General features: G+C 41.7%; 1 protein-coding gene across 2 annotated transcripts in view; it reads left to right on the plus strand.

Annotated features, from left to right (window-relative positions):
• Positions 1-142,384: 142,384 nt before the first annotated feature.
• The window catches only part of LOC134358902 (catenin alpha-3-like), an 812,224-nt gene continuing 810,429 nt past the window's right edge, over positions 142,385-144,179 (plus strand). For both annotated transcript variants that reach the window (XM_063071542.1, XM_063071543.1), the window contains exon 1: positions 142,385-142,447. In XM_063071542.1, coding sequence (XP_062927612.1) covers positions 142,415-142,447 — 33 coding nt within the window. In that variant the 5' untranslated portion in view covers positions 142,385-142,414. The remainder of the gene's footprint in view (positions 142,448-144,179) is intronic.

Here is a 144,179-nt window from a genome sequence, read left to right on the forward strand (position 1 = left end):
GATAGAGATTAAGAATTTAGTCAAAAGAATCTAAGTCATGTGTAATTTATTGTCACGTGAACAAGTACGGTGACGTACCGATACATTGAAAAACATGCACGTGGCAGAACTTGAGACACGTAGGTACAAACAATATGGGATATAACATACATAAATTATACAAGACAGTGAAGAGAGAGGAGAAAAAGACTTAGCAAGGACAAGGCGTCAATGCAAAAAGAGGACACCGTCAAGTCCACGGTGGTGTTCCATTGCTGAAGTAGAATAAGCATTGTGTTTGGGTCAAGAGCCTGGTGGATGCAGGGAAGTAGCTATTCTTGATCCTAGTGGTGTGAGACTTTAGGCTAATGGTAACAGTTTAACATGACCTGGATGGTCGGTACCTGGATGATAAATGCCACCTTCTTAAGGTAATACATCCTGTAGATGGTGTCAGTGGTGGAGGAGGGCTATGCCTGTGTTGGATTGGCCTGCATCCACTACACAGGAGGTCAGAGTTGTGAAATCCAGCATAGGAAGATAGGCCGAGCAGGCCAGGTTGCGGTAGTCATGGAAATTTTCATGTGTTTCTGGCATTTAAAAGAATATTAAAAAAGAAATAAATAACGTTGGAAAAAATTAAGGTTATTAACTAAAGCGAAATTTAAAAAAATGTTATTAAATGAAAGCAAACTACATTACCTCCCTCTTGGGTATCATGTCTTGACACAGGATCTGAAAGACTAATTTTTTCCCCAGCGTAATGCAGTGTGACCTTATTGATTTTCTACTCCAAACCTGACAGTGGCTCTGGGCCTTTGACAGCACATGCCTGCAGGTCCCAGACTTACTAATAATTCAATGACTATACTCCAGTACTTCTCTTTGGAACCACCACCATTACCCAGCAAGTGTCATACAGTTATTAATTATCTACCAGCATTTATGACTTACCTTAATTTTCTAAAACACAACAAAGGGGTTTATGAAGATTCATTTTCAATACAGTACATTAAACAGAAGAAAACGTGTTTTGCACTTTTCTTCCAGTAGATTATATATGTTCACAGTGCATTCAGGCAGCCATGCAAGGTCTCTCTCCACAATGATGAATTTGTCTCAAATGGCTTTGTTAACAAGACAATAACCTTTGTTTGATACAATAAGGACAGTTGATATAATAATTCACATACAGATTTGACCGGACAACATGGAATATGTTTGGGTCTTTCTTTGTCAGATCATTTCACTATTTCATGATCATCCCAGATAGTAATTACAACTTCCAACTTCAGTTCTTCAATGCTAGGTGTGCTGTGGTTTCACTAGGAGAAGGTTGATGGATGTCAGTGCTCTGATACTGCCCAATCAACTGTCTCAGCCTTCTCCCAGCCCAGCAAATCAGACATCCCATGCACTATTTCTGGCTTGAGATGTGAACTCATTGCCTTTCTCTGGTTCCTTTCCTAAAACACCTTGGATCCTCTTCAAGCTCACCTTGGTGAGATATAGGTACATAGGTATTTGATATTTTCCCACAAATTTACATTTGAACCCTTGCAACCAGATTTTAATCCATGCCATGTTTCTGAAACAATTCTATCAGTAGCTCACCAAGGACTCCCCAGCATTACCTTAGTTACACCTTCATACTGCAGACTCCAATACTTAGAAGGATAAATGTAGCAGATAATTGAAATGTCACACCTAGCAAGTTCTACTCCATCACTTACTGAACTTGATGATAAGACATCTTTCCTTCATTGCCGCAAAGTCAGAGTGCTGGAACTAGCTAAAATAGCAGTACCTTCACTACAAAGGCTTAAGTGGTTCGAGAGGGATCAAGGATAAACTTAAGTCACCATACACATGTATATGTATTAGGAATTTGCTGTGGTGTGTTAGCATGGCATACAACAAAGAAAACAACATTCAACAATTGTAAAGAATAAAGAATTATTTAGAAATAAAGTTTGAGGTTGAAGTACATATATGGAATAAAATGTCCATAAATTCATCAATACCAGCATGTATTTACAATGAAAACATCATTATAAAAGTGATATAAAGTGTTTACAGTGCAGTATAGTGATGGGGGTTTGGATAGAAGGGGATTGAGAGGGCTAACTAAACTACTGGATCTAATTAATTACCTGGAAGAAGAAACCTGTATGCTGGCGGAAGTTTTAGTTTTAAAGAAGGCGTAGCACACTCTTATCAAGGGTGGCTGGCGATGAGTGCAAAGTATTGGCTTTGCTATTGATCATGTCTGTGAACACTAAAGTCACAACTGACGTACTGTGGCATTTTCACTTTTCACCTCCTTGACTTGCAGGAGGGCATTGTTATGGCTAACCGTGCTATCATTCTCCATTTCCACTTTGTCCTGTGCCCTCCAGTGCCCGGTATCAAGGTGGAGCCAGAAAATCACCCGCTATGGCTTCTCTTCCCATTCCCTCAATGTTCTGTTTGGCATTCCCAAGGATTCGTACTTGGACACTCTTATCTATCTATTAGCAGTCTTCACCAAAATCATTAAAAAGGACATGTACTGAGATTTCCCATTAACTCTGAGGCTTCCACCATCAGCAAATTATCATAATATGTCAAACACCCATTGTTAGATGATCAGAAATGTTCTTCTGGACCTTGGGTAAAGCAAAGATGTTATCCTTGGTTCCCATCAATCATAAACATTATTTTTTCTTTGATTGTGGCTGATACTTTAACCTAAAATCCTTTTGATGGAATATAATTGTGCATATTAGGTGTGTATATGTTTGCAGGTAGGTGTACATATAGATTTGTGTATGCATGTGGAATGTGTGTCTTGTACATTAGTTCGTCTATGTGTATGTGCTGATGTATACATGTACATGAATACCTGTATACTTGTCTGTGCATTCATTCTTTGTGTTCCCTTACATGGTACATGTACATTATGTGCAGTGGATTCCAGTTAAATAGGTCATTGGTTAATCAGTACAGCTGCTTATTTGGGCCAATTCTTAAAGAAAAAAAAAGGAAGCAGCACAAACATGAGAAAATCTGCAGATGGAGGAAATCCAAAGCACCTCAGACAGAAAATGCTGAAGGTACTCAGCAGGCCAGGCAGCATCTATGGAAAAGAGTAAGTAGTTGACATTTCGGGCTGAAACCCTTTATCAGGACTCTGATGAATGGAAATCGGTTCTCTTTGGAGAAAACAGTACATAAAATGGAGATAAGTAAGCAAATAAATACTAAGTTCATAAATAGGTCTGTATATAACATTCCTATTTCATGCAATATCTGATAATAGAAGAAATGAATTTTCAGAAACTTAACATTGGGTGAATGGTTGCAGGTTCTCTCTTTGATAATTGTCTTTAATTGAAAGTTGGGAAGGTGAACATCCTATTGTCATAGAGTCATAGAGCACTACAGAAAAGAAACAGGCTTTTTGGCCCATCTAGTCCATGCCAAATTATTATTCGGCTACGTCCCATCAACCTTTACCTGGACTACAGCTCTTCACATCCTCCACTCCATGTACTTACTCAAACTTCTCTGAAATGTTGAAATGAAGCCCACATCCACCTTTCTGTTGGCAGCTCGTTTCACACTCTCACCAACCTCTGAGTGAAGAATTTCCCTTCCGGGTTCCCCTAAAATATTTCACCTTTTAGCTTGAACTTATGACCTCTAGCTCTAGTCTCACCCAACCTCAATGGAAAAAGCCTTCTTGCATTTACACTATCTATATCCTTCAAAATTTTCTAGACCTCGATCAAATCTCCCCTCATTCTCATACACTCCAGGGAATTAAGTCCTAACATATTCAATCTTTCCCCTTAACTCGGGTCCTCCAGTCCCAGCAACATCCTTGTAATTTTTCTCTGTACTCTTTAAACATTATTGATATCTTTCCAATGGGTAGATGACAAGAACTGCGCACAATACTCCAAATTAGACCTCACCAGCATCTTATAAAACTTCAACATTACATCTCAACTCCTGTACTCATTACTTTGATTTATGAAGGCCAATATGCCAAAAGCTCTCTTTATGGCCTTGTCTACTGTGATGCCACTTTCAAGGATTTATGGAGCTTTATTCCCAGATCTTTCTGTTCTGCCACACTCCCCAGTACCCTACCATTCACTGTGTGAGCCCTACACTGATTTGTCTTCAACACCTCATACCTGCATTAAACTCCATATGCCATTTTTCAGCTGTTCTTCCAGATGATGCAGATCCCACTACAAGCTTTTATAGCCTTCCTCACTTTCTACTGCGCCACCAGTTTTGGCTTAATCCACAAATTTGTTTACCACATTACAATCCAGTGTCATGTGTGATGCCAAGCAAAGCTACCAGACGGATGATGCTAATGAGAGAGATAACAGAAGACAATGGAGAAACATTCAAAATGCTAATGAGAGAGAGGAGAGAGATTAATGAGAAAGAAACACAATTCAGATATTGACAGACCGGTTGCTTTGAACCTGAACTGTTTGAAGCTTGATGGACAGGTGATACCCCAGCAGGGGTATAAAAGGAGCAGGTTTGCTAAGGCACGAGACATGCCACAAGACCCTGGAAAGAGCAGTGTGCCCCCACAAGTGGTGAGAGTTTGGAGGACCGGTTTGCGGGAACCGATCAGAGGCTCACAGGGTGTAAAGGTACAATCAGTGGGAACCTGGGGTGTGTGTCTGCCCTTGCCTGGGTGCCGGGTTCACCGCAGAAGAACGATCGTATTCGGAATGGAGGGGTCATAGTCGGTGACCACAGCGGGATTAGAAGACATCAAAAGGTCTGCCCGAAACCAACTGCATCTCTCTCTCTGTCTCTCTCTCTCTCTCCAATGGTACAACAACAGCGATTACTTTGAACTGCACTAAACTGAACTGAACTCTGCTTCACTTAAGACTGATCATTTTACCCCTAGACTGCGATAGAACTTGGTTTGATTCCCATTACTTTAGTTCTGTGTATATGTGTGTATTATCATTGCTAACTTGTTACATTTATATCCTTATGATTAGAGTACTGTATTACTTATTTCTTTAATAGAACTTTATTCGTTCCTAGTAATCGCAGACTCCAACGAGTGTTCCATTTCTGCTGGTTTGGCAACCCATTTACGGGATACATAACACCAGACTGTGGATATACTAGATGACAAACAACAGCTAACCCAGCACTGATCCCTGCAACACAAAACTAGCCACAGGCCTCCAGTAAAAGAGGCAACCATCTGTCTGGCTTCTCCCATGAAGCCAATGTTGAAACCAATTTACTATTTCATCCTGAATGTCAAGTGGCGGAACCCTATTGACCAGCCTCCTGTGAGAGACCTTGTCAAAGGCCTTGCTAAAGTCCTTGTAGACAACATCCACCACGTTTCCTTCATCAGCTTTTCTGATAACTTCCTCAAGCATCTCTATATATTGCTTTCAACGTCAACTCCAGGCCTAGCTGAATTAACAGCAAAATTCCTGAAATGGAAGTGGGAAGGCCCCCTGGTTGCAGAAGATGAACCAGCAGAGCTGATGGAGACAGTGCAGTGTCATGGTTCAGCACAACGCTGTTCTGCTGACACTGCTCATTTAACCATAGAAACAAATATTAGACAGAATATTGTTCATCTGGGTGAACCATTGGGTGACTATTGAGAAAATGGCTATGTCTTCCTAGACCCAAGATTTATCCAGCAATGGAGACTGTAGATATAAGGTTTGCAGGTGAACCTGTGGGCCAGAACTGTACATTCAGATAGCATAAACCAATCCATTCTTGCTTGCTCTCCAATCCCAAGTTGGACCTAAGTGTGTTAATGCTTCCAGATACCTGAACTTCTGTGTCAAATATATATGCCCTTGCACATAAAATTCTTCTCGTTAGCCTTTCTTTATTAGTTTTACTAATTTGGATTAGTGAGTTAACTGTGTGTGTGGAAGTACAAGGTGCCCCCACTGGGCCCTAGCCATTGGTGCAGATGATTAGCTTGCTGTCAGTGATTTGTTTTCTGACCTAGGCTGATATGTGCAGTGCGTAGCTGGTGAAAGTTTTTATTGTCCCTCAGTGACTGCTGATCATACCAATTGATCCATATAGTTTAGATTCGGATTCAGATTTATTTATCAAATAAACATCAAAGCATAGAATGAATGTGTTGCTTGCATCAACAACCAACAGAACCTAGGGGTGTGCTGGGGGCAGCCCGCAAATGTCGCCACAGATACCAGTGCCTACATAGCATGCCCACAATGCTCAGCAGAACAACATAGAACCCAACAAGCCCCTTTCCTCCTTATCACCCCCCCCTTCCCCCCCCACCCACATATTCGGACGAACAGTCGCTCAACTCCAGGACAGACCTCTGGGCCTGCAGTATCTAGGAGACTTCGACTTCCAGACCTCCAATCAACCTTTAGGATCTTTGGTATTGAGCCCCCTCGTACCTCTTGCTTGCACGCTCATGGAGGTGGAAAGTCAAGAATTCAAATTCTTCATCTTTTTATCCTGACTGAAAGGCGACGTATTTTATTCTGGATCAGTTGCATTTTTCAGTCTACAGTCTCAGTTAAGTTTGATTTGATTTCTGACAGTGCATTAGATGAAGATAAGCTATGTGGCCTGGGGAATGTAGAAACTAATATCAAAAGCTGCATATTAGTAGAAAATCCTAACATGTGAAGTGTGTCTGAGGGGCAACATGTATGCATCAAGTACTAGAGCAAAAAAAAAAATTACCCTTGTCTTCCCACAGCAATGTCAAATCATATCAAGCATTGCACCAGCATATGCAGGTCTGATGACCAAATAATTCTTGTTGAACTTGCTAGTAAACTATCGTTTTGGATTCAGCTCTTTAAATACCAGTGGTATTGGGCCCAATGTTCTGAGCAAATTATTGTGTGTGACAGATGATTATTGTTCTGAATGCTCAAGTCCACAGGAGGGAATGTCCTGTGAATTATGAGTTTCAGCTCATTGTTGGCTTATTTGCAAAACTCCATTAGTTTTATGAAAATCACATCTTGTGCCTTACTTCCTCGTGACTTTCGTGGAAGTACCACATTTGGTTGTTACTTGTCCTTTAAACTTATCACAGCAGTTAGAGGCTGGTAGTTAATGACCAGAAGTTATAATCTTTTGTACCAGAACGAAAAAATTTAGAAAGGTGGAATCCTTTCAGGTTACACTTTGTTTTTAAAGTTTAAAAAAAGTTAAATTGTACATTTATTTTCAGACTTTCCTCATTGTTCTCTCGATACATTTCTCGAAATTTCCCCTTTTCCAACTGACTTGACAGGGAATTCACAAATTCTGATTAAAACTCATCTCAGTGTTTGCGCGATGTATTTTTCATTCTTCTGATCTCTATGGTTAGCGTAATGTGGGTTATAAAATTCAGTAGTATAACTGTCTTTTTGTGCATAATGATTTGTTTTCAAAAAACAAATAAAATTCAGTAATAAATCAGTGATTTTTTTTTAATATAAAGTTCAGTAATAAATCAGCGATTTGTTTTCAATGTAGCCTCTAATTTGAATATACACACTCCTGCTGAGGCTTGTCCTTTTGATAGTTTAGTATGTTCATGGTGATTTTAATGCTGGCATAGCCCGCAGTCAATACAAGCTGTTAACCTTGTACAGCTAACCACAGTGGAATGGAACATAAGCTAACCTTACTCGAAGAGGCTGTCAACTACTCTAAGGTGAGTTGCTGATTGATTTCCATTGCTATATCACTAGGATTTTGCAAGCTTTCGCTGCTTTCTTGTATTCTTTAAACTTGTTGTGTTGGCGCGTGGGCAAGTGGTTAAGGTGTCGGCCTAGTGATCTGAGGGTCGCTAGTTCAAGCCTCAGCTGAGGCAATGTGTTGTGTCCTTGAGCAAGGCACTTAACCACACATTGCTCTGCGATGACACCGGTGCCAAGCTGTATTGGCCCTAGTGCCCTTCCCTTGGGCAACATTGGTGGCGTGGAGAGGGGAGACTTGCAGCATGGGCAACTGCCGGTCTTCCATACAACCTTGCCCAGGCTTGCGCCCTGGAAACTTTCCAAGGCGCAAATCCACGGTCTCACAAAACTAATGGATGCCCATCTATTTTAAACTTGCTAACATCTACAGGAAAAGTTATATAAAAGGGTAATCGATTTTTTCCTGAACTTAATGACTGCACAATCCATTTGTTCAAAGGCTTCTGATGACTTTTCATCAACAGGACTGAGAGAACGTGTTAGGATCCCACCAGACTGCATTTGGAGCTATTTGTAACAATGCATAATTTTCCATTCATAAACAGCAACGGCATTGCTGTTCTTTGATTGAAGACATTAGTTGTTTTGTCAGAGAAAGTTGTGTGTTAATTGGACACTGTCAGTTGCTCCTAGTGTGTAAATGAATGGTAAAATTTGGAGGCAGTTGATGGGAATGTGGGGAGGTTAAAATGGGTGAGAGTAGGATTAATGTATAATGGGTGTTTAGTGGTAGGTAAAAGATCGAAAAGGTTGACTAAAAAGAAGAGGTGGGAGGAGAGAGAACAGCACGCCTGTATGTGTGCAGCCCTCCGGTGAAAAATGATATCGTATCTGTTAAATGGGGGCCGTGGACAATTCTGATTTGATGGAGATTGGACGTGAAAGCACAGAGAAACATCTGGAGAAATTTCTGAAACGCTCGTTCGCTGCTGCCGTCACTGCGTGGTCGGGAATCTTTCGGAGGGTAGGCCTCAAAATCCCCAGCTTTGCCTGCTGTTGGCGACTGAGATTGAGGTCGAATTGTTCGGACAGAGATAGCGCTTAGTACTCAGTGTCGGAGAGCTGATCAGAGCTCGAAGTTTTCGGATGACTCTGAGTCGGACTGTGGTCAGCATGGCAGGGAGAGTTTTTCTTCCTTCTCCCGTCTGCGTGAGATGTGGGACATTTCAGAGACTTTGAACTTTTACTGTGCTCATGGACTTCTTCATCAAGTTATGGTATTGTTGCACTGTTGTAACTATATGTTATCATTATGTGATTTTGTCAGTTTTTTCAGTCTTGGTCTGTCCTGTGTTTTGTGATATCACACCGGAGGAAATATTGTATCATTTCTTAATGCATGCATTACTAAATGACAATGAAAGAGGACTACATGTCTTCATAATCTAAAAGGGTTTCTATGTCAGTTTTCTCAATGACTCTTGGGTAAGAGGTAGAACTACTATGTTTCTTTGCTGAGATTCCCAATTTTCCCTGGTGAGTTTAGTCATTAAACATACGGTCATCACTTTGCAGGCATCCCCTGTCAGTTTCTAGAAGTACTGTAAATGAAACTGTATTCGATTGTATCAGCTGGTGTGTGTCTAAAATGACCAAATTGTCCTGTATTCATATAGCAGTCAAAAGGCATTCATCCTGGCCACCATTCTTTGTCTAGTCATGGTAACACATAGTGGTAAGGGGTTGTTTGTTAGTGAGGAGGGCCACCGGCTGACAATATAGGACACAGAACACTACAGCACAGTACAGGTCCCTCAGCCCACAATGTTGTGCCGACCTTCTGACCCAGCCTCAGGTCAATTTAACCCCATTCCTCCTGCAAAGCATTTCATTTTCCTATCATCTATATGCTTATTTAACTATTTCTCGAATGCCCCTGATGTAATGACCTCTACCACCACCCTCGGCCGCATGTTCCATGCACTCACCAATCTCTGTGTAAAAACATGACTTCTGACATCTACCCTAAACTTTCCGCCAGTCACCTTAAGATTATGCCCTCTCATACTAACTGGAGGGAAATACCAGGACTGATGGTGTTCTGCTGTGGTTGCACAACCTAAGCATGAGATGGACCCAGTCTCTGCCACAAGGAATAGTTGCCATGAAGGACGAGGGAAAGGGAGAGGAGGAAAGGGGGCACTCCAGACTCTCCCCTCCTGGCACAATGGCAGCCTTGGCTTCAGTTTTTCATTAGCTGGACTGAAACAATCACACGTTGAATTGAAATACTTGTCCTCTAATAGCTGCAGTTATTGGCTCAATGATCAAGAATCAGGGATCAGCTTTATTAGCCATATATTTACATGTATTAGGGATCTGCTGTGGCGTGTTGGTACGATGTGTAACAAAAACAACAATATTAAACAATTATAAGAAAGAAGTATTATATAAAAAATAAACTTAGAGGTTAAAGTACAGATATGGAATAAGCTGAGAGTAAATTCATAAATACTGGCATGTATATACAATGTAAATAACATTATAAAAAGGATTAAAGTGTTCGCAGCACAGTGCAGTGACTGAGGTAAGGTAGAGGGGGGATGGGAGGGGCTAACTAGAATAGTTGATCAGATCATCGGCTCAGGGGAATGTGACATTATTGAAGATTATTTATAAATACAGATAGTCTTGGTGTTCTGAATTTATTGATTTATCAACTGTACAGTGTAACACCGCTGTCCAATATCACTGACTCTGCATTATTACCTATGTATTGAGCTAATTATTTTTCATAGTCCATATTTCTTCAGGTCATCCGATCCATCAACCTATGCTGACCCTCAGAGCATCCTCACCTACTTCCTTGTAATTTAACCGTGCTCTTTAACTCCTCCTTAGTTCTCTCACCATTCACCAAATAAGAGGTTCTTTACAGCAGCCCAATCACCAATCATCCAAGCATACTTCTGGAAATATGAGAAGAAAGCACAGCACCCGACGTGGTCACTGGGAGAATGTGAAAACGCCACATGCACTATGTCAAAGTCGATCAAAGCCAGTTTGCTGGAGTTGGGAAATGCTGCATCACTCAATACAGTCTTGTCCATTAATAATAATCTCATTTGTAGTCATCCACTGACTACAAGTCAGATAAATATTCTTGAACTGGATCGCCCTGGAGCTGATGTATGGCTCCTGGCCTCGTTGACATCACCTTAATATGCAGAGCTAAGTGAACCAAACATGTACACCCAAATGTCTCGTGGGCTCTTCACGGGCTTTTCAGCTCTCTGCGAATGGGGATGGCCAGAGAAATATAAGAACTTACTAAATGAATTTAAATATCTAATAAACTTACCAAAACACTAAAGTAATAACAAGCCCATTAAAATGCTTATTTTAACAGTCCTTTTGAAATGAAGGCAAGCACTAACTTGCGCTTAACCTATCCATAGAATCCCATGGAAATGCATGGGGTTGTTGCTCCTGTGGCAGCCACTGCTGGCCCAAAGATGAAGGGCAAGCTCGCAGTGCTGGATGTCACTACCCTCTTGCACCATTCTGAGTCTGGCAGTGAAGCTGACAGTTAGATGAGTTGAACCATGGCACCCTGAAAGCTTTTAGTGCTATTAGATATTAGTCAGTACTATAAAGTTGTTAGCACCAGTGCTGTGGTAGATAATCTGTTTTATTATTTCACTAAACATACTGAAAACATTTCACTAACTTGACCAATATTAATTACACACATTTAGTAATAATTTCCAAAATTCCTGTACTGATTGGGCACCGTTAGTTATTTATCTCTCAATTCCTGTGTTAATTACTAGTATCATTCCCTGTCACAGTATCATTCTGACATTGCACATTATGGATACCCTGTCCTTATCCTGTCTGAAATGCGTTACTGACAGCTGACGATTTTCTAGGAAACAGTCAGTTGTCAGTCTCCCATAGTTTAACTTGTCTCAGACAGCTGGGCAAACACAGATGTCTGAGTGGAGACCTGATGTTGAATCACCTGACCCCCCCCCAACTTCACCGCTGAACTCAGCACTGAGCTGAGAGACAATGCATGGGCATGTTAGGGAGAGGACAGGGTAAGGGCAATATTTTGAGTTAACTTTGAACCTAGCACAAGTAGATTTAATGATACTAGCCACTTCTATTTCATGGTACAGTTAAGCAAAATTATTTTCATTTCTTTTTGCCTATTTGGATTTTACACCTCTTTCCTGTTCAAAGGCCTTGGGCAGCAGTGAACTTTCTGCTGTTACAGATTATCATTGGCATGTCTGGGCTGGGGCCTTGAGATACATTGCCTGAAGCTGCCTCACTGTTCAAAACATATTCCTCCTTGTTGCCGTGTCTTTGTGGCGAAGGGTCAGTGTGTTTGACTCCTCCCATCCAGAAATCTTTAAGTCCAAGCAAAAAATTATCTGGGCGGTGAGTCAGGTGAAACCATTATTCTCCAGTCAATATTAATTAAATACACAGTTAATTATTATTACCTTAGTCCCAGTATTAATTACACATGAAGTTTTATTCTCCACATTTTATGTAACAGTGAGCTATGACATCACAATCCAAACTGTCAAAGATTAACTGTTGGTCTTCATACTAATAACACACTATTTGCTGCTTTCTTCTCCCTGTCTTAATAGCACAACAAGATAATTATTACTTCTAGCTTTATAATCTAATAATAATCCCCACCGTAGAAATAATTGCACAGTTAATTACTAATTGCTATATATCATTAACAGTTTGATAAGTAGAGTAGATTCCAATCAATTTGTCCACCGGTTAATCAGGGCAGCTGCTTACTTGGGACAAATCTTAAAGAACAAAAACTATTTGAGAAAATAACCAAGATTCCCTTCATTTATTAGGGACGCTGTGTCACTCAGTTGGGACAGGAGACTGTTGCCATACAGTTTCTAACTAGCATCAATTCTGTGAACTTGTGTGACCATTAGACAGTACATCGTGCTTAGAACAAGCAGTTATTAAATAGCATCATTTGCACGTGTTTCTGTTCAAAAAGCAATGATTTTTGTCACTGATAGTTGGCGAGTAATAAGCAGTAAGGTAATTTAGAATTGTTTTGTTCACTGTAGTTTCAGGCTTTCAGGCTTGGAGATCCCAGAAACGTCTGGCAGTGATAATCCTTCCTAGTGTGTTGCACCAGACAGTCAGCCGTTCTTGTCTGGCGCATAGTGTCAGGATTGGTCTCCTTTCCGATTAACCGGGACATGATATGAACGTTCCTGACTCAACCCTTGTTTTTTACGAGGCCGAGTGGCTAGCTCAACACTCAACCTGGCATGAATGGAAAGTTTACTCGGGAGGTGACCCGACTTGGATTCAAATTCGGGAGCCTTCGCTCCGAAGTCCGGCACTGATGTCACTACACCACCAACCGGCCGGGCAGTGATAATGAAATGATTTCACTACTCCAACAAGTTAGGAACTACAAAGAATTTGAAGGTGTCGACAATGACCTTGAACAACTGGAGGACACAATCATCAAAAACATTGAATGAAGCTTGTCTACTATCTGTGTCCGTGCTAATTTTGTTCATTTACAGTCAATCAAGAGAAGATGGCAGCATGCTGGTTGTCCATCGCATCCGACAATGACAGTGAAACCTATTTGGAAAAAAATTATTAAATTGGAAAAGCTGTTGCTCTGTGACAGTTCCACTCTCTTGACCTCAGAAGTCTGGGTCCAGTGGTATAAGTAGTTGTCATAAGCTGTGGTCTTCCTTGGTTGCAATGGATGACCATGATTTGTAGAGAAGTACAGCACAGAAATAGGCCCCTTGGCACATCTAATCCATGCTGAAACCATCTAAACTGCCTATTCCCATTGAACTGGTCCTGGACCATAGCAGTCCATACTCTAGCATCCATGTACCTATCCGAACTTCTCTTAGATGTTTGTCGAGCTTGGATGCACCACTTGAGCTAGCAGCTCATTCCACACTCTCATGACCCTCTGAGTGAAGAAATTTACTGTCATGATCCCCTCAAATTTTTCACCTTTCACTCTTAACCCATGTCATCTGGTTGTAGTCCCACCCAACCTCAGTGGAAAAAGCCTGCTTGCATTTACCCCATCTATGTCTCTCATAATTTTGCATACCTCCAAAAAAATTCCTCTCAATCTTCTACATTCTAAGGAATACAGTATTAACCTATTCAATCTCTCCTTTTAGTTCAGGTCCTCCAGACCCAGCAACATCCTTGTACATTTTCCCTGTACTCTTTCAACCTTGTTCACATCTTTCCTGCAGGTAGGTGACCAAACCTGAACAAAACACTCCAATTAGGCCTCACCAAAGTCGTCTACAGCTTCAACATAACACCCATCTCCTGCACTCAATACATTGATTTATGAAGGCCAATGTGCCAGAAGCTTTCTTTATGACTCTATCTACCTGTGACACCACTTTCAATGAATTATGGACCTGTATTCCCAGATCCTTTTGTTCTACCACACTCCTCAGTGCCCTACCATTCACTGTGTGAGCCCTACGCTGGTTGGTCCTACCGAACCTCACACTTGTCTGCATTAATTTCCATCTGCCATTTTCAACCCATTTTTCCAGCTGATACAAGACTCTTCTGCAAGCCATGATAGTTCCTTGTACTCTCAAAATTTCATTTTTGAAGGCCTCCAACTTACCAAATACACGTTTGCCAGAAAACAGCCTGTCCCAATCCACACTTGCCAGATTATTTCTGATGCCACCAAAACTGGTCTTTCTCCAATTTAGAATCTCATCCCGCAGACCGGACCTATCTAACTAACGGCATTGTGGTCACTAACTGCAGAGTATTCCCCTACACCAACTTCTGTCACCTGCCCTGTCTCATTCCCTAATCACAGAATCACATGGTCTCTTGTTGGGACTTCTACGTGCTGATAAAGGAAACTTCCCTGAACACATTTGACAAAGTCTATCCCATCTAGTCCTTTTACATTCTGGGATTCTCAGTCAATATGTAGAAGGTTAAAATCACCTACATTAACAAACTTATGCTTCTTGCAACTGTCTGCAATCCCTCTACAAATTTGTTCCTCTCAATCCGCTGACTGTTTGGTGGTCTCTCATATAACCCCATTAACATGGTTATACCTTTCTTATTTCTTAGATCCACCCATAACGCCTCACTAAATGAGCTATGGGTGGAGCATAACTGACGGAACACTGCCATAACATTTTTCCTGACTAGTATTGCACCTCTCCTCCTTTCATCGCTCCTGCTGTCTCACGTCTAAACCAATGGAACCCCGGAATATTGAACTGCCAGTCTTGCCCCTCCTGCAAGCAAGGCTCACTATTGGGTGCAATATCATAATTCTAGGTGTTGATCCATGCCCTGATCTCATCCACCTTTCCTACAATACTTCTTGCATTAAAATACACACAGCTCAGATACTAGTCGCATGATGCTCATGGTTTTGATTCCTAACCTTGTCTGAGATCTTACCAACATCTTCCTCCACAACTTCTCCACTAACTGTTCTGGCATTCTAGTTCCCATCCCTCTGCAAGTCTAGTTTAAACCCCGCCATACAGCAGTAGCAAATCTTCCTACTAGGATATTAGTTTCCCTCCTGTTCAGGTATGAGCTATCTCTCCTGTACAGGTCCCACCTTTCCTACAAGTGAGCCCAATGGTCCAAAATATCCTATGCCCTCCCTCCGACACCAACTCCTCAGCCACATGTTAAAATGTATAATCTTCCTAGTTCTGGCCTCACTAGCACATGACATGGGTAGGACTCCTGAGATCCTGCCCTTTAACTTAGCACCTAATTCCCTGAACTCCCTACACAGAACCTTGTCACTCGTCCTACCCATATCATTGGTACCACAATCTCCAGGTGTTCAACTTCCCACTTAAGGATGCCGAGGACTCAATCTGAGATGTCTCAGATCCTGTCACCCAGGAGGCAACATACCATCCGGGAATCTCATTCTCACCCCCAAAACCTCCTTTCTGTTTCTCTGACTAACAACACCATGGCACATCTCTTCTCCCTGCTTCCCTTCTGATTCACGGAGCCAGACTCAGTGCCAGAGACCTGACCGCTGTGACTTTCCTCTGCTACGTCATTCCCAACACCCCACAACACTATCCAAGGTGATATACCTGTTGTTGAGAGGCATGGTCACAGGGGTACTCTCTACACTGGCTTCTTAACTTCTTTCCCCTTCCTGACTGTCACCCATTTTCTTGTATCCTGCACCATGGGTGTAACTACCTCTCTCTATGTCCTATCCATCACCCCTTCATCCTCCTGAATGATCCGGAGTTCATCCAGTTCCAGCACCAACTCCTTAGCATGGATTGTTAGAAGCTGCTGCTGGATGCACTTCTCGCAGGGGCTGTGCACAGGAACTCTGGACAATTCCCTGCCTTCGCATATCCTGTAAGAGGAGCGTTCCACCAGCCTGCCTGGTATTTCTACTGTCGTAGCTGAGCAAACATAAAGAAGGTGTGGAAAGAAATCTCTTCCTACAGATTTTCTTTCTTGCCTTCTCTGACTGGAGCCTCTCCTTGCAGAAGCCTCGAAGAGATAAGGCCTCAAAATCTCCACTCTAACACATTGATAGTGTTCTTCTCTTCCTGATCATGACCCTCACTCTCCATGAAGCTTTGCAGAACTGCCTTCTTGACATTGGATCTCTCTGTTGATCTGATCCGCCCGGTCTGCCGGAACTAACTTCACATGCTAGGACAAGCATGTCCCTGTTCTGGGATATGAGGCCCACCAGCTACCCTCACCTGCTTTATCCCGCCTGTTGAAGTGATGTATTGGGTTGTGACTGCTATCCCATGCAAACAGCCACTTGGGGCCACAAGTGAGAGCAGAGTGTCCGGTAGGGAACAAAGGTGAGTGAGCTAGCCTAGAATGGACAGCACAAGGCCCTTCACCATAGATGCTACCTCTCCCTGGAAACCCATATACGGCTGCGTGCCACAGTTTAAGAATTAGGGGTAGGCCATTTAGAACGGAGTTGAGGAAAAACTTTTTCACTCAGAGAGTGGTGGATATATGGAATGCTCTGCCCCAGAAGACTGTGGAGGCCAAGTCTCTGGATGCTTTCAAGAAAGAGATGGATAGAGCTCTGAAAGATAGTGGAATCAAAGGTTATGGGGATAAGGCAGGAACTGGATACTGATAGTGGATGATCAGCCATGATCACAGTGAATGACAGTGCTGGCTCGAAGGGCCGAATGGCCTACTCCTGCACCTATTGTCTATTGTCTATTGTAATCGATGAATTCCTCTGTCAATAACTATGAGCAACTAATACACAGTTTTATAGCATTGTAGTAGCATTGGTAGTATTCTAAATTTGTTCTGTATTTCACTTAAATACTTAATTTGTTATTCAATTAAATAGTTGATTATCTTTTCCAACTACTTCTATGAAACTTTATCTAATTGGGACAACAGCTTAATTGGGCCAAAATGTACTGGTCCCGATGTGTCCCAGTTAACCAAATCCACTGTATTTCCCATAAGACAATGTGACATAAGAGTAGAGTAAGGTCATTTGCCCAATCGACTGATTGATTATCACTCTCAACCACATCTCCTGTCTTCTACCCGTAACAATTAACACCCTTACAGTCACATCAGAGCAGTGTAATAGAATTCCTTTTAAGCTCCCTAAATATCGTAAGACCATAAGACGTAGGAGCAGAATCGGGCTATTTGGCCCATCGAGTCTGTTCTGCTATTCCATCAAGGCTGATTTATTATATCTAAACTCCATTCTCCTGTCATCTCTCCATAACCTTTGACACCCTGACTAATCAGGAACCTATCAGCCTTCGCTTTGAATATACTCAATGATTTGGCCTTCATGGCAATAATTCACACAGATTATGACGCTCTAGCTAAAAAAATTCCTTCTCATCTCTTTCCTAAATGGACATCCTGCTATTCTGAGGTGATGGTCTCTGGGCCTCAACTCACCCAGGATTGGAAACAACCTCTCCACATTTACTCTCTCTAGCCCTTTCAATATTCAATAGGCTTCAATGAGATCCTCCCTCATTCTTCTAAATTCCAGTGAGTATTGGCCCAGCGCCATCAAAGACCTCTCATACCTTAACCCATTCAATCCTGGAATTATTCTTGTGGACTTCCTCTGAGCCCTCTCCATTGCCAGCACATCTTTTCATATAAGGGGCCCAAAATTGCTCACACTACTCCAAGTGTGGTCTGATAAAGCCTCAGCATCAAGTCTTTGCTCTTATATTCTAGTCCTTTCAAAATAAATGCTAACATTGTAACCTTCAACTCAACTTGTAAGTTCACCTTCAGGGAATCCTGCACGATGATTCGCAAGTCCCTTTGCACCTCTGATTTTTGAATTTTCTCCATGTACAGGAAATAATCTACACCCTTATTACTTCCACTGAAGTGTATGGCCATGGAATTCACTATTCTACATGCCACATTCTCCCAATCTGGCTAAGTTCTTCTGCAGACTCCATTCTTCTCCTCCACCTATCTTTGGATCTTCTGCAAACTTGGCCACAAAGCCATCACTTCCATCACCCAAATCATTGACATATAATGTGAAAAGAAGCGGTCTCTGTGGAACACCACTAGTCACTGGCAGCCAAACAGAAAATGATCCCTTTATTCCTACTCTTTGTCTCCTGCCAGTCAGTCAATCTTCTATCCATGCTAGCATCTTTCCTCTAATATCATGGGGTCTTATCTTGTTAAGCAACCTCATGTGCGACAACTTGTCAAAAACCTTCTGAAAATCCAATAAACCGTGTCCACTAACCTTCATTTATCTATCCTGCCTGTTGTTTCCTCAAAGAATTCCAACAGATTTGTCAGGCAAGACTTCCCCTGAAACCATGCTGACTTTGACCTACTTTATCATATGCCTCTAAGTACCCCAAAACCTCATCCTTAATAATGGACTTTGACATCTCCAAAGTGCTCAAGTCAGGGTAACTGGACTATAATTTCCTTTCTTCTGCCTCCCTCCCTGAAAGTGTGGTATGACATTTGAAATTTTCCAGTCCTCTGCAACTATTCAAGATTCCAGTGATTCTTGAAATGTCATTACTTATGCCTCCACAATCTGTTCAACTCCCTTTCTCAGAACTGTGATGTAGTCCATCTGGTCCAGGTGACTTATCTACCATTAGACCTTTCAGCTTCCCAAACACTTTCTCCTTAATAATAGCAACCACTCTCACTCTGCCCCATGACACTCTCAAACTTCCGGCATACTGCTAGTGTTTTCCACAGTGAAGATTCACGCAAAATATTTATAAAGTTCATCGTCTATTTCTTTATCCCACATTACTACCTCTCCAATGTAATTTCCCAGCAGTCTGATCCCCACTCTCACCTCTCTTTTACTCTTTTACTGAAAAAGCATTTGGTATCCTCTTTTTTATTATTGCTAGTTTACCTTAATATTTCATCTTTTCTCTCCACGTGACTTTATTAGTTGCCTTCCATTGGTTTTAAAAGCTTCCCAATCCTGTAACTTCCCATTATTTTTTGCCCTTCTGTTTTGCTTTTATTCTGTATTTGACTTCCCTTCTCAGCCACAGTTGCCTCCATCTTCCCTTTAGGATATTCTTCATCTTTGAGATTTATTTATCCTGTGCCTTCAGAATTGCCCCCTGAAACTTCAGACATTGCGCCATCATCCCTGATAGTGTCCTCTTCCATTCAACTTTGGCCAGCTCTCTCTTGTGCCTCTGTAATTCCCTGTACTTCTCTGTAATACTGATACATCTTCTCCCTCTCAAACTGCAGGGTAAATGCTATCATATTATGACAACTGCCCCCTAAAGGTTTTTTTTTTACCTTAAGCTCCCTAATCAAATCTTTTTTACACAACACCCAATCAACCTTTCCCCTAGTGGGTCCTACCACAAGCTACTCTAAAATACCATCTCCTGAACATCCTACAAATTCCTTCTCTTGGGATCCAGCACCAACCTGATGTTACCAATCTATGAGTATATTGAAATCCCCCATGACTATCATAATTTTGCCCTTATTACATGCCTTTTCTACCTCCTGTTGGTGTTTCATGTCCCATGTCTTGGCTATTATTCTGAAGCCTGAACATAACTTCCATCAGGGTTTTAATACCATCGCTGTTTCTTCTATGTACATGGATTCTACATCTTACGATCGTATGTCACCTCTTTCTAAGGATTTGATTTCATTTTTTACCAACAGTGCAACCCCATGCCATCTACCTACCTGCCTGTCCTTTTGATACAACGTGTACGCTTGGATGTTAAGCTCCCAACTATGATCTTCTTTCAACCACAACTCAGTGCTACCTGCCGATCTCTTAACCGTGCTACCAGATCGTCTACTTTACTCTCGATACTGTGTGCATTCAAACATAGCACCCCCAGCCCTGTATTGATCACCCTTTTCAATTTTGCCTCCATGCTACACTTCAACTCATTCCATTGACTGCAGTTTTGCTCAATCACCACCTGCCCTTTCTCACAGTCTCACTATACAATGCATCGATTTGTACACCAAGAGCTCTGGCTTCTCACGCTTTCTCTGGAGAATATTCTGCAGTGGCCCTGAGACATCCTGAACCTTAGCATCTGGGAGGCACACCTTATACTGGCGTCTCTTTCATGGCTACAGAATCTCCTGTCCATCCCCTAACTACTGAGTCTCCTATCACTATCACTCTTTACACTTTACACTTAATTAATTAGGAACACTTAATTATTAATCCTCAGTTCAGAAATAATTACATCCTTCAAGAAAAAATTAAAAATGAATCCCTATATCAACAATTTATATCCTGTTCCAGAACAGACTGCATACCAAGTTAAAATATTTCTCAAATCTCTATATTAATTACATAATATTATTACTCTCCAATCATTGTAGTAATTGTTCTGGAATAATTATTACTCCATATTCCCAAATTAATTATCTTTTGGAAATTACAGATGACTTTCTATATTAATTACACATTTAATTATTTCCCAATGTTACAATTGCACAAAATTCTCAGTCTCAACATATGTCCAAATACATGCTGCATCAATAATTAATCCTCAGTCTAGGTCTTACTAATGTCTTATTTTCCCCAGCCAGTACCCCAATGAGTTTACTAACCCAGTTATTTACACTGTAATTAAGAACTACTTTCTGTATACACTGAATTTGTGACCGATGTCCATCTTGTATTAACTGCATTGATGGGCCAATGGCCCAATTCTGTCCCAGTCTTACAGACATCTTGTTAACCATTAATCCACAGACTTTGTATTAATTACATATCTTGCCTTTTGGTCTTTCAGTTAATTGTAACTAGATAGTAAAATGCTCTGAGCTCGATACACAGTGAGATAGATAGTATTTCCTACTCCACAACTACTCACTATTAATTCTGTTCCTTTGTTATTATTACTTGTTAATTATTATTCTTCAGTCCAATTTTACCTACTATTTTACAAAACAGAATTAATTATATCATGTAAATTACATTCCTATTTAGTTCCTATTGTGAATACTTGGGTCCAAAGCACTAGTATTTGTGGTATCACATGTGCTAATGTGAGAAACACATTATTCCTCCTTTTTTGTTTTCTATCTCTTAAGCAGCATGCAATTCCACTAGTTCTAATATTGTTCATAAACCTCCTCTGTGTGTGTGTGTGTGTGTGTGTGTGTGTGTGTGTGTGTGTGTGTGCGTGTTTTTTTAATGCACCGCATCTACTGGTACCCCTTATGTGATTTACCGGATGCATCTTGAAAAATTTCTATTGACTTGTCAAAGCTGATGTTTCTTTTAGAAATCCCTGTTGACTCAGCCCAGTTGTAGTATTATTTTCTAACTATCAGCTTTTTCCCTAGCAGTTAATGCAAGGCTAACATGTGGCAGCTCACTGTTTCCTCCCAACCTCTTTTCTTGAATAGAGAAGTTCCATTTCCTACCGGCTGATTACCAGGAAATATTCTGAAACCTGAAGAATATTTGGAGATCACCCACTATCTTCAGATTTATCAATTTTAGGGCTCATTTTCTTCTCTGGTAACATTTCTTTACTGATACTAATTGGCTCTTACTATCTCATTTGCATTGTTTCTCTATTATTTCTGGGAATTTTCTCTTACTTCTGGGAGATATTCATTTTACACAAGTTAGTACTAATTACACATGAAGTTAGTAATTATTTACAGGTCCATAATTAATTATACACTAAATTTATGACTGTCAAATCACACCAATGTACATTTATGATCAAATAATGTATGTTATGCAACCTTGAAAAATTATACAATCTTGTAATAACTGCACCCAGCTATTAATCCCTAGACTATTAATTACATATCTTGTTAATAATTGCCTTTGTCATTTAGTTAGTTGAAAGTAAGTAGTTAATACTGACTGAATTACATATCCTTTAATACTGACTGAATTACATATTATTCTCACTCGACTACTTAATTTATTAATTTGTATTGCTTGGTTCCATTAGTATAATTTTTTAATCCTAATTACCTGTATTCATTACATAAATTCAAATATTATTCACCTGCATTTGTATTAATTGTATAGTTCTGATTATTCCTAGTGATGAGCTTAATTATTAATATCCACTCCCTTATTTAATTACATATTTATTTCCCAGTCTCAGTGCTAACCACATATTAGTAATGAATCACCAGTTTCTAACATGGTTGGTTATTTCTCTCCAGTCACTGCAATAATTAATGTTAACAAGCCATGTTAATTAAAATTCCACAGTTCCCAATCTAATCTACATGTAGTTAGTTAATAGTTGTGTTGCCATCTCTGTAGTGATTACTGAAAGGGTTGTAATTCATTTCGGTAACAAGTATCCAGTGCTGCTAATTAATACATGGAATAGTCATAAATAATTAGGTGTCATTTGCATGGTTTATTTTTACTTAATTATTATTCAATACATATGTTAATGATTCCATAGTAACACACACAAAATGCTGGAGGATCTCAGCAGGTCAGGCAGCATCTATAAAAAGGAATCAAGAGTCGCCATTTTTGGCTGAGACCCTTCATCAGGACTGGAAATGAAGCAGGATGAAGCCAGAATAAGAGGGAGAGGGGGAGAAGGGAAGAAGTACAAGCCAAAAGGTGAAACCAGATGAAGGGGAAGGTGGGTGGGTGGGGGAGGAGCTCTGAAGTGAGAAGCTGCGCGATGATAGGTGGAAAAGGTAAGAGGGTAAAAAAGGAGGAATCTGATAGGAGAGGACAGTGGACCCTGCGAGAAAGAGAAGCAAGAGAGGCAGCAAAGAGAGGTATTAGGCAGGTGAGGAGAAGAAAAGGGGTAAGAGAAGAGCTGAAATAGGGAATGGAAAAAGATAGAAGGAGGAGGGGGAGAAATTACCAAGAGGTAGAGATATTGATGTTTATGCCATCAGACTGGAGATCCTCCAGAGATGCTGATATAAGGTATATGAGGTGTTGCTTCTCCAAACTGAGAGTGGTCTTAGCATGGCAGTAGAGGCAGCCATGGACCAACATGTTGAAATGGGAATTGGGGTTGGAGTTAAACTGGCCTACCAACAAACAATTCTGCTTGTTACGTACAGAGCGAAGATGCTTGATTATTCCATTGTGCTTATGTAGTGTGCCAATCAGGAATCTCCACTGTGCGCAAATGATATTCTTCAGTCTATAATATCACATATATTTAATAATGTGTCCCATTTAATGTTAATTATTAATACCACCCTACTTCAGTTACAGATATAATTATGCCCATGTCCCTATACTAATTACACCATCAGTGAATTGTTACTCTAATTCAGAATACTGTTAATTATTAATACATAGTAGTCACTTGCATTATCTTAGCTATTAAATTCATTTCTGTATTGTTATTTATTGCATAAATTACACATTGTCTGTGTACTTATCAATTATCAATTCACAATCTCTAAACCAGTGACAAGATATTATTTATCAGCAGCATGTGTTTTTATTCTCCAACATGCACTAATATAAAACTGACAAAATTATTATTCCCTGGTCAATAACTAATTGTATACTACATTAATTATTGAAACCTGATGCACTATAGGGATTTACCTTACATAAGAGTTCCCTTCCTGAAAACTGCCCATAAGCTCTGTGAGTCAGAAACATTTATTGCCTCTGGTGATCCACGGTGCATGGCTGTATGTACATGTGCTTTAATTCCTTCTTCATTCATTAATCACCATTGCTTTAACAAATACTGCACACAATTATTGATGGGCATCATGAAACAGCTTATTATAATTATTACTCAATTGAAAGAAGTTTTAAAATGTATGGGAGAATTTGCATGAAGTCTGATGTCAATTAGTCAGGTCATTTATAACCCGGTGAGTCCCTATATAATTTACTTCTTACGCTGCTTCCTGTATTAATTGTTGAAGCTCAATTCAGAATTGTTACTTCAGTGCCAGTATTAATTACACAAAGTTAATTGTTAATCTCCTGATTCCATATCACATACTATTCGCAGACTGAATTAAACTGCTATCTGCATCAATTTCTCATTGAGTCTTGAAAACTATTCATCAACACTAATTATAAACCAGGATAATTATCATCCCCAATTGCATAAATAAGTAATTATTCATCAAAGGCCTTGCATGTATTCAATAATGTGTTTATTGTCACTGCCTAATCTCTGTATTAATTGTAGATTGAATGTATTATTCATCAGTTTCTATATTAATTACACGGTTAATCATTTATTTCATACCACATTACAGAATAAATTGATTATTAGTAGCCACTATTTATACAGATGATGAATTACCAATCCATCTATTAATTATATTCTTTCAACTATTGTATTTATAATTTCTTTCTGTTCATTTAATAATTAAACACGATTCATTATTAATTTTTCCATAATAGTTTCTGGATTAATTATCCATGTTCAGTCTATAAATTAATGGCATAATTGATTGAGGCAATTATTCCCGTCCAGTATTTAATTCATATATTTAATGGCATTAATAATCCAATATTAAAAGTTATTAATTCACAACTACCTTACTAAATACAGCCAATAAATTAAATAAAATTAATAACAATTAATATTCATGATGCTAATTTTGTAATTACAGTGTAGTAATTTTTGCCCAATAGGATGCAATTAATTGGATGCAATTATGCAAATTATGTCACTATATAATACAGGATTATATATTGACATAATTTGCATAATTGCATCCTATTAATTATTACATCCTAGTGCCTTTAAATGCTCAGTTAATCGTTACTATATTAATTATATGTATTAATTATTATTGGTGGAATATACAAAGGTAACTATTAATATTGAAATAATGAAATTTGCTACGTCACCATTGTCTCAGTGCTACGATTTAATTATTACACAACTATATTTTTATTAATTTCCAATCTAGAATCAACCAGAACATTGGTCCAAACCTTAAATGAATTAATATTTAATTCCTGGTAACTATTAATTTTACAATTAATTTAATTATCCAAATTAATTTAATTATCCAAAAAATATGGCATTACTAAACTGAATTATTCTTTATTTCACTGTTAATGCTATCATTTGATAGTCAGGTCCCAATTAAGTCCCAGCCCTGTGTTTATAATTTTAATTATTACTGCATGGTCTCCATATTAACTACGCCGAGTATAGGGGACTAGTATTGTTCACTAATCTCCAGAATAGTTACCTATAATTATTACGCTTTAATTTAAATCAATCACATAATAAATTAACTACTACACATTGGCTTAATTATCTACTCATTTCTAGTTATTAATCCACAACCCTTATTGTTAAATAGAAAATTAATTATCAATATGTATCTGTATTAATGGGACGTGGTTGATTGTCCCCTAGACCAGAATTATTTTCCAATAGTTAATGAATAAAAGCCATCTTGTATATCAATTATACCCATTCACTATTAACCTTCACAGCCTATTCATCATTTTTGCCAACAACCTATAGTATAATTACAAAAATGTTTAATTTTCTTAAGCTCAAAACTTAAATTATTAATGTCACCCTATATTAATTACAGACTTACTTATTACTAAATATTAATTTAGCATTGGATTAATTGTTATTCCTATCTTATTACCAACATTTTATTTTTACTACTAAATTAATTATGCTTACATTTAATTCCCACTTACACCTAAATTATTACCCATATAATTAATTGCATGCTGCATTGAATATTATTCTCCAGATCACATTACGGTAAACCTCTGATACTTCACTACTTGTCCATTTGGAAATCCTGTTAATTTGCAGTACTGTTCAGCAGGTGATGTTTGATCTGGTCACCAAACTCCCAGTTCTCTTGCTCCCTTTAGCTTTCTTTGGCTCTTTAGAAAGTTCACTTTAACCCTGGGTAACATTCAAATAAACTGATTTCAAAGTGTGTTGAGGTATGAATAGAAATAACATACAGGTGTCTAGTCTCTTTCATCCATGTGCCTGTTTGTGAGTCTTTTAAATATCTCTAATGTATTTGCCTCAACCACCACCCTGGCTGGCAATGTGTTGCATGCACCCACCACTCGGTTAAAAGAACCCTACATCTGACATCCCCCTATCCTACAGTCCTTTCCTTCAGTCACCTTCAAATTATGTCCTCTTATATTAGCCATTTTTGCCCTGGGAAAATGACGCTGGATGTCCGCTTTATCTCTGCCTCTTATCACCTTATACGCCTCTTAATAAGCCATCTCTCATCATCTTTTTCTCAAAAAGAGAAAAGCCCTCATTCCTCATAAGACATGCTCTCTAATCCAAGCACCATCTGGTAAATCTTCTCTGCACCCTCTCAAAAGCTTCCACATCCTTCCTATAATAAGTTAGCTAGAACTGAATACAATATTGTCCTGTTTTGTATTATTATTTATCAGTGTATAATTGTACATTGTTAATATATTAATTATACATTGTCTTTATTATTCTTCACCATCCTGATTTTAATTACCCATTGAAATATTCTTATTTCCCACGTTATTAAGATCACTATTAATACTAAATTCCTGCATTAGATAAATAATCTTAATTATGATTATACAGTCCTTCAATTAATTACATGGTGAGTTAGTGATAAATCTCGTCCTTTAATTGCACTTTGTTACTATTAATGCCCTGGTCCTGTGTTAGTTAGTGTTAATTATTACTTCCTTGTCTTCTACTAATTGCACACTATTAATCAGTGGTACCCAGTTCTGTATTAAAGATACAATTAGTTAATTATAGTCTTCATATTGATTGCAAACTGAGATAATTATTTTTCTCTAGGCCAGTATTAATTACACGCTACTAATCATTTTATTAATAATACAGCTTGTTAATTCCATTCTCTATCCTAGTATTAATTTCTGGAATGGAATTGAATACAAACTGAATTAATTATTTAAAACCCAATCCCTATATTGATTGATACTTATTATGCCCCAATCCCTGTATTGAAATCTTCCATTCTTGTTTAAACTCCTGGATTATTATTTGTCATTGGGTCAGAATTAATTCCACACTTTATTAATATCCAGAACCAGTATTAATTACATTCTGCATTTCGTTCATTGAATATGCTGTCATTTCACTAATAATATATTTCATCAATTACTGTCACCTAGTCTCTGTATTACTTATCCGGATAAGTTACGTATTTCATTATTACTCCCCAGGACCTATGTTAATTACATTAATACTGTTAATTAATTTCCTCCATCCAGAAAAATTACACATAAATTAGTTAGGAATTCCAGATCCAGGTGCGATCTGTTAATTATTAGTCCCCCATATATCGTTAATTAGTGTTCTCTCATATAGAATTAATTTCACATTATCAATTATTAACTTGTATGAATTTCACATTTATTAGTTATTAATTCATAGCCCTGCATAAAGTTACACATTACTTTAATTACTGCTCCCTATTTTCTGTGAGTTATATTATTCTTAGTCTGTTTTTTAATTTTATTGTGAGCTGACTGTTCCCAATGAATGCCACACCAACAATTGGTTTCTGCATTGATCAACACTGAATGAATTATTCTTTCCCAGTCCAAAATTAATTAAACATTAATTATTAACACCTTCCCGTGTTATTCACACTTTAATCCATGGTCCCAGAATTAATTGCATTACAGTTTAATTGTTCCTGTACTCATTATTACTCGCTACCATCTTTATTAATTACTGGCTAGCATGATAGCCAGATTATAGCTATGCACTGTTAGTTACTATGCCCGTTCCTGTAACATTTTTTATCGACAATGTTGATTATTCATCCCCTTTGTTAATCTTAATCCTTATTGATTAATCTATACTTCCTTCTTTAACTGAATTTTAGCATTATCATCGAAAAGGATAGAATCAGAGAGGACAGGAAAATTTTTAACTGGGGAAGGGCAAATTATGAGGCTATAAGGCTAGAACTTGCAGGTGTGAATTGGGATGATGTTTTTGCAGGGAAATGTACTATGGACAAGTGGTCAATGTTTAGAGATCTCTTGCAGGATATTAGGGATAAATTTGTCTCGGTGAGGAAGATAAAGAATGGTAGGGTGAGGGAACCATGGGTGACAAGTGAGGTGGAAAATCTAGTCAGGTGGAAGAAGGCAGCATACATGTGGTTTAGGAAGCAAGGATCAGATGGGTCTATTGAGGAATATAGGGAAGCAAGAAAGGAGCTTAGGAAGGGGCTGAGAAGAGCAAGAAGGGGGCATGAGAAGGCCTTGGCGAATAGAGTAAAGGAAAACCCCAAGGCATTCTTCAATTATGTGAAGAAAAAAGGATGACAGGAGTGAAGCTAGGACTGATTAGAGATAAAGGTGGGAAGATGTGCCTGGAGGCTGTGGAAGTGAGCGAGGTCCTCAATGAATACTTCTCTTCAGTATTCACCAATGAGAGGGAACTTGATGGTGAAGACAATATGAGTGAGGTTAATGTTCTGGAGCATGTTGATATTAAGGGAGAGGAGGTGTTGGAGTTGTTAAAATACATTAGGAAGGATAAGTCCCCGGGGCCTGACTGAATGTTCCCCAGGCTGCTCCACGAGGCAAGGGAAGAGATTGCTGAGCCTCTGGCTAGGATCTTTATGTCCTCGTTGTCCAGAGGAATGGTACCGGAGGATTGGAGGGAGGCGAATGTTGTCCCCTTGTTCAAAAAAGGTAGTAGGGATAGTCCGGGTAATTATAGACCAGTGAGCCTTACGTCTGTGGTGGGAAAGCTGTTGGAAAAGATTCTTAGAGATAGGATCTATGGGCATTTAGAGAATCATGGTCTGATCAGGGGCAGTCAGCATGGCTTTGTGAAGGGCAGATCATGTCTAACAAGCCTGATAGAGTTTTTTGAGGAGGTGACCAGGCATATAGATGAGGGTAGTGCAGTGGATGTGATCTATATGGATTTTAGTAAGACATTTGACAAGGTTCCACATGGTAGGCTTATTCAGAAAGTCAGAAGGCATGGGATCCAGGGAAGTTTGGCCAGGTGGATTCAGAATTGGCTTGCCTGCAGAAGGCAGAGGGTTGTGATGGAGGGAGTACATTCAGATTGGAGGATTGTGACTAGTGGTGTCCCACAAGGATCTGTTCTGGGTCCTCTACTTTTCGTGATTTTTACCTGGATATGGGGGTAGAAGGGTGGTTTGGCAAGTTTGCAGACGACACACAGTTTGGTGGTGATGTAGATAGCGTAGAGGATTGTCAAAAATTGCAGAGAGACTTTGATAGGATGCAGAAGTGGGCTGAGAAGTGGCAGATGGAGTTCAACCCGGAGAAGTGTGAGGTGGTACACTTTGGATAGACAAACTCCAAGGCAGAGTACAAAGTAAATGGCAGGATACTTGGTAGTGTGGAGGAGCAGAGGGATCTGGGGGTACATGTCCACAGATCCCTGAAAGTTGCCTCACAGGTGGATAGGGTAGTTAAGAAAGCTTATGGGGTATTAGCTTTCATAAGTCGAGGGATAGGGTTTAAGAGTCGCGATGTAATGATGCAGCTCTACTAAACTCTGGTTAGGCCACACTTGGAGTGCTGTGTCCAGTTCTGATCGCCTCACTACAGGAAGAATGTGGAAGCATTGGAAAGGGTACAGAGGAGATTTACCAGGATGCTGCCTGGTTTAGAGAGTATGCATTATGATCAGAGATTAAGGGAGCTAGGGCTTTACTCTTTGGCGAGAAGGAGGATGAGAGGAGACATGATAGAGGCGTACAAGATAATAAGAGGAATAGATAGAGTGGATAGCCAGCGCTTCTTCCCCAGGGCACCACTGCTCAATATAAGAGGACATGGCCTTAAGGTAAGGGGTGGGAAGTTCAAGGGGGATATTAGAGGAAGGTTTTTTACTCAGAGTGGTGAAGGAATGCACTGCCTGAGTCAGTAGTGCAGGCAGATACTCGAGTGAAGTTTAAGAGATGACTAGACAGGTATATGGAGAAATTTAAGGTGTGGGGTTATATGGGAGGCAGGGTTTGAGGGTCGGCACAACATTGTGGGTCCAAGGGCCTGTACTGTGTTGCACTATTCTATTTTATATAAATTTGGTTACAGCATTTCTTGTATTAATTACTTAGTTTTCATTATTACTTCTTTACCCCTGAATTAAAAATAGTTTATTATTTTCAAATGATTATATTAGTTACTGATTATCCAGTCCTATTATGAAGTGAAAAGTGAATTGATTGTTTATAAATACCTCCCGCATTCATTAAAAGCACCATTCTGACTTTGCAGTTTAATAGTAACTACATGTTAGTTAAAGAAGGAACTTTTTAATGAGTAAATACACTTCTTAATTATTAATCTCTTTTCCCTGTATTATTGCATAATGAATTAATTATTAATATCTGGTCCAGAATTGTCTGAACTAATTACAAACTATTAATGACTGTTCTCCCAATCCAGCTTTTGGGTTAATTATTAGTCTCCAGTCTCTACATCAATTAAACATTGAATTAATAATTATTAACCAGCTCTACTATAAAATACATATTTAATTATTAATTACAATGCCAAAATCAATTGCAAACTAAATTACATTACTGTATTAATACAGACTATTAATTATTAATCTGAATATTTTGGTATTAATTCTAATTTGTAATTCATCATGTCCCTGTATTAGAGAAAAATCTATAATAATTATTGTTGTCCATTCTCCACAGTAATCCAGTTTGAGGTGATTATTACTCCCATGTCCACAATTTGTTATACACATTTAATTATTAATGTCCAGAGCCTTTATTAATTATGCACTGTGATTATTGCAGCTTAGTCCCTGATTTTGTGTCTGTAGGCTCTTCAATGATGCTGTTTGTTTATGCAAATAACTGAGTTGGAGCAACCAAGGAAACATTCTTATTGAAGACAGTAAACTCTCAGCTAACAATGTGGTTGGAGGAATAATTAAATAGTCATTGAATGCAATATACTCGTTTCTCAAATAAAGCCTAGACAAACTATCATCTTTCTACATTCGTAAAGTTATACCATCTGTTGACTACTTACATATATGAAATTATATAATTAACTAATTATTTCTCAGGGTTCCTCTATGCTTATTGGAACATAAATTCACTCAATCGCTTAAACTTTTCAACTACAAATTTCTTCACTGTGGCTTGCCTTAATATATCAAATGTATCAATTTCAGACACTGATAATCACTCCTCCAGATAGGTTTCTCATACATCTAGTCTCATTTCCTGTTCTGTGGTTGCTACCTTATCAAATTGGCCTCCATAACTATGATTACATTGCATTACGTATTCAAAACACAGCTGTAAACATTAAACATAAAACAGCCTTATCCCTATTATGTCTGACAGTAGGACAATTATATATGTGCTGAGTGCATTACTGGGTACCGTGAGTTTAGCAATTGCTACTTTCGTTGCTTTCTGTACCTCTGCCTCCTTAACACCTTGCATCCTGACTCCTTTTTCCCGGTCACATTGAACCCAGAAGACATTCAGGGTGACAAATACAATACTTGAGATTTGAAATAGCTTCTCGGAACACAGCATTGGTTTCTGGCCCATTTTTCTCTGTAATATAACTCTATGTATTTTTTTAAAATTTCAATTTCTAATTCTGCAGTTCACAAATCAGAGGTATCTGAGGAGGTCAGAGGATTTTTGATAGTTCCATTGCTGCAAAAGAAGGAAGCGTACATTGGGTTTAGGAGGTCAGGGACAAGTAATTCCTTTGGTGACTATAAATAGATTGGGAATACTCTTAAGCGGGAGATCAGCAGGGCAAAGAGAGGATATGAGATGGATCCATCAGGTAAGATTAAGGAATACCCCTAGAGGTTCCCATAGCTACATTACAAGTAAAAGGATGACTAAGGAAAAGGTTGGTGCTTTTAGAGATCAGGGGGGCCACCTATGTCTCCAGCTGCAGGAGATGCATGGGATATTTAACGGCAATTTCTCCTCAATGTTCACCGAGGAGAAAATAGTGGTTGCTCAAGAGATAAGGGGAACAAGTGGCGATATTTCAAAGAGCATTAATATTGCCAGGGAAGAGGTATTTGCAGACTTACACTGCACTAAGGCGGATAAATCCCCAGGACCTGACTGAGTACACCTGAGAGAAAAAATTTTGCAGGGATTATCTGTGGAATTTTCTGCCCAATGAAGCAGTGAAGGCTCACTCAGTAAATATATTTAAGGCAAGGTTGGATAGATTTTTGCATAGTAGGGGAATTAAAGGTGATGGGGAAAAGGCAGGTAGGTGGAGACCAAAAGGTAGGTGTTCAAGATTGTTTCTCAAAATGGAAACCAGGGAGTAGTGGATTTTGGTTTATTGGAATATATCAGGACCAATGCATTTTGGCAAAAGGAAGTGGCTAGCCCAATTAGCTGAATTTTCATGGAAATAGTTAAGAAGGTATAAAAAAGGAGACAAACTACTGTTTAACAGCATAACAAATTATGTATTTAAATGGAATACAGAACAAATCAGAAAAATACCAATACTACTACTACTACAGTATTATAAAACTGTGTATTGTTCCTATTAGTTATTGATGGAAGAATTCATCCAGTGTATGCTGCTGTGTTCTTTTGATTGACTGTAAATGAACAAAATCAACGCAGACACCTAGTGTAGATAAAGACCTGCCTTCATATAATATTTCCGACGATTGCATCCTTCAAATCTTCATTTTCCTTGTAATATTCAAGATGATTGACAATACCTTCAAATTCTTTGTAGTTCCTAATTGTTGAAGAAGTGAAATTGTTTCATTTTCGCTCCTGGCCGTTTCTAGCATCTCCGAGCCTGAATACTTGAAAACGCAGTAAGAAAAACAGCTCTGAATTGTCTTACTCGCCATCTATCACTGACAAAAACCACTGTTCTTTGAATATAAATACATGCAACTAATGCTATTTAAAAACCGTTTGCTCAAAGTGTGGTGTAGTGTCTAATGGCCACATAAGTGCATGCGACTGACTTCAGTTAGAAAATATTCGGCAACGGTCTCCTGTACCAATTAAGTGACATAGTATCCCAAATATCCTAAGAGAATCCCAGTTATTTTCTTGATTAGTTTTTGTCTGTTAAAAGTTGCCCCAAATAATCAGAGTCAGAATCGGGTTTATTAATACTGGCATGGGTCGTGAAATTTGTTAACTTAGCAGCAGCAGTTCAATACGATGCATAATGTAGAAGAAGAAAGGAAAATAAGTAAGTAAATAGATAGATTCACAGTATATTTATATCGAATAGATTAAAATTGTACAAAAACAGAAATAATTGTATATTTTAAAAAGTGAGGTAGTGTTTCATGGGTTCAATGTCTATTTAGGTAATGGATGGCAGAGGGGAAGAGGCTGTTCCTGAATTGTTGTGTGTGTGCCCAGGCTTCTGTACCTCCTACCTGCTGGTAATGGTGAGAAAAGGTCATGCCCTGGGTGCTGGAGGCCCTTAATAAAGGACACTGCCTTTCTGAGACGCCGCTCCTTGAAGATGTTCTGAGTACTTCATAGGCTAGTACCCAAGATGAAGCCGACTCAGTATACAACCCTCTGCATCTTCTTTGGCAACAAAACTCTCAAGTAAGCGGCTGTCCTGATTTTTTAAAAATGGCCCAATTAACCAGAACCCACTGTAGCTATATGATTTGGATGCATATGCACAAGGCTTGATCGGTAAGTTTATCAATGAGATGAAATTAGAAGGTGTTGTTGATAATTAAGAAGGTTATCATATATCACAGGAGGATCTAGATCAGTTGGGGCAGTGGGTCAAGGAGTGGAAATAGATTTTAATAGACTGAAGTGTAAGGTGATGCATTTTGGAAAGTCAAACCAACATAGGACTTATACTATGAATGGTAGGACACAAGAAAGTGTTATGGAACGGAAGAACCTGGGAGTACAAGTGAATAGTTCAATAAAAGCAACATCATAGACAGACAGGGTGGTGGAAAAGGTCATTTAGCACTCAACCTTCATCAGTCAGGGTACTGAGTATCAATTGGGATATTGTGTTGCAGCCATAGTATACAGACATCTCACCCTGCAAAAACTCATTTCAGGGAGGTAGCACCATCAATTTGCGGGAGACTTCCGGGAGAGGTGGGATGTCTGCAATAGAGTAGCTTCTTAGCAGCTAGCCAGCTAGTTTAAATAATGTTAGCTATGCTAATGAACAAATGACTCCTATTAAACTCACCTCAACATGTCTTTTACATTTTAACCCATCATGGGCAATAGAAAAGTCACAGTTGCAAACAGTGCAGTGAGCAACACTGTCATTATTTTTGACCCTTATTAGGCAGGGGTACACCTTAGGGTAGTCTGGGGTGACGTACGTTTTATATTTTCTTTTTTTGGAACACTCTGCCACTCTGACTTTTTTTGGAACTCTCTCGTTCTTGCTCTTGCTCTCACTCTATCGCGCGTGCGTGCTCTCTCGCTTGTAGTTGCTCTCACTCGCGCTCGCTCTCTCTTGCTCTGTCTCTCTCTTTGTCTCGTTCTTGGTTCTCACTCTCACTCACTCTCTCGCTCCCTCTCTCTCACTCTCGCACTCTCTCTTTCGTGGTCGCTCTCATTCGCGCTTGCTTTCTTGCTCTTGCGCTCGCTCTCTCACGCTTGCTCTCAAAAAAAAATCAATTTCCAGGACATTGTATATGATTTGCGGGCATCAGGGAGCCACTATTAATTTGCAGGAGACTCCCGGACCTTCCAGGAGAGGTGGGATGTCTGAGTGTAAGTCAGCCATCACTCAGAATACTGGGTAGAGTTTTGGTCACTCTCTAATAGGAAAGATGTGGTTGAACTAGAAAGTGTGTAGAAAATATTTATGAAGATGTTGAGAGTAGAAGGTGTGTGTTATAGGGAGTGATTTGCCAGGGTAGTCTTTATTCCTTGGAATGCAGGAGAATGAGGAGCAACCTTATAGAAAAGGTTTAAAATGATGAGAGGATAGTAGGGGTGTCCAAAACCTGTCAGCATAGGTTTGGGGTGAGGGAGAAAGGTTTAATACAGACTTGAGGTGCTACCTTTTCATGCAGAAGGTGGCAAGTGTATGGATCGAGCTGCCAGAGGAAGTGGCTGAGGCTAGTACAGTAGTACCATTTGAGAAGCACTTGGACAGGTACAATACAAGGAAGTGCTGGGCTTAGAGGGACATGAGGTGAACACACAAAATTTGCAATAGCTGGAGAAACATTGTGGTTGGTATAGCCACATTGTGCTGAAATGCCTGTCTTTTTGCTGTATTTCTGTATGACTCTGTTTCTGGATACAGTCCATTCCAATTAAATGTCTTCGACCGAACATCAGACGTAACGTGCTGCTGTGGGGCTTGAAGGTAGCTGAAGAGTGGATACTTTTACCAGCTATGGTGGCTAGAAATAGGGTTGAAATCTCAAAACAATTGACGATTAGGAAGTGAGGAGCTTCCTCATCCAGAGGGTAGTGAGTCCTTGGGATTATCCACACAAGAGGGCTGTAGGGACTCAGTCATTTAGTATATTCAAAGCAGATCAATTGCTTTTTACATGTAGGGAATTCAAGAGACATAAAGTTAGTGCAGGAAAGAGACACTGAGATTCCAGTAAACTGGTGGCATGCTCGGACCCTCACCGGGTCCAGACAAAGGAGTCATTATTCATCCTTTACACCTTTTCCACCATTGCAAGACACTGGACTCTCTCACGGTGGTGTCTGAAAAGAGGATGCTGTCTAAGTTGCATGCCATCTTGGTCAATGTCTCCCATCCACTACATAATGTACTGGGTGGGCACAGGAGTACATTCAGCCAGAGACTCATTCCACCGAGATGCAGCACAGAGCGTCATAGGAAGTCATTCCTGCCTGTGGCCATCAAACTTTACAACTCCTCCCTTGGAGGGTCAGACACCCTGAGCCGATAGGCTGGTCCTAGACTTATTTCATAATTTACTGGCATAATTTACATATTACTATTTAACTATTTATGGTTCTATTACTATTTATCATTTATGGTGCAACTGTAATGAAAACCAATTTCCCCCGGGATCAATAAAGTATGACTATGACTATGAGTATGATGGATATTACGAACATCAGGTACTGCAGGTCGACACCACTGGTGAGTTGGTGGACAGTGGTGGAGCTGAACTTGTTACGCACAGTGATGCTACCTGCTTCAGCCTCTCAGGGAAGCAGGCGTCAGAGGTGGTGTGCAGTCTAGTGGATGGTGTGGATGCCTTTGTTGTGATTGCAAGATCCTGTCGGACATTGATAATTCAGAATCTGATTCACTGGCAAGACCAAGGGTGGGGGAGCTGTGTGGTCTTGGTTGTTGCTCAGCCAAGACCCTCGAACCTCGGGGGTTGCCTGTCGCAGCCGCTGGGGAAGGAGACCCCTGTGTGCCACTGGATTGTGTACTGGATTGGGTGGGGGAGCTGCCCTCCAGTGTTTGCTCGGTGGAAGACAACCTGGATTGCATTCATCTGCCGCTGCACTGGAGTGAGATGAAGAATTGCTGTGTGCTTGTTCTTGCAGAAACATGGCTTCAGTATAACATCCATGCACCATCAATCTACAGGGCATAACGCTCAGGAACTTGGGCTATAGTATTATTATTTATTTATATTTTTGTAACTGTGTTTTTTTTGCCATCATAATTATTTGTGCTATATGTCGGAACTGTGCTTTGCACCTTGGGCCCAGAGGAATATTGTTTTGTTTGGCTGCATTCATGGGTATAGTTGAATGACAATTAAACCTGACCTTGAACTTGAATTTAAAAGGTAAAATATGATCTAATTGAATGGTGGAGAAGGCACAAGGTCTGAACGACTTACTCTTGCTTCTGTTTATTAAGTGATGCAGTCATACCTGTTCCCTGCTGCTTATTTATCATGTCCCACTGTGTCCTGCAATAGTAAAGGAAACTATGCATGTCTTTGGCTGATGTACTCTTGAGAAGGTTGTTGTGCATACAAGTGAGGTGGGATGATGGGTACACGTCAGTCTGAATGTCTGCCGGACTGCCTGCTTTCCGTCTGCTCCTCAGTGAGTCCAGTGGTCACCCCAGCCCATCCATGCAGTCTCAAAGGAACTGCAGCTGGATGCACCTCCTGCAAGCGCGGTCGCCGGTGACATCCCTGATCTCCCGTATCTCAATTCACTGACAGCAATTGCTACCCTTTAACGTCTCATGTAAAAACATCTTGTCCTGCCTTGCCCTGCCACTGCTCACCCACCTCACCAAAAACCAAAGTTCACCAAAGCCACAGTAGCGTAGTGGTTAGCGCGGTTAGCGCAACGCGGTTAAAGCTCGGGGTGCTGGGTTTCGGAGTTTAATCCTGATGGTCTCTGTAAGGAGTCTGTACGGCCTCCCTGTGGAATGTGCAGGTTTTCTCCAGCTGCTCTGGTTTCCCTCACAGTCCAAAGATGTACCGGTTAGTAGATTATAAATTACCCCGTGATTTAGTTAGGGTTAAACCGAGGGGTGATGGGATTTCCTGGATGGCGTGACTCAAATGGCTGGAAGGGCCAATATCAGTAAATAAATAATTAATCACTTAAAGCCCCCAGCAGCAAACTAAGCAGGAGCACTCTGATCTCAAGTCAGCCCAACCCAAAATGGCTACTCTGCTAAAGCCTGCATCTTTTTTTTTATTTGCTGATAGCCTTCTTTAACATCAAATTGAACAAATCCTCGTGACAGGTTTACTTTTAAAACATGCTTTCATAACATTTAAGAAGATCTAGATGAGCACACAAGCTGTCAAAACATAAGCTACAGGTCATGAGCTGGTGAATAGAATTAGTATATATGATACTAGATATTTGGCCTGGATGTGATGGGCCGAAGGGCTTGTTTCTCTGGTGTAGGACTCCGTGACATCAGCTACTGGGAAGCATTGAAAAGGTTCTCAGGGACAATTGTGTGTTTAATATTTCACTATTATTTGAGTATTATTGTAAATATATTGTTTGATTAAGCACTGTTGTTTAAGTAATACATTACAGGTTAGATGTTAAAGTATGTGAATGGTATACATAATTATACCACCACATCATATGTGTGCACCTTGCTAAAGTGAAAATGAAACTAGACATGAGTTATCCCTGGCTCTCCTGTGTTTTTCCTTTGGTTAATTTCTGGAGTTACAAAACATTATCAGAGACCATATCTAACTATAATATTCAGATAATTCTACCCAGCTTTTGCCGAGGAACGGTGTATGCGGGCCCACGTATTTATACATCTGCTACATGCTTTCACTATTTCTTTAACCTCAGAAGGAAACAAGGAGCAGATTTTGCATTGGCTGCCAATAACATTTGGAGAGTGAATCTTTGGTCTGGGGTGATTCAGTGCTTGAGCGGTTCAATATCCCGTTTTCAATATCGCACAGCTTTTGTTTACAGTTCCACAAAGAGGTCACTGAGGATCTCAATTCAAATAGAACTGACTCCTTTGACAAAAGGTGCCTGTCAGTTTGACTTTATGAGGAGTGTAATACTCTCCATGGAGTCAGGGGCCATTGTTAAACGTGTATTTCAGGTGCCAATTGTCCACTCATCTGTACATTGCAGCAGGATGAGATACTAGACTGTCAACGTCCTGGTGGTGCCTGGTGTCCTGGATGAAGCAAGGCTGCTTTCATTCTGTGCCATTTGAGCAACCTTGACAAATCAACTATTTGTGTTAGCTGAAATAAAGGTTTTTCTGGTCATCAAAGAACTCTAGATGCTGGAAATCTGAATTAAAGTCACGGACTTTATTTGGAAATGCATGGAGGACTGTGTGTCTCATAAGACGATCCGGGTATTCCCTAACCGGAAACCTTGGATGAATTATGAGGTCAAGTCCCTTTTAAAGGCTAGAGCTGCGGCTTTTAGGTCCGAGAATACCAGTCGCTACACGGAATCCAGGCATGAACTCTGGAAAGCCATTAAGGGCGCCAAGAGGCAATATCTAGCCAAGTTGGAAGCTCAGGCTAACCAGAGGGATGCCAATAGACTATGGCAGGGTCTAAATGAGATCACTGGGCGCAAGAAGGCTGGGAATATCAATAACTGTTGCATTTCTCTTCCTGACGAACTTAACATATTCTACACAAGATTTGAACAGAAGAAGAGCATCCGGTTCCCTCCGGATGAACCGGACCTGGTGGCATCAAGATTCATCATCACCAAGGACGTTAGAAGGGCCTTCCTGAAGATAAATCCAAGGAAAGCGAGGGGCCCAGATGGCGTCCCGGGATGGGGTCTCCGGGCCTGTGCAAGCAAGCTAGCTGGAGTGTTTGCTGACATCTTCAACTGCTCCTTGCTTCAGTCTAAGATCCCCTCGTGTCTTAAGAAGGCAACAATAATCCCAGTGCCGAAGAAGAGCAAGGTGGCATGCTTGAATGACTATCGACCTGTAGCTCTGACATCAATTGCTATGAAGTGCTTTGAGAGATTGGTTATGGCACACATCAACCACAGCCTACCGGTCAACCTCGACGCTTTGCAATTTGCTTTCCGGAGCAACAGGTCAACGGCAGATGCCATCTCTCTGGCCCTACATTCCTCCTTAGAACACCTGGAGAATAAAGACGCATACATAAGGCTCCTTTTCATTGACTACAGCTCTGCCTTTAATACCATCATTCCAAATAAACTGAATCCTAAGTTCCAGAACCTGGGCCTTAGCACTCAGATCTGCAGCTGGATCTTCAATTTCCTCATCACAGACAGGACCCAGGCTGTAAAAATATGGGACGAGCTCTCCTCTACAATCACTCTGAGCACCGGTGCCCCACAAGGCTGTGTACTCAGCCCCCTGCTGTACTCACTGTACAACCATGATTGTGTAGCCAAGTTTCCATCAAACTCAATATATAAGTTTGCTGATGACACAACAATTGTAGGCCGTATCTCGGGTAATGATGAGTTTGAGTACAGGGAGGAAATTAAGAACCTGGTGACATGGTGTGAAGACAATAACCTATCCCTCAACATCAGCATGATGAAGGAATTGGTTGTTGACTTCAGAAGGAGTAGCGGACCGCACGACCCAATTTACATCGGTGGTGCGCAAGTGGAACAGGTCAAAAGCTTTAAGTTCCTCGGGGTCAATATCACAAATGACCTGACTTGGTCCAGCCAAGCAGAGTTCACTGCCAAGAAGGACCACCAGCGCCTTTACTTCCTGAGAAAACTAAAGAAATTTGGCCTGTCCCCTAAAATCCTCACTAATTTTTATAGATGTACCGTAGAAAGCATTCTTCTAGGGTGCATCACGACCTGGTATGGAAGCTGTCCTGTTGAAGACCAAAAGAAGCTGCAGAAGATCGTGAACACGGCACAGCACATCACACAAACCAGTCTTCCGTCCTTGGACGGAGATTTAGAATGGAGCTGAGGAAAAACTTTTTCACCCAGAAAGTGGTGGATATATGGAATGCTCTGCCCCAGAAGGCTGTGGAGGCCAAGTCTCTGGATGCTTTCAAGAAAGAGATGGATAGAACTCTTAAAGATAGCGGAATCAAAGGTTATAGGGATAAGGCAGGAACTGGATATTGATTGTGGATGATCAGCCATGATCAGAGTGAATGGCGGTTCTGGCTTGAAGGGCCGAATGGCCTACTCCTGCACCTATTGTCTAACATCTATTGTCTATTGACTCACTTTACACTGCACGCTGTCGGAGCAGTGCTGCCAGGATAATCAAGGACACGACCCACCCAGCCAACACACTTTTCGTCCCTCTTCCCTCCGGGAGAAGACTCAGGAGCTTGAAGACGCGTACGGCCATATTTGGGAACAGCTTCTTTCCAACTGTGATAAGACTGCTGAACGGATCCTGACCCGGATCTGGGCCGTACCTTCCAAATATCCGGACCTGCCTCTCGGTTTTTTTGCACTACCTTACTTTCCATTTTTCTATTTTCTATTTATGTTTCAAAATTTGAATTTTTAATATTTACTAATGTTTACTATTTTAAATATTTTTAATATTTAATATTGGTAATCCAGGGAGTGGGAAGCGCAGAATCAAATATCGCTGTGATGATTGTGCGTTCTAGTATCAATTGTTTGGCAACAATAAAGTATAAAGTATAAAAATAGAAATAGATGGAACCACTCAGCAGGTCAGGCACTATCTGTGGAAAGAGAAGCAGAATTAACATTTAATCTCTGACCTGGTAGAGCCAAGGAGAAGTTTTGCTGTCTAGATTTTTCTGTAGGAGCCTACCATGTTTATTAGGAAAAATCTCCTCTTTACTACACAATAGCAGCATAAAGAGAGCCCAAGCTTTGCAATATAGCATGGAACCGAGGAGAATGATGTGGGGCAAGGAAAGGAAAGAGAAGGAAGTCATGGGAAAGAAGAGGAAGGAATGAGTTCACCTGGGCTGATTTGTCCCCAGGTTGTCCACTAGCAACTCATTACTATTATTTTTTCTTTTTTTATTAAATTTTAATAAGTTTTTACAATGCAACAACAAAAAAAAGTTTAAAAAAAAGAGGATTATACAGTGTAAAACAAACATATGAAATGTACAGTTCACAACAGTTAAGGCAAAGCACCCATAGTAGAAACGAATAAAGTTAGTAACCACCCCACCCTCTCACTACCTAACTCCAAGCCAACCTTATGATATATAGAAAAGTTAATCAGAACTTTTATCACCACAGAGCTGTATTTATAAAAAGAAGGTATATTGCCTACTACTTGAACTATAATACATTTAAACATTAAAAAAAAACATAAGTCTTAACCAAAAAAAGCTGGAAGTAAGGGTTTAAATACAAAAGAAAAAAAAAAGGAGGGATAAACCCTTAATCTAAATGGGAGTTATGAAAATATTCAAGAATATTTTGGAACTTTATGTCCGAATTAAGAATTGAATAATGAATCTTTTCAAGGTCTAAGCAGGACATAATGTCTCTGAGCCATTGAGCGTGAGTGGGTCGGGCAACATCTCTCCACCTAAGAAGGACTGCTCAATAACGCATTACTATTAATGACCCCAATTTCCTATTTATTAATAGTCTTGCATCTTAGCCTACATCAATGAATGACTATTGAAGTGCTTAAGTAGGTATAATACCAAAATAAAAGAGCCTCAATATAGATTATGGAGACACTCAGTCCTCGTTTATTGTCATTTAGAAATGCATGCATTAAAAAATGATACAATGTTCTTCCAGTATGATATCACAGAAACACAAGACAGACCAAGACTAAAACCGACAAAAAACACATAACTATAACATATAGTTACAACAGTGCAAAGCAATACCATAATTTGATAAGAGCAGACCATGGGCACGTTTAAAAAAAAGTCTCAAAGTCCCGATAGACCCAACATCTCACGCAGATGGTAGAAGGGAGAAACTCTCCGTGCCATGAACTTCCAGCGCCGCAAACTTGCCGATACAGCATCCTGGAAGCACCCAACCACAGTCTGACTCTGAGTCCGTCCGAAAACTTCGAGCCTCCAACCAGCCCTCCGATACCGAGCACCGAGCACTTCGACTCTGCCCCGGCCGCCGAGCAACAAGGAAAGCCAAGGATTTGGGGCCTTCCCCTCTGGAGATTTTGGATCACACAGTAGCAGCGGCAGTGAAACAGGCATTTCAGAAGTCTCACCAGATGTTCCTCCGTGCTCTCACGTCTGCCTCCATCAAATTGCGGCATCCTACTTGACAGATAACAGATATTCATCACCAGAGAGGCCGTACGGATTTGTAAAACAAAGCACAAGAAATTGCTTAGAACCATTGGCCAATTTTCTGTCCTTTGGTATCCAGAGTTTATCTGCCTTTGTCCATTCTGTAGCTTTACCAGTTGCTTTTGCTTGAGTTAGAAGGACTGGTTGACCTTTGCTGGAGTAGGCTGCAGGTATCCTTTGAGGATGGCCTTGAGTCATCACATGGTTGATTACTCTCTTGGAATGGACGACAGCATATCAACATATATTGGATCAGGAATGTTAACGTCCTAAGGAAGGACTACAGATTTATGTTCCAGAGAGACCACTGTTATTTCCCAAGGTTGATCTCCAGTGGTCTTTTAGAACTTTCAGGGGACAGATTGTTTAACTACCAGCACTGCTTAGAAGCCTCTTTGAGCTCTATCGTCCATCTGCTTCGAAAGGACATCACTGAGGGCCCAGCAGTAGAAAGAGTGAGTAGTTTCAATTTCCTGGGTGTCAACATTTTTGAAGATCTATCCTGGGCCCAACATATTAATGAACGAAGAAAGTAGGCTGGTAATTATATTAATTAGGAGTATGAAGAGATTTTGTATGTTACCAAAGATTCTAAAAATTTTTACAGAGGGGAGCATTCTAACTGGTAACATCACTTGTCTGGTATGGAGGGGCCAAGGCAAAGATTAGAAAAAACTGCAGAGGGTTGTAGACTTAAAAAGTCGGCATGCATCATTAAACGTCTCCACCACCCAGGACTTGCCCTCTTCTTACTGCTGCCATCAGAGAGGAGGTATAGGAGCCTGAAGACACACACTCAACATTTTAGGAACAGCTTCTTCCCCTCCACAATCAGATTTCTGAATGGACATTGAAGCTGTGAACGTTACCTCATTAGTTTTGCTGTCTTTTTGCATGACTTAAAATTAATTATTTTACATATATTTCTTATTCTAATTTATGGTACATTTTATATATTCCACTGTATTGCTGCGATAAACCAACACATTTCACAGCATAGGTCAGTGATAATAAACCTGATTCTGATTCGGACCACTGTCAATAAGGCTGCAAGCTGAGTCTGCATGTTAGAATTTCAGCTTCTACTGCAAGTCCTCATTGTTGGGTATCTTCTGCTTGAGCTATAATGGAAGCGGAGGCGCTGGTCATCAGATGTTGCATTACTGTTGAGCCCACAGGTTGCTGACAGAGTGGCCCTTCCTTACATATTCAAAGGATGGGATCCAAAACACAGGCAACTTTCATGCAGATTTAGTCAGGTCTCTGAGGCACTGATTGGCCTGCCCAACAGCCTTAGTGAGTCCAATGATGGATGTTGCCTTCTTGAAGCACTGCCTCTGGAAAAGAAGTGGTAGTCTGATCTTGAGTCTACTGCCTATCCTCCCTTCCAATCCTCACTCCCCAGCCACCTTGGCTGCAGTCCACTGATGCCCTGTACCTCTGCCTGGACCTACTGAGATCTCTCAGTTCGTCTCTGATTGATTGAACTGATGGATGAAAGGGTCTTCATCATTGGTGTTCCTCATTTACCTGGCCAGGTTGTAATTCTTGGCTATCTAAAGGGAGAAAGGGGCAAATTTAGGATTATGCTGAAAGGAGGGAAGTGCAAATAGCATGCCCCCCCCCCCCACCTGTAGAGTGCTAGTCAGAAGAGATAATAGCACAATGGGAATGTGGGATAATAGGAAGTGGAACATACCTTTAACTGTGGTTTAACTATTTTCAGTTCTAGGGAGCATGGTCTCCTTCAAGGATCAGGGTAATAAGGACCCTCTAAACCCCTCTGATTACGTGCTGCCAAATTCAGCAAAGACAAAGATGTGTGACATTGAGTGTGTCACCCCTGATTGAAGATCTGGAAATATCTCGAAACTCTGGCTGTGAAATATGTGAGGGGATAAAGGAGTGTTGTGTATGAAATATGATTAGCAGATCTTGTTGGTGGTTAAGTGAGGGGCATACTGTATAATGCACTGAACAGTGTCAAGATCTAGTGCTACAGAATGTGGCATTTGAAGAAATTTAGTCTGATTTTATCAAATAAGGAGATGTTGCATTGAATTTCTCAGGAATGGCTCTTGGCACTGACTGATGCCATGATATCCTCTGCCTGCCTTTGTATGTTCAGAAAGTCTTCAGACATTTTGTGGTTCTTTCTTTATACCTCCACTGTAGACTCAAAAAAGATTCAAGCCTGCTAAGAAACTGCCTGGCCTGCGGAGTTCCTCCATTTTGTGTGTGTTGCTTGTATTTCCAGCATCTGCAGATTTTCTCTTGTTTCTGCTAAGAGTTTCCTGACTATTGTCAGCACAGAAAAGTACAGGACAGTGATTGGCCTTTTGGCCCAAATGAAGCTAATCCTATCTGCTACACAGTCCATATCTCTCCAATCACTTCATATTTATATGTCTGTCTAAGTACCATTGAAAATCTACTATGTGTTTGCTTTCACCACCATGCCTGGCAGAGTTCCAGGCACCTGCCATCACGCTTAAAATTTCCCCTCTCTCCATTGAATTATTATTATCACCTATGTATACAGAGATGCAGTGAAAATCTTTGCCTGCATGCTGTTCATACAGATCAAATCATTATACAGCGCATTGAGGTAGAACAAGGTATAACACTAGCAATGCAGAATGTTGTGGAACAACTACAGAGGATGTGTAGTGCAGGTAAGCCATAAGTTACAAGATCATAGTGAGGTAGAATGTAAGGTCAAGGGTCCATTGTATCACAGAGGGAACCACTTAATAGTCTTATAACAGTGGGTTAGAAGCTATTCTTGTGCCTGGGGGTACATGCATTCGGGTCTTTATATCTTCTTCCTAATGGAAGACGGGGAAGAGAGAATGTCCAGGATAGGAGGGGTCTTCAATTATTTTAGATGCTTTACTGAGGCAGTGAGGTTTAGACCGAATCCATGGGGGCAAGGGAAGTAGCTGATTTCTATGATGTATTGAACTGTGCTCACAGCTCTCTGCAATTTGTTATCATCACATGAAGAGTACTTGCCATAACAAACTGTGAAGCATCCAGATAGGATGCTTTATATGGTGCATTGAGAAAAATTGGCAACATGCCAGATTTCTTTAACCTCCTGAGGAAGTGCAAGTGTTGGTGAGTTTTCTTATTCGTGATGTCTATGTGGCTGGACCAGGACAGATTATATCAGTGATGCTTCCTCCTAGGAGCTTGAAGCTTTCAACCCTCTTAACCTCAACGTGTAGACAGGAGTGTGTGCACTGCCCTCCTTCCTGAAGTCAATGGCCAGCTCTTTTGTTTTGATAGCATTGAGGGAAAGGTTGTGGTCATGACACCACATTAATATACTCTCTATCTCCTTCCTGTACTCTGACTCATCCCTATTTGGGAAGCGACCCTCTACTGTGGTATCATCAGCAAACATTTAGATGGAGTTCGAGCAGATTATGGCCACGCAGTCAAGAGTGTACAGGGAGTGGAGAAGAAGGCTGAACATGCAACCTTGAGGAGCACCAGTGTTTAGAATAGTTGTGAGAGATGCTGCTGTCTATCCTTACTAGATGCTGTCTGTTGGTCAGGACGTCTAGTTGCAGAGGAAATCCTTGACTCCCGGGATCTGGAGTTTGATAATGAGTTTGCTTGGAATTATAGTATTGAAGGCGGAGACATAGCCAATAAGCAATCATCCAATATGAGTGACGTTATTGTTTAGATGCTAAAGAGATGAGTATAGGGCCAGGGAGATGATGTCCCTGTTGTGGTGATAGAGTAACTGTACTTAGTCGCGGTTGGCTGGAAGGCTGGAGTTAACAATTAACATGACCAGACCATCGAAGAACTTCACGATTATAGATGTCTGAACCAATCGGTAGTTGTCGTCAAGGGGTCATTATCTTGTTTTTCTCAGGTACGGAATAATTGTCATCTTTTTAAAGCACATGGGAACCACAGTATGAAGCAGAGAGGTTAATAACGTCCACAACTACCTACAACAGCTGATCTGCACAGGATCTAAAGACATAGCCAGGGACAACATCTGGGCCTGCTGACTTTCATGTGTTCACTCTCTGGAAGACTGAGCGTATGCCTACATTGGTGACCTGCTTTTGAGATAGAGACTGTATTATCTACCTACCTATACCTTTCTATAAGCATTGGTCTTCCTCAACTTCTGATTCTTCGAGAAAAAGAATCCAAGACTCTTCAACCTCTCCAATATATCTAATATTATCTAAATCAGGAGGGAGCTCCCCTGCACCCTCTCCAAAGTCTCAAACATACTTTTTGCAATGGGATCACAAGAATTGAGCACAATACTCTCTAAAATACAAAGATGCAGACAAACCAAAGACAGTTTACCAGTCCAACTGCTGTTGTAAAAGACATTCCACCATCTGTTGCAAGCCTTGATGTGCCTTCCTTTTAAAGGATGCAGCCTGGCTCTCGGTAATGAATTACCTCTGAGTAAATTTCAAATGACTCAGATTATTACCAGCTAAGGAAAACATGTTTTGCAGCACATGTAGAGCATAAAAAAAAACTTTACTCCTTTATGACATTTCCTGCAAGATTAAGGATTCCATGTTGGCAATTCCTCATCTTTTCATTTTAAGAAAATGCAAATTATTTTCCTACTTGATTTAATGTTGTATTTATATTTTTTTTCTTTTTAAATTGTTCATTTCTTTACTTTGACAGTTTGGGACTTTCAGCTCCTGAGACAGATACAAGGCTGCTGAAGATCGTAGAATTTTCAGCCATAATTTTCCTCTAAATGCATTGTCTCATGGTAATTTCCTTGTTCTTTGAATGAAGAATTCCACTTTGTTTCATATTTACTTATGAGAGGAAAGGAAGTCATTCAGTCCATCAAGTCAATGTCAGCTTTCAAAGCAATCCCAAAATCACTCTTAATTTGCCTATAATCTATTCTCTCTCACATGTCCATCAACTCCCCACCAGTAATTTACAAGCGACAGTAACCTACCAATAAGCCCACCTTTGGGTTATGGGAAAAAAACTGAGTACTCACAGGGCAGTACTATGGTGAAGCTTGTAGAGCTATTGTCTTGCAGTTCCAGGGTCCCGAGATTAATTCTGATTTCCAGTGCGATCTACGTTGAGTTTGCATGGTCCCCTGTGACTGGGTGGGTTTCCCGCAGTTGCAGCAGTTTCCTTTGGCATTCCAAAAGTAGGGAGAGTGGTAAATTAATTCACCGCTAATATGTTGGTGAGTGTTAATCTGGGGAAAGTGGGAAGGATAAAATGAGACTAGTGTAGGGTTACTGTAATTCATGTTTAAAAGCAGCACCAATGTAGTTGGCCAAAAAGCCTGTTTCCATAGTATATGGAACTATGAAACCTGGGGTGAACTGGTGTGGTCGCAGGTTGGTTGGTTGGCATCCATCTGTCTCAAAGGTCAATTGGTGCTGATCATCATCATCACAAGCCTAGTCGGAAGGTATGCAGACCCTGAGATGCCCAGCTGTCACGATCCCCCTCTCTGCCTCACCAGTATAGTCCAAAGGAAAGCTTGTGAAGCCATACGTTTGGCACCAGCTTGGCTGCAGGAGCTGCCGGAAGGATGTTCAATGGCGTCCATCTGCCTTAGGGGCTCCACTCCGGATTTGCTCTGTGGGTTTACTCCCGTAACCTTCGTCTCTCCCGAGGCTGCCCACAAGGCAGAGGGGTTATTTACCCACAGCCGGGGATCTGGTTCATGAGCACCAGGGCGTGTCCACTCACCGGTGGGCCTGCGTGCTATGTGTGCAGGGGCAAGACCTCCTCCACGTCCTCTGTAGTTCAGCCGAGTCTGAAAGGTGTTCAGTTTCTGAGGCACTACATGACGCTTGCTGTTGGAGCGGCTATGTACTGGCACGGAGAGACTTACACTTTCAGCTGTCCTCTTCGCAAGACTGCTAGCCAGTGGTGGAAGCTGAAAGTGGGAGCGCAAGCACTACCCGCTACACTACCACGCTAGCCGCATTACAACAGCCATTTTGACACCAGGTATAGCATGCAAACTCCACACAAACGGTGCCGAAGGTGAGGATTTAATTGGGGTCTATGAAGCTGAGAGGCAACAGCGCTACATGGTGCCATTTGAACTAATGTAACACCTTGCTTTCTGTAACAATGTGCTCTGGAAATTCATTCCCATTGAAAAGTAGCGTCATCAGTATTATACTCTGCCTCCCACATTCATTCCACTGAAAATGATAGAATGAATTTCAGCAACCAAGTGTATTTTGCCATAACTTTAAGGTGATGGGAAGAAAGTAGAGGGAGATATCAGATACTGTATAGCATTTTTGCACAGAGTGGTAGGTGTGTGGAATGTTCTGTCAGGGTTGGTAGTAGAGACAAATACATTAGGGACATTTAAGAAGCTCATAAAACTCATACATGGGCACATGGATGATAGAAAACTGAAGGGCTAGAAGGGAAAGAAGGGTTAGATTGATCCTAGAGTAGGTTATATAGATGGCACAACATCATGGGCTGAAGGGCTTGTACTGCACTGTAGTGTTCTGTGTTCTACATTGTTCTGATATTATAGTATAATACATTTAATGCTACTGACAGGAGCTAACTTTTTAGGAGTTAACTTCTTCGTTGTTCTACTCAGTTTGACACTGCAAACACAAACCAAGCATTGGGTTATGTTGATTTTTGGTTGGCTGATTTTTTGGGCTGTAGGTATTTAACATGGGGACCCACTGTGTTCTTTTGGTTGTTACTTGGGTTGTAGATATTAAATGGGGGAAGGGCAGGTAGGGGGAGGGTCACTGTGTTGTGTTGGTTGTTTCTTGGGCTGTAGCTATTAAACATGGGGAGCTGGTTGGTTATTTCTTGAGCTGTTCCACGGTCACAAAGGAAGGAAGGTATGGTTTCAGCTGTGTTGCTTGTTTCCATTGGAAATGTCACAATATCAGTTTGGTAAAGCCATTGGCTCACGCTCGAACAAGGATAAACCGCGACATTGGTAATCAAAGCAAACGTGAAGTGCACAAGGATTATTTGGTGGATTATATCTTTTCACTCCTGATCCAACTGTGGCCATATTGAGTGTTTTCCTATGTCACTGAGTTTTCAACAATTAAAAGCCAATGCACAAACGTTGCTTTAGCAAAGCAATTGGCAAAGTTCAACGGGGCAGATTGATCAAGAAAAATACTCCTTTGAGATCATGGGAAAGTGGCACACGGAGGAGGAAAGAATTGAGTCGGAGGTAAGAAAAGAACCGTTGAGTGAAGACACAACTCCTATCAACTCCTCCACTGTTGCTACTGCACTGCGAATAGCTTACGAGGCACGCCAGCTCTGCCTCTGCAGGGTCTCAGTCCAAAACACTAACCATCCCTTCGTCTCCACTGACCCATTGAGTTCCAATAGCAGTTTGCATTTAGTCATAGTCATAGTCATACTTTATTGATCCCAGGGGAAATTGGTTTTTGTTACAGTTGCACCATAAATAATTAAATAGTAATAAGACCATAAATAGTTAAATAGTAATATGTAAATTATGCCAGGAAATAAGTCCAGGACCAGCCTATGGGCTCAGGGTGTCTGACCCTCCAAAGGAGGAGTTGTAAAGTTTGATGGCCACAGGCAGGAATGACTTCCCATGACGCTCTGTGTTGCATCTCGGTGGAATGAGTCTCTGGCTGAATGTACTCCTGTGCCCAACCAGTAACATTATGTAGTGGATGAGAGACATTGTCCAAGATGGCATGCAACTTAGACAGCATCCTCTTTTCAGACACCACCGTTAGAGAGTCCAGTTCCATCCCCACAACATCACTGGCCTTACGAATGAGTTTGTTGATTCTGTTGGTGTCTGCTACCCTCAGCCTGCTGCCCCAGCACACAACAGCAAACATGATAGCACTAGCCACCACAGACTCATAGAACATCCTCAGCATCATCCGGCAGATATTAAAGGACCTCAGTCTCCTCAGGAAATAGAGACAACTCTGATCCTTCATGTAGACAGCCTCAGTGTCCTTTGACCAGTCCAGTTTATTGTCAATTTGTAACCCCAGGTATTTGTAATCCTCCACCATGTCCACACTGACCCCCTGGATAGAAACAGGGGTCACCGGTACCTTAGCTCTCCTCAGGTCTACCACCAGCTCCTTAGTCTTTTTCACATTAAGCTGCAGATAATTCTGCTCACACCATGTGACAAGGTTTCCTACCGTAGCCCTGTACTCAACCTCATCTCCCTTGCTGATGCATCCAACTATGGCAGAGTCATCCAAAAACTTCTGAAGATGACAAGATTCTGTGCAGTAGTTGAAGTCCGAGGTGTAAATGGTGAAGAGAAAGGGAGACAAGACAGTCCCCTGTGGAGCTCCAGTGCTGCTGATCACTCTGTCGGACACACAGTGTTGCAAGCACACATACTGTAGTCTGCCAGTCAGGTAATCAGGAATCCATGACACCAGGGAAGCATCCACCTGCATCGCTGTCAGCTTCTCCCCCAGCAGAGCAGGGCAGATGATGTTGAACGCACTGCAAAAGTCGAAAAACATGACCCTCACAGTGCTCGCTGGTTTGTCCAGGTGGACGTAGACACGGTTCAGCAGGTAGATGATGGCATCCTCAACTCCTAGTGGGGGCTGGTAGGTGAACTGGAGGGGATCTAAGTGTGGCCTAACCATAGGCTGGAGCAGCTCCAGAACAACTCTCTCCAGGGTCTTCATGATGTGGGAGGTCAATGCCACCGGTCTGTAGTCATTGAGGCTGCTGGGGCGCGGCGTCTTCAGCACAGGGACGAGGCAGGACGTCTTCCACAGTACAGGAACCCTCCGGAACCTCAGGCTCAGGTTGAGTACATGGTGAAGTACTCCACATAGCTGAGGGGCACAGGCTTTGAGCAGCCTGGTACTTACACCATCCGGTCCTACAGCCTTGCTTGGGTTGAGACGTTTCAGCTGTCTTCTCACCTGTAGAGCTGTGAAGCCCACCGTGGTGGTTTCGTGTGGGGAAGAGGTATAGTCATGAGAGCAGGGTGGGGGGCTGTGAGGAGGGGTAGGAGGGGAGAGTGGAATATGTGTTGGTTGGGGGCCGACAACAGATGGCTCATGTGGGGGATGGGCAGGGGCCACAATGTCAAATCTGTTAAAGAACAGGTTAAGTTCATTGACCCTGTCCACACTGCCTTCAGCTCCTCTGTTGCTAGTTTGCCGGAACTCAGTGATGGTCCTCATCCCACTCCAGACCTCTCTCATGTTGTTCTGCTGGAGTTTCCACTCAAGCTTCCTCCTGTACCTGTCTTTAGCCTCCCTGATCCTGGCTTTCAGGTCCCTCTGTATTGCCCTCAGCTCCTCCCTATTTCCATCTCTAAATGCCCTCTTTTTAGCGTTCAGGATGTCCTTAATGTCCTTTGTTACCCATGGCGACTGTTGATGGGGATTTTATTATCCTATGGACTGCATGCAGTGCAGTTCCTCAGGACTCAGCACTACCACTCAGACCTAACATAATTTGTCATGTTGTATGCCCTTCCTAAAAGTATAACCTCACACCTCTTTGGATTGAATTCTACTTGCCTCATAGTGCACACCTAACTTGACCATTGATATCTTTTATATCCTGGAACTTCCTTCCTATCATCTAAGGCTGTGGCATATTGTAGCGATGAACATAATACCATTATGGTATCAATCAGGGTTCAATTCCTACCACCACAGTGTTTCTCCCCATGACCATGTGCTCCAGTTTCTTCCCACATTCCAGGGGCATGCATTTAGGGTTAGTGAGTTGTGGGCATGCTGTGTTGATGCCAGAAACATTAGCGACATTTGCAGGCTGCCCAGCCCAATCCAGTTGATTTGATTTGATGTAAACGACGCATTTCACTGGATGTTTCAATGTACATGCGACAAATAAAGATTAATCTTTAAAAAGACTCACAGGCCCAACTTCGGTACCATCAGCAAATTTCTTGATTGTGGCTGTTACGTGTATGTGTGAATTATTTACATTTAGCACGAAAAACAAGCAGATTTTTAAAAAAGGCTATTATACACACTGTGTGAAGTAGCAGATCTGTGAGATGCAGAGTGACAATAATGCACGAATTACAAAGTATGCGGGTGGAGCAAGTAATTAGGAAAGCTAACAGAATGTTTGCATTTTTGTTTGGGGGAGATGAATATAAAAGGAGGAAGATTTTGCTTCATATATATTGCTGAGACCATGTCTGGAGTATGTATTATGTACTTGTTGGGTTCCTAACTGAAGGAAGGTTGGTAATATAATGGAAAGATTTCAGTGAAGGATTATTAGACCAGTACCTGAAATGGGCAAATCACCTGTGGAGGAAAGTTCGGACAATCTTGGTTTATATCCCCTAGAGTTTAGAAGGATGAAACATGGAAAGTGTGTTTCCTCTTGTGAGAGAATCTGGAACTAGAGGTCACTGCATAACAAAAAAGTTAGGTATCACCCATTAAGATGAAAGCAGCATGAATTTTCCACTCAGACTTTGGAACTCTCTTCCTTAAAAAACAGTGAAAGCTGTGTCTTTGAAAAATTTGAAGGAAGAACCATTGGTAAACTGGAATGCAGAGCTGAAGTTACAGTGAGATCAGCCACGATCGTGTTAATTGGAAGAGTAAACTGCAGGTTCCATGTGATTTACTCTCGCGTCTAATTTGTATGTGCTTATGAAGCCCCAAAGAACTGATAGATAGGGTGATTAAGGCAGGAAATTGGATATTTGCATATATTGACTGATGTACAGAATACTGAAGCAAGGAGCTCACGCGAGAACTGCTTAAAACGCTAGTTAACTACAGCCGGTATATGTGCACTTTCTTGTATTCACAGAAAGAAAAGACCCTGTAGGGGTTGAAACCGAGGATACTGAGAGGTGACTTAATTGAGGTGTGTAAAATTATGCAACCCTGAGACAGACTGAAGAGTAAGGACCCAGTTTCCCCCAGAGAGAGGACTACAGCAAGGCAGCATAGATTTAAGTTAATTGGTGAAAGGATTCGTTGTAAGTTAAGGAAAAAATTTTCACCCAGCACATTGTGGGTATTTTGGGGCTGGAGACAGGGATTTAGGGATTTAGGGATTTTGGGCTTTGGGGTTTCTGGAACCCACTGTCTGAAATGGTGGTGGGGCCAGAATTCACTCAGCAAATTAAAAAAAAATCTTATGTCCAAAGAGCACTTGGAGCTGCAATCTTTCAAGACAATGGATTCTGATAGTGGGATTAACCTGGTCCATTTTATGGCCAACAAGGACATGGTAGGCCAAAGGGCTTCCATTTGTACCATAAACTTCTATTACTCTATGTTTCTATTACTGTTTTGGGTGAGGCTGTCTTTTTGTCAGCTAATTGTGCTGGAACAAAAGCTTCCAGAACAAGTGTCTGGTAGATCTTTTCACCTCAATATTGTGCATTTGGGGGATAAGAGGAGAAGCGACTCAGGGGAGGATACTATTTGCTAAAATAATGCAGGGGGATGGGGCTCTATCCACGAGGCCATGTCAAGCAAAGATATTTAAAGAGCATTAATCTTTTTTGAGACTCAGCAAGGAGTCCCTTCACTAGCAGGTTGAACCAGAAATCAGCAGGGGGTGCAGTGTCCACCAACAATGTCAAAGAAGAGGAAGGATGAAGGGTCTTGGTCCAAAACATCAACTGTTTATTCCTGTCCATAGTTGCTGCCTGACCTGTTGAATTCCTCCAGCTTTTTGTGTTTGTTACTCTGGATTTCCTGCTTCTGCAGAATCTCTGGTATTCAGTAGTGCTTGTGGTTCTTGATCTTCATTTGTCTTGCTTTGTCAAGGCTGCTGCTTCTGGTGTAAGCTAACTTACAGCACATGTCTGCTGCAGGGATATCATTCTGGCCCTGTACACACAGAAAAACGCTTTCAACATACTCCTTAGAGACGTTAACTGAATATGGTTCAAGGAACAGAGTGATCATGACTAATAGTCAATAAGGATTCACTATTACTGTAATGATAACAATTGCACAAAACAAACATGATCCATTGTGAGATAATTCCCTTACCATGAATTGTCCAAACAGCACTGAGCTGTCTCAGAGCAATGGTCTTCTTTCCTAGGAATCTTAGGCTCTTCAAAATGTTAATGTTAGGCAACCATGAAGCATCCATTTTGAAGAGCTGGTGAGAACTGCTTGCCTAGTAACCTTCATGCACAAATTTAAACATTCCATTTCAAGGAGTTGGCAAATGCTTCCTGTTAACCTCTGTCTGAATTATCTCTGCCTAGTATGAACCTATCACAAAGGAACAGCCAGCACCTCCTTGAACAGATAACACAGCTGTGACCTTCCTAAAGTTAACCCTTTTGTTTTTAGAGTTGTTCAGTTTCAGCAAGTCCTGCTGGAAAATCTGATGGCACCAACTCAATTGATTTAATTGCCTTGTTGTTCTAAAGGTGTTCATACCAGTTTCTTATGTGATGTGGAGTCATGATGCTGGAAAATGAAACTCAGGGTTGTATATGGTGACATATATGTACTTTGATCATAAATTGACTTTGAACTTTGAGTATTTATCAGGGACAAAAGCTATAGTTTTTAGAATGTGGCTAAGGCACTGTGTTAAAGAATACAGCGCAATATCCTTCTGGTTTGACTTTATCACTTCTTCTCTGGTTACAAAGCCTTGATGATTAATATTACTGTTTGGAATTCACATTTTCCTCAAAGCTTCATACCAATCTATACGGTGCATTGGCCTTCAGTTTAGGAGCCGAGAGGCAAGGGTGCATCTATATAGGACCCTGGTCAGACCCCACTTGGAGTACTGTGCTCAGTTCTGGTTGCCGCACAGGATGTGGAAACCATAGAAAGGGTGCAGAAAAGATTTATAAGGATGTTGCCTGGATTGGGGAACATGCCTTATGAGAATAGGTTGAGTGAACTTGGCCTTTTCTCCTTGGAGCAACAGAGGATGAGAGTTGACCTGATTGAGGTGTATATGATGATGAGAGGCATTGATCGTGTGGATAGTCAGAGGCTTTTTCCCAGGGCTGAAGTGGCTACCACGAGAGGACATAGTTTTAAGGTGCTTGGAAGCAGGTACAGAGGAGATGTCAAGGTTAAGTTATTTACACAGAGAGTGGTGAGTGTGTGGAATAGGCTGCCGACGACGGTGGTGGAGGCGGATATGATAGGGTCTTTTAATAGACTCCTGGATAGGTACATGGAGCTTAGAGAAATAGAGGGCTATGGGTAACCCTAGGTAATTTCGAAGGTAAGGACATGTTCGGCACAGCTTTATGGGCTGAAGGACCTGTATTGTGTTGTAGGTTTTCTATGTTTCAACCAATCAATGACCTAACTTATAACATATTTAGCACAGAGGCTAACGAGTACCTGGAATGAACTGTTAGAGGAAATAGTCAAGGTAAGCCCAATTGCACATATTTAATAGGCACTTGGACAGGTACGTGGAGAGGAGAGACTTGGATGGTAATGGGTCATATGCTGGCAACTGCAACTAGCTTGTGGTTGGGCGTGTCAAAGGGCCTGTTACCATGCCGTATTACCCAATGACTCTAAGTCCTTTGCCCAGGGCATCCTTGCCAACTGAAGAAGAGTTCTCTGGCCTAATTCCATTTCTCATTTCTTGGTCCATGGCACCTCAAGTATTCTCAAACATAAAAAGAGTTCTTACATCTGGTAGTATTCAGGTGGAAAATTCCAAAGTCCCATGAGTTTCCAACCGGAAACATTTCTCCTCAGCCCTGCAATCCTTCTACCAGTCTGTGATTCCAGTTCATATTGAGGTCCTTCCTAGCGCTCTCATATAGCTCAATGAAATTAAAGCTGAACTGACTCCACAGCCTCACTTTCAATGACCCTACAACTTAGGTTCTCTGTATTATTTATTACTGGCATGATTTGTTCTCTTTTGCACATAGGATGTTCATCAGTCTTTGCTATGTGGTTTTTCATAACCTCTATTGCATTTCTTCATTTTCATGTCAATGCCTGCAAGAAAATTAATCTCAAGGTAGTGTATGGTGGCTTGTACTGTATGCACTTTGATGATAAATTTGCTTTGAACTGTGGATTTTTAAATCCTTCCTCGGCTTCTTCTGTTTAAAAGCAAAACACCCTCCACTGATAGTGAAAACTTCCAGTCCCGATGTCATCCTCATAACTCTGCACAGCATGGTGTCTGTTGCCCTGGCTGGTAATGAAGTCACACCATGAATCCACAAGTGCGTATGGAGCAGGTTTACAGAGAGAGACTTGCCATCTCGTAATACTGTGAAGCACACTGTAGGCATCTGCAAGCAACATTTCTGCTGTCCTTAGCTCTGTGACTCACAGCTGAGCAGCCATCAGGGTTTCTGACTATATATTGCACACTGTATTGCATGGTTGATAGAAGGAACACTAACAACAAAAGCCTGCATTTATATGCTGCCCTTTTTTGGCACTACAGCACAGATATGGGCCCTTCAACCCTTCCCAGGAGCAATGCCAAGGAAATTTGACCCACCTCCACTGTCACCACAAAACTCTACCGCAAACTCTGTGCCAACTTTGTGGCTTCCAGTACCCTAAGTATTTGGCTGAGCACAGGCCTGCCTTAACAAAAGCCTCACCTGGATCTTCTGCAACTGTATCTTAGAAGAAGAGATAGTGCCTTTCTCACCATGGCTCCTGTGTGCTTGTTTCCGTCATCTCATGCTGCACAGATTCCATCCTCTAGCCCACCCTGTTTGGAGCTGGTCTCCGAGCTGCTTGTCCAAAAATCAAGTTAAAATGCATTACACTCTCATCCAGCTCTCTGCTCCGATGGGGAGGTCCTGTACCAGGGTTTTCTGAAATGAAAAAGGGTACGCGGAGAGGAGAAAGGGAGAAATGCATCAGCAACAGCTTTTCAGTCAGACTGGGCAGCAGTGTGATGAGAGGGGGATTAGGGACAAAATCCTTCACCTCAACGGTGGCCACAACCTTAGAGATACATCATAGTATTTTGGCTGAGAACATCTCCTCTGCAATGACTGAAACATGCAGGAATAGCATCACAGACCACTACAGCACAGAAACGGGCCTTTCAACCCAGAGAATCTGTGCTGAACTGTTATTCTGTCTAGTCCATTGGCCTGCACCCCGGTCATACCTCTCCATTCCCCTTCCCTCCATATACTTACCCAAACTTCTCTTAAATGTTTCAGTCAAACTCACATTCACCTTCTGCCAGCTCGCTCTACTCCCACACCACCCTCAGAGTGAAGAAATTCCCCCTCAGGTTCCTCTTAACTATTTCTTCTTTCGCTCTTAGCCTGTGACCTCCAGTTATAGTCGCACCCGACCTCAGTGGAAAAAGCCTGCACGCATTTATCCTGTCTGTACCCCTCATAATTTTGTTTACCACTGCCAAATCTCTATTCCTCTATGCCTCAGAAAAAACAAGGTCCAAAACCAGTCTTGTTATTTCCACCTGCCTGACAACCGTCACCCTCTGCCGCAAGATGTCAGGGCATTTTCTGCAAAGTGTTTTGGTAATGTAGCTGTCTCAGTTGAACAGCTGTCAATATGTGAAAGCGGTGAGATCTGGGCCTGTAAGCATGTGAGAACATAGCAGAGCATTTAGAAATGTGACTAATATTGCTCATGGGCTAGTTTTGGGGTGGGGGGGTGTGGTTGAATGAATTAACTGAGGAACTGTTAGAGCAGTTCATAGGATTGGTCACTTCATATTGACAACTTGAGTTTGCTCATTAAACATTCTCCCTACACTGCTGCATCCTTGTTCTGAGAGAAGCACTCTGTGAATTAGCTTCTTCCACCCACACTCCCACTGCCTCTTGCCAAAATTCATTCTCCCTACTCTGTCAAGGCCTCGTCAATAGGTTCTTCTTTTGTTGTGTGTTCAGCCATAGTTCAAAGCAGCCAATATTGCCTCATTGGAGAAACATTACTTAAGCCCTTGTTGAATCACTATTTAAGAAGAGGAGTACTGCAACGCTTAACTCAGTGCCAATGTGTGCAGTCACTGACTACTCTAGTACTGGTGGCTGCATGTTGACATCATGTGAACACACCAATTTTATATGTTGCAGGTAACACCGAACAGGTAAGGCGTTAATCTCACAGAATGATTCCTGAACCCATACTCAGGGGTTAGCTACTTTACACCTACAGAACGTTTATCAGTAGTGAAAATACGATGAGTGACTTAATTTAACAAATAAAAGCAGTATTGCTTTATATATTTGAGAATATTGTTCTACGTACATCATATCCCTAGAGATAAATCAATGATATATGATACGATTACGATTATGAGGACACACAGTCCCCTTTTGTTGTCATTTAGTAATGCATGCATTAAGAATTGATAAAAATGTTTTTCCAGAATGATATCACGAAAACACACGACAAACCGACTTAAAAACTAACAAAACCCACATAATTATAACATATAGTTACAACAGTGCAAAGCAATACCGTAATTTGATAAGAACAGACCATGGTACAGTAAAAGTCTCAGAGTCTCTCGGAACTCCCACCATCTCACGCAGACGGTAAACCCCCAGCGCCGCCAACTTGCCGATGCAGCATCCCGGAAGCATCCGACCACAGTCCGACTCCGAGTTCGTCCAGAAAGCTCTGAGCCTCCGACCACTTCCCGACACCGATGCACCAAGCCTCATCTCCGCTGAGCGTTTCGACCCCGGCCCTGGCAACAGGTGATACGCAAAGCCGAGGATTTGGGGCCTACATCTCCGGAGATTCTCGATCGCACAGTAGCAGCAGCAGCAAAGCAAGCATTTCAGAAGTTACTCCAGACGTTCCTCTGTGCTTCTCACGGCTGTCCCCATCAAATCTGGATTGTGCACGGCCCCTAGTTACACATATCGATATTCATTCGGAACGGCCGCGCACGCTGCATCGTGCCGCCATCTCCTCCTCCCTCCGATCATATATTGTACATTACCAAAAATTGAACAAGGTTTTATTCCCCCAGCCCAGCAGCCAAACTCTGTCATTTAGCTCTAGAGCAGGGCTGTAGGATTTGCCATCCCACTGACTGCCAATGACTTTGAGAAATCCATGGCATGTGGGCCAAGCCATTAACTCAAATGTGCACCGCAATGTATCCGAACTGTGGAGCTGCATGAAGAAACAATGGCTGTTTTCACAAATAAATAAAATATCCTAATCATTAACTCTGTGAATCTAACTCTGAGCAACACATGATATAATTATAATTAATGAAATAGTAGTAAAAATTCCAATATCCTGATTATAGACAAGCTATCATTCCTCAGGCTGGAAAAAATAAAATTACAAAGCCGAGTTTGGTTGTTTTTACCATCAAGTATTGCAATCTGGCTGGGAAGAGAACTTTTGTACTTTGTTTGAAGTCTTAGCTGACATTTGAATTTGTCTGTAACGATTTAATGCATTACAGTTGCACCAACATTTCGATAAACTAAAAGTTTTTGATATCAGTTGTTGTGTTCCAAGGAGAGGTTGAAGGAGCAGTTCCATTAGAGTGAGCTTCTGTTGGCAATTGGTAAAGGTGAAGCCATTTGTAGTTTTCCAAAGCCTCTGGTCAGGCCTGCACTGGCAGACCACTTCCCAATCTCCACCCAGTTCACAGGAGTCACCTGTCACTTGTATTCAACTCATCATCTGCAGCCTATTTAAACACAGCTCTCATCCATAGACCTGAGAAAATCTGCAGATGCTGGAAATCCAAAGCAACACACACAGAATGCTATAGGAACTCGGCAGGCCAGGTAGCATCTATAGAAAAGAGTAAACAGTTGATGTATTAGGCAGAGACCCTTCATCAGGATTTATTGTGCCTTGTTGCATGCAAACCTCCTCCCAGGCACTAACCCTCCCTGAGGTCATCTCTTCTACGTCTGTCCTCCTGAGACTCAAGCCATGAAGGACGATATTGCTGAAGCCCTATGACACAGCTTAATTTGACCAACCTAGTCCACAGTTGGTGCAGGATTTTCTTAGTCAAAAAGAAAGGTGAGATCTCCATCGCTGCATCAACTAATATGGACCCAATAAAATCACCATTAAGAACCATTACAACAGGAATTCTGCAGATGCTGGAAATTCAAGCAACACACATCAAAGTTGCTGGTGAACGCAGCAGGCCAGGCAGCGTCTGTAGGAAGAGGTGCAGTCGACGTTTCAGGCCGAGACACTTCGTCAGGACTAACTGAAGGAAGAGTTAAGAACCATTACTCTCTCCGCTTGATGGATGGCACATTTAAAACACTCCATGGATCCCAGCTCTTCACCAAACATCTGCAAGGAGGGTGAGTGGAAGATGGTGTTTATAACACCAACTAGCCACTACAAATACTTAGTGATGCCTTTCAGACTTTCCAAGTCCAGCCATTTTCCAAGCCTTCCTTCACGAGATCGCCTGAGATAGGCTACACAGGTATGTATTCATCCACCTTGACGACATTCTCATCTTCTCCAAGGATGTCCAAGATTACATCTGTCTCATTCATTCAATCCTTCAGTGTATTCTTGAAAACCAACTGTACTGCAAATAGCAGTTCGACATCCCAGTCATTTCCTTCCTGGGTTACATCCTTTCATCCTAAGGCATAATAAGCAAAGACCCAGAGAAAGTGTGCACCATTGATCAGTGGCCCCAAACGCTCTCCCTCAAACAGCTAAATCACTTTTTGGGCTTCTCCAACTTATACCACCATGTCATCGAAATTAAGTCAGCCAATGCCAAATCGTCACTACTCCCAACTCCCTCATCAAATCACCTGCCTCACAGAAAATCTAGAGTACTGCCGCAGACCACGCTTTTGAGAAGTTCACCAGCTTCCCACCATCAAGAGAAGGCACACCAGTAAGATGGACTAAATGGACAAAAAATGCAGGCTACTCTAATTCATGGGAGAATACTGTTCATTTTTGTTTATTGTAGTGAAAAAATAATTTGTTGTTAAAACAAAAAACTTACATCGCCACATAATGTAGAAGCTTTCATCTGATACTTGTTGAATGATAGATTAAGTTAGCCACGCACAGACTGGCATTATATGGAGCTTTTCAATAAAAAGAACTTTGCTTATAAAACCTTTGTGAATGTTAATAGTGGTACATAAACATAAGAGGTTCTGCAGACGCTGGAATCCAGAGCAGTAAGCACAAATTGCTGGAGGACTCAACAGGTCAGGCAGCTTCGATGGAAGTGAGTAAGCAGTCAACTTTGGACTGAGGCCCTTCATCAGCACTGGAAAGGAAGGGTTAAGAAGTCAGAATAAGAAGATGGGGTGAGGGGAGGAGTGCAAGCTGATAGGTGAAACCAGGTGAGGGGACAGGTGAGTGGTGGTGGGGGTAGTCTTAAAGTGAGAAGCTTGGAGGTGCTAGGTGGATAAGTTCAAATGCTGAAGAAGAAGGAATCTGAGAGGAGAAGAGAGTGGACCATTGGAGAAAGGGAAGGAGGAGGGGAACCAGAGGGATGTAATAGGCAGGCGTGGAGAAGAGACAGGGTAAAAAAGGAACCAGAATGTGGAATGGAAAAAAAGAAAAAGGGAAGTGGGGAAAATGACCAGAAATTAGAGAAGTTGATGTTAATGTAGTCATGTTGGAGGTTACCCCAATGAAATATGAGATGTTAGTAGTGACATGCTTTAGCAGCCTAGGATTCAGTTCCAAATCCAGGGATACAATATGTCAGAAAGGATGTTTTTCCACCTCTCAGAATCAGAATCAGGTTTATTATCACCGGGATGTGACGTGGAATTTCTTAACTTAGCAGCAGCAGTTCAATGCAATACATAATCTAGCAGAGAGAGAAAAAAAAATAAAATAAAACATAATAAATAAACAAGTAAATCAATTACATATATTGAATAGATTTTTTTTAAATGTGCAAAAGCAGAAATATACTGTATTAAAAAAAGTGAGGTAGTGTGCAAAGCTTCAAAGTCCATTTAGGAATCAGATGGCAGAGGGGAAGAAGCTGTTCCTGAATCGCTGAGTGTGTGCCTTCAGGCTTCTGTATCTCCTGCCTGATGGTAACAGTGAGAAAAGGGCATACCCTGGGTGCTGAAGGTCCTTAATAATGGACGCTGCCTTTCTGAGACATCGCTCCCTGAAGATGTCCTAGGGTAATGAATTGAAGCATGGTTGGTTTTTTGCTCTGTAATCTGACTTTGCAGCAAGGAGCTGCATTTGAATGGGGTACAATAGGCAGTTTCTCTTCGACAGCCCTTAATGATGAAATGCCATGGGGATGGGATGCAGCCTGCAGAAAGGATTTTATGGAGGCAGAAATGGATAAGTTGGAAGAATGTTGTATTTTTAAAGCCTGATCCATTTAAACAGGAAAAATTCAATAGTACCATCACCAGTGAGTACTGGTGATTCATTTGTTGAACTTCCACAGTCTGAATATAAAATAAAACAAGGTGATAAAATCAACTCGTTTGTAAATGTCTTCCTGTTTAAAAAATAAGCTCAGTCTTCTATTAGCTGTAAAGTGAGTTACTTTGCATCTGCCCTTTAGAATTGAATTAACTCTGAACTACTGCGAGTAACAGAATGTGAAAAGAACTATTACTAGCATCACTCCTTTACTTGTTACAAATTCAGATAGCCCAGATTGGTAATAACTACAAACTGGCTAACTGCTACTGGCCACCATCTTCTTTTAAAATTGCACCCGTATTACTAGTATATAAGGTGCTCTACTAATTCTACACTGTTAGATAATATTACTAACTACACACTGAGACAATTAACAATTGTTTCCATACGTATGAGTAATTAGCGTCATAGAATCATAGAAGAGTACAGCACAGAAACAGGCTCTTTGGCCCATCTAGTCCATGCCGAGCCATTTAAATGCCTACTCCCATTGACCTGCACTGGGACCATAGCCCTCCATACCCCTACCATCCATGTACCTATCCAAACTTCTCTTAAATGTTGAAATTGAACTTGCTTGCACCGACTGCACTGGCAGCTCATTCCACACTCTCATGGCCCTCTGAATTAAGAAATTTCCCCTCATGTTTCCCTTAAACTTTTCGCCTTTTGCCTTTAACCCTTAAGTTGTGGTCCCTACACAACCTCAGTAGAAAAACACAAAATAATCTGCAGATACTGGGGTCAAAGCAACACTCACAACACGCTGGAGGAACTTAGCAGGTCAGGCAGCATCCGTGGAAGGGTTCCGGCCCGAAATGTCGACCAATCTTTTCCACGGATGCTGCCCGACCTGCTGAATTCCTCCAGCGTGTTATGAGTGTTGCTCAGTGGAAAAAGCCTGCTTTCATTTACCCTATCTATACCCTTCATAATTTTGTATACTTCTATCAAATCTCCTCTCAATCTTCTACATTCCAAGGAATAAAGTCCAAACCTATTCAATCTTTCCAAATTTGAAGAAATGAGAAAGGATCTAAAAAACGTGGATTGGGACAGTTGTTCTCTGGCAAAGATGTGATTGGTAGGTGGGAAGCCTTCAAAGGGGAAATTTTGAGAGTGCAGAATTTGTATGTTCCTGTCAGGAATAAAGGCAAATTGAATAGGAATAAGGAACCTTGGTTCTCAAGGGATATTGCAACTCTGATAAAGAAGAAGAGGGAGTTGTATGAAATGTATAGGAAACAGGGGGTAAATCAGGTGCTTGAGGAGTATAAGAAGTGCAAGAAAATACTTAAGAAAGAAATCAGGAGGGCTAAAAGAAGACATGAGGTTGCCTTGGCAGTCAAAGTGAAGGATAATCCAAAGAGCTTTTACAAGTATATTAAAAGCAAAAGGGTTGTAAGGGATAAAATTGGTCCTCTTGAAGATCAGAGAGGTCGGCTTTGTGCGGAACCAAAGGAAATGGGGGAGATCTTAAATAGGTTTTTTGCGTCTGTATTTACTAAGGAAGCTGGCATGAAATCTATGGAATTGAGGGAATCAAGTAGTGAGACCATGGAAACTGTACAGATTAAAAAGGAGGAGGTGCTTGCTGTCTTGAGGAAAATTAAAGTAGATAAATCCCCGGGACCTGACAGAGTGTTCCCTTGGACCTTGAAGGAGACTAGTGTTGAAATTGCGGGGGCCCTGGCAGAAATATTTAAAATGTCGCTGTCTACGGCTGAAGTGCCGGAGGATTGGAGAGTGGCTCATGTTGTTCCGTTGTTTAAAAAAGGATCGAAAAGTAATCCGGGAAATTATAGGCCGGTGAGTTTAACGTCAGTAGTAGGTAAGTTATTGGAGGGAGTACTAAGAGACAGAATCTACAAGCATTTGGATAGACAGGGGCTTATTAGGGAGAGTCAACATGGCTTTGTGTGTGGTAGGTCATGTTTGACCAATCTGTTGGAGTTTTTCGAGGAGGTTACCAGGAAAGTGAATGAAGGGAAGGCAGTGGATATTGTCTACATGGACTTCAGTAAGGCCTTTGACAAGGTCCCACATGGGAGGTTAGTTAGGAAAATTCAGTCGCTAGGTATACATGGAGAGGTGGTAAATTGGATTAGACATTGGCTCGATGGAAGAAGCCAGAGAGTGGTGGCAGAGAATTGCTTCTCTGAGTGGAGGCCTGTGACTAGTGGTGTGCCACAGGGATCAGTGCTGGGTCCATTGTTATTTGTCATCTATATCAATGATCTGGATGATAATGTGGTAAATTGGATCAGCAAGTTTGCTGATGATACAAAGATTGGAGGTGTAGTAGACAGTGAGGAAGGTTTTCAGAGCCTGCAGAGGGACTTGGACCAGCTGGAAAAATGGGCTGAAAAATGGCAGATGGAGTTTAATACTGACAAGTGTGAGGTATTGCACGTTGGAAGGACAAACCAACGTAGAACATACAGGGTTAATGGTAAGGCACTGAGGAGTGCAGTGGAACAGAGGGATCTGGGAATACAGATACAAAATTCCCTAAAAGTGTCGTCACAGGTAGATAGGGTCGTAAAGAGAGCTTTTGGTACATTGGCCTTTATTAATCGAAGTATTGAGTATAAGAGCTGGAATGTTATGATGAGGTTGTATAAGGCATTGGTGAGGCCGAATCTGGAGTATTGTGTTCAGTTTTGGTCACCAAATTACAGGAAGGATATAAATAAGGTTGAAAGAGTGCAGAGAAGGTTTACAAGGATGTTGCTGGGACTTGAGAAACTCAGTTACAGAGAAAGGTTGAATAGGTTAGGACTTTATTCCCTGGGGCATAGAAGAATGAGGGGAGATTTGATAGGGGTATATAAAATTATGATGGGTATAGATAGAGTGAATGCAAGCAGGCTTTTTCCACTGAGGCAAGGGGAGAAAAAAACCAGAGGACATGGGTTAAGGGTGAGGAGGGAAAAGTTTAAAGGGAACATTAGAGGGGGCTTCTTCACACAGAGAGTGGTGGGAGTATGGAATGAGCTGCCAGACGAGGTGGTAAATGTGGGTTCTTTTGTAACATTTAAGAAGAAATTGGACAGATACATGGATGGGAGGTGTATGGAGGGATATGGTACGTGTGCAGGTCAGTGGGACTAGGCAGAAAATGGTTCGGCACAGCCAAGAAGGGCCAAAAGGCCTGTTTCTGTGCTGTAGTTTCTATGGTTTCTATGGTTTCCATATAACTCAAGTCCTCCAGACCTGGTAACATCCTCGTAAATTTTCTCTGTACTCTTTCAACCTTCTTTATATCTTTCCATGGGGAAGATTACAGTAACAATTAAATTGAGTTAATGATTAACTGTTCTATGTCAGCAACATTTTCAGTTAATTGTTATTCATCTTGAATATTGCATTAACTGCATACACAGTTAATTACGTCTCAGTCCGATTGTCTATTAAATACATGTATTATTATTGGTCTCAATCATGTATGAACTAATTTGTGACTGAACTGTTGTCAGACATATAAACCAATCATGAAGTTAATTTTTATTAGCCTCAGTCCTCTATTAAATACACATTCTGTTTATTATCCATTCAATATTTCTGGCTGAAGAGGATTACAAGTGCTTGCCTTCTGGGTTCTGCCAGTGCAGAGGAGAAGAATGTCCTTTCCTTAACTATTCAGTTGTCCGCTGCAGGACTGCCGAGCTTTGGTCATGTTCATTCAGTGTCAGCTCATTCAGTCATCTCAAGTATTCTCCTACAGCATGCATGAAGACCTGTGTTGTAAATTACTAGATGGGTACCTTGTTTTTTACTGCACCACATGTATTTTCTGAAGCACTGTTATGTACTCCTGACTCAACCAGACCCGTTTCTCAGGTTTGATAGTAATAGCAAACAGAAATGATGCCAAACCCTACCATTATTGGTTATAGAGTCATAGAGTCTTACAGGATGGAAACCAGCCATTTGGCCCAAATCATCCATGCTGTTTGTGCTGCCCATTTTGGCCCAGTTGCCTGCATTTTGCCTTTAGCTCTGTAAACTTCTATCTGTGAGCTTATCTAGATGGGTTTTGCTAATGTGCCCTCTTCTGGCAGCTCATTCCAAATACTCACCGCCCTTCGCATGAAGCAACTGCCTGTGATGTCCCTTTCAAACCTCCCAATTCTGATATTAAATCTATCCCCTCTTGTTTATACCCCCACCCTGAGAAAAAAGACTGTGTCCTTTCACCCTGCCTGTGCCCCTAATATTCTCACATACCTCTATCTTCAGCCCTCAATCTCCTATGTTCCAGAGTAAAGACCTATTCTACATAACCTCTCCTTAGGTCCTCAAGTTTGGGCAACATTGTAATGAATTTTTTCTGAATTTCTTCCAGTTTAATAACATCTTTCCTATCACAGGGTGACCAAAACTATACACAGTACCCCAAGTGAGGCCTCACCAGCATCTTAAGTAACTGCAACATAACATCCCAACTCCTATACTCAATGCCCTGATCAATAAAGGTCAGTGTGTCAAATGAGTTTTTCACCACATCGTTCTGCTGTGACACTGTGTTGAGCAAACTATGCACTTGCACTCCTAGGTCCTGCTATTTGATAACATTCCTCAGGACCCTACCATTCACTGTACAAGTCCAGCCCAAGTTTGATCTCCAAAAATTCATTACCTACATATATCTGGATTGAAAGCCATTTGCCATTTCTCAGCCCACACACCAAGCTGATCAAAATCAACCCTGTTATTTCCATAACCTTCTTCACCATTGACACTACCAGCTATTTCAGTATCAACCACAAATTTGCTAATCATGCCTCGTACATTTACATCCAAGTGATTTATATAAATTACTCACAACAAAGGTTGTAGCACCATTTCCTCCGGCACACCACTAGATACAAGCTTCCACTCTGAGAAGCAATGCCTCATTATGTTGGGCTCAGGATAGATCTGCAGAGATGTTGATACCCAGGAACTTGAAACTGCTCACCCTTTCCACTGCTGATCCCTCAATGAGGACTGGTATCTGTTCCTTTGACTTCCTCTTGCTGAAGTCCACAATCAGTTCCCTGGTCTTACTGATGTTAAGTGCAAGGTTGCTTCGACACCACTCGAACAACCAATCTAAAGGAAAGATGACACAACCGTGGCTAACAGGAGAAGTTAAAGCCAACATAGAAGCCAAAGAGAGGGCATTAATAGAGCAAAAATTAGTGGGAAGTTACAGGATTGGGAAGCTTATAAAAACCAACAGAAGACAACTAAAAAGTCATTAAGAAGGACTGAATCTTGGAGGAATCTTGGAGCATTGTGAGCAGTTTTAGGCCCCTTATTGTAGAAAATATGTGCTGAAACTGCAGAGGGTTCAAAGGAGGTACATGAAAATGATTTCAGGATTGAATAGTTTGTTATATGAGGAGCGTTTGATGGCTCTGGAATACTAAAGTAAGCTAACCAAAAATATTAAAGAGGACACCAAACGTTTCTTCAGATATATAAAGTGTCAAAGAGAGGCGAGAGTGGATATCAGGCCACTTTTATGATGCTGGAGAAGTAGAACTGGGGGAACAACAACAAGGCGGACATACTGAATAAGTATTTTGCATCAGTCTTCACTGTGGACAACACTAGCAGTATGGTGGAAGTTCCAGGTGCCAGGTGGCATGAAGTCTGTGTACTTACCATAACTGGAGAGAAGGTTCTTAGGAAGCTGAAAGGTCAGAAGGTAGATAAGTCACCTGGACCAGATGGTATACAACACGGTATTTTGAAAGAGGTGGCTGAAGAGATCCAGAATGGTTCCAGAAGACTGGAAAATTGCAAATATTACTCTTTTCAAGAAGGGAGAGAGGTAGATGAAAGGAAACTATAGACCAGTAGTCTGACCTCAGTGGTTGGGAAGATGTTGGAGGTGATTATTAAGAATTAGATCTCAGAGTAGTTGGAGGCACATGAGAAAATAGGATGTAGTCAACATGGTTTCCAGAAGGGGAAATCCTGCCTGACAAAACAGTTGAAGTTACTTGAAGAAGTAACAAGCAGGATAGACAAAGGGAAATCGGTTGATGTTGTGTACTTGAATTTTCAGAAGGCCGTTGACAAGGTGTCACACATGAAGCACGTTAACAAGGTACAAGCCCTTGGTATTACAGGAAAGATTCTGGCATGGATAAAGCAGTGGCTGATTGGCAGGAAGCAAAGAGTAGGAATTAAGGGAACCTTTCATGACTGGTTGATGGTGTCTAGTGGTGTTCCACAGGGGTCTGTGTTGGGACTATTTTTTTATGTTATATGTCAGTGATTTGGATGATGGAATTGATGGCTTTGTTGCAAAGTTTGCAGACAATTCAAAGATAAGTGGAGGAGCAGGTAGTTTTGAGGAAGTAGAGAGGCCTCAAAAGAACTTAGCCAGATTAGGAGCATGGGTGAAGAAAAGGCAGATGCAATGTGGTGTTGGGAGGTGTATGGTCATGCACTTTAATACAAGGAATGAAAGGGTTGACTATTTTCTAAATGGAGAGAAAATACAAAAAACTGGGATGAAAAGGGACTTGGGAGTCCTTGTGGAGGATTCCCTAAAGGTTAATTTACAGGTTGAGTTTGTTATGAGGAAGACAAATGCAATGTTAGCATTCATTTCAAGAGCACTAGAATATAAAAGCAAGGATGTAATGTTAAGACTTTATAAAGAACTGGTGAGGCCTCACTTAGAGTATTGTGAACAGATTTTGGCCCCTTATTGTAGAGAATATGTGCTGAAACTGCAGAAGGTTCAAAGGAGGTACACAAAAATGATTTCAAGATTGAGTAGTTTGTTATATGAGGAGCGTTTGATGGCTCTGGGCCTGTATTCTTTGGAATTCAGAAGAATGAGGGGTGACCTCATTGAAACCTATCGAATGGTGAAAGACCTTGATAGAGTGGATGTGGGGAGTCTAAGACTGGAGGATACTACGTCAGAATAGAAGGGCATCCTTTTAGAATGGAGATGAGAAGGAATTTCTTTAGCCAGAGAGTGGTGACTCTGTGGAATTCTTTGTCACAGGTGAATGTGGAAGCCAAGTCTCTATGTATATTTAAGGCAGAGGTTGATAGATTCTTGATTGGTCAGGGCATGAAGAGGTACAGTGAGAAGGCAGGAGACTGGAGCTGAGAGGAAAATTGGATCAGCCATGATGAAGTAGCAGAGCTGACTCGATGGGCCAAATGGCCTAATTCTGCTGCTATACTTTATGATCTTATGATCTAAGCTGAGCATTCAGTTGCAGAGAGGGGTAGAAAGGCCCAGGTAATGCAGCTCGTTGATTAGTACTGAGGGTATGATGGCGTTGAATGCTGAGCTGTAATCAATAAACAGCAGCCTGAGGTAGATATTGCTACTGTCTAGGTAAGTCAAGGCTGAGTGGAGAAGCAGTGAAATTGCATCCATTGTAGACCTATTGTGCCAATAAGTAAATTGCAGCGGATGAAGCAAACGTCTCAGTAAGAGCCTCTGCAATTTCTTGTCTATCTTACCACAATATCTAGGAATCCACCAGGTCAGATCCAGGGTATTCATGCACCTTAGTGCTCTCTAAGGTCTCAGCTACCTCCTCCATGTGGAAGGTATGGCAGATTTCAATTGTACTGGGTATGATAAGCTTACAGTGCCTCACAGATGCACTGAATAAACTTCTAGATCTCTTCTGAAGGTCGCCCAAATAGTGTCAATGGCACATAGCACAATGGAGAGTTTCTTCAGTGTGAAGATGGACTCTGCTCTGGTGACTCCTCCAAATACTGCTACAGACAGATGCATGCGTGACAAATAAATTGGTGGGTGAGGTTGGGCAGACTTTATTCCTGGTGTCAGTTCGTTCTGCACCTGTCACACACCCGGACAGTCAGTTGTGTCCTTTAGGATTGCATATGTTGGTGAGACCAGTCAGCAAATCTCAGTATGTTACCTGGGTTTCATCTCCTAAGTTACAGAGAAAGGTTGAACAAGTTGAGTCTTTATTCTTTGGAGCGTAGAAGGTTGAGGGGAGACTTGATAGAGGTATTTAAAATTATGAGGGGGATTGATAGAGTTGACGTGGATAGGCTTTTTCCATTGAGATTGGGGGAGATTCAAACAAGAGGACATGAGTTGAGAGATAAAGGACAAAAGGTTTCGGGGTAACATGAGGGAGAACTTCTTTACTCAGAGGGTGGTAGCTGTGTGGAATGAGCTTCCAGCAGAAGTGGTTGAGGCAGGTTCGATGTTGTCATTTAAAGTTAAATTGGATAGATATATGGACAGGAGAGGAATGGAGGGTTATGGGCTGAGTGCAGGTCGGTGGGACTAGGTGAGAGTAAGAGTTTGGCATGGACTAGAAGGGCCGAGATGGCCTGTTTCCGTGCTGTAGTTGTTATATAGTTATATGGTTATATGATATGAATTCCAAGGGTTGTTCAGCACGTAAGATCATTCAATTGACAACTGAGAGAGGACAGTAGATGATATTGAGGGGAAGGTTTGAGTTTGAGGTTTTATAAGACATTGGTCAGACCACACTTGGAGTAATGTGAGAAGTTTTGAGCCTCATATCTGAGAAAGGATGTGCTGGCATTAGGGTCGTCCAGAAGAGGTTCATGAGAATGATCCTGGGATTGAAAGAGTTGGCGTATGAGGAGCTTTTGATGGCTCTAGGCCTATATTTACTTCAGTTTAGATGAATAGGGGAGGATTTCATAGAAACCTTCCAAATATTGAAAGGCCTAGATAGAGAGGACATGGAAAAGATGTTTCAAATAGTGGGGGACAAAGATGCCTAGCTTCAGAAGAGAAGGACATCCCTTTAGAATAGAGATGAGGAGGGATTTCTTTAGCCTGAAGGTGGCGAATCTTTGGAATTCGTAGCCACAGATGGTTACAGAGGTCAAGTCATTAGGTGTACAGTATTTAAAGCAGACGTTGATAGGTTCTGATTTGTAATGGTGTCAAAGGTTACAAAGTGAAAGAAGAAAAATGGAGTCTAGAAGGAAAATGAATCAGTGATGATTGAAAGGTGGAGCAGACTTGATTAGGTGAATGGTCTAACTCTATGGCTTCTGGTCTTATTTTCTGACCCAAGACCATGTGATTTCACAGAGCATTGAGTCAATTCAGATGTCTCCCAGGATCACTGTCTTGTCAATGCATGTTACAGTTGCTGCCAGTACTATTGCCTCTACTGGTGGTTAAGATCTGCCCAGCGATGGTGTATAAACATTTTGGCCTTTAATTTTAGTCTTTAAAAAAAAACTAAAATTGTTTTTTGATTAACTCTAGCCTTGTATTACATATTCAGTTAAATATTATTAGTCCTAGTCCTGTTAAAGCTACAAATATCTGTTATTAATTGCAGTAAAACATAGTTTCAATAATAATGGCCACAGTGCAGCAGAAACTACAAAGGATATTAAATACATTTTCCCCGCATCCAAATGGCGAATCACATCTTTTGATGGTCTGTAACAGCTTCTCCCATAACTACCATTGTCTATGGATTTTTCCAAATAGAAGATGCTTTCAATTGAATAGAAGCAAATAGAAGCCCCCTCCCCACAACTGAGAACATCAATACAGAGCACTTCTGCAGGAAAGCACCATCCATTATCAAATTACCCCACCATCGAGTACATGCTCTCTTCTTGATACTATAATCAGGAAAAAAAGTGTAGAAGCCTCAGGACCAACACCACCAGGTTCAGAAATAATTATTACCCCCTCAACCACCAGGCTCTTGAACCAGAGAGGATAACTTCACTCAACTTCACTTGCCCCATCACTGAACTCTTCTCACCCCTATGGACACAGTTTCAAAGACTTCATCTCATGTTCTTGATATTTATTGTTTATTTATTGTTATTTTTTTTCTCTTTCTTTTTGTATTTGCAGTTTGCTTTTTTTCTGTACATTGCTTTTTTTGTCCATCCCGATGGTCTTTCATTCGTTCTATTGTGTTTCTTAAATTTACCTTCGAAACTTAACCCTTCTTCTGAGCAGTTTCCTGCTGATCCGCCAGGGCTTTCATCCTGACCCTGAGGTGTTCACCATGGTTTGGAGCAGAAGCTTCTGCCCCTCGAATCGGAGGGTGGCCCCAGCACCAGGGACCCAGCTGCTCCTCAGCTGAGTCAACCCACTTTGACCATGGGAATGGCAGGAAACGAGGAGGCCTTAAGCCACTTACATTGTGCTTCAGCTGGAGGTATAGTTGGTTCCTACTAAGGCACCAGAATGTATAGATTAAGATTCAACCATATAGCTGGAAGGCACATCTTTTTTTGCTGCAGACCTATAGAAGTGAGTTTTGCAGGAATAAAGCTCTATTTGTTCATCTTGGTCATAGAACATAGAAGAACACACAACAGCAACAGGACCATTTGGCCATGAATTCTGTGCAAATTCAACTAATTCCTTCTACCTAAACATGACCTATATCAGAATCAGATTTATTACCACTGATATATCTCATTAAATGAATTATTTTGTGACAACAGTACAACATAAAACAATAAAAAATTACGATAAGTTACAATAAATAAACAAAAAAATCAATCAATCAATCAATAAAAAATACAAGCAAATAGTGCTAAAGCAGAATAGCTTTTGGGCTGCCCTCAGCATATCCTTAGGTAGTGTTGGATTTGAATACAAACATCTCATTTCACTGTATGTTTATGTGTATATGTGATCAATGAATCTGAATCTCGAAAGCGATGTTGTGTTCATGGGTTCATAGACTGTTCAGAAATCTGATGGCAGAGGGGACAACGCTGTTCCTAACATGTTCAGTGGGGTCTTCAGGCTCCTGTACCTCCTCCATGATGGTTGTAATGAGAAGAGGGCATGTACCAGATGGCAAAGGTCTCTGATGATGGGTGAGGGACCTCACGTTGAAGATGACCTCAATAGTGGGGAGCATTTTGCCCATGGTGGCACCACTTTTGACCCTGTGCATATGAACCTCCACACCAAGTGGCAATGCAGCCAGTCTGAATGCTCTCCACAGTTCGTCTGGGGATATTTGTTGCAGTATTTGATGGCATAGCAAATCACTTCGAACTTATAATGAAGTATAGCTGCTGGCATGCCTTCTTCATGATTGCATCAATATGGCGGGCCCAGGGCTGATCCTTTGAGATGCTGAGGCACAGGAATTTGTCCATGAGCCTGTCTAAAAGTCTCTCGAGCACCACTGTCACATCTGCCACATCTGGTAGCATGTTCCAGGCACTTCCCTATCTCTGTGTAAAAAAAACGAAAGAAAGAAAGAAAGAAAGAAAAACAGAAAGAAAGAAAGAAAGAAAGAAAGAAAAACGGTCTCTGCAAGTCCCCTTTGAACTTTCCCCATCTCAACTTAAAGCTATGCCCCGTTGTATTCAACACTTATACACAGGGAAAAAAGATTCTGGCTGTCTACCTTATCAATGCCTCTTGCTTTTATTTATTTATTTAGAGATATGTCACACCAACAGACCCTTTTATCCCAAGGAGCCTGCACCGTCCAGTTGCACTTATCTGATCAATCAACTTACCAACCAGTACATCTTTGGAATATGGGAGGAAACCACAGCATCTGGAGGAAACCCACATGCTGATATGGATAACATACAAACTCTTACAGACAGTGCCAGAATTGAACCCAGGTGGCTGGTGCTGTAAAAGCATTACATTAACAGCTACACCGCTGCGCCACTCTGCACTTCTGAATATTCTACTTTTCACCTGTTTGAATGGCTTATCTTCTTTTTCGGTTGCCTGGCTGTTGTTGCAAAAGAAAAACTTACCAACAGTTCAGAAGGAATAATTTGATCATTATTTGACTGAGGGCAGCCATTATGAATATGGCTTCAGACCTCATTGAGTAGCTAAATTTTGTAAGGAAGAAGCTGGGCAGAGGAGATAAATGCATTTGCACCTTAGCCTCTTGTTGCTGGCCTCTGCATTGCATCTAATCCTTGAAAGAGGCTTGAAACCAGATTGGGATGTCACTTTAGTAACAATAATATCTGATAGTTAAGGTGCATTTTAAATTGAATTTGCCACGTGCCCCTTTTAATCAGCTACAAGATGTGCCTGTGAATCACCCAGCTTGATGAATGATGCAGATCCAGACTCTTTCTTGAAACTTCTGCCAATTTTTGTACAATCCTTTGGAAAACATTCAGAATCACTAATGTAATTTAAGCTTTCACCATCAGTTTGGATTCTGTGTTGTAAAGTACGGGCATTTGTCATAAATGATGGGGTACATCCTCCTTGGTTGTCAAGACCAAGTGGTGTGATGTATGGTCAAAAAGGCCTTGTGCCTTTCATGGCTTCATCAACTCACCGAGAGTCATCCTTTCTTTGGAAGAATGCTCCTGGGGGCACTGAAAGTGACTTGTGTGCTTCGTGTGAGGATGGGTGGCTTAGTTATCAGATCTACCCCTGTACCAAATGTTATTCTTCAACCGGAGTGGTTTCCAAGCTGGCTTCGATCAGTTACATCCCTTTGCAATCTTGACTGTATCTGCACAGTTGAGAGTTTAAGCTTGTTGTTCTTCTAAACAATCCATGGGTCAATTTTCCTTTGCCTTTTTCTGGCGACTCTGCAAAGATGTATGAGAAACCAGCGATCTGGATTGTGGCATTAGTTCTATGCTAATGCTCATGGTGTGCATGGAATGCCTGCTAATTTGCTTCCAACATTTTTACTTTGAGATACCCTGAACACATTGTTGTGAGACCCATGTCATATCAGTATGTTCACCTGGCATACTCCTAGGGTACAGCAATGACACAGATCCGACCTCACCTAGTGTCAACCATGCATGGAGGCTCCAACATTAAGCAACAGGAAGAAACTTCCACTCAGTTACCCATCTATTTAGAGTGATCCTCACTGAATTGCATGTCGTTGGTGAATGATTAGGAGGAGATGGTAATGCTTTCCTGCTCGTTTTTCTTAATGATGTCTTTGGGCATGCCCATAGAGAGCTGCCCATCAAAGTCCATGTCAATCATCAACCACCCAGTTACACCAACCCAACACTGATCCCATTTTCCTCTCCCCACATTCCCATCAACTTCTCCCCCAACAGATTCTACCACTCACCAACACACTATGGACAATTTACAGTGGCCAATTAACCTACCAACCTGTATCTCTTTGGAATGTTGGAGGAATCCAGAGTAACCGTAGAAACCCATCAGCCACAGAGAGAACATGCAAGCTCCACACAGACAGCATGCGAGGTCAGGAATGAACTGGTCTTTACAGCTGCAAAGCAGTGTGGCCCATGTTGTGGTTTAGGATAGAATCCTACTTTAATTTACCTGCAATGGGCTTTGGGAGAAGTCCACTTGCTGTGGAATTCCACAGTATGTAGTTGCAGGGCTATCAAGACCAAGTGGTGGGATATATGGTCAGAAAGGCTCTGTGCCTTTCATTGCTTCACCATCTAGCCAAGAGTCAATCTTTCTTAGGAAGAATGCTCCTGGACAGCATCCCTCAGTATCGTCCACTAGCACAGTAGCACTGTGATGAAGTGCTTCGAGAGGTTGGTGATGAAACATAAGAACTCCTGCCTGAGAAGAGATTTGGTTCCACTCCACTTTGCTCACCATCACAACCGGTCCACAACAGAATGCCATTTCATTCAAACCTGGAACATCTGGACAGCAAAGATGCTCTTTATCGACTATAGCTCGACATTCAGTACTATCGCCCCCTCAAATCTAATCAATAAGCTTTAGGTCTGTGCTCTCAATACCTCCTTGTGCAATGGGATGCTTGATTTCCTCACTTGTAGACCACAGTTTGCAGGGGTGCAGTGCTAATTTTTTATGTGCCAGAGCTGACAAATTGCTTGCCATTTCCTATATCCTCTCTCTATATATACACCTCACACCCAATTTCTGTACCTGCTCATTTCATGTTCTGGGCAACTTCCTCGCCCTATTCATGTAATGAGCAGGTACACAAATTGGGTGTGACATATATATATATATATATGAATAGGGCTTTTTATAATGTCAAGCACTAAACCAAGATGAGAGAAATATATGAATTCCAGAGCTCCACAGAAATATAGTGATAGTTAAGACATTAACAAGATTATAGCCTATCACTACATTTCAGTGTATAACTGCTACAATAAAACATATAATATTTAATCTAATAATATGACAAAGTATTGCACCGTTGCACTCACTAATTATCATAAAATATAATCATCAAGCAAGTAAAGAAAAAGACGTTAATCATGTATTTTACCAATTTAAAAGTAATTACCTACTTACTAAATGCCACCAATGAGAAGTTTCACAATAATTTCCACAAAGGATCAGGCGTAATATGTGTTCAGGGGTTTGAAGCGACTCTTGTCCTGGTGTCATCTGCCGATCTGTGGTACCGCAGCCATGATGTGACATACAGCTCAGGATTCCACTGAACAAGAGGAGGTCCGTGTAGTTTAACAAACATAAGTGACGATACATGATTTATGAGAATTCTTGAGCGTGTTGTTATTGTTATGAAGTTCATGAGACTTAATCCTCTCTCACACTCAGCAGTACTAATAGGAATAACTTGTGGACAGCTCAGTAATGGACATAAATCTTGGGGGAAGTGGCGTCCACAATCTTCCACATAATCTCTGAAGGCATTTATTACAGAGGAAGAAGAAAGCTTAAGCCTCTTACAGAGGGATGATATTGCAGCATCTCCATAATTAGGCGGTATTTCAGCAGGCCAGTTATTTTTATCAAGGACACACATTTCAATTAGCAGGGATTTATACATACTTTGAGGTTCAGAAGTTTGGGAACCTTTCAAGGATGTTGCCGTGAACATACGGTGCTGCAAATTGTTTATAAGACTAGTAAGAAACTGTAGATAATTAATGGAGACAATTTTGTTGTTGCTTGTTAAGGTAATTTCTCCAAACTTCCCCTTTTCAACAGCCTTGTAAGCTTCTAGAGTTTTTGTAGCAGGTTGCGCTTTCAGTCCATGCAGTGATCTTATGCTCCGTTGGATCAGTTTGTCTGCATAAACAATCGTAGTAGTGTGTTTCTGTAAACAATCTGACAGTAAACCAGGTTCATGCAATGTGTCATACATTAGTGCTAAGTCCAATAGAAACTGTTCTGAAGAGAATCTTTTCAACAGACCTTCATATGTTTTCTGTCACTCTCAGATCTTGTTTCATCCTTCATTGCTTTTTCAAAATGAAAACACAGTGCTTCATAATTTTGCCACACTGCTGAAACTGTTTGAAGCAAGCTAGCTACCCGCTTGGTCCCCAGAACACGGCCTATTTTGCAAATTTGTTGTTCTAGTTGAGAGGCACATTCAGACAGCTCCTTTTGATTTAGGGGCGATCTACTGTAAACAGAGTACAATCTGTCCATAAATGATTGAATATTATTTATTCCATGAACTTCTCTCACCGAATCACCTACTGCAAGTTCTAATCTGTGATTAAGACAGTGTCAAATTATCACATCAGGGTAATGTTCCTAGAGAATTGTAGCAACACCAGATTTGAAACCAAGCATTACACTCGTGCCATCACTAGCAAATGCTACAAGGTTCTGTTTCAAGTAAGAGTCATCAAACCCATGGTTATTGAGACAGTTCAAAAGATGCTTAGCAATAGTTGCAGCTTTCTGATCAGACAGTTCAATTAGATCTAAAAACACAAAATGGGGATCTCCTTCCTTATCACTTTCACATTTCAAATAAATTATTAGGGCGGTCTTAATGCTCAGGATTGTTGATTCATCAATGAGAACAGAACATTTGCCATTCATCTGCTTGATATGCTGGCGAATTTTCTTTATCATATTAATGGCTATGTGATTAATAATCTCTGTAGCACTAGTGCAGGAATGCAGTCCAATTCCAATGTCAACACCATTTTTTTTTGAAGTTACATTGTGAGCTAAATAATATGCAGAATGAAAAATTGAAAAAGTTGCCTTTAGATGCGAAGCATTTATATTGTCACATAATTTTCCAAGAGCATTTTCATGAGCTATATTTTCAACACTTAGAGTAACAGTGTCAGCTTTTGATAGTTTGTGATCAACAATTTTATTTCCAAGAGACTTCAAGCGTGTACTTCGATCGGATCCATAATAGGATACTTGGTACATCTGCCCTGCCGATTCTCCCGTGATCTTTAAGTTCTTGAGGCTGTAGCGCTTTACATAGCTAGCCAGCCATCCCTTACTAGCCTTAAACTCCTTCCTCTCACTCTCCTCAACCCCCTCACAGTAGATTAGATTAGATTATGAGAACACTCAGTCCTCTTTTGTTGCCATTTAGAAATGCATACATGCATTAAGAAATGATACAATGTTCCTCTAGAGTGATATCACAAAAAAACAGGACAAACCAATGACTAATCCTGACAGAACCACATAATTATAACATATAGTTACAGCAGTGCAAAACAATACCATAATTTGATAAAGAGCAGACCATAGGTACGGTAAAAAAAAGTCTCAAGTCCCGATCGACTCCCGAGTCCCCTATAGTAGGCAGCAAAAGGGAGAAACTCCCTGCCATAAACTTCCAACGCACCGACAACTCCCGATGCCTTGGAAGCAGCCAACCACAGCCAGCACCAAGGCCATCTATCCGAAAACTTCGAGCCTCCACCCAGCCCCTCCGATACAGCCTCCTGAGCGCCATCCTCTGCCGAGCACCTTTGACCTCGCCCCGGCCACTGAAAAAAGCAAAGCCGAGGATTCAGGCCTTCTGCTCCAGAGATTCCGGTTACCACACAGTAGCACCGGCAGCGAAGCGGGCATTTCAGAAGTTTCTCCAGATGTTCCTCTGTATTCTCACGTCTGTCCCCACCAAATCAGGATTGTGCACGGTCCCCTACTTGACAGATCACAGATATCATTCACCAGAGAGGCCGCACGCGCTGCGTTGCGCCATCTTCTTCTCCTCCTCCTTATAGTGCTCATAGAAGCTAAGTGCTTTTTCACTCATAATTTTGCAATCAACAGGGATATGCTTCTGTGACATGTCCTCTAGCCACACACTTAATGCTTTCTCAGTCTTTGCAAGCACTTCATCACGAACCAGAGAGACCATTTTTGCCGCTGTGGGGGTAACACTAACACTTCCACGAATTTCAGCTTCTTTCTGCTTTATTGTGCGAACGCTGGATTCGTTCTTACCGACCTTACGGCCCACTTCGGCAAGCAACATGCCACTTTCCAAAGATCTAAGATTCTTATTTTCTCGGTGAACAATGCTCAAACAACGAGTGCTGGAGAGAGACTGGGGATCAGTGAAATAGCAGGAGGTTTCAGAGGGTATGCTGGGACAATGGGTCGAGCGAGGAGTAATTTCACAAAACAGTCACAGCTCCAGGATTTCACCAAAAACGATCAACTATCCCAATGTTACTAGCGGTATTTTCCCCACCAGCCACCACTCCCTCTCCCCAACCCCTGCTTTCGTAAAATTCCCTCTATTTAATATGCGGCTGCTGTTAAATTCCCCTCATGCTTATTTTGACTTTTTTTCACAGAGGTGCTGGAGTGGCGCTCCGGTGTGCTCCGGCAGCACGGCACCCCTGCCAGTTTGTTCCGATTGGCAAAAACACCTCCTCCGCAATCTCCATTAGCACAGGTGCTCCATAGGTCTGTGTGCTTAACCTACCTACTCTACTTGTTTTATACTTCTGACTGTGAGGCTATGCACAGCTCCAATGTATATGTAAGTTTGCTGATGACACTACTGTCATTGGTTGAATCGAAGGTGGCGATCAATCAGCATTTAGGAAGGAGATCAAAAATCCGGCTGAGTTGTGCCACAACAGCCTCTCACTCAATGTCAGCAAGACCAAGGTGATTATTGAGTTCAGGAGGAAGAAACCAGAGATCCTTAACTGGTTTTGTCATGGCCTGCTATGGAAACACCAATGCCCTTGAATGGAGACTCCTACAAGAAGTAGTGGTTACAGCTCAGTCCATCAAAGGTAAAGGCTTTCCCACCATTGAGCACATCTACACGGAGTGCTGTCGCAGGAAAGCAACATCCATCGTCGAGGACCCACCCCCCCCAACCCCCACCATCCAAGCCATGTTCACTTCTCACTGCTAACATCAGGAAGAAGGTACAAGAATCTCAGGGCCCACACCACAAGGTTCAGGAACAGTTATTACCCCTCAACTGTCAGGCTCTTGAGCCAGAGGGAGGAACTAGACTTGCCCCATGACTGAACTGTTTCCACAACTAATGGACTCACTTCCAAGGACTCTCCAGCTCATGTTCTCAATATTTATTATTTATTATTATTATTATTAATTATTTTGTATTGGCACAATTTGTTGACTTTTGTACATTAGTTGTTTGTCCGTGGGTGCGGTCTTTCATTTATTCTGTTGTGTTTCTTGGCTTTCTTGTGTTTGCCTGCAAGAAAATGAAACTCCGGGTTTTATATGGTGACATATACAGTACTGGGAAAAAGCCTTAGACACATGCAGTATATTTGCCCAGTACTTTAGCACAGTATTGTATGTACTTTTATAATAAATTTACTTTAAACTGTGAAATTTTCTTTTGATGATGTGTAATTGGTTTAGTCTTAAAACTGAGAAGTCACTGATGAGTTTGCAAATTGCGGTGAAAGTAGATAGTAAGTCCCAAACTGCAGGAAGCTATCAGTGGATTGATATTATGATGGGAGTTGGGTGGTGGTGCATGATAAATGAAATTCAGTCTGGAGAAAGGAGAAACAGGGCATTTGGACAGGACGGACTAGGCAACGCAATACACAGTAAAGAATAATCACTCACTTGAGAAGTGAAAAGGAATGGAGAGATCTTGGCGAGCAAGCTTGCAAACCCATGAAACTCATAGCACAGATTGATTGTGGATATTTGATTGAATCATATTGAGGGATAGAATCAAAGAATGAAGAGTCAGTGTAACTATATAATACATTAGTTAGGTTACATCTACAGTACTGTGTACAGATCTACTTATCAGATTACAGAATTAATCTGATTGAGCTGAGGTGAAGTTACTGAAGAGATTTCTGAGCATGATAGGACAGTAGACCATTAATTCTGATGAGAGATAAGCTCATTTTCATTAGAATATAGGAGCTGCAGGTGAACTGTTTTTCAACTGTTTAAGTACCTTGAGAGGCCTGGACAGGTGATTAGTATCTAAGGGACACAGATTTGCAGTAGCAAGTAAAAATATTCAAAGGAAAAAAAGATGGAGAAAGACCAATCAACTTCCCAGCTCTTTACCTCACTCCCGCCTCCTCTCCCAGTCTTGCCTATCACCTACCACCTTGTACTTCTTCCTCCCCTCCTCCCCACCTTCTTACTCTGTCCAGTCCCCTTTCTTTCCAGTCCTCTTTGAAGGGTCTCGACCCAAAACGTCGATGTTCACTCTTTTTCCCATAGATGCTCCTAGCCTGCTGAGTTCCTTCAGCATATTGCTTTGGATTTCCAGCATCTGCAGATTTTACTTGTGTCTGAGGAGTAAAACAAAGAATAGTTTAGGCTGAAAGGTTGGTGACACTGAGTCCTTCATCACTCTTCTATATGGTCATCTGAAGTGCCATGAGCTGCAGGATAAATAATGAAAGCTGAGAAACTAGATCAGACGAAAAAACCTTGCTTTTGGTTGGCATGGACACAATGGACTGAATACTATACATTTGTCCATTGTTGTATATCTGCCCTATGCAGTACATTTCTAATTGGTGAAAGACGAGCTGACAGTATGACTTACATTAGCTCCACATTGGAGTTGAGCATTTATTTAAGAACATATTGATTTTTTTTGCTCCTGTTTTAATAATCTTGCTCTTTCATGCCAATAGCTAACAGTTAAATAGATAACATTATGTATAATGCTCCTGCAGCAAACTTTCCTTGTTTCATGTGCATAATGATGTATCTTTCAAACAGGCCTGTATTGTTCAACAGCCTCTCTGACTACGTTCACAGATATTGTTTGTGATTCTTTGGACAAACAACTCTATTTCATGTCATGTTAGTGGGTCCTTTTGGCTGTGCTTTACAGTCCCAGTCTCCATTTCTACTCGCTGAATTTCCAATCACCCAACTGTTTTTTTTCTTCTTTTTGTACAAGATTTATTAATATTCATTAAATGCAACTGGTATCTCTAACCAACACAAGTTAACTTGTGTTACCATGGTTACATAGAGTGGCAGCTTTTTTTCACTCAGCCTCACAATTTATATGCACATAACAGCTATTTTGGGGATAATTATACTACAGAGAATTTATACAAAAATTCAGAAAGGGCCTGAGCTCAGAAGCCCAGCAAACTCCTGTTCACGGTTGGTTGGTTGAAGAACTGGGCAATGTATCAGGACTGTTTCGATGTCAGTTTTATTGACCTCATGCTGAGCATCTTCAAACTTCAATCTTGAAGAAAATCTAAGTAATTCATTTCCAGTAAGATAAACGTCTTGCTTTTTGTAATGGTGCCTTTTACTTCATAAGACATCCCAGAGCATTTCAGAGAAGTATTTGCCAACCAGACTTCACAGCATCCCAAGTGAAGGGCGAAAGACTCTAACAGTTCCAAAGTGCTGAACAAACTCTATTCAGAAATGTAATAATGCAGCAGCCAATTTCTACAGGGCAAGATCCCACAAATAGCCATGTGACACTGATGAGATAAGTTGTTCTGGCGTCTTTCAGTAAAAGGTAAATGTTGGCAGAAACAAAGAGGAGGAAATTGCAGTTGTATCGATTTTCTATATTTCTATGTTTCTATATCTATCTGGGAAGGCAGATAAGGGCTCAGATTAACATTGCTTCAAGATGATAATGGATTGCCCCCATTTGCCTCATAATCCAGGCTCCATTTCAATGATCGAGCAGTCTGGAATTGTCACGCCAGATGCAGGGAAGGTTGAATTGGCATTGAGTTTGTTTGCAATGGACTCCTTCAAAGCTGCACCTGCAAACTTGCACAAGGTTTACAATGGGCTCTGCACTGCGGCATTAGGGAGATCGTTGAGGTTGAAAGACCCCAGCAGTTCCAAAGTGCTGTACAAACACCGGTCTTCTTATTGTGGAGTGATCAGGCCCTGACTCCAGCTTCTGCCATTTACTGGTCCTTACCTCTAACACATCTAGTCTCTTTCACTAAACACTAACCTGTCCTCTAATTCCCCACACTGCCTCCCAAAACCTCCTACAGACCTACCAACCAATCAAGTCTGAGCCACGACCTTGATGGAGACATTAGCTTGGAGTCACAGGCATTTTCTGGTGGGTGGGGACAACTGAGGGACGGAAACATTGGGCAAAGCTTGGAGTGCTGTGCAGGGCCAAGAGCATGTTCAGCCTCACTCACTGGGTCAGCAAGTGGCTGAAAGCCACTCTTCCCCACGGAGAATCCTGAGCAGGGTGAGAAGTCAAATATGCCCACATCTGATCTCTGGCCCATCCCCAGCTTCCCCGCTGTAGTGTGTTTGGTCAGAAGGTTTTGATGTGCATATTACAACTATCTGCCAAGTACAGCCATCAGACTTCGATAGCTCCATTTGGACCACTGTCTATTCACGCCTGCCCTAATGATGCACACATTCTTGGAGCTATTCATCGGAAGCTTTTGCTTGGAAAATAATTATGATTTGGGGAATTCAAAATGCTAGCACCACTTGGAAGAGTCTGATTTCAGGTAAGAAGGATCAATGGGCACATAAACAATTTTTGAACTAATTGAAAGTAGGTGGATATTTTGAGTCCAAATGATCGAATTCAGATCTTGTTCCAGACTAGAGAATGTGAATGGAAAGCCTGAGAATAGAAAAAGTGATAGGGTTTAAAGGGGTCTTCTTCTGCTGGGGCAGTGACATTTTTCTGGACACCCACAATGGTGAGCAACACTTTGTTGATGAACGTTGTTCCTTTCAGTTACACTTCAGAGCAGCTTGTAATTGCTGGAAGCCCTACAACATGCAGGGAACCAAACTGTGAGCAACGGACAAAGGGAAAAGATCCTTATGTGAACCTCAGGCTGTCCCAAAATGCTTCATGGAAACTTACAAACATGTAATTATTCGTGGGGGATGAAGGAGCATTTTTGGGCACAAGTAGCATCTGTACAATAGGGATAGGAATAGAATGAGGTGGCGGATAAATGTGTGGCTGAAGAATTGGAACAGGGGCGGGGATTCAGATTTCTGGATAATTGGGACTTCTTCTGGGACAGTTGCGATCTGTACAAAAAGGAAGGGTTGCACTTGAATCTGAGGAGGACCAATATTCTTGTGGGCAGCTTTACTAGAGCTGTTGGGAGTGGTTTAAACTAATATGGCAGGGGGATGCGAACCAGGATGATAGAGCTGAGGATGAGCCAACAGATTTACAAGTAGATGATGGATGTAATACGAATGTAAGGAAGGCCAAGCCAATGATTGGGTTCAAATGCAGGCAAAGCAAAAAGTTAAATTGTACCACAGAGGCAAAATCCAGAAGGGTGAGGAATGCAGGACTGACGGTGCTGTACTTAAATGCGTGTAGCATTTAGAATAAGGTGGATAAGCTTGTGGCAAAGTAGAGATTGGTCAGTATGACGTTGTGAGTATCACTGAGTTGTGGCTGAAAGAAGGCCAGAGTTGAGAGCTTAACATCAAAGGATATACTTTGTATTGAAAGGACAGGAAGGAAAGCATAGGCAGAGGTGTGGCTCTGTTGGTAAGAAATGGAATTACATTTCTGGAAAGAGGTGACATAGGGTCAGAGAATGTTCAATCTTTCTAGGTCGAGTTAAGAAATTGCGAGGGTAAAAAAACCATTATGGAATCATATATTGGCCACCAAATAGTATACAAGATGTGGGGTTGGGATTGCAAAGGGCGCTGGAAAAGGCCTGCAATAAGGATAATGGCACAACTCTAGTGGGGGAACTCAATATGCAGGGGGATTGGGAAAATGAGGTTGGTGTCGGATCGCAAGGGAGGGAATTTGTTGAATGCCTACGGGATTTTATTAAGAGCAGCTTGTGCTTGAGCCTACTTGCAGGGATCTTAAGGTAAAGGAACCCTTAGGAGACAGTGATCATAATATGATTGAATTCATACTGCAATTTGAAAGGGAAAAGCATAAGTCACATGTATCAGTGTCACATAGAACAGAAGGAATTACAGAGGCACGGGAGAGGAGCTTGCCCAAGTGGATTGGAGGAGGATACCGGCGGGAATGATGGTAGAGCAGAGGTGGCTGAAGTTTCTGGGAATAGTTCACAAGGCATGGGATAGATAGGTTTCACAGAAAAAAGTTCTCAAATGGCAGGGGTAGGCAACTGTGGCTGAGAAAGGAAGTTAAGGACTGCATAAAAGCCAGGGGAATGGCAGATAAGGTAGCAAAAGTGAGTGGGAAGTTGGATAATTAGGAAGTTTTTAAGATCCAACAAAAGGCAACGAGAAAAGCCTTAACAGGGGGAAAGATGAAATATGAGAGCAAACTGGCCAATAATATAAAGCAGGATATTGAAAGTTTTTTCAGTTATGTAGAGAGTAAAAGGGAGGTGAGAGTTGATACTGGACCACTAGAAAATGATGCTGGAGAGGTAGTAATGGGGGACAAAGAAACGGCAGATGAACTTAATGGTTACTTTCCATTTGTCTTCACTGTAGAAGGCACTGGCAGTGTGCCAGAGATCCGTAAGTGTCAGGGAGTTGGAGTGAATATCATTGCTATTACAAAGGAAAAAATGCAAGGCAAATTCAAAGGTCTTAAGGTGGATAAGTCACCTGGACCAGATGGACTGTATCCCAGTCTCCTGAGAGAGGTTGCTGAAGAAATAACGGATGCATTGGTCATGATCTTTCAAGAATCACTTGATTCTGACATGGTCTTAGAGTACTGGATGATTGCAAGTACCACTCCATTCTTTAAGAAGGGAGGAAGGCGAAAAAAAGGAAATTATAGGTCAGTTAGCTAAACTCAGTGGCTGGGAAATTGTTTGAGTCTATTATTAAGGATGAGGTTTTGCAGTACTTGGAGACTAATGATAAAATAAGTCAAAGTTAGTATGGTTCCTATAAAGGAAAATCTTGTCTGATTAATCTGTTAGAGATTTTCAAGGAAGTAACAAGCAGGGTGGACAAAGGAGAAGCAGTGGATGTCATTTACTTGGATTTTCAAAAGGAATTTGATAAGTTGCCACACATGAGGCTGCTGAACAAGATAAAATCCTTTGACATTACAAGAAAGATACTGGCATGGATAGAGGAATGGCTGACAGGCAAGAGGCAGTGAGTGGGAATAAAAGGGCCTTTTCTGGTTGGTTGCCAGTGACTAGTGGTGTTCCTCAGGGGTCAGAATTGGGACCGCTACTTTTCAAATTGTTTGTAAATGATTTGGATAATGGAATTGATGGCTTTGCCGTAAAGTTTGCAGATGATACAAAGATAGGTGGAGGGTTTGGTAGTGCTGAGGAAGCAATGTGATTGCAGCAGGATTTAGACAAATTGAAAGAATGGGCAAAAAAGTAGCAGATGGAATACAGTGTTGGGAAATGTATGATAACACATTTTGGTAAAAGGAGCAATAGTGCAGACTATTATCTAAATAGCGAGAAGGTTCAAGCATCAAAGGTGCAGAGGGACTTGGGAATCCTCTTGCAAGACTCCCAGAAGGTTAATTTACAGGTTGAGTCTGTGGTAAAGAATGCAAATGCAATGTTGGCATTTATTTCAAGGGGAATAGAATATAAAAGCAAGGAGATAATGCTGAGCCCTTTTAAGACACTAGTCGGGCCGCACTTGGAGTATTGCCAACAGTTTTGGGTTCCATATCTCAAAAAGGTTCTGTTGTCATTGGAAAGAGTCTAGACTAAGTTCACGAGGATAATTCCAAGAATGAAGGGGTTAACATATGAGGAGTGTTTGGTAGCTTTGGGCCTGTACTCACTTGAATTTAGGAGAATGTGGGGGGAGTCTCATTGAAACCTACTGAATGTTGAAAGGACTAGATAAGCCGGTTGTGGAGAAGATGTTTCCCCTGGTGGAGGTATCCAGAACTAAAGGGCACAGCCTCAAAACTGAGGGCGACCTTTTAGAACAGAGGCAAGGAGGAATATTTTTAGCCAGAGAGCAGTGAACCTGTGGAGTGCTCTGCCACAGGCTGTGGTGGAGGCCAAGTCCATGTGTAATTTATGGCAAATATTGATAGTTTCCTGATTGGTCAGGGCATCAAAGGATATGGCGAGAAGTCAAGTGTATGGAGTTGAGTGGGATCCGGGATCAGCCATGATGGAATGGCCTAATTCTGCTCTTATGTCTTATGATCTAAACCATGAGATAAAGTTACAGGGCAACCTTGTTTAACGTCATTAGTTAGTGGATCTGTACTTCATAGACTTTCAGTGCAGTACTCTGCTCTTTTTGTGCTCTGTGTAATCTTTTATATCAATGCATCTGGGATTACAGCAACGCCATGGTTCTGTGGTGAAACATGCAGTAGTTTCTGAAGCTCTGTGCCAAACAATGATATTCTGACGGTGATGTCTCCAAATCAGGTTTATTATCATTTTGTGAAATTTGTTGCTTTGTGCAGCCATACAGTGCAATACATAAGATATGCTATAAGTTATTACAAATTTTATATACTGTTTATGAATAAATTATGTATAGATAAATAAGTAGGTTAGAAAGAGAGCAAAAATATTGAGGTCGAGTTTTCATGGGCTCATTGTCCTTTCTGAAGTCCGACTGAGGAGAGGAAGAAGCTGTTCCTAAATGTTGAGTGGGTCTTTTCAGGGTCCTGTACCTCCTCTTTGGTGGTAGCAACTAGAAGAAGACATGTGCTGGGTGGTGGGAGTTCTTAATGATGGATTCTGCCTTTTTGAGGCTTTGGCTATTGAAGATGTTCTTGATGGTGGGGAGGCCAGTGCCCATGATGGAGCTGGCTGAGTGTACTACCTTCTGCAGCTTTTTCCGAACCTGTGCATTGGTGCTTCCAACTGATGCAATCAGTTAGAATGCTCCCCACGGTACTACTGTAGAAATTTGCTAGAGCCTTTGATGACAGACCAAATCTGCTCAGACTCCTAATGAAATACAGCTGCTGGCATGCCTTCTTCATAATTGCATCAAAATGCTGGGCCCAGGGTAGATCTTCCCAGGAACGTGAAGCAGCTGACCCTTTCCACTGCTGATTCCTCAATGAGGACTGATGTGCATTCCCTCGACTTCCTCTTTTTTCTCAGCAGAAGCAGACATCACCCATAAGCAGATCTGAAATAATAATGCTTTTGTTCACAGTTTATCTGGGCACATACTGATCATTGAACAGAATCAGCAGTGTTTGAAGGATTGATCTTGCAGGATATTACTCCATTGTTTACAGTCACTGCTTTAAGTAACGAAGCAGATATTGTTTGCTAACTGTACATGAAATGTGCAAATCTCATGGAGAATTCAAACCACACGGTAGTTAAAGTTCAATTTTTCTTTGTGTTCTTTTGTCTCAATCCTATGTTTCTCAAGCCCATTCAAAGTGTGGGGAGCAGAGGTGATTGCTTATTGTTCTTCTCTGTTCACACTGCTGTCTCTTGAGAGGAGAATGGAGGCCAATATTTTAGGACCCAAGGACTTTGCCTAATGTATGCTGCTCTTGAGATCCAGAGGACATAGTTTAAAGGTACCAATTAAAATGAAAGCAGTAGGAATGAGATGGAAATTTGTAACAGGCTGCCAGCAGGCATAGTTTCAACAGGAACTGAATCAATCCTTCTTTGTGCTTAAGATTCAGGGCCTTTTGTTTCAGAATCTGTTTGGAGCCTGTTGGGAAATTAGGAAGGGTAAGTAATTGCAAAATTTTACTTCAGTGCTTTTCTCAGCGAAGCATTTAGAATAAAAACCATCCCTCAGTTGTGAGGCTCAAATCTTACTCAGGAGGTGATGGGGTAAAATCCTGTTTTCGGACTAGAATATATTGCTGCCGGAAAATCAAAACTGTATGGCATGGAGTGCATAGCCAGGAGAATAGCACTTTAGATAAGATGTTAGGCTTAATTCTTGTCTAGTTCAGTAACTATAAAATTTCCCAGGGCAGTTTTTCAAGGCAGAAGTGGGAAATCCTGACTAATACTTATGCCTAATTTATCACTTCAACAGCTGTGTAGAAATTCAGTTGCATAAAGCTGTTTTTTTTTCCAGTATAATACAATTGAAAGTGATGCTTTCCCTTGAAAGCTATTTTTTTCCCTGTGCAATGCCATTATGGCCGATTCTGCTGTTATGCATGATTTCCTGTGCAGTGCATTCCAAACATGGGAAGGAATATGAGTTAAGTGACAGAATACTAAGAGGCAAAGAGAAACACAGTTATGTTCATAGCAACCTGCTGGTAGCAGGACATATATATAAGATGTTTAAAAAGATAATTGGGATACTTGTCATTGGGTGAGGTATAAAATACTAGAAGACCAGGGAGGCCATATTAGATTTGGATAAGAGGCAGGTTACCCAAGACAAGAGTATTATGCAGAGGTTTGGTCTCCATACTGCAGAATGGATGCGATGGAGACTACAGAAGGTGCAGAGGAACAGTAAAAAGTTGAAGAATTGTAGCTCTAAAGAGACACTGGTTTAGCTGGGATTGGTTTCCTTGGAATAAAAGATGCTGAGGGGAGATTTACTTGAGCCATTTAAAATTATGACATGCTCAGTCAGGGAAGAACATCGAACATAGAACATAGAAATTTATGGCACATTACAGGCCATTCGGCCCACAATGTTGTGCCAACCATGTAACCTACTCTATGGACTGCCCAGAATTTCCCTAGCGTATAGCCTTCTACTTTTCGAAGCTCCATGTACGTATCTAAGAAGCTCTTAAAAGACCCTATTGTATCCACTTCCACCACCACTGCTGGTAGTGCATTTCATGCACCCACCACTCTCTGTGTGAAAAACTTACCCCTGATATCCCCTCAGTACCCATTTCCAAGCACCTTAAAAGCATACCCCCTCATGTTAGCCATTTCAGCCTTGGGAAAAAGCCTCTGGCTATCCAGAGGATCAATGACCCTCATTACCTTATACACCTCTATCAGGTCACCTCTCATCCTCCATCACTCCAAGGAGGAAAGGCCACGTACACTCAGCCTATTCCCGTAAGGTACACTGCCCAATCCAGGCAACATCCTTGTAAATCTCCTCTGCACTCTCCCTATAATACCCACATCCTTCCTATAGTGAGGTGACCAGAACTGAACTTAGTACTCCAAGTGGGGTCTGCCCAAGGTCTTATATAGCTGTAACATTACCTCACATCTCTTGAATTCAGCCCCACGGCTAATGGATGCCAAAACACCATACACCTTCTTAACAACACTGTCAACCTGCACAGCAGCTTTGAGTGTCCTGTCGATACAGACCCCTAGATCTCTCAGATCCTCCACACTGCGAAGAGTCTTACCATTAATATTATATCCTGTCTTCAAATTGGATCTACCAAAATGAACCACTTCATACTTATTTGAGTTGAAGTCCATTTGCTACTTCTCAGCCGAGTTCTGCATCCTCTTGATATCCCACTGTAACCTCTGATAACCCTCCAGACTATCCACAGCACCCCCAACCTTTGTGTCATCAGCAAACTTACTAAACTACCCCTCTACTTCTTCGTCCAGGTCATTTATAAAAATCACAAAAAGGAAGGGTCCCAGAACAGAACCCTGAGGAACACCACTGGTCACTGACCTCCATGCAAAATATGAACCATCAACAACCACCCTTTGCCTTCTGTGGGCAAGCCAATTCTGGATCCACCAAACAAGGTCTCCGTGGATCCCATGCCCCTCTACTTTCTGAAGGAGCCTTGCATGGGGACCTTATCACATGCCTTACTGAAATCCATATACACTATATCCAGTGCTGTACTATCATCAATGTGTTTTGTTACATCCCCAAAGAATTCAGTCAGGTTTGTAAGGGATGACCTGCCCTTGATAAAGTCATGCTGATTATCCCTAATCTGTTTATGTCTCTCTAAATGCTTATAAATCCTTCCTGTCAGGATCGCCCTCGAAGGAAAGTCTCGAGTCTCTTAGTGTTGAGGTCAGGAGTCAGAGGACATAACCTTAAATTGGTGAGTAAGAGCATTAGAAAGGAATTAATCATAGGAATCTTTATAGCATGGGAAGAGACCTTTCAGCCCAACGGTCCATGCCAACCAAATTGCCCATCTAAGCAAGTCCCATTTGCCAGCATTTGACCCATATCTTTCTAACTATTCCTATCCACATACTTGCCTAGTTCTCTCTTAAAAGTTGCCATTATATTTGCTTCAAGTAGCTCCTCAGGCAGCTCAAATATTTACCACGCTTCATGTAAAAAAAGAGATGCTTCTCATGATCCTTGTAAATCCTTTCGGACCCACATTAAAACTAATCCCTCTAGTTCTGGATTCTCCAACACTGGGAAAAGGAGTAAGTTTATTCACTTTTTCTACACCCTCATGATTTTATACACCTCTGTAAGGTCTCTCAGTTTGCTACTCCAAGATGATTTTATTTTCACACAATGTGTCATTTGGGGTCTAAAATTCTTTTCCAGCAGAAACTCTCACCCCATTTTAAAATGTAGCTGGTGCAGTCATAACCTGGAGAGCTGTGGATCAGCAGCCGACAAATGGGATTGGTCTAAAGTCTACTTTTGGACAGTATAAGAATGATGGGATAAGTGGCTTCCTTTGCCACATATATCAAAAATTTTAGTTTGTAATAGAATTCATTCCATGCTCCCCCGGAGCTCCCATCAGACCAGCTAAATCTTACTACAGCAGGCTCACAATGGGAGACCTACCATCTGAATCACTTTTTCAAACTCAGCCATACCTACACAACTACTCCAAAGCCAAAGTAAATTTATTCTCAAAGAACATATCTGTTACCACACATTATCTTGAGATTAATTTTCTTGCAGTAAAGAGATATAATAACATTTATGAAAAAAAACTATACATTAATCAATATAAAACTATATAATAAATCAATGTGCAAAAGAAAACAAATTGTGTTACAATATATGTATGAGTTGTAGAGTCCTTCAAAGCGTGTCTGTAGGTTGTGGAATCGGAGATGTGGTGAATGAAGTTATCTGCTCTGGTTCAGGAGTCTGATGGTTGATGCTGCAATATCCATCGCCAAGGACCCCCATCAGCATTTGTCGTGGCAAAACTAAACTAAAACAATTGCCGCTGCCAGCAACCGTACCCATTTGCTGTACTTGCACGACACAGCCCCAGTTCCAATCATGATGGTTTCAGAAGTTGAATCCTTTATTCAATCCTTTATTAGCAATTAGCAGACATACAGTCTTGAAATGATGAAGCTTAAGCATACCCAAATGTAAGCTAAGTGCAATTAAGCGTTATTAAGCAGTCAGCAAAAGACATGACCTCTGTTGGTCCCCAGCTAACAACTGCCAAGAACTATGTATCTTATTCCCTTTGCTTTCACCACGCCTCCATTCATGTGACCAGTTACCATAATAAACATACAACACAGAATACAATGCAGATTGAGAACAGATGCATGGCTCTTATATTCCAGCCCCCTAATTATTGTACTATAATAATTACAACTATATGTTATCAGGACACAGGAGGCATGAAATCTCAACATTCACATAAATGTCCTCTTTATGGTAAGCAGGCTATCCTGGATTGTGACCTTCTCCTCACATACCAGGTTGTTCCTCTTGACAGCGTTCAGGAAACTTTGACTTGAGTCGCTCCTGCCAAACCTCATTCAAGTGCAAAATCGACTGTCAGCTCTGGCCGAGCGTAATCTCTTCCACCACCATGGTCTCTGTTCAGTGGTCCATTAGCAGTCCAACCAGCATTGTTCTGACTGCATAGGGTCCATCATTAACACTGTGAACTACTTGCAACAGCTCCAGCACCTTAGGCACATTCACCACTGTCAGTATCTCACTTTCTGGCTCCTTTTCCCAACCCTGAAACGACGTAACTACACACAACCTTCTCTTGACCCATCATGCGTAAGAGAAGACGTGTTCCTTTTCCTGTCAGGTTGAACTTGTTCTTGAGGCTCTGTGCAGAACACTACTGTACCTCCTTGATCTAAGAAAGCATAAGTAACCAGTGTCTTGCTACTTTCTTAGACTTCACCTGACCTAGAATTATAGGAAGTTTACAATCATGATCATTAGCCCCTGTAAGGCCATTAGATACCAAGGTGGTACTCCTTGCTGTGTTTGCTTCATTCATGACTTGTTTCAAATCCGCACCCTTTTCATCAGTTCTGGGCTCATTTGTAGGTTCATTTTCCACAGTAGCCACAGTGGTGGCAAAACAGCTTCTTTTAGCTTGAGAATGAATTTGTGATCCAGTTTATCACACCTTCACTTACTGCCAGGGATGTAGCACTGTATTTTTTTTACGAATATTGGATATGTAACAATGTTCACTCACCTTTCAATAAAATCAACAATATCAGTGATAGTAACCTTGCCTTTCTTGCAGTTTATAAACTGCCAATCTCCATTTTTCCTGAAGTTTATCGGGCAATTTATTCACGACAATCCTCCTATTAGCAGGCCTATCCAACTCATGCATGTTCTGCACGTCTTCCATGGCATTGCAGCAGTCTCTAAGTAGAAAGACTGTAGTCTTGAAGAGCTTTCATGTCTTCTGGTTTGATATGTGGCAAGAAACAGCCTTTTCCGTGTAAGTCACAGCAATTCTGAGCTCATCACCAAAATGTTCCTGCCTTTAGATATTCTTGCTCCAGGCCAGCCCACTGGCAAATTTTGACAAGCTCTCGAAGGTAACCTCCAGTCAACTGTTTGAAAATATACAGATGGTCACCATAATTATTGGTCTTGCCTTCATTGCTATTCTTGAAAGCTCTAATAAATGAATGATACTGCAATAGATTGCCATTGAAGAATTGAATCTCTCTTTTAGGCCGAGATGCAATGTGTTCTTGTTACATCACTACATTTGTTATTTCTTTTTTACATCCTTATGGCCTCCAGTGCAGCATTTAGACTGCCACCATCTGAAGCATGAGAATGATCATACTGGAACTCAATGTTCTCAGAGCTCCTTGTGCTTTTGGATATGGAATAAACTCAGGGTGCCTCCTTGGTGCATGCTGAGAGTGAACACCCTGAAATGCCCCTTGGGGTTCAAACCCGTGACTCATAGACATTTGAGGAACAAATGTATCCCCACTGACATCGAGTATGTTGGACTTTCTCTGTGCCATGTCAAGATCGGAACTCTTTACCATACAACTGTTCTGCTGGAGCACCTTTGGCACCCACAGCACTTAGCTCTTTAACTCTGGCCAACTTGGCTTGAAATTTCTTCCTGAAAATTAGGCTGATGCAGTTTTCTCCTAAGTTGCTCTTCCCTCTGTTCCTGGTTACGTCGAAGCTGTTCCGCCGGTTCTTCCGTGGCATGTTTATCCCTCAATATTTGTTGTTTTCTGTATAATTTTGCTAAATCAGCCTCTATTCTAATGCGTGCAGGTGAGGTATCAGATGCGTGGGTCACTGTGCAAGCAATAGAACATGTTGCACGTATGATAGGCACGCTGTTTTCAGCTTTATACATAGTCATAAAGCCCGTTTCATGGCTTTATAAATATTTTCATTTCCTCCCAGCAATCTGATCTTCAATATCACATGTTTGTTTAATTTCTCTCTTAGTTTTGATTTGAAGGTCATTGCTTCTAGCTTGACTCGTTTTCTAAGTGCACAAACTAGACAAAACAATGGCAAATTTAATTCAGCATTTCAACAGATCTAAGTGGTCGAATTCTCAGGCAAATACCATTGTACAGCTTACAATTAACAGTCCCCAATGGACAGGCAGCGCTGACCATGCAAAGCTGTGTTTCAAACCCAAACGCACAGCATGAACCAACAAAAGGCCATTACTAGTCACAAGCTGCTGCAAACTGCAGCGCTCCTAACTACGCGGACATATCTGAATGCTGATGTTCATTTGGTACAAGTGTCAAAACCTTTTTGCTGACAGAATGTAGTGGCAAACCCAAACCCAAACCAACACCAAAACCAAAACAATTGCCGCTGCCAGCGACCCTACAGATTGGTTATGCTTGCATGATGTGCCCCCAGCTCCAGTGATGATTGTTTCCAAAGTCAGATCCCTTATCAGTAATTAACAGACACTCTAGTGTAAGCTAAGCATAATCTAGTGATATTCAGTGGTCAGCAAAAGATACAGCCTCCATCAGCCACCAGCTTCCAAACTGCCAAGAAATGAGCAAGAATATATAACTTACTCCTTTCCCTTTTATCATGCCTCACTCATGTGACTAGTTACCATTATAAGCATAGTAAATGTATTATACGTAATACAATGCAGATAGAGAACTGATGCATGGCTCCTACTACATTTCATACCCTGACTACCAGAACCCCCAACTCCCCAAGTTCCAAGACCCATTCTATGCAATTCTACTAATCCCCACAGGTACCTATCGATTTTCGTGCTCCCTGATTTATTCTGTGACCTTGGATTGATTCCACTGCTCCCCTATGAAGGGATCCTGATTCCAACCACTTAACCACACCGCCCCCCCACCCCCCGGCTTCCACACCCCCCTCCCCATGTCCTGACACAACATGCAAAAAGCTGGAGCCCAGTCTATCTCTCCATTCCTTTTTTTTTACCTACAACTACAGCATAGACTCAGTGGAGACTGTGGCTGTCCTGTTCACCCCTGACCAAGCCTGGCCCACGTAGAACCTCCAGTGAGGGTAAGAATAAGATGATTTGGTAGAGGAATTGGTGCAGTGGGCATGGATTTAGACTTGTGGATCACTGAGAACTCTTCTGGGAAAAGTATATGCTTTACAAAAAGAATAGGTTTCACCAGAACTTGAGGGATCCAATATCCTTGCAGACAGGTTTGCTGGAACTGTTGGGGAGGGTTTAAACTATTTTGGAAGGGAGATAGGAAGCAGCATGGTAGATCAGAGGATGAGGCTATAGGTATACAGGTAGATGCAGTGTGTAGGGAGTCTGAGAGGAAGGATAGACAGCGGATAAGACAAGATAGCAGATAGTAGGATGGGTTGAAATGTGTCTGATGCAAGAAGTATCAGGAACAAGGATGAACTTAGATCATGGGTCAATACTATGCTGTTCAACTATGATGTTTGGCTGTACAAGGCCAGGAATGGCTGCTGAATGTTCTGGGGTTTGGATGTTTCAAAATAGACATGGAGGGAGGTAGAAGAGGTGGGAGAGGCAGATGATTGCATGGCTGAGAGACTGGTGCAGGGGCAGGGCTTCAGATTCTTGGATCATTGGGATCTCTTCTGGGGGAAGTATGGCCTGTTCAAAATGGACAGGTTACACCTGAACACGAAAGGGACGAATATCCTGGCGGGAAAGTTTAACAGAGCTGTTAGGGAGGGTTTAAATAATTTGGTAGGGGGATGGGAATGATAGAGCGGAGGAAGGGGAAAACAGAAGTAAATCTAAGATAGTGAGCAGTAAAGATGTCAGGAAAGACAGGCAGGTGATGGGACAAATTTGCAGCCATTGGGATGAGTTGCAGTGTAATCAAAGCAAAAAGTACCAAATACTGGTCTTAAGGTGTTATACTTAAATGCACGCAGCATAAGGAATAAGGTGGATGATCTTGTCATACAGCTACAGATTGGCAGGTATGATATTGTGGCCATCACTGAGACGTGGCTAAAGGATGCATGTCTCTGGGAGCTGAATGTCCAAGGATACGCAGAGTATCCGAAGGATAGGAAGATAGGCAGAGGGGGTGGCATGGCTTTATTGGTAAGAAATGATATCAAATCATTAGAAAGTGGTGACATAGGATCGGAAGGTGCAGAATCTTTATGGGTTGAGCTAAGAAATCGCAGGGGTAAAAGGACCCTAGTGGCAGTTATATACAGGCCTCCAAACAGCTGCAGTGCTGTGGACTACAAATTACAACAGGAAGTAGAAAAGACTTGTCAGAAGGGCAGTGTTATGATAATTGTGGGGAATTTTAACATGCGAGCGCATTGGGAAAATCAGGTCGGCACTGGATCTCAAGAGAGAGAATTTGTAGAATGTCTGCGAGATGGCTTTTTAGAACAGCTTGTTGTTGAGCCCACTAGGGGATCGGCTGTACTGGATCGGGTATTGTGTAATGAACTGGAGGTGATTAGAGAGATTGAGGTGAAGGAACCCTTAGGAGGCAGTGATCATAACATGATTGAGTTCACTGTGAAATTTGAAAAAGAGAAGCCGAAATCCGATCTGTCAGTTTATCAGTGGAGTAAAGGAAATTACAGTGGCATGAGAGAGGAACTGGCCAAAGTTGACTGGAAAGGGACACTAGCAGGAAGGACGGCAGAACAGCAGAGGCTGGAGTTTATGCGAGAAGTAAGGAAGGTGCAAGACAGATATATTCCAAAGAAGAAGAAACTTTTGAATGGAAAAAGGATGCAACCATGGCTGACAAGAGAAGTCAAAGCCAAAGTTAAAGCAAAGGAGAGGGCATACAAGGAAGCAAAAATTAGTGGGAAGACAGAGGATTGGGAAGTTTTTAAAAGCTTACAAAAGGAAACTAAGAAAGTCATTAAGAGAGAATAAAAAGATTAACTATGAAAGGAAGCTAGCAAATAGTATCAGAGGATACTAAAAGCTTTTTCAACTATATAAAGAGTAAAAGACAGGTGAGAGTAGATATAGGACCGATAGAAAATGATGCTGGAGAAATTGTAATGGGATTTAAGGAGATGGTGGAGGAACTGAACAAGTATTTTGCATCAGTCTTCACTGAGGAAAACATCAGCAGTATACCGGACACTCAAGGGTGGCAGGGAAGAGAAGTGTGCGCAGTCACAATTACGACAGAGAAAGTACTCAGGAAGCTGAATAGTCTAAAGTTAGATAAATCTCCCAGACCAGATGGAATGCACCCTCGTGTTCTGAAGGAAGTAGCTGTGGAGATTGTGGAGGCATTAGCAATGATCTTCCAAAAGTCGATAGATTCTGGCATGGTTCCGGAGGACTGGAAGATTGCAAATGTCACTCCACTATTTAAGAAAGGGTAAGGAAGCAAAAAGGAAATTATAGACCTGTTAGCTTGACATCGGTGGTTGGGAAGTTGTTGAAGTCGATTGTCAAGGATGAGGTTACGGAGTACCTGGAGGCATATGACAAGATAGGCAGAACTCAGCATGGTTTCCTTAAAGGAAAATCCTGCCTGACAAACCTATTACAATTTTTTGAGGAAATTACAAGTAGGCTGGACAAGGGAGATGCTGTAGATGTTGTATATTTGGATTTTCAGAGGGTGGTGAATCTATGGAATTTGTTGCCACGGGCGGCAGTGGAGGCCAAGTCATTGGGTGTATTTAAGGCAGAGATTGATAGGTATCTGAGTAGCCAGGGCATCAAAGGTTATGGTGAGAAGGCGGGGGAGTGGGACTAAATGGGAGAATGGATCAGCTCATGATAAAATGGCGGAGCAGACTCGATGGGCCAAATGGCTGACTTCTGCTCCTTTGTCTTATGGTCTTATGGAGAGTGGCATTGCTAATCAGGGATAGTATCACAGCTGCAGAAAGGGAGGATGTCATGGAGGGATTGTTCACCAAGGAATTCAATGTTGCTGGCCCTTTCCACTTCTGATCTGCTAATGAGGACTGGCTCATGGACTACTGGTTTCCTCCTCTGGCAGTCAACAATCCTCTTCTTGGTCTTGCTGACATTGAGTGAGAGGCTGTTGTTGTGGCACCACACAGCCAAATGTTCAATTTCCCTCCTATATGCTGATGCATCACCACCTTTGATTTGGCCAATGACAGTGGTATCATCAGCAAACTTATATATAGAATTGGCACTGCGCTTAGCCATAGAGCATGGGGCTAAGCACACAGCCTTGAGGCGCACCGTTACTGCTGGGGATTATGGAGGAGATGTTGTTAATCCGAACAGACTGGAGTCTGCAAGTGAGGAAATCGATGATCCAATTGCACAAAGAGGTATTGAAGTCTCAGTCTTGGAGCTTATCGATCGGTTTTGAGCGGATGGTAACAATGTATGTAGCGCTACTCAATGAAGAGCATCCGGATGTATGCATCTTTACTGTCCAGATGTTCCAGGATTGAGTGAAGAGCCAATGAAATGGCATTTGCAGTTGACCTGTTGAGACAGTAGTCAAATTAGTGCAGATCCACATCACCCATCAGATAGGAGTTGACATGTTTTGTTAAGGAGAATGAGTCTTAGTTTCATATTTTTACTTTAAGTGAAGCACACACATATCACATGGTAGCGTGATGACTAACAGCTAACCCGCAAACACTATGTAAACAACAAAGAATACTTAATCAAACAATACAGGTTTCCCCCACCATCTGAAGGTAGAGCATTCCTATGAAACGGTTCATAAGCCGGAATGTCGTAAAGCAAGAAGCAATTACCATTTATTTATATGGGAAAAATTTGTGAGCGTTTGCAGACCCAAGAATAACCTACTAAATCATGCCAAATAACACATAAAATCTAAAATAACAGTAACATATAGTAAAAGCAGGAATAATATGATAAATACACAGCCTATATAAAGTAGAAGTACTTTTCCACAATCATTGCCGCATTGTTCTCCATAGTGAAAATCTCACGCAAGCGCTCTCGACAGAAAATCTCATGCAAGCACTCTCGGCAAAAACACTCTCCAGTAACCTTTGAGCTATGAAGCTGCCAAATCATACCAAATAACAAATAAAAATACACAGCCAATATAAAGTAGAAATAAGTATGTACAGTGTAGTATCACTTACAGGAATCGGGAAGATAGCGCCGAGCACACTGATGATGGTGTGTTAGGCTGAGTCGTCAGAGGTTGGGGTGGTGCAGTGGTCCCCACCCTCTGGGCAACGAACCGATACCAATCTGCGAAGTATGCAGGGGTACCGCGGTGGCCAGGACGCACCCAGCACACCTTTAAGAAAAAAGCCGAAATAAACAAGCTAATCAATTAGTGCCGCCCGGCATGTACATGTCAGCCCAGATCAGAGCCGATTGCCGATTGCATTGCCTCTGATCTGGGCCGACATTTACGTGCCGGGCGCACCTAATTAATTAGCTTGTTTATTTTGGCTTTTTTTCTTAAAGACGTGCTGGGTGCCTCCCGGCTACCGCTGCATTGTCCGCGAATCGGTATCTGTCCGCAGCCCTGAGGTTGGGACCACTGGGGTGGTGGGACACTAGGGTGTCATCTCATCGTCGATCAGGGCAGGCAGGTCATGTTCTTCTATGTCTGCCTGCCTCGATGTCGAAGGTAGAGGTTCGTTGTCTGCTGTGGCTGATGTAGAAGGCTTGAAAAACGACAGTATGCTGACTGCTAGCCTTGTGCATTTTTGTATCATACAGTTCTTTGTAAACCATCTTGCAAATATGCCCTAAACCGACGTACCCTTTCAAAATTAAAGTCGTACTTTATCATTGCAGCAAAAATCTCATGCAGTTGCTTCATGTTCAGTTCCTGGACGACTTCACTTTCGGTCTGTTCACTACTGTATTCGGTTTCAATTGTTATCCTTTCCTCTTCCAATTGCATCAGCTCTTCATCTATCAGTTCTTGTTCATGGGATGCCAAAACCTCTTCAACATCATCTTTGTAAACTTCCACAAGCTAAACTCACTTTGTCCTTACTTCATTCACCACAATCAAAACGCTTAATTATGTCTAGTTTTACGCTAAGTGTAACACCGTTATGAGCTCTTTTAGGCTTTTCCGATACCTTAGAACTCATCTTGCTAACGGCTGCTCACAGGCACGTGTTTAAGCAATGCTGGCGAGAATGCCATTCCGAATCCAGGGGACAGCGGCTGCTCGGGATGCGCGCTGCTTTTTCCACGCGCTGCCTTTTCCGCACGCTGCCTTTTATTGCATGCTGCCTTTTATCGCACGCTGCTTTTTCGCGCGCTGCCTTTTTTCGTAACAGTGAAAACGCCTTCCGTTAGCAAAAACAGGGAACTAATGTAGGTCTTTCGTAACAGTTAGGTTTTGAAAAGTGAACGTTTGAAAAGCGGAGGACACCTTATATTTACAATATGACTGAAATATTAAATACTCAACACTCCTCCCTGATTGGCAGGTGAGACTTGTGGCCAATGTTCCCACTAATTTTTAGTAATCAGTGTGCACAAAAATCTTATGTTGTGCAATTTTTTTTCCTGTGACAGAAGTATGTGCGCACTGAATACACACATGGCACAGTTTATGTAGGTTTACAAAATATTTGACATAAAACTGCACCGAATAACAACAAAATAACATACATACTTAAGTCACTCAGTTATTTTTTCTCTCTCCTGTCTTTGGCATTTACCCATTCTTTGTAAACTCTATCTAGACTAATAGAACTTCCATCCAATTGATAGCTTTTGATTCTCATTAACATATCCAAATGACATTCCCCTAAACAGTTTCTCAGCTTGTTTTTGAGTTGATTCATTAGGCTAAAACCTCACTCACAGTCCGCACTAGATACAAGAAAGGTTTCCCTAATGTCCATCAACTGTGCAAGGTCGCAAAATTGTTCATTTTGAAGTATAAATACTACTATTTAAGCAAAGTTTGAAATCAGTTTGGATTTAATTTTTTCTTGCACGGAAAATTTTAAATCATTAAACTGTCTAACTATTACAGTATTTTCAGCTAGAAAATCATGATATTTTAGACATAAGGCATTAACTTGTTCATCGCCAAATGTGAAGTCACAATCTGCAATTGCAGAGAAATCTAAAGCTGACCATTCTTGTACCTCATCTTCAGAAAACCTTTCTTCTAAATGAACACAAAGACTATTTATAAAAGTCAACAGCAAACTTGTATCTACTGTGATGTTTTCTTCACGTTGTTGGCTTAGCAAAACTTTGACTTTGTCACTCCACGAAACATTGTCTCCCAGATACTATTTTCTTATCTTGTTAATTTTGCCGCGCGCAAAATGAAGTGAATCAATCGGTGTCAGGCCACTCTTTTGCAGAATCTTGCACGTGCAACCAGTTCATCAAAGACATCACTTAAAACCTGTAAAGCTACTTTGTATGTAATGTATATCAATTTCTTGTGACAGTATTTAGCCACAGGTTCATATGACTGAACTTTTTCAATAAAAACTTAGTAAGCTATCTTCAGGATTTGAAACAGATCTTTGTAAACTTTACGATATGAACACTGCTCGCCAAGGACGGCTGTCGCCATGATGGAGCTGTACAAATCAGAACAGGAAAGGTGAGGTGACGTAAGTTAGTGACGTGCATTGTGGTACTTGAAAAACCGACTAACTAGTCAACAGAAACATTTAGCTAAAAGATTATTTTCAATAAGTATAATTATTAATTACTACATTATTTTAGTTAACTAACCCTTTATGCACACATTAATTTCCTTTGTGCGCTGGTTGAAAAACGTGTGTGCACGTGCACACACGCACAGCTTAGAGAGAACACAGCTTATGGCTGTGAAACAATCTCAGCTTCTGGGGCCTCCTCCGTGGTGGTTGTAGGAGTTGACTCTGGGACTGCAGGAAGTGGCTCTGACAGCTCTGGACACCTTTCTTCTCTGACAATTATCTCTGCTGTCCTCAACAGATCAATGTGTCATCTCCAGGTGAAATCAGGTGCAACCTCAACTGTGTAGGACAGTAGTCTAGTTCTGTCCTTAATCTTTCCAAGGACCCACTGTTGATCACCTCTGCAGTCCCTCACCAGGACTGCATGTCCAGAAGTGAAGCATCAAACCTCCTTGTTTGAAGAGCTCTCAATTTGTCTCAGCCATTTGTCCTGCTGTGTATTCCTCCTCAATATGAGGAGATCCAAGTGTGAATGTAAGGAACGGCCTAGGAACAACATAGCTGGTGAGTTGTTGGTTGTGGAGTGTGCTGCGTTGTGATATGCAAGGAGGAAGTTGAGCTTCTGATTCAGTTTTAGTGTAGTGTGTCCTGCTGACATTGCTCACACTATGTTCTTTAGATTCTGAACAAACCTTTGATCATTTGATGGCTCTGGGCCTGTACTCTTTGGATTTTAGAAGAATGGGTGGGGGGAGCTATTGAATGTTGAAAGGCCTAGATAGAGTGGAGGTGGAGAGGATATTTGCTAAAGAGGGAGAGTGTGGATGTGGAGAGGATATTTGCTAAAGAGGGCGAGTCTAGGACCAAAGGGCACAAACTCAGAATAGAGGGTTAATCATTTAGAATGGAGCTGAGGAGGAATTGCTTTAGCCCCACGGTGGTGAATCTGTGGAATTCTTTGCCACAGGCAGTTGAGGAGTTCAGGTCATTGAGTGTATTTAAAGCACAGGTTGATAGACCTTGATAAGTCAGGGCATGAAAGGTTACAAGGAGAAGGCAGGAGAATTGGGTTGAGGGGGAAATGGATCACCCAGTTTTTGCAAAGAGGCTTCTCTCCACACATCAACAGTGTGTGAGGCTGTAGTGGAGGCTATTGGTAACACTTCTGGCCACTTCACAGCTGCACCTATACTATCAAGAAATTTGTGCCTATGAATCATCTAGCAAAATCCATAAGAATCCTCTGCCAGGCCAATGCAGGCTGTTCCCAGGGATGGAGAGGCACTGCTCTTAGCAACTTCTGGACAAGTTAGCATCCTGAACAGTGCATGGTGAGCTGCTCGATCTGCTGACCTATCCTGAACCATCAGAAAAAACTTTGAGCCAACACTTTCATTTTGTCCAGGCCTAGGTGACGGAAAGGTAGCTCCTCCAATAACAAGAGGAGTGTCCTCTTTTGCCAATTTATCAGGCATTTCCATTTCCAAGGGTAAACTGGACAATCCATCAGCATTTCCATGATTAGTCATCCTCTTGAATTCAATCTTATAATTGTGTCCTCCAAGAAACAGACCCTACCTCTGCATTCGGGCTGCTGCTGTCCGTGGAACACCCTTCCGTGGATTGAAAATGGACGCCAGTGGTCAATAGAGGTAAACTCTCTCCCATACAAATACGGGTTGAAACATTTTATGCTCCCAACTAGCCTCAAGCCCCCTCTGTCAATCTGTCCATAACTTTTCTCTTCAGTGGTGAGGGAATGGAATGCAAGAGCTATGGGCCATTCACTTCCATCACTCATAACATGTGACATGACTGCACCTATATCATAAGGCAAGCTTCATTGGATGATGTGGATCATAATGAGTTAATACAGTGTCTGGCATCACCATTTCATCTACCTTTTTGAAAGGCACCTCATACTACTTTGTCCATTGCTACTTTTTCCTGATCTGCAGTATTGCTTTCAAGAGGTGGAGCACAGTAGCTGAGTTTGGTAGGGACCTGATACAGTATCTGACAAATCCTAAAAAGGACCGCAACTGTGACATGCCCTTTGACCTTGGAGCATCCACCACTGATTGAATTCTCTCAACACGCTTGTGTAATCCTTTTGCGTTGATGGTGTGACCACAGTAGGTAATTCTCGTTTTAAACAATTCACACTTGTTGCATTATGCTCTAAACTCATAATCCACTAATCTTTTGTGCACTGTCTTGAGATTTGGAGATGTTTCTTGTTGTCCTTACCAGTAACAATGATGTCATCCAGGTAACACTGAGCCTTGAGTACCTGATCCACATTTTTCTGCCAGAGTGCAGATGCAGATGTTACTCCAAAAATCAGCCTATTATGGCAATAAAGCCCTTTGTGAGTGTTCATGGTGAGAAACACTTTGGAATTTTCTTCCCTCTCCATCTGTAAGTAGGCTTCACCTCTCCTCCAATGTCGACCTTAATGGCGAGATCCAACATCATCTTAAATGCGCTGGAACAGCATTTGGACGTCTCCAAACAAGAGTTTTTCATGATCGTGACATCCAAACAGACACCAAAATGTTAGTGTACAAAGCAGTGGCGATCCCAATGCTCCTGTATGCATCAGAAACCTGGACAACATACCGATGACATCTGAAGGCACTTGAAAAGTTCCATCAACGCTGTCTTCGAAACATCTTAAATATCAGCTGGGAAGATGGAAGAACCAATGTCAGCATGCTAAATGAAGCAAAAACAGCAAATATTGAAGCCTACGTCATCAAGAACAAACTAAGATGGAGTGGTCATGTTGTTCAGCTGAAAGACGAACATCTGCCGAAACAAATCTTCTACTCCCAGCTTAAAGAAGGCAAATGTAAAAGAGGCAGACAACAGAAGAGATTCAAAGACATCTTAAAAGCCAACATGAAGAAATGTAACTTAGCCATCAACAATTGGGAAACCAATGGCAAGGGCAGGAAACTCTGGCAAGCTGTCATCCGAGAAGGAACAACAACTTTCAAAGCCAACAGATGTGCAGAATTGGAAGAAAAAAGAAGAAAATGGAAAGCCAGGCAGCAACAACCAAAACCCGATCTGCCATCTGGAACTACCGGTCCTGAATGTGGAAGAACTTTCAAAGCCAAGATTGGACTCATAAGCCGCTTGAGAGCCCATAAATAGATCCACGGAACAAAGACCATCATCCTCGACCTCGAGGGATAGCCACAACGATGAGGTTTCAGCTGTCCACTTTACTGAAGTGTTTCCCTCCAAAAAGGTTTGCAAAGGTAGCCTCTATCCTAGGCAGTGGGTGTTGATCTACTTACAGTACTGGGTTGATGGTGACCTTAAAATCACCACAGGTCCTGACAGACCCATTCTTCTTGGCTACTGGGACCGCCGATGTTGCCCTTGGAAAGAATTAATTTATCCTCCGTGTGATCTAGCTCACTGGCTACTTTATCAGACGGAAAATCAACTGGATGGGATTGGTATAACGTGGGCGTGACATTTTCATTTAACACTATTTTACCCTTGATGCATTTGAATTTCCCAAAGCCATCCTTGAGTTCTGCTGTGGTATCATCCAGTATCTTCTTTATTTCACTTTCATTTAACTATATTGCAGCAGTTCTGACAGGTGGATTTCCAATCAAGTTGTAGTTGTCTCAGCCAGTCATGACCCCACAATGCTGATCCTCTTGTTTTTACCACATACAAGCCCAGTGTGGCTTGTTGGTTGTTGTATTTCACTGTTACAAATGTCAAACCCACAGGAGTTATCTTTTCTCCAGTAAAAGTTCTTAATTAGAAATCTGCAGGCTTCAGTTTAGTATCTTTGAAATGCTGCTCAAACACTCGAACTTATTTTGTGGAGTGATTGAAACAGCTCAGCCAGCATCCAATTCCATTTTAGTTAATTTGCTGTTTATTTCTAGTTTAAGCCATATTGCTGCCATTGCACCCATTTCAATTCTACTTCCCATTCCCATTCCGACATGTCAGTCCACGGCCTCCTCTACTGCCGCGATGAGGTTACACTCAGTTTGGAGGAGCAACACCTTATATTCCGTCTGGGTAGCCTCCAACCTGACGGCATGAACCTCGATTTCCTGTCCTTCACCATTCCCCATTCCTATTTCCCTTTCTCACCTTATCTCCTTACCTGCTCATCACTTTTCTCTGGTGCTCCTCCCTCTTCCCTTTCTTCCACAGCCTTATGTCCTCTCCTATCAGATTCTCCATTCTACAGCCCCTTATTCCCAGCACTTTACTTCACCCCTCCCCCTCCCAGTTTCACCTATCACCTACTACCTTGTACTTCTTCCTCTCCTCCCCCATCTTCTTACTCTGTCTCCTAATCTTTTCTTCCCTGTCTTGATGAAGCTGAACCAAGACTGTTTACTCTTTTCCATTGACGTCGCCTGGCCTGCTGAGTTCCTCCAGCATTTTGTGTGTGTTGCTTTGATTTCCAGCATCCACAGATTTTCTCTTGTTTTTGCTTGTCTGTTGTTAGTTTTTACATCCCAAAGCTGTGTAGTCCTGTGTCACTTTCATCATTACAAGGTTTCACATCAACAGCATGTAGATTAGTGCTCTTTTTGAAGAGCTGCACTTCAACAGGTACAGTAGATTGTCATCTTGGGTTCATTTTAAAAGTATTTCGTTGGCTCAGTTGTGTTTCGTAACTCTAAAACCTAAAGCTAATTCAAAGGGGAAAAAAATGGGAAAACAGGTCTTAGTTTCGTTCTTTTTACCTTAAGCAAGGTTTATATGTATGACGTGGTGGAGTGATGACGTATGCCATTTGCATACTTTTATACAGAAAACCGGCAATGCATTATTTAAACAACAAAGAATGCTTAATCAAACAATATATTTAAAATAGTACTGAAATATTAAGTACAGATGTTTCATCACCAACCTCTCAAAGTACTTCATCATAGTAGATGAAAGTGCTACTGGATGATAGTCATTGAAGCAGGTTGCCATGTTCTTCTTAGACACCAGAATAACTGTAGCCCGTTTCAACCGACTGGAACTACTGACTTCAGTCTGCCGAAGTGAGAGTTTAAATGTAAGAGTGAACACTCTAGCCAGTTGATCAGCTCAGGTCTTTAGCACTCGTCCGAGTACCCTCTCTGGGCTGGGTGCGTTCCATGGGTTCACCCACGTAAAAGGTGCTCTTCAGCCCCAGAGACCAAAATCATAGGGTCATCAGGGGCAGCGGCAGTTTGTGAAGATGCCTCCATGTTCTGCCGGTCAAAGAGCATAACTGCATTGAATTCACTTGGGAGCAAAGCCTTGTTGTCACCTATGTCACTTAGTTTCACTTTGTAGGAGGTGATAGCATTCAAACCCTGCCACAGTAGAGTGAGAATAAATGAGAGAAACGCATCGACTTGCTGAACCCCCTCTCTCATGCTTAGAATCCACATGAATTTCTAGTCAATCTCATGTCTATGTGAATTTCTAACCAAAATTACTTTCGATAAAGCCATATTCACTTTTAGTTCAGCTTAACAACTCAGGATAGATATATATCTGGAGGCTTTATCAAAAGGTCTCAACTTGCCTAAGTGTCCCTGATCTCAGTAAATCACTTCCTTCACTCCTGAAAAGATTCTTTATTACACAGTTTGTTCAATTTTAATGAACTTCCTTTTCATCCCAATTATTTACTGATTTACAAAACAAATGTTGAAAGAAAATGAAAAGAAAATCACATTTTCTTTACATTCCTATTTTTTCTCCTGCTTCGCTTACGGCAAAACCTGGAAATTAATCTGTAATTCCTCGAAACCCAAGAGCAAGCATAGAGAATTGGCATAACTATGTCTGAGGCACATATAATTCTGCTCCTATGGAAACAGCGTGTGTCAAGAATGTGTTGAGAAATCTTTGCAAAGCCATCTTGTGTAAGATTAATCTGGAAAAAAGAATAGTGAGCAAAATGTGCTTTCAGCACAGCAGCACTGCTCTACTATGCTGGCTGATTGTATTTCAGGGTCCTTATGACTTAAATGAGATTTCTGATGGTGTCCATTATACGACATCATTGACTCCACCTAATGACAGGGACAATGAAGTTTCTGAGTAACTCCATCAAATGCATATTGGAAGGTGAATTGGAATTCAGTCACACTGGATTTAGTGCGATGCACTAACAATTAAAAAATGCAATAATTGGCATTCCCCGAGAATTTAATTTCGGTGAAATCCAAAAGGATTAAACAAAAAAATAAGATTTTTGCAAAGCAGGTAACAAGGAATTTGAGGAGTAATTTAAAAACTGTTGTGATACATATATTAATGTGGTTTTTGGAGTATCAACAGAAATATTTGAACATTTCTTACCTAACAGTATTCTCACATACGTTAGTATGGCAACTTTGAATTCTGCTCAGCTTACGAGTTTTGACCGATAAATATATAATCTCCTTTGACTAAATTGGTTGGGCAACATGGTATCACAATTATGGGAAGTAGGTGGTGTTACGTACCCCGTAACTGGGTTGCCAAACCAGCAGAAATGGACCACTTAGTTGGAGTCTGGATTACTGGAACTAAGGAAGTTTTATTAAAGAAATAAGCAACACAGTACTCTAATCAAAAGGATATAAATGCAACAGTGTAGCAATGATAAAACACACATGTACACAGAACTAGGATAATAGGATCAATCAAGCTCTATTGCAGTCTAGGGGTAAATGATCAGTTTCAAGTGACGAAAAGTTCAGTTCAATTTAGTTCAGTTCAGTTCACAGTAATCGCTGTTGTGCCGTTGGGGCGGGAGAAGAGAGAGAGCGAAAGCGAATGAATATTCAAAACGGATTCCAAACAGACCTTCGATATTCCTCGCAGTTAACTTTCGGGCGAGCCCTTTGTAATGTCTTCTGAGGTCACCGACTGTGACCCCTCCATTCCAGATATGATCGTTCTTCTGCAGTGAACCCGGCACCCAGGCAAGGGCGGAAACACACACCATGTTCCCGCCAACCCATACCTTTCTACCCTGTGCGTCTATGGCTGGACCCGCGACCAGACCTCCAAAACTTCCACCAACTTGTGGGGGCACACCGCTTCCAGGGTCTCGTTATCTCGTGGAGTTGTGTGTCTGTTGCCTTAGCGAACCTGTCCCTTTTTATCCCCCTGCTGGGGTATCGCCTGTCCATCAAACTTCAAACAGTTCTGGGTTCAAAGCCACCGGTCTCTGACAATACTCAGAACTGTGTCTCCTTTTCGTTAATCCCTCTCGTCTCTCATTAACATTTCTGAATGTTCCCCCATTGTCCTCTTATCTGCATCAATCTTCTGATAATTTGGTCTGTCATCACACCCCTATACTTCAAAGGATTTTTACTGGGGTAAAAATATAGTCATGAATACACTATCAGATACACACAAATATACATGTTTATCAGCTATTTGGCTAATACAGAGACTTTTAAGTTGTCAACAGCTGACAGACAGTCAGCAATCACATTTTCTGTTCCTTTTATATGTGTTATTTTAATAATCCTCTAAAACCAGGCTCCAACTTAGCAAACTTCATAGTGGCCGAAAACACTAATGAATTGTGATCAGTGTAACTTCTCAGTGGTTTTCGCCCCGGACACAGATAAGAAGGGTCGTCCCATACCAACTTAGCATTCTTTGGCAAGGGCTTAGTAAGAGGGTGGGTACTATCTGCAAAGTTGTTTTTTTTCTGCAAAACTTCTGATAGTACCCCACCATCTCCAAGAACCTTCTCAGGGCTCTCTTGTCTGTTGGGGTCGGGACTTCAGAGACAGCCCGCACCTTAGCTTGCATCGGAGCCAACTGCCCCTGTCCTGCCACAGATCCCAGATAAGTGACCTTCGCGCAGCCGAACTCACTTTTTGCGAGGTTCACTGTCAGGCTGACTTCAGACAGCCGTTTAAACAGCTCCTCCCACGTGTTACTCCAGACCACTACATTGCCAATATGCACTACTGTGTTCTTTAGCCCGTTTGTCACTGAATTAATCATTCTATAGGGGTGTTGCTCACTAGGCTGTTCTGATGTGGCAACAGCTCCATGTCCCAGCTCTTTGCATCGCCTCGGGACATCTGGATCTATGTGGGCATGCCATTTAATTGGCTCTCTTAGCGGTTCGCTTTGTTCGGGGATTAAGGGAGAGAACTCAACAGCAAAGTCGGTCAACTGAATAGAGTTCTCCCATCTGGTCAGCACCACACTTATCTTTTCAAAATGGGTTTTCCCCTTATCAGGTGGCACCCTAGCCTCATTAATTTTCATGATATCACCAGCTAGATCTGTTTTCTGATCGTGGTGAGCTTTTAACATGTTAATAGCCTCTAACTGTGTTAACTCACGTCAGCAATAGTCAATAACATCCTCCTGTGCAGCCAGTAAAACTCTTTCATGATTCCGCCGACTGTTTTCCTCCCCCCAAAATGTCCACCGAGGGGTATCTTGTGGTCCAGGTTAAGAATCTCATCCCCATAAATTTTTGGCACCATCCCCCATTCCTCATCTGCGGGCATGGTACCTGGTCTCCCTTTCTTCCTTAGCACTCCCTCCTCCACACAATATCCTACTGGCTCCCTTTTTAATTCTGCTTCGGAGAGAGCTGTCTCCGCTGAGACCATTAACTCCTCATCTTGCTCCTGCGTCTGTACAAAGTCCTTCCTTGCTAATGCTAAGTCTGCCTCAACTCCCTCACTTCCTCCTGTTTCACTACGCTCCTTCTTTTCACTTTCTACCTCCCCCTGGTACAAGGCTGGTAGAAACGTCTCAGCTAAATTTACTTTGGCAGCCTTCCTGGACATACGCCGAGTCACTGCGCAAACGGGATGAACCTGTGAGTCCATGGGCGGGGCCTCAATGCTGGCAGGCTGGCCTGTCAGTTTTACTGCTGAGAACACATTTCCACCGGCGAGGTCATTACCAAGTAAGACTTCCATGCCTTTCATTGGTAGTTCGGGCCTCACCCTGATCGTGACTGGTCCAGAGACCAAGTCACTTTTTAGGTGTATCTCGTGCAAGGGTACTGCCTCAGTCCCTTTCCCAATGCCCTTTATGACCCTGACTTTCCCAGTCTCGGTCTCTGAACTAAAGTCTAACACACTCTTTAATATCAATGACTGACACACTCCTGTGTCTCTCCAGATCCGCACTGGAACTGGATTTAATCCCTCCTTCACCGACACCAATCCGGTCGAGATAAACCTCTTGTGCCCTTCCTGAACTTTATCAGACCTCTCCTCTCCTAGCGGTTTGCTTAACAGCTCAATACAGCCAGTCAGAAACGCCGCTTTTCCCCTTTCCCGTCTCCTTCTTTGGGGCAAAGCACCTGGACGCAAAGAGTCCGACTTTCCCACAATTATAGCATACGACCCCAGGAGACTTCCTACCAGACTGCTCCCGGTCTACCTTATCCTTCTCACTAGTCCCCAGCTTACTTTCTGACTTTTCTGGCGGACTCTCCCCGCCGTCCTGACTACCCTTCTGGTAGCCTTTACTCAGGGCAAACTTCGTTTTATGTGTCAACGCGTACTCATCCGCTAACTTAGCAGTTGCGGCTAAAGTGTCTGCCTCTTTCTCATCTAGGTAGGGTCTCATACCCTCAGGGACACAACCTTTAAACTGCTCAATCAGGATCAGCTGTAGCAGTCTGTCATAATCCCCATTTACCCCCTTCGAGGCGCACCAACGCTCACAATATGTCTGCATCTCACAGGCAAACTCTAAATACGTGCAGTCCCACTGCTTCTGCGCATTCCAGAACCTCTGCCGGTATGCCTCCGGGACCAACTCATAAATCCTGAGGATGGCCTCTTTCACCACCTCATACCTCTGGGCATCTTCCGCGGACAAAGCCAAGTAAGTTTGTTGGTCTTTTCCTTTAAATACACTCTGAAGCAAAACAGCCCACTTATCCCTCGGCCAGTCCTGACTTGCAGCAACTTTTTCGAAATGGAGAAAGTACCGATCCACATCGGTATCGTCAAATGGGGGGACCAGCCTAACCTCCTGGGTCGCCCTGAACCCTCCACCTTGGTTCGGCATGGGCCCGTGCTCTGCCCTTTTCTTTAACCTCTCCAGCTCGAATTCCCTTTCCCTCTGTTTCTCTCTTCTCCCTCCAACTACCTCTCTCTCTCTCTTGCCGTTGTCATTCTAACTGTTTCTCTTCGTGTTCTAGCTGCCGTACCTGGAACTCGTGCTCGAGTCTCAATTTTTCAAGCTGCACCTGTACTGCGTCTCCACCAGGTTTTCCAATAGGTATCACCTCCAGCTCCCCTTGGGGAAACACACCTTTAGACACATAATGCTCTATGATAGTTCTGTGTATCTCCTCTATCCTTATTGTTGACTTCCCCTTAACAAGATTCAACCGTTTGGCCACAGCTGCCAATTCCGCTTTCCTGGCATCCTCTAATGCCTCCGAGGTCGGTGTCTTTAGAAATTCCTCAATCTCCATTTCTGCTGTTTGCCTTTTCTTTCTTTCATGAATTTTAACCCAATCAATTTACCCCGTCCCAAATTTAGCATTCGAAATCCCGGACGAGCCCCCCACTTATGTTACGTACCCCGTAACTGGGTTGCCAAACCAGCAGAAATGGACCACTTAGTTGGAGTCTGGATTACTGGAACTAGGAAAGTTTTATTAAAGAAATATGCAACACAGTACTCTAATCAAAAGGATATAAATGCAACAGTGTAGCAATGATAAAACACACATGTACACAGAACTAGGATAATAGGATCAATCAAGCTCTATTGCAGTCTAGGGGTAAATGATCAGTTTCAAGTGACGAAAAGTTCAGTTCAATTTAGTTCAGTTCAGTTCACAGTAATCGCTGTTGTGCCGTTGGGGCGGGAGAAGAGAGAGATCGAAAGCGAATGAATATTCAAAATGGATTCCAAACAGACCTTCGATATTCCTCGCAGTTAACTTTCAGGTGAGCCCTTTGTAATGTCTTCTGAGGTCACCGACTGTGACCCCTCCGTTCCAGATATGATCGTTCTTCTGCAGTGAACCCGGCACCCAGGCAAGGGCGGACACACACACCAGGTTCCCGCCAACCCGTACCTTTCTACCCTGTGCATCTATGGCTGGACCCGCGACCAGACCTCCAAAACTTCCACCAACTTGTGGGGGCACACCGCTTCCAGGGTCTCGTTATCTCGTGGAGTTGTGTGTCTGTTGCCTTAGCGAACCTGTCCCTTTTTATCCCCCTGCTGGGGTATCGCCTGTCCATCAAACTTCAAACAGTTCTGGGTTCAAAGCCACTGGTCTCTGACAATACTCGGAACTGTGTCTCCTTTTCGTTAATCCCTTTCGTCTCTCATTAACATTTCTGAATGTTCCCCCATTGTCCTCTTATCTGCATCAATCTTCTGATAATTTGGTCTGTTGTTTGAGTACTGTTGGGGGGGACAGCTTACCCGGGGGAAGCGACAGTGGCCGTGCCTCCGGCACAGAGTCTGGCCCTGTAGCTCAGAAGGGTAGGGCAAGGAAGAGGAGGGCAGTTGTGATAGGGGACTCGATAGTAAGGGGGTCAGATAGGCAATTCTGTGGACGCAGTCCAGAGACCCGGATGGTAGTTTGCCTCCCTGGTGCCAGGGTCCGGGATATTTCTGATCGTGTCCAAGATATCCTGAAGTGGGAGGGTGAGGAGTCAGAGGTCGTGGTACATATAGGTACCAATGACATAGGTAGGAAAAGGGATGAGGTCCTGAAAGGAGAATATAGGGAGCTAGGAAAAGAGTTGAGAAAAAGGACCGCAAAGGTAGTAATCTCGGGATTACTGCCTGTGCCACGCGACAGTGAGAGTAGGAATGCGATGAGGTGGAGGATAAATGCGTGGCTGAGGGATTGGAGCAGGGGGCAGGGATTCAAGTTAATGGATCATTGGGACCTCTTTTGGCGCAGGCGTGACCTGTACAAAAAGGACGGGTTACACTTGAATCCTAGGGGAACCAATATCCTGGCAGGGAGATTAGCGGGGGCTACTGAGGTGACTTTAAACTAGAATGGTTGGGGGGGGTGGGAATCAAATTAAAGAGGCTAGGCATGAGGAGGTTAGTTCACAACAGAGGGATGGGAACCAGTGCAGAGAGACAGAGGGGTGTAAAGTGAGGGTAGAAGCAAAAAGTACTAAGGAGAAAAGTAAAAGTGGCAGGCCGACAAATCCAGGGCAAGCATTAAAAAGGGCCACTTTTCAACATAATTGTATAAGGGCTAAGAGAGTTGTAAAAGAGCGCCTGAAGGCTTTATGTGTCAATGCAAGGAGCATTCGTAATAAGGTGGATGAATTGAAAGTGCAGATTGTTATTAATGATTATGATATAGTTGGGATCACAGAGACATGGCTCCAGGGTGACCAGGGATGGGAGCTCAACGTTCAGGGATATTCAATATTCAGGAGGGACAGACATGAAGGAAGGGGAGGTGGGGTGGCGTTGCTGGTTAAAGAAGAGATTAACGCAATAGAAAGGAAGGACATAAGCCGAGAAGATGTGGAATCGATATGGGTAGAGCTGCGTAACACTAAGGGGCAGAAGATGCTGGTGGGAGTTGTGTACAGGCCACCTAACAGTAGTAGTGAGGTCAGAGATGGTATTAAACAGGAAATTAGAAATGTGTGCAATAAAGGAACAGCAGTTATAATGGGTGACTTCAATCTACATGTAGATTGGGTGAACCAAATTGGTAAAGGTGCTGAGGAAGAGGATTTCTTGGAATGTATGCGGGATGGTTTTTTGAACCAACATGTCGAGGAACCAACTAGAGAGCAGGCTATTCTGGACTGGGTTTTGAGCAATGAGGAAGGGTTAATTAGCGATCTTGTCGTGAGAGGCCCCTTGGGTAAGAGTGACCATAATATGGTGGAATTCTTCATTAAGATGGAGAGTGACGTAGTTAATTCAGAAACAAAGGTTCTGAACTTAAAGAGGGGTAACTTTGAAGGTATGAGACATGAATTAGCTAAGATAGACTGGCAAATGACACTTAAAGGATTGACGGTGGATATGCAATGGCAAGCATTTAAAGGTTGCATGGATGAACTACAACAATTGTTCATCCCAGTTTGGCAAAAGAATAAATCAAGGAAGGTAGTGCACCCGTGGCTGACAAGAGAAATTAGGGATAGTATCAATTCCAAAGAAGAAGCATACAAATTAGCCAGAGAAAGTGGCTCACCTGAGGACTGGGAGAAATTCAGAGTTCAGCAGAGGAGGACAAAGGGCTTAATTAGGAAGGGGAAAAAGATTATGAGAGAAAACTGGCGGGGAACATAAAAACGGACTGTAAAAGCTTTTATAGATATGTAAAAAGGAAAAGACTGGTAAAGACAAATGTAGGTCCCTTGCAGACAGAAACAGATGAATTGATTATGGGGAGCAAGGACATAGCAGACCAATTGAATAATTACTTTGGTTCTGTCTTCACTAAGAAGGACATAAATAATCTTCCAGAAATAGTAAGGGACAGAGGGTCCAGTGAGATGGAGGAACTGAGCGAAATACATGTTAGTAGGGAAGTGGTGTTAGGTAAATTGAAGGGATTGAAGGCAGATAAATCCCCAGGGCCAGATGGTCTGCATCCTAGAGTGCTTAAGGAAGCACTAGAAATAGTGGATGCATTAGTGATAATTTTTCAAAACTCGTTAGATTCTGGACTGGTTCCTGAGGATTGGAGGGTGGCTAATGTAACTCCACTTTTTAAAAAAGGAGGGAGAGAGAAACCGGGGAATTACAGACCGGTTAGCCTAACATCGGTGGTGGGGAAACTGCTGGAGTCAGTTATCAAGGATGTGATAACAGCACATTTGGAAAGCAGTGAAATGATCGGACAAAGTCAGCATGGATTTGTGAAAGGAAAATCATGTCTGACGAATCTCATAGAATTTTTTGAGGATGTAACTAGTAGAGTGGATAGGGGAGAACCAGTGGATGTGGTATATTTGGATTTTCAAAAGGCTTTTGACAAGGTCCCACACAGGAGATTAGTGTGCAAACTTAAAGCACATGGTATTGGGGGTAAGGTATTGGTGTGGGTGGAGAATTGGTTAGCAGACAGGAAGCAAAGAGTGGGAATAAACGGGACCTTTTCAGAATGGCAGGCGGTGACTAGTGGGGTACCGCAAGGCTCAGTGTTGGGACCCCAGTTGTTTACAATATATATTAATGACTTGGATGAGGGAATTAAATGCAGCATCTCCAAGTTTGCGGATGACACGAAGCTGGGTGGCAGTGTTAGCAGTGAGGAGGATGCTAAGAGAATGCAGGGTGACTTGGATAGGTTGGGTGAGTGGGCAAATTCATGGCAGATGCAATTTAATGTGGATAAATGTGAAGTTATCCACTTTGGTGGCAAAAATAGGAAAACAGATTATTATCTGAATGGTGGCCGATTAGGAAAAGGAGAGGTGCAACGAGACCTGGGTGTCATTATACACCAGTCATTGAAAGTGGGCATGCAGGTACAGCAGGCGGTGAAAAAGGCGACTGGTATGCTGGCATTTATAGCGAGAGGATTCGAGTACAGGAGCAGGGACGTACTACTGCAGTTGTACAAGGCCTTGGTGAGACCACGCCTGGAGTATTGTGAGCAGTTTTGGTCCCCTAATCTGAGGAAAGACATCCTTGCCATAGAGGGAGTACAAAGAAGGTTCACCAGATTGATTCCTGGGATGGCAGGACTTTCATATGAAGAAAGACTGGATGAACTGGGCTTGTACTCGTTGGAATTTAGAAGATTGAGGGGGGATCTAATTGAAACGTATAAGATCCTAAAGGGATTGGACAGGCTAGATGCAAGAAGATTGTTCCCGATGTTGGGGAAGTCCAGAACGAGGGGCCACAGTTTGAGGATAGAGGGGAAGCCTTTTAGGACCGAGATTAGGAAAAACTTCTTCACACAGAGAGTGGTGAATCTGTGGAATTCTCTGCCACAGGAAACAGTTGAGGCCAGTTCATTGGCTATATTTAAGAGAGAGTTAGATATGGCCCTTGTGGCTACGGAGATCAGGGGGTATGGAGGGAAGGCTGGGGCAGGGTTCTGAGTTGGATGATCAGCCATGATCATAATAAATGGCGGTGCAGGCTCAAAGGGCCGAATGGCCTACTCCTGCACCTATTTTCTATGTTTCTATGTTTCTATGCTTCTATGTCACAGTGGTAACAGGATACTCGATATTCCCTTCTGCTTATGATACTTTTACCTGGGAGAGCTGGTTAATGGGTCCAGTGGGTACTCTAGAGTCATGGTGATTAAGTGATTAGACTAGTTCATCAACTAGATACTAGATTAGTAATCTCAAGGCCTGAGCTAACAATCTAGAGATTTGAGTTGAACAAATCCCGCCACTTCATCTTGTGGCGTCAGATTAAAGCTGGGCAAAAGATCCTGCTGCTGATTATCTCCTACCATCAGCCATCAGCTCCCTTCCCCCTTCTTGATCAACACAGTGAATGAGCACAGAAAGCACCACAGACACAGTATCTCCTCCCTCCACCTTCCAACTCTGAATCATTTTTTCTTCACTCCTGCTGAAGGCTCTCAGCCTGAAACATTGACTGTACTCTTTTCCATAGATTCTGCCTGACCTGCTGAGTTCCTCCAGCATTGTGTGTGTGTTGACAGTATGTGTGTGCCCTGGCTGCTTACTAATGCCCAGTTTGGGATTCACCAGCATTATTGAGCTCCAGAACCCATTAGAGCCACAATCCAAGCATATACCCAAGAGCCAGGCTCCATAAATGTGGTGTGATTGACTGATCAGGGTGCCTTGATATCAAGGTATCATGACACCCTGACAAAACGGAAGTTAGCAGACATCTGGGGAGAATATTCCAATTGTTGGAGTTATTTCCTGCAGGAAGGAAGATGGTTGTGATTGTTAGATGGCAATCATCTCAGTCAAGTTATATCAGAGCTGGAGATCCTCAGGACGTTGTCCCAGGGCAGGACACCTCCAGCTGCTTCATTAGTGACTTCCCGTTAACAGGGTCAGAATTGATAATGACTGCTCGATGTTCAATTCAATTTATATCTCCTCAGCAACTACACCAGCCACATGCCTGTGTGTAGCAGAACTCATTCCGGCATGGGCTGAAAAGTGGCAAGTAACACAAAAATGTCAAGTATTGACCAGTTCCAACAAGAGACAGATTCTGTTGGTATTGGTTTATTATTGTCATGTGTTCAGGACCAGTTAGTACTCCCCAACCAACAAGCGCTTGAACCAGTGGGGATAACTTCACTCAACTTAACTTTCCCCATCACTGAACTGTTCCCACAACCTATGGAATTACTTTCAAGGACTCTTCATCTCATGTTCTGGATATTTAGTGCTTATTTATTTATTGTTCATATTATTTTTGTATTTACACAGTTTTTTGCCCTTTGCACATTTTTATCCTTCCTGTTGTGTGTGATCCTTCCTTGATTCTGTTATGTTTCTTGGATTTAGTGGGAGAATGCCCACAAGAAAACAAATCTCAGCATTGGATGCGGTGACATATAGGTACTTTGAAAATAAATTTACTTTGATCTTTGAACTTCGAATATAGAGAAAAAAGCTTGTGCAGCGTACTGTTCATACAAATCAAATCATTACACTGTGCATTAAGGTACAAGAAAGTAAAACAATAACAGTGAAGAATAAAGTCTGATGGCTCTCGAGGAAGTGCAACATTGGAAGACATGCTACAAGTTCATAACAAGTTAGACTGTGAGGAGAAGAGTCTGTCTTATCATACGAGAGAACCATTTAATAGTCTTATTACAGTGAAGTAGAAGCTGTATTTAAGCCTAGTGCTTTCAGGATTTTTTATCTTCCTGCCCATGGGAGATGGCTAAAGAGAGATTGTCCATGGTGGGCGTGGTCTTTGATTACGATGGCTGCTTCAGGAAGGCAGTGAGAAGTACAGAGTCCATAGAGGGGAGGCTGATTTCCGTGACGTGTTGAGCCGTGTCTGTAAACCTGCAGTATTTTGCGATCACGTGCAAGACAGCTGCCACACAAAGTCATAGCACGTCTAGGTAGGATGCTTTCTAAAGTGCATCAATAAAAATTGGTAAGGGTTCTACCCTCTTCAGAAAGTAGTGGCTTTGGTGAGCTTTCTTGGCCATGACATCAATGTGGTTGAATGTGGACGGGGAAAGGGAGGCCTGGTGGGGGGAGAGGGGGCTGGCAGGGAATGAGGGTGTTGACAGTGAAGGTTTTTGCCTGGCCTGTTTAGGGAGCACCTGCCCTGGAGCATGATATTGCTGTATATATACATACGGGATGAGATGGGTTGCCACTTGAAGTGGTCTGTATTGGGGGATCTTTAGCAGGGAATGTACGGGGGTATATGTAAGTTCAAAAAGGACCTACCTTCCCTGCCTGGTATAGTCTATTTTGTATTAAGGTGCATTGGAGAGACCCCCGTCTGGGTTAATTTAACAAGAAATGTGTCACCCTATTTTCAATGTTCTAATTTTATAGATCCAATCAGTATATTTTAGGCATAGTAATTATGCTCAGTTTAGACTATTTAGGGAGCAGGCTTGTTTTTTAGGCCTAATGTTAAACTTAGTTTAGATCATTTGGGAAGAGGGTTATACTTAAGCCTAGTTATTAGGCTTAGTTTAGATTACTAAGGAATTTATTTCTTAGGCCAGGTTCTTAGGTTTAGCTTACACCACTTGAGGGTGTTGTTTTTTAGAGCTGATGTTAGGCTTGGTTGAGAGTATATGGGTAGGTTTGTTTTTTAAGGCCGAGTTAGCAGACTTAGTTTAGACCATTTGGGGAGTGGATTTGTATGTTCACTCCCAGGAGTTTGAAGATCTCAACACTTCTACTTTTTACTTTATACTTTATTGTCGCCAAACAATTGATACTAGAACGTACAATCATCACAGCGATATTTGATTCGGCCCTTCCCACTCCCTGGATTACAAATCGAAAGCAATCTATCACAACACTTTGATCTTCAACAGCATTGATATAGAGAAGAACATGCTGCACTGGCCCACTTCCAGCTCTTTTGCTTTGCTGACATTGAGGGAAAGGTTGTTGTTGTGACACCGTGTTACTAAGCTCTCTGTCTCTTTCTTGTACTCCGACTTGTCATTATTTGAGATATGGCCCACTACGGTGGTAACAACTGCAATTCAACTATCCTTAACATTCAAAGCTATTACCCACACCAAGTCCCATACCTGTAATGTCCTAAGGAGGGTTGGGAGTCACCACTGACAAGAAACTCAGCTGACAAGTTGGAAGCTCACCACCAGCTTCTCAACGGCTCTAATGGGTTATCCTGTGGTGAATGGCTCCCTTCCTGACACCTAATCATTTTCACCAGGAATTACAGTTCTAACAACTCTCAAGAACTTGATAGTACACAGAATATTGCAGCTCACTTCATTGATGCCCAAGCACCATCTAACCTCAATCTCTCCCACCATTGGAACACAGTGATGCTGACGTGCACCTCTACAAGGTGCACTTCAGATTCTCTGCGAAATTACTCTAACTAAACCTCCAAAATCTTTACCACCAGGAAGGCCAAGGACAGCCATCGTTTGGGAAGCCCACCACCTGTGGGTTCCATTCTAAGTCACACATCGTGCTGAATTGGAAATACATCAGTGTTACTTCAGATATCTTATGAAGCTCTGTCTGCAAAAACATAATGGAAACACTTTCACCTGCATCTGTTCAAGAAGGAAGCTCACCACCACCATATCAGTGGTAATTATGGATTGGCAATCAAGGATAACAATGAAAAATAGATAGATAAAAATGAAATGTCTTGACATATCATTGTGCTGTTGAGAGGGTCTTCCATTGCTGTCTCTTCTGATTTCTAAAATTGCATTCTTTGGACATGTATGAGGGAGATCTCATTAAAAGCTATAGGATATTGAAAGGTCTAGACAGAGTGAATGTGGAGAGGATGTTTTCTTTAGTTGGGAAGTCTGGGAGCACAGCCTCAGAACAGATGGATGTCTCTTTAGAACAAAGATTAGGAGGAATTTCTTTATCCAGAGGGTGGTGAATCTGTGGAATTCAGTGTCTCAGATGGCTGAGGAGACCAAATCTTTGGGTATATTTAAAGTGGAGGTTGATAGATTCTTCATTTGTAAGAGTGTAAAAGGTTACAGGAAGAAAGCAGGAGAATGGGGTTGGGAGAGATAATAAATCATCCACAATAGAATGGTGGAACAGGCATAATGTGCTGAGTGGCCTAACTCTGCTCCTATGTCTTATGGTATGAAATCCCAGCGCAAGGAAGAGCATATCTAGTTGCCTATGGCTGTAATATGGAGAGATCTCGTTCAGGGAAATGAAAGAATGTAAAGGAAGGAAAATCTGGATACAAAGGAAACTGAGGAGGATGATTTTAAAGAATATATTTTAACACAGAAGATTCTGCAGATGCTGGCAATCAAAGCAACAAACCCAAAACGCTTGAGAAACTCAGCAGAGAGGAATGAACAGTTGCCTTTATCAGGCTGAGACCTTTCATCAGGACTGAATAGAAAGGGGAAAGTCAGAACAACCTCTTTTAACAAACTCCGCAGCTGTTTATTTCCTTGAAATTATAAAAAATAAAAAATATAAAAAATATACAAGTCTTGTTGTTAATGGCTGCACATGTCATTAACTTCCAGACTTAACTTTCTGTAATATTTAGGATATAAAATGAATTCAAATCCAGGAATATTGAAGAGTTAGGCTGTCAGGTTGATGTTTCGGAAGGCTTCCAGTCACACATATGGTCTAAGCATTTGTGGTGATTTTCAACCCAAATCACCACATATTACCGGATTATTTACAAACCGATAATGACATGGACTTTAAATTCCAATTTATTTTCTCAACAAGTTCAATGCTAAGTGGAATTAATCAATGAAATGATTTTATATATAATTACTGAACTGATGAAGCAAGGTTTGAAGAAGTAAGCCAAAACATTGAGATAAACCAGTCTCATTGTTCTAAGGTAACATCTCTTCAAAACTGCTTCTTTATTTAAAGTTTCTGTTCTTTTTTATGTTTCTTGTTGCAATAACTAACAAACTACAAGCAATAACCAAAAAGAGATCTAGAACTTGCAGAAAAACAGAATTGTAGTTTAAATATGTGGATGGGGCAATATATTTTTCCATCTGAGATACCAGGGTTTCCTCGTCATACAAGTAGAGAAATTCCCTTGCAACGCACACAGATGCTGGAGGAACAAAGTAGGTCAGGCAGCATCTATGGAAAAGAGCAAACAGTCAACGCTTCATGCCGAGACCTTTCATCAGGACTGATGTAGGGACTTGGCCTGAAACATGGACTGTTAGCTCTTTTTCAGAGGCGCTGTCAGGCCTGCTGAGTTCCTCCAGCATTTTGTGTGTGTTGCTTGGATTTCCAGCATCTGTAGATCTTCTCTTGTTAGAGAAATTCCCTTCTGCCCTTTGTTGGAATCCTGAATAATTTGGAAAGACTGAACTGTTCAAAGAATCAATGACACTTTCCATTCGTATTCTCAAACAATGTTGAAGGATCAGATGGAGAGAAAATTGCCTCTAGTGCACAACCATCTCTATAGGGGGAACCTTGATTGAGAGGCAAGAGAGTGAATTCTATTTCACAACCTCAGAATTTAAAGTATTGATAATTCACATTTTAACATTTCTATGCTACCTCTGTTCTAAGCGTAGTAGAATTGTTAACTTCTAAACTGGGAAACCAAATTAAAAATCTTTATTGGTGGTATCATCAAGTAATCTTGAATAATGGCTGAATTAATTTATTTTTCTTCTTTAATGATCTGAGAAATTGTTCGTTGTGCTGCAAATAAGGATAATCGAAATGAGCAAGTGGATTATGTTAATTGTACCATCTCCTGGGCATCTCTGATTTCCATTGATCATTGATCCACCACAAATCATCAGCCCTGTAGGTGCTCTAGGCACAGGAATTTCCTCATTAAGCTCTGTGTGTTTAACTACTTTCTCCTTTTTTGAGAATGTCTTAAAAGCTATCTCTTTAGCCAAGGGAATCAATACAGGCATTATTCAAGATCTCCTTTGAGAAACTGAGTGCCAAAATCTATCTGAAGACAGTCCGTTTGCAGCACCTTTTGATGTTTTATGCTGCTGTTGTACAGATCTGACCAAAGAACATAGGCTGGGTCCGCTGTCTCATTATAAGACTGTAAGACCATACGATATAGGTGCAGAATTAGGTCATTTGTCCCAGTGTGTCTGCTCCACCATTTCATCATGGCTGCTTCATTTTCCCTCTCAGCCCCAATCTCCTGCCTTTTCTCTTCATGCCCTGACCAATCAAGAATCTATCAATCTCTGCCTTAAATATACATAAAGTCTTGGTCTCCACAGTTGCCTCTGGCAAAGAATTCCACAGATTCACCACCCTCTGTCTAAAGAAATTCCTTCTCATCTCAGTACAAAAAGGATACTTTATTTTGAGGCTGTGTCCTCTGGTCTTAGACCCTATCACCATAGGATATATTCTCTCCACATCTAGTCTATGGAGGCCTTTCACCATTCGATAGGTTTCATTGAGGCCACTCCTCATTCTTCTGTATTCCAGTGAATACAGGCCCAGAGCCATCAAATGCTCTTCATATGACAGGCCATTCAATCTTTGAATCATTTTTGTGAACCTTCTTTAAATCCTCTCCAGTTTCAGCACATACTTTCTAAAATAAGGGGCCCAGAACTGCTCACAGTACTCCAGGTGAGGCCTCACCAGTTCTTTATACGGACTCAACATTAAATCTTTGCTTTCATATTCCAGCCCTCTTGAAATGAATGCTAACATTGCATTTTCCTTCCTCACCACAGACTCGCGCTACAAATTAACCTTTAGAGAATCCTGCAGAAGGACTCCTAAGTCCCTTTGTACCTCAGGTTTTTGAATTTTCTCTCCATTTAAAAGATAGTGAACCCTTTTATTTATTCTACCATGGTGGATGACCATACACTTCCCAACACTGTATTCCATCTGCCACTTCTTTGCCCATTCTCCTAATCTGTCTAAGTATTTTGTAGCATTTCTTTTTCCTCAAAACTAACTGCCCCTCCACCTATCTTCATATAGTCTGCAAACTCTGCAACAAAGCCATCAATTCTGTTATCCAAGTCATTGACATATAATGTGAAAAGAATTAGTCCCAACACAGACCCCTGTGGAAAACCACTAGTCACCGGGGGGCAACCAAGAAAAGCTCCGTTTATTCTCACTTTTTGCCTCCTGCCAATCAGCCACTGCTTTATCCATGCTAGTATCTTTTCTATAATACTATTGGGCTCGTAACTTGTTATGTGCTGCTAATCAGTCACAGTCTGGTAGTTATGTTCAGGAGAAATTGGTTTCAAACATGAATGATGAGCCACTGTCATTAGTTGGAAAAATGTAATGCAGTGCCTGCATGGATTTCGACTTGTAATTTTCCAATAACATAAAATCATGAAGAAAAAGGAGGATGAGCCAGGAAAGGATTGATGAATGGCCAAAGAGTAGTGTGAAAGAACATATTGATGGATTTGAGCAGTATTTTCAGAATCAGAATCAGGTTTAATATCATCGGCATATGTCATGAAATTTGTTGACTTTTGTGGCAGTAGTACAATGCAATACATAATAATTGGAAAAAATCTGTGAATTACAGTAAGTATATATATAAAGTTAAATTAACTTAAATAAGTAGTACAAAATAGAAATAAAAAGGTAGTGTGGTAGTGTTCATGTGTTCAATATCAATTCAGAAATCAGATGGCAGAGGGGAAGAAGCTGTCCCTAAATTTCTGAGACTATGCCTTCAGGCTTCTGTACCTCCTTCCTGATGGTAGCATTGAGAACAAGGCATGACCTGGGTGATGGGGGCCCTTGTTGATGAACACCACTTTTTTGAGGCATCACTCCTTGAAGATGTCCTCGATACTATGGAAGCTAGTGCCCATGATGGAGCTGGCTCAGTCTACAGCTCTCTGCAGCTTACTTCACTCCTGTGCTGTAGCCCCCCCTCCACCCCCACCCCCATACCAGACGATAAGGTAGGCTTTAGAATGTTCTCCATGGTACATCTTTAGAAATTTGCGAGTGCTTTTGCCAAATCTCCTCAAGCTCTTAGTAAAATATAGCCACTGTCATGTCTTCTTTGTAGCTGCCAAGAGTAAAAAGTCTTTGTAAAACCAAGAATGAAAGGATGAATGGAGAAATATTAATGAGAAGATTACTCAACTACTGGACATTATTAATGAGGCAAGAAGTTCCTCAAAAAAAGGGAAAATAGGAGTGTGAGGAGAGCCTGGGTAATGGTAGATCACTGGAGAAGGAGTCAGACTGAGACAAGGATATGGAGGGAAATATGAATGCTGCTGGTTGAGGGGATAGGGGGAGGGGAGAGAGAGAGATGGGCCAGATCCTTCATATTCAGTGATAACTTGCTCATTTCTGAATCAGAAGGTCATGGGCTCAAGTCTCATACCATAGATTGAGGATATAATCTGAACCAATTCTCATTGCTGAACTTGATGGAGCTTCACGTGGTTGGAATGCTGTTTTTCAGGTAAAAGTTTTAAGCTGAAATACTATCAACCCTCTAAGGTCCCATAGCACCAGCTGAAGAGGAGCGGGAGAAGTTCTCCTGGATGCACAGGCTCAATCCACTTTCCCAGTGCAGATCGTCTGATCACTGCAATCACTGCTGTATTGCGTAGAAGTGTGACTTTAAGAATTCAATGTACCACTTGGTATGATTCTTGATACACTTGTAGCATTTGTGAGCTAATGCCTTGAGTAAACCATGTTATGCTAATAGCTCTACCTGTCTATTTGCTTTGCAAATACCGGCATAAAGGAACGTGCAGACAGTACAACTGCCTCATAAGGGACCTTCCAGACTGCATTTTTGTTTAATCTATTTTCTGATTTACATCAATGGCTGCACTCAAACTATTCCATGCTCAGGAACACAGACAGAAGAGCTTCTGCAAATGCTGGAAATCTTGAGCAACACACGCAAAAAACTGGAAGAACTCAGCAATCAGGCAGTATCTATGAAGGGGACAGTTGACAATTCGGGCCAGAATCAGAACTGGATGAAGGGTCTTAACCGAAATACCGACTCTATTTATTCCCTTCCATGGATATTACATAACCTGCTGAGTTCCTCTAGAATTTTATGTCCATGCTCAAGATCCACTTTGTTTTTTCCTTGAGTACTTTTCTTTTTCTTCCCTTCTTCTTTGAATTTGTTTATATTTTTCTTTTATTCTATCTTAATTTTCTTTCATCACCATCGTTCCTTTTCATTATTTAAAAAAATATTTCTTGTTTACTTTGCAATGTGAATTACAGGAAGGATTTGTATCCTCCGTGCTGTGTTTGAACCTGATTGCATGGGCTTGGATTTTTCACATCTGTTGTACCTGCTGATTGATGTTAGGGTCAGAATGAAACCTTTCAGCCTTTGAAATGAAGTGGTGCTCAGAGATGAGATGGATGTACACACAGTTCATTGGCAATCGCAGAGTATGTGGAAACATATGCAAGGTTCTCACATCTGTTGTTTACAGATCTGACAGGAATTGGATGCATTGGGACCACTAATCTTTCTGCACACATACACACAAAATATTCTCACAGATAGTTTTGCTGACGTTGTTGGAATATCTGACTTTACAATGTAATAGAAAGAGTGTGAAAACATTAAACTGGTATAGATTGCAAGCTCATTTCACCGATTTAGATACTATCAGCCTTCAGTCAGTACTAACTAAGCTGTCAAATACTTGGGCACAAAACAGTAACTATCACTAGCTCACTCAAGCTTGTATTCTCAAAGTGTCTCTTTTAAAGGAAAAGGTTGTATAATGGCAGGTAAAGATGTTCAGGAAATGATTGTCAGACCACATTTGGTGTATCGTGAGCAGTTTTGGGCCCCTTACCTAAGAAAGGATGTGCTGGCATGGGAGAGGGATCCTTAACTCTACCCACAAGGATTCTACATCTTCTGATCCTATGTCACCACTTTCTGAAGATTTAATTTCCTTTTTTACCGGCAGAGCATTCTTCCTCCTCTTCCTACCTGCCTGTCCTTTTGATTGATAGGAAGTTTCCTTACAACTTTTTGACCTTACATGTGGCAGTTCCTGTGTTTAGGAAGCAAGATTAGCAAAACATGGGACCACCATCACGGTTCAGTGAATATCCATCAGATCTACATCTTGCTAAGCAAAGATTCCTAAAGCAGCTTCTTCCTTCAGGCATTACCTTCGAGATCAATACTCCTCTTGGGAACAGACTATCACACTTCCATCTGGTCTAGTAGGTTACCAATGTTAGAAAGGCTTTCTTTGATCCGATGCCCAAAAGACTCAATAAATACTTCCCAATATAAGGGTTCCTCTGTGACTTTCTCCTTAGAGAGTTCACTTCCTCAGATTCAGCTGCACATACTTCCCCAATCTCACTATTATAGCTTTCTATAAAATGCGACAATGACACATCAACGTCCATATTATGAGTCCACATCAGTCCATCTTTAAAACCTTCTTCCTTCCTTAAAGCAAGTTTGAATCTCTGCCTTTGTCACTATCAGGCCAACTGGCAATGTTTCTCAATAAGCTGACGATAGATCATTTCTTTCACAGGAATGTTCACATTGCTTTTGACTTTACTCAGGTTTTCTGAAAATTAGTCTTATAAACAAGTTAATGGTAGTGTATTGTCTTTTGCCTAAGGATTAGTAATCTCGCATTTTGGTCATAGAAAATTATATCCATCAGTTACAAGAATTCACAGTATAATAATATACATAAAAAGTAAAACATTTACAAAAGTAAGAAAGTGTACAGTTCTCCTTTTGGGCATTTTATCTACACCTTTAATTGTAAGCTCCCAGAAAAAAGATGTCACAACTTAGGGGTTGATTATGTCCCTCCCGTGGGAATGATCACTTACTGGTATGCTGTAACTTAACTTTCTGATACCAACCATACCATCTGCATAATTTGTTTTTCCCATTTTTATGATTCTGGGCTCTGTGCATAATCGTTCAAATCTTCCCCCTTTTTCTTTGTTCAGGATTAGATCTCACCGAGAAGATTTGACGCATTTTCCCAACTTCTGTGCTTTCCCTGAAACTTTTAACTGAGCAAGGTTACTCAGTCTGTTCTGTCAAACCATGGGTTTTTGTTAACCAAATATATTCACGTTATTTTTGTAACATTGAATATAACATGAATAGTAGTATTAATAGGTTTAGTGGTCCCACCTGTTGCATCGTAGGACTACATGACCACATTCACAATATATACTTACACCCAAATAGTAAGAACAGCACATTCAAATAGTTCTACCTTATAACAATATAATGCTTTGTAGACCTTGGAGGCCCTAGGATAACATTGCTGTTTCTAAAGAAATCGCAACAGAATAGACAAAAAGTTAATCGGAATTTAGCAGTCCTGAAAAGTAGCTATTTTTCTCCTCTTTCAAGTCTTCTATCATCGTATAACATAATACAATACATAAAAGCTAGTAAGATAGATGGTTTTAAAGTCAAAGGAGTAAACCATGATAGTTTGAGACCATCATTAGCAGTAAACAACACCCTCATGAAGTATATTACGTAAAATTTTAAGAACTATGTATATAAAATGTTACCTGTGTTAAAAATTAAATATGTAACATTAAAATAGGTAACTAAAAGATAATGTTCGTCGACTCATCCTTCTATTGGATTGTGTTATTAGACCAATTATTTGCGACAGACGCATCGCAACCCCTCCCTAACCAAGATGAGGCAAGAAACATACGTGGCCATGTGCAACATTAGTGATCAAGACCAGGAAAAGGTGAGGAGCAGGGAAGGGATAACAGGACCAGGGCAGTCCCTGCTTTTCACTCTTCCTGGGTTGAGGATGAACCAGGTTGACAGGAAGAGAGGTGAGTACAAGAAAATGGTGTATGAGGGGCAGTTTTATGAGAAATAATCCATAGTAGTGCAGATCAGGTATTAGAGTTAGCAAAGACTTTGGAGTGGGGCTGTTACTGAAAAAGCAGAAGCAACCCAACTTCCATCCTTGCAGGCTTTGACATTTCAACAAAAAGAGCACTACAGAAACAATAATTTCAATGGCAAGGAGAACAAAAAAATCGATAAACCAATTGAAAGTAGTACCAATCCACCCGGAAACTGTATTCGCTGCTGTGGAAACTAAAATTTGCAACAGCTAGAAAGGTCTTAGTTATAGCTTCAGCTGGAGTGTTAAGCCATTCAGGGGCTTAGATTGAGTCTGTCTGCAAGAAAGCTTGTGAAAGCATGTGCCTCGCTCATTTGATCATATCGGTTCAGTGACTCGTAATGTATAAAGAAATATCCTTTTAATTTGACTGTGTTTCTTCAAGCCATAGTTGACAAATATCAAGTCCTTCCAGTATATTCTTTGTTGCATCCATCATAAATCATTCTTTAAAACTGGGCTTGTGTTTCTGTCTTGCATTGTGCAACATGGATTAAATAATCAAATTACTTCAAGTCATTTCCTCTATTAACCATAAAAAGTGATTGATCCTTCAATAGCAATAGGTCTGAGCAACTTGCAATATCAGAAATTTCTACCCTCCGAGTGAACTGCTTTACACCCTGGCAGTCGAAGTCTATCTGAAATATAATTGAATTCATAAGGACTCCAATAATTCTGAACTACTTTTCATTGTAAAGTATTATTCACACCACAACATGAAATATTCACAACAGTTTGATTAAGGGCAAATAGGAAATCTGAGTAGATACAATAGTCTATGAGGCTAAATTCACTAAAAACATATTTGAATTATCAATTTCATCTGGACAGGGAGGAAAATATTTTCACTTTATCTTAGCTTCAGCTTCAATACATCTTTCTTTCTTGTCTTCCCATGCAAAAACCTGGTTCAAAGCCTTCGCTGTGTTAGAGTTACAAAATACATGTGGACTAAGATGTTAACTGTCCTGTGCTGTCACCAGTGGGATCATCAGTTGATCTGCCACCTGTCTTCAGGAGTTTCGGCCCGCTTATGATCAAGACTCCCTCGAGGTGGTGGGCCAGCAGTGCTAAAGCCCCACCTCCCACTGGTGAGCCTAAAAACTTGGCATCTGCCTCTATCAGAGTTGTTTGTCACTTCCATCCAACAGATAGTCTGCTCTTCAGGTGACTATGCAACTACTGAAGGGTTTGCAAGATACATATACACTGTCTGCCTATCTGCCCCTCTGGACATACTTGGTCCACACCCATGCTGATCCTTTCTCTGCTGCCTCAGCTACAGCCCTGCTGGTTGACTTGATCTCTCTTCTAGTGAAGCCAAGGTCACGCAGCCACTTCTGGAGAGTGAACGCAATAAACCCACGGCAGCCTACTTCAAATGGATAGCATGAGACCTTCCACCCTCTGTCTCTGCACTCTGATCTTAACTCTGCATACTTGGTTAACTTGCGCTCATGGGCTTCATCGATGTCGTCTTCCCAGGGGACTGTGAGTTCACCAATTACCACTTCTCTACTGGTGTCAGACCATACGATTATATCTGGACGCAATGTTGTGAAAGCTATTTGCTCTGGGAAACTGCCTTTCCCATCCAGGTCAGCCTTGACACACCAATCATTGGCTGAAGAAAGTATGCTTGATCGTGAGCCTGTGCTGTACACCCTTGACTTGGAGCCTTCTTTCACAAATGATATGCGATGTTCTGTGCAGCATGGGGCACGAGGTAAGTTGTGCTGTAGTACTCTCTGCTCAACCGCTTCTGTTACAACTTTGAGAACGTTGTTATGTCTCCAAGTGTACATGCCGCTGGAAAGATTGACTCTGCATGCACTCGAGATATGTTGAAGTGTTCCCCTCTCGCCACAAGCAGCACACCTGTCTGTCTTATCTTCATACCAGGTGCTGAGGTTGGCAGGTGTTGGGAGCAGATTGTACGCTGCTCTGCATAGAAAAGAAATGCGGAGCGGTTCCATCTGCCGCAGAACATTCTAAGATAGGTGTCGTTGTTCAATACTTTCCCACCGGGTCCAAGCCCCTTGCTTGACCATGCCAGATGTTTTAATTAACCTCTTCTCCTCTTCTACCTCTCGTATTTCTTGTGTTACAAGCTCACGGCACTCCTTATCTGTAGAAGATGACCACCACTTGTGGGTTGTCCATCCAAGTCCCTGGCGGCCTAGCTGGATAGCCCCAACTGTCTCCTTGTGCTTCAATCTGGACTCTGCCTCATCAACTGCTACACGGGCTGACCACTTCCTGCCTGATCTCACATCCGGCTGGGTGTTCTTGATGACAGGGTCTTTTGAGTCTCGAAGCATCAAGAATGATCTTACCTTGGCTACCTTGACCTCCTCAATAAGGGATTGCACTGGGATGGTAAGCTTTGTCTGGCTACTGTGGATTGCAACATTGGTGAGGCTGCTCGGTACTCCAAGCCACTTCTTCACATACTTGTTGATCTTCCGTTCCATTGCCTCAACGTGGGACATTGCCACTTCATAGACAGTTAGCGGCCACATTATCCATGGCATCAGTCCATACTGCAAGCACCACAACTTCAACTTGCCAGGCAAGCCACACTTGTCAACAGACATCAGACCTCTGCTGATCTGTTCTCCTGTCTCTTGAACCCTCTTGGTGTCTCTCATCTCCTCTGTGTACCATTGCCCGATGCTCTTAACTGGTTGGTCCTGAATGGATGGAATCTCCTCTCCACAAAGGGTGAAATGAAAGTCAACCAGCTTTCCTCTCCTAAGAACAAGGCTCCTTAACTTCTTGGTCTTGAACTTCATTCTTCCCCAATCCATTAGCTCCTCGAGTCTAGATAGTACATTTTCCACTGCCTGGGACCCAAAAGGGTAAGATCATTCATGAACGCTCGTATTGGTGGTAACTCCTCTCCGCCATCAAGTGCGACACCTGGTCCCACTGATTCTGCAGCCCTCACAGTGACCTCCATGGCTAACACAAAAAGGATGGGTGAAATTGCACATCCCATTGGGATTCCAACATCCAAACTCTGCCACCTAGTTGTAAACTGCTGAGTGGAAAACCTCATCTGGAAACCATTGTAGTACTGCATAACGAAGTTCCTCACCTTAGCAGGAATCCATAGGAATTCCATCACAAACTCAATCAGGACATGGGGAAGAGAACCATATGCATTTCCCAGATCAAGCCAAACTACAGCCAGATTTCTTCTCAACCTTTTCAACTCCTGGATGGTATGCCATATCATACTAGAATGTTCAAGGCATCCGAGGAAGCCTGGTATTCCTGCCTTCTGCACTGATGTATTTACTAATCCATTTTCAATCACAAATGAAGATATTCTTTCCGCCAGAATTCCAAACATAATCTTCCCCTCTACATTCAGGAGTGAAATTGGTCGGAACTGATTCAATGTAGAAGAATTCTCTTCCTTCGGGATGTATACTCCTTCAGCCTCACTCCATGACAACAGAACAACACCTTGTCTCCACACCACCTTTAACAATCTCCACAAGTATTTCCTCAGCTGTTCACACTTCTTGAACACCTTATATGGCACTTCATTCGGTCCTGGCACTGAGCCTGACCTTGCCTTTCTGATGAACCGTTCGACTTCTGCCAGTCTGGATTCTGACAGACTGAACTTCACTCCTGGCTTGGTAGGCTTCACAAGCCCTGAAATGTCAAGCAAAGGAGCCTCCTGCTGTTCGTTAGAGTAAGTGCTTCCCAGGTGATCCTCAAGTTCTTGTTGAGAGATGTTAAGCTGCCCGCTCTTACTTTGTTCAAACAGTTTCTTTGTGAACTCGTGAGGGTTCTCAAAGAATGATTTTCTTGCCTTCGCTCTCTTCTTTCTCTTTTTACGTTGTGACTCTGCACGATGGAGTGATGCTAACTTTATTCGAAAATGCTCTCAGAGATCAGCAAGCCCTGGCTTGTCACCCTCACTTGCTACCTTCCACCTCTGTCTCAACAATCTAAGCTCTCTCCTCAACCTACTAATCTCCTTCTGGCACCTGCTTGGTTGCTGTGTAGGCTTTGTTTCCTTCAGCTCAACCAAACCAAACATGTACTTTCCAACATCGTAAATCATATCGCTCATCACTTCCAACTTTCTCTTTGATGTTCCCCTGAGAGTGTTCTCCAACATCATACCGATATCCTCATCAAATACACGCCAAGCCTTCTCATCTGCCGTTGCTGGCCAATTGACCTTCCTCTTCTTCTCTACCTCCTCACCACCGCCATCATGCAAAGAATCTACCTGGGTACTGTGGTCTGAAACCTGACCTGGGTAATCCCTCGTCTGACCTGGAGTATGATGACGCTCTCCAGAGCGAATCGCTGTGGCTTGTGAATCAGTGGTTGAAAAAACCACATCATCTGTGCTTGGTGAAGAAATCTCATCTTCATCTACTGGGATGGAATAGCACTTCAACTTTGCTTGGTGGACTCGTAAACCTTTAATGCAGGAAAAGGCTCTCCCACACCAACACACTGGACACTCAGAGCCTCTTATCCTAGCTCTTGGTCGTAGTCATTCCCTGTAATTAACTGTTTAGAGCATAATCCAGAAATGCAAAAAATTGTCCTGTTAACTTGACATTTAACAATGGAGTGGAATAGTGGCTATAATCGAAGAAATAGAAACATCTAACACCTTCTTAGTCAGTATGTTCATATACTTGTTGGTCACAAAGGGAAAGTGCTATAAAGTATCTGTCTGATGGAGAAGTCTCATTTAAAAATATGGTCTTCCACAGTGCTCTGGTCCAGTAGTTTCAATGTTATGTTTCCATCAATATCGATTTTGTGAGGGTGTTTTTAATAATCTTAGCAAGTGAATCTTTGTCTTTCATGACATAGAGTGGTCAGAGTAAATGTTTAAATGGACAGAAAAAAATCACTTTGCAAGACGCATGGACTGAGGTTTCCATTATATTATTTGACATATTACCAAGAAGTAAGGGCAATTCATTGATATTTAGGTTAGAATCCTCCTTGTTCACATATCCCCTTAATCTAATATTCATTGGGTCATTAAGTTTTAGTAGTGCCCAACCCAGATGAGTTAATTTCCACAGGAAATGTGACTATGTCTGTGAAAAAGCAACTGGTAAGTAAGGTAGCACTGAGCAATATTATTATAAACACAAATATTATAAGTAAAATATAGCAAACGCAACATCTCTCCATGGAGTTTAAGTCTGTCTTTCTCTGAAAATAACAATGCATTCTGGAGGTGTTCTTCCTGGACAATATATCCATGAGACCATCCTCAAGTGAACAGGAACTTTTTTATTGCTTTTTAGATCTAAACATGAGTTTTATCTTCTCAATCCATCTCACTCCCCTGCCACCCCTCCAGCCGTGGGGGGGGGGGGTAGGGATTTTGTGGTGGACTCATGTACTGGTCTAATATAAGGGCTTTACTCAAGGTGGGGGGGCAGAAGTGGGGGGGGGGATAAATCTTGCTGGAGCAGGTTTGATGACGATTTTACTTACGATCGTATTTCCCCTGCTGGTCTCTATTACCAGAATCTTATCATTGATAACCTTCATAAAGAGACAAGAAGGTTTCCATTTAAGACAGAAACTAGGACCAGAATTATTTCGGTGGAATTCCGTTCCTTGGACCCAGTCGCCTTTTTGTGGTCTGCAGACTATCTTGTCAAGTTCTTTTGCTTTCTCTTGAATTTCAACAAAGTCTCTCAGTTCCTGGAGGAGAGATGTACCAGCTGTAGAAGATGGTTGGCCTTTGCCTCTAAGGCATTTATTTGACTTTGTTGGGTCTACGCTTTAAAAGATTTGTTTGTAACTATTTTCTAGTTAAAGTTAAGGTTGATAATTATGTTACAGTATAACAAAGGTAAATTCATTGTCTATGGTATATCGCGGCATGTGATGACGTCACCTCTGGTTTCGCCGCATCTTATGTGTAACCTCTGGTTCGGGAAGGTGTGAAGGTGGGTGCCATGCATTCAGCATGATCGTGAAGAGCTCCGTGTCTACCCACCAAGAAACAGTATAGAAGCAACGCCGTAAGTTCCTATGAAAGTATTTGAAGTAAAAATATTAACACTGTTTCTGTTAAGGAAACTATGGTTTGGGTGGAGCGCCTGTCGGCTTTTCAATTCTAAACGCAGGGTGGGCGCGGGCCCAGCAGAGGTTTGATGGGACCCTCCTCGCTCCCTACTCAGAGCGGCTGGAGACACTCGCTAAAAAAGAGAGTGCGTGTGGTCTCCAGAATGAAACAGACGCTGTATATGTTTATATTTTTTTAATCAACAGTTTTCACCATACGATGTTAATGTGGAAGAGTGCACAGTAAATGGTAAACCTTACTACGACTCTGTCTTCATTGACTCCGGTTTAACTTGGTGTTTCGTCAAAGTTTCAACACACTGCAGGAAAACGCAACAATGGGTGTACTTAAGTAGACATTGTACATTAAGAAATAAGGAGTAACATTCTTGTGTACTCATATTTGTGCACTTGCAATTGGCACTTTGTTTACGGACATCTGCACTTTAGATGCCTACTTTCCCTCGAGAATTGACCAATTTTACCAGGCCCCCTTAATCTCTTGATTCCTACATTCCATCATGCCACCCGATTGCTGTTTTCTACTTGAATGCCTGTTTGTTCACCCATGGCTTGAAAGCCTTCACCACTAAATGAAGACTCTGTGTCAGCCCGTTGTCAGGAAAGGGTGCCAGCATATGGGAATATGGACGTTTGATGTGCTGTGGCAGCTGCTGTTTCACTACAAGAAGTCATGGATTCTAACCACATATATTTGGTACAAAAATCAATTATCACAAGTATACACATTAGGTTTCCAATAAGGTAGGTTTCCTTTGAAAGCTAGAAATGGGCCTATATAATCAATATGCCACACCTGGAATGGTGCATTTGGTTTTGTTAGTCTTATAGGAGGTGGTTTGTGACTGCTTCCTATTATAGGCCAGACATTCTTTACTGTTTGCAATGAATTGCTTACAATCACTCAACATGTAGGGCATCGTTATAACATGGCTAATTTCGCATGAGTGGCTTGTCCACCACCATGATTGCATCCGAATCCTTGATGGGCTTCTCGCATCAAGTTTCCTGCTTGCGGGCAGGAGGCATTTGCCTCTTATCTTTTTTAGGTTGGCATTTCCAAACCTTACCTTCACAATGAGTTTCATATTTGTACCGTGTTGGAAATCCTTTGGAATTAGATTTAGTAGTATCCAGGAAAATTCATAAAACATCAGCCCAGTTGTTTTTTGTTAGTTACTTAGTACCAAAACCCTGTCCTCCCTGCCCATGGTCAGGTCCATCCCAACAGCTTGTTTTACTTGTTTATTGCCATAGCTGAGTAAGAGGCCTGCAGTATGTCCCGGGATGTGTAACACTGTATTAATGATCCAGACTTATTCTTCCACTTGGGCAAATATTTACTTCTGTAGTTGACCAGATGGGAAAATCTTCCTGCTGCGTTCCTAACATAATTAGAGTCAGTACATATCAAGACTTGTTCAGTTCTATTTATTTGTTTTAGACATAATTCTAGTGCTTTAGCCTCTGCAAACTGAGCTCTGTGATTCCCTAAAGAATGTCTTTGCAACTCATGTGGTTCAAATTCAGTTTCCAATAAAAAAAATTCCCTTTTATAAGCAGAAGTAGGGATTATAATTGAGTGGATCCATCTTTCTAGGTTTTCATTACTGATCCATCACAGTACCATATTTGAGAATAGTGCTCTAGGAAGTCGTGCTGTATTAGGTCTCTGTTAACTTGCTGGTAATTTGCTATTATTTTTCAAAGCCTCAAACCCTGTTTGTATAGTAATTGGTTTGTCCCCTTGCAGTGGTCATACTGCAAATAGTGTACACTTCAATTTCTCCAATGGCTCATAATCTTCTGGGGTAGAAGTTAAAGGCTTCGTATTTTTCAGTGCACATCTGTGGTATTATGGTTTTAACAACTGAGGTATGAAACCACTGGCATTATTCAATTGGCCTAAGTTTGATAGTAAGGCTTTTACTGTCTTTGATACCCGACTTGAGTGACACCACGTCCCTGATTGAAATGTCATATCTAAGAAATATACTTTTGTATGACCGAGTGGAGATTACATAGCCTCTGTCTGTCACTTTCAAGAAGTGGGTGTGACCAAAAGTCATGGGCCAGATCTCTACAAGATTTCTACATCTTTGCAAGTCAATCCTTGCAACGTTTGTGGTAATGACTGTTGCAGTATCAAAATGGCAGGTTAAATTTTGCCAAAAATACCAGCTTGGCATATAGAAAGGCCTGGTTCGTTTTTGTCAGTGTTACATGCTCAAGGAGATCTGTTTTTTTTTTGTGAGAATGATGTAATGGTCTTTTGGAGGTCACCTGATGTGATTTTCCCGCCGATGTGAGGTCACATGATGACATGTGCCCCGTGACTATATAAGGGTCGACTCAGGTGACGCAGTGGGATTTTTGAGTTTGAAGATTTCCAGGTAGAACATGTTGTGCCTCCGTTTCTGTTGTGTGTTTGTTTTTGTGACAGTTTCATTTTTAAAACGATTGTGTGTTCTGTTGAAAGATTCCATATTATTGGACTGGAAATTTGTGGCTGGATGTGCCAATTTACTCAATTCCAGCAGTTGAAGGGAGAGTGAAGAATTCATTGAAGTGAAGGATCGAAAGAAGTCGGCATCGTTTGGCAGTTTAATAAAGAATCGACCTTATTGAGTCTTCGTTGGAGGAGAACCTGCATCGAGATAACTCTTGCAAAAGGGCAATGCGTGAATCCTGTGGACAGAACCAGCAGTAAAGTTGCGTCTGTGAAGAAATCCTTCTCCAGAGAAGTCTCTCCCAATTGAATGCGTAAAACTGTTGGACTTTCGAAGTTATCACTTTAAGAACTATATCTGACTGTATCGTTTTAAGAACTGTTTTCGCATTTAATGCTTTAAGAACCAGAGCTGAGTGGAGTTGGTGAATGGCTGCATATCTGTTAACTTCCGGTTAAAGTTTTCCTTTGTTTTTTTTTCCCTCGTCGTTTATACGTGTTTAATAAATGTTTGATTGTTTTTGATCTAACCTGTCTCGAGTAATATTCATTGTTGCCGGTTATGTAACATCAGATGGAAAATTTTGATTAGAGTTATTGCTGAAATTCTCCTGTGCTGTTTTTATGACAGTAACATTAGCATTCCCTTCTTTACACTTTGTTTTCCCTGAGCTGCAGGGGAGGGAGTGGACATTTGGGCTGGGCCCTCTCCCTTTGTATATTTAGAGGGTGAAGGATGAGGAGGGCCTTGTGGTATGTGCTCAATTTCATACTCTTTCTGTTATCTTGGTGTAGCCTCTGAATGCTCCTTCTATCCTGAAAGGAGTATCTTGGTCCAAGGCTATCTTCCACAGAGAAAGGGTGTGGAGCTAAAGCTCTAGGCCTAGACATAGTGTCCAGCCATCTAGGTAGAGGCTAAATATCTCTTCCCAAGGTAGGTGATCTGTAGGGAACTTCCTGTTTTGCTTGTTGATTGAGTCTTCCCTGCTGAGCGGCTGGGGTAGGAGAATGCTGTGATGCGATTGACTCGAGGAATAAGGTTGATCGATGACTTTATTATTGACTTTATGTGTCCTCTGGAGGGAAAAGGGGGGGGACCCTGTGGTGGCACCTCATTGCCCCTGTGTGGGTCCCTTTGACAGCATGAAATTGTTCATGTGTTGTTGATTAAGGTCTATTCCACAAAAGGTGTGGAGGCTTTCACTAGGACAAAGTCGAGGCATCATCAGACTAGGTCGCTGTCTGCCCTTCCCATTCATTCCCTGATCTTATAAGCTATGTAAGCCCTGGCTATTGAGTAATTTACTCAATATAGTTCTAAGTCCTCCAGGTATATTTACACCAATTATTTGTTTTTAATCCTTTTAAAGAGGTGGGGGGGGGGGGAAGGAGGGTGAGCAGCCAGAGGTCTTGGTACATATTGGCACCAGTGACACAGGTAGGAAAAGGGACAAAGTCCTGAAGAGAGAATATAGGGAGTTAGGTCGAAAGCTAAAAAAGTGGGACTTGCAGGTAGCAATTTCAGGATTGCTGCCTGTGCCATGTGCCAGTGATGGTAAGAAAAGGATGATCTGGCAGACAAAAATGTGTTGTACGAATTGGTGTAGGAGCAGGATTTCTGATTTCTGGATGACTGTGATCTCTTCTGGGGAAGGTATGGCCTGTACAAAAAGGATGGGTTACACCTGAACCCAAAGGGGGCCAATATCCTTATGGGCATGTTTGCTGAAGCTGTTGGGGAGGGTTTAAAATAATTAGACAGAGGAGTGGAAATGGGATGGTAGGGCAGATATTGTGTGTAGTGAGACTGTGAGGAGGGAGAAGCAGATCATTTAGATGATTTAGATAGTGGACTTAATGTCTTTGTGGCAAAGTTTGCAGATGATATGAAGATAGGTGAAGGGGTAGGTAGTGCTGAGGAAGTAATGCGTTGCAGCAGGACTTTGACAAATCAGAAGAATGGGCAAAAAAGTAGCAAATGGAATACAGTGCTGGGCAATGTATGACAATGCATTTTGGTAAAAGGAACAGTAGTGCAGACTATTATCTAAATAGGGAGAAAATTCAAACATCAGAGGTGCAAAGAACTTAGGAGTCCTCGTGCCAGACTACCAGAAGGTTAATTCACAGGTTGAGTCTGTGCTAAAGAAGGCAAGTATGATGTTGGCATTTATTTCAAGTGGAATAGAATATAAAAGCAAGGAGATAATATTGAAGCTTTATGAAAACCCTAAATGACTATTTCCTTGAAGCTAACTTCCTTGATTATATAGAACTCCCAACATTAAAAGACCAGTTATTTGATATGCTGAATAATATTGTCTGTCTGGTCTGCAAACATCCTCGAACTAAGCAACTTAGTCAGCTTATCTACTTGAAACAAACAAAATTAATTAGCCCATTGTCTTATACTGTTTCTTTGACCAGCAATCATGCAAGTACAGTTAGCGGCATCTTAATTCTCACAGAGTCTGCCTATATATGGAGCTCGTTTGCAAAGTTGTGCTTTTAGTTTAATTCTGATTACTGCTTGCCATTTACATTTTAAGAACTGAAGACTCCCATTTACAACCAGAAGAGTAACAAAGCAATATATTGGAAGTTTACTTACAACTGTTTGATCTTACAAGTGGCAGCTGCTGTGTTTAGAAAGTGAGATTAAAAAATGTGAGGTCACTGTCCCAGGAGAGTGAATACATCACTCATTTATCAGATGACTTGGTGGCCAATTTATTATTTACCACAGCAGCAAGTCCCTTAAGTCTATAGATCAGTGCTGTAATCCTTTCCACTGTCTTCTGATGTCTTGTCTTAACTTTAGCCAGAATAATATCAGTAAATGGAGACAGAAGTTCCCTCTATTGGTGAAGGGACTTACTCTACCCTACAAATATTATAAACCCAAAGTGCCATCTCACCCACAGAGAGTGCAAACTAAATCGACTATTTTCAAAAGAAAACAAATGTTTCATGCTGTTACGCCTCCTGAGACTTCACAGTTGAAACACAGCATGTGTCAGTAATATCACTGTGATATTTTCTGCCATATAGCTTTGGTGGGTGGCACTGGTAGAATATATTGGTCAATCTAAGATTCTCTCAAATGTCTCTATTTAGCACAAACTTCCTTTGTATGATGCTCTTTTACAACACAAAATCAAGATGTTTGCTTTTTTTTTAGGCTGGATATAATGAACGGAGTGATGCAGTGAACCTGGCCATTGAAAACATGTGCAAGAAGATGAGACAACTTCGTAGACAGGTAAGGCTCACGCACACAACTGCAGTGTGACTCTTAGTGTATAGTTCTTCTCAACAAGTGCAAACAGAATCACAGTTATGTATGAAATTAATCATATATACATTGTGAGAAGCTTCAGCTACCAATTCCAGTGATTGTGCTGGAGAGAAAGCAGTACAGATTTTCCAGGATGTTGATGAATTGGAGAATTTTAGTTACACACAGAAATTGGATAGATAGGCCTTGTTTTGCCTGTGAAGGAAGCTGAGGGGGTGATATGATAAAATAAGGCTATGAGAGACATGGGTCGGTAAGATTATCAAACTTTTTTTTCCTATGGAACGGATAGCAAAAAGAGAGCGTATGTATATGTTGAGAGGAAGGAGTTTTAAGCAGAGGCTTGAGATTTAGCATTCTCTGCCAGAGGAGCTAGTGGAATCTAAGAAGAAATTGACAGATTATTAAATAGGTACATGAAGAAAACGTTCCTAATAGAGGCAAGTGGGATTAGTGTAGATGGCCAAAGGGGTCGGACTTGAAATGGTAGGCCATAAAGCCATTTCTGCGCCATAAAACTCTCTGACTCCTTGTACTAATTTTGCATAATAATGCATCTCATTTATTTTAATATTCATTCCAAAGACATGGCAAGATTGATTTTTGAAAGTAACAGTGGGGTATTTACTCATTAAATCTCTTCAGAGAGCTACTAATAGAAGTCACATTAGGCCTGTCCACAAAGAACAGAAAGTATCATTGAGATATTAGTGAATCAGTTATGACAGGCCAACAATTGTATGGCAACCTCTTTTGATTTTTTAAAATTTTATCACCAGATAGATTTTAAAAATGTACTTGATTTCTCAGCTTTCCCAAGATTTGAAGTTGGGCTCACTGATTATTAGCCCAGGCTTCTGAATTAGTAAATTACCATGGATGCTGAAGTTTGATGTGGGAAAAAATACTCAACAAGGCAGATGAATATTGATGGTAAAGTTTGAGGTTAATGTCCTTTCATCAGAAGTTGAACGTGTAGAGTTTGTAGTCAAGTTTAGATTATTATTCAAGTGTTACAGTGGCACTGAAATATACACTCAGTAGTCACTTTATGAGATGCCCGCTATACCTAATAAAGTGGCCACTGTGTATATATTCATGGTGTTCTGCTGCTGTGGCCAATCAATTTCAAGGTTCAACATGTAATGCATTCAGGGATGCTTTTCTGCACACTACTGTTAAACTGTGTGGTTATTTGAGTTACTGTCACCTTCCTGTCAGCTTGAACCAGTCTGGCCATTCTCTGCTGACCTCTCTCATTAACAAGGCATATTTGCCCGTAGAACCATTGTCCATTGGATTCTTTTTGTTTTTTGCACAACTCTGTAAGCTCCAGAGGTGGTTGTGCATGAAAATCCCTAGAGATCAGCATTTTTTGAGATACCAAAGCCCCCTCACCTGGCACCAACAATCCTTCCACAGTCAAAGTCACTGAGATCACATTTCTTCCCCATTCTGATGTTTGGTCTGAACAACAATTGCGCCCATTGATCATGTCTGCATGCTTTTATGCACTAAGTGGCTACCACATGATTGGCTGATTGGATATTTGCATTAATGAGCAGGAGTACCTAATAACATTGGCCACTGCGTTTATTTTTCTCGACTAAATAATTTGTAACATTCTCTTCACCCACAGCCCACAGCTCCTCCACAATGCGGTTAGCTATATAGAATGAAGGTATTTTCTGCCACA

The sequence above is a fragment of the Mobula hypostoma genome, chromosome 19 (genome assembly GCF_963921235.1).
Source record: "Mobula hypostoma chromosome 19, sMobHyp1.1, whole genome shotgun sequence".
NCBI lineage: Eukaryota > Metazoa > Chordata > Chondrichthyes > Myliobatiformes > Myliobatidae > Mobula > Mobula hypostoma.